At 33.2% G+C, this 144,179-nt stretch overlaps 1 protein-coding gene across 1 annotated transcript; it reads left to right on the forward strand.

Annotated features, from left to right (window-relative positions):
• Positions 1–5,144: 5,144 nt before the first annotated feature.
• LOC115885811 lies at positions 5,145–113,432 on the forward strand. Its single transcript, XM_030904836.1, has 4 exons — positions 5,145–5,262; positions 101,734–101,847; positions 103,537–103,643; positions 112,847–113,432. Exons 2-4 carry the CDS (start codon positions 101,740–101,742, stop codon positions 112,974–112,976), a joined length of 345 nt encoding a protein of 114 aa, XP_030760696.1. The 5' UTR covers positions 5,145–5,262; positions 101,734–101,739; the 3' UTR covers positions 112,977–113,432.
• Positions 113,433–144,179: the final 30,747 nt, after the last annotated feature.

The raw sequence follows: 144,179 nt of genomic DNA on the forward strand, positions 1-144,179 counted from the left end.
GCATATAAAGTGGTACCTTCTATAGTACCATATTTGATGACATAGCAATATTAGGTACATATCGGCAATAGGGATTAAACTTGGTATACTACGTATTTTCGGTGATATTGTAATATGATGGTACTATGATGCATATCATCTGGTACCATAATATAGTACCATATTATGTACATGGCGTTCGATTGGGCTTAAATATGGGATACAACGTATCTTGGGTGATATTGTAATATTATGGTACCATGGAGCATAATAAGAGGTACCATAAGATAGTACCATATTACGATACCATTTCCTGGCGTTCGATTGGACTTAAACTTGTTATACTACGTATCTTCGGTTACATTGTAATATGATGGTACTATGATGCATATAAAGTGGTACCTGAATATAGTACCATATTTCAATACCATTTCCTGGCGTTCGATTGAGCTCGTATTTGATATATACTTGCGTATTTTTGATGACATTGCATTATTATGGTACCATGAAGCATATCAACTGGTACCATAATATAGTACTATATTACGTACATGGCGTTCGATTGGGCTTAAACTTGGGATAATACGTATTTTCGGTGACATTGTAATATGATGGTACTATGATGCATATAAAGTGGTACTTTAATATAGTACCATATTACGATACCATTTCCTGGCGTTCGATTGGGCTCAAACTTGGTATACTACGTATCTTCGGTTACATTGTAATATGATTGAACTATGATGTATATAAAGTGGTACCTTAATATAGTACCATATTACGATACCATTTCATGGCCGTTAGATTGTTCTTAAATTTGGTATACTACGAATCTTCGGTGACATTACAATATTATGGTACCTTAAAGTATATCGAGTGGTACCATAATATAGTACACTATTATGATATCATTTCCTGGAGTTCGATTGGGCCCAAATTTGGTATACTTGCGTTTCTATATAAAGATTTGTTTAATTAATAATTTTAATTTATTTTACGAATTTTAATTTATTGTTCGATGTCGTGACAGCAATTTTTATGCCGAACTAATATATTATTAATTGTACCTGTGTCACTTTTTAAAATCTACCTAGGTCTATATAAATAACGTGGCAAACGAAAGAAATTTGTTATTATAGTATTTTTTAGTCACTTAACATTTTTTGTACTGCATTTTAATAAATTATTTCCATTATTATTAAACTTATATTTCATTACTAACATTCCAGCATTAATAAATATCACTATCAATTGCCCTGTATATTATTAATTTTAAAAGGTAATTAAAGGCATTTTCTTAGTTAACATTATAAGGTATAGTGTATATTAAAAATGTAATATATACTTAAAACTGTTTTAATAGCCAAAGGAATAATTAATATAAGTGTATCTGACAAGAAAAGAAGAATAGAAAGAAACACATACTGCATTATACACAATAAAAAGAATGGGATGCCAATTCAAGTCTTTTTGGATCTGGCAACTGTGCATATTTAGCCGAGCTATAAGGCCGTCGACGAGCCGTCGATCCAAAACCGAAAGTTCAAAATTTCTAATTATATTCTGATTATGATATTGTCGCGCCATCTAGTATTCTATTTGTGCAATTTTAGCTCTTTCATTTCGAGTATTTCTCTGTTGCGTAGCTAGATATTCTGTGATATTTTGCTCGATTCCCCTTCGAGATAACCTCTCATAACTGCTAAGTATTTCTAATTCTTGTCTAGATTATACGGAAGAATAAGGAACCTTTATTCTTCCACAAATATATCCATAGGATTAGATCCATGGGCACTAAGTCAGGCGGCCTCGACGGCCCACGGCTGGGATCTTGGTAAGCTATTTAATTATTCTTGAAATTGGCTGCAAAAATTTGCTGATAACTTAAGCGTTCAGAGGCGGTGCGTCGTCTTGCTGGAAAAATATGTTTTCGAGTTCCATTAAGGGCATATCATCAATAAGGGGTCCAGAGCCTACTAGCACAGAATATCTAGCTGCGCAACAGAAGCCTCGTTACATGTATAAAATTGTAGGTAGCAAAAGGAGACAGGCTTTAAAAGTCTGTCTCCAAATCAGATATTTTGATGTGGTAGTTTCGCTACTACATAATAGAGGGCAATAAATTTAAAAGAATACAGTTTTCTACAAACAAAATTTAAAAGAATTTTGTGCAGTGTTGCCATTGTGTAATTCATATCGTAATACTTCCTGATAAAGCCTCCCTTCAAATTTGCTACATCATTTAAACATATTAAAATAGATCAGAGCTGTTTTTTTCAGTTTGCCATGTTAGTTGGAATTAAATCTTATGAACTAAATTACAATTACTTCCTGACGTTTGATTGTATAATTGAATCCTGAATTTTCATTGTAATTCGGCGACAATATAATAAGTATTGTTCTACTATTATGATACCACTTCCTGACGTTCGATTGTGTTCATACCAACTTCATATTGTATAATAGGGAAAAACCGGCGTTAGCGATAGCTATGAAATGAATATCACTGTCATTTTATATGTAAATTTATATGGGAAATGTCATCGATCGTCCTTTTCCAGCCAACTGGACGCCGTTTTTTTCAGAAGCATATCAAGTGATACCATAATATAGTACTATATTACGATACATGGCGTTCGATTGGGCTTAAACTTGGTATACTATATCTTCAGTGACATTGTAATATCATGGTACCATGGAGCATATAAAGTGGTACCTTCTATAGTACCATATAGCAATATTAGGTACATGGCGGCAATAGGGCTTAAACTTGGTATACTACGTATTTTCGGTGACATTGTAATATGATGGTACTATGATGCATATCATCTGGTACCATAATATAGTACCATATTATGTACATGGCATTCGATTGGGCTTAAATTTGGGATACTACGTATCTTCGGTGATATTGTAATATTATGGTACCATGGAGCATAATAAGAGGTACCATAATATAGTACCATATTACGATACCATTTCCTGGCGTTCGATTGGGCTTAAACTTGTTATACTACGTATCTTCGGTTACATTGTAATATGATGGTACTATAATGCATATAAAGTGGTACCTTAATATAGTACCATATTTCAATACCATTTCCTGGCGTTCGATTGAGCTCATATTTGATATATACTTGCGTATTTTTGATGACATTGCATTATTATGGTACCATGAAGCATATCAACTGGTACCATAATATAGTACTATATTACGTACATGGCATTCGATTGGGCTTAAACTTGGGATACTACGTATTTTCGGTGACATTGTAATATGATGGTACTATGATGCATATAAAGTGGTACCTTAATATAGTACCATATTACGATACCATTTCCTGGCGTTCGATTGGGCTCAAACTTGGTATATACGTATCTTCGGTTACATTGTAATATGATTGAACTATGATGTATATAAAGTGGTACCTTAATATAGTACCATATTACGATACCATTTCATGGCGTTCGATTGTTCTTAAATTTGGTATACTACGGATCTTCGGTGACATTGCAATATTATGGTACCTTAAAGTATATCGAGTGGTACCATAATATAGTACACTATTATGATATCATTTCCTGGAGTTCGATTGGGCCCAAATTTGGTATACTTGCGTTTCTTTATAAAGATCTGTTTATATAATAATTTTAATTTATTTTACGAATTTTAATTTATTGTTCTTTATGTACTTTTATGCCGAACTAATATACTTTTATGCCGAACTAATATATTATTAATTGTACCTGTGTCACTTTTTAAAATCTACCTAGGTCTATATAAATAACGTGGCAAACGGAAGAAATTTGTTATTATAGTATTTTTTAGTCAGTTAACATTTTTTGTACTGCATTTTAATAAATTATTTCCATTATTATTAAACTTATATTTCATTACTAACGTTCCAGCATTAATAAATATCACTATCAATCGCCCTGTATATTATTAATTTTAAAGGTAATTAAAAGTATTTTCTTAGTTAATATTATAAGGTATAGTGTATATTAAAAATGTATATGTTTTGTAATAATATACTTAAAACTATTTTAATAGCCAAAGGAATAATTAATATCTCATCTGTGTATCAAAGTGTATCTGACAAGAAAAGAAGAATAGAAACAAACACATACTGCATTATACACAATAAAAAGAATGGGATGCCAATTCAAGTCTTTTTAAATCTGGCAACTGTGCATATTTAGCCGAGTTTTAAGGCCGTCGACGAGCCGTCGATCCAAAACCGAAAGTTCAAAATTTCTAATTATATTCTGATTATGATATTGTCGCGCCATCTAGTATTCTATTTGTGCAATTTTAGCTCTTTCATTTCGAGTATTTTTCTGTTGCGTAGCTAGATATTCTGTGCTACTAGTTAAAAGTGGCAAACTTTTAAAAATTCTGTATTTCAAAGTGGACTATAACAAAATATCAAGTGTGCTATATTTTTGGAAAGGTAATTTTAAATTCTTTTCAGTTAATTAAAAATATAGAGAGTGTCCCAAATAAAAAATCAATTTTTTTGTTGATAACTCTTAAATTATTAATTTTAAAAAAATTATACTTAAACCATTAAATTCTACGTAAAAAGTTGCTTTGGAAGTGTTTTCATAGAAATACAAAATTTTCCATAGCAAAAAAGTTACAGCGATTTGTTAAAAATGCACATTTTTGAAAAACACCCCGTAACTCCGAAACGGTAACAGATTCTGATGTGCGGTTTTCACCATCATGTTTTTGATGAAAATTGAGCTCCAGGCACCGATATTAGTTTTCGTCTATCTCCTATAGAAAAGGGTGTTTCCATTTAAAAGCGTCGAATTTGACCCACCCTGTACACTACCACGGCCCGTTAAATCTTGTAAAATTTATTGGTGTAACATTCTCAAATAGCAAACTACAACACTGTAGATATAGTGAACTAAAAATTGTGGACCATTATAAAACCTGGAAATACTAAAAGATCCATTACACGTATAAGTGGGAGTCAAACTAAAAAAAATCTGAAATATGATAGAAAAATGGAATTAACGTGTTTAATGCGTCACACTGTTAAAGTTTTTACCTCGTCCTACAAGGGTTTATATCGTTCCATTGGCTAATTACGGCTCGTGAGAGGGCGCTTCCATTGGCCGAAGACAATATAAAACTGAAAACAGCGCGCGATGTGTCTCCACATTCCTGTATCAACCGGCGGTAGCGGCTCCCGGATTCCAGATACAACAGTCAAGAAGTTGCAGTTTGGGGATAAATCCAGTGCGGAAGCCGTGATACATCTCTAAAAGGTAAGTCTTATATTAAGCCATTTTAAGATTCTTGTAATATTGGATGCACATTAAAAAAAACTGTTCTTAAATCAACTTATTTAAAATTGTGTAAAGTTTTTTTTTATACAAGTTCGCCTATCAAAAGTTTTTTAGGATCTTATTGCAAAATAAAAACACTAAATCACCACAATACACCAAAACACTTTTACTTTTACACTGGACAAGTAAAAGTGTTTTGCTAATTATGTTAGCATCATCAGCAGATGATTATAAACTCAGTTTATAATCATCTGCTGATGATGCTAACACGGTTAGCGAAACGCGCGTCCAGTGTAAAAGTAAAAGTGTTTTGGTGTATTGTGGTGATTTAGTGTTTTTATTTTGCTGTGTAACACCAAAGGTTCCAACCCTCAACTGTAATAATTAAGGATCTTATTGAAATACAAATCTGCATATTTTCGACCAAGGATTTTGCAGGGTGTATTTTCTTTTTAAAATATTTCTTACTTTTTTGCACTTCCGGTTTAATCGAAAGTGGTTAATTTGATAATTTTAAATGGAATCTGGTTTCCAGATCGCCGATCGGGGAAAAACTTTTTTTATTAAAATTTTACGAAAAATGGATTGTCTATAAATTTTTTGATTGTGTTTATTTTTATAACTTCATGTATCAAAAGTTATTTAGAATCTAATTTAAATACAAATCTAAACATTTTAGACTAAGGATATTGCGAGGTATACTGTCTTTATACAGGGTACGTCTCAAAAGTGGCTCACCCCTATAACTTTTTTTATTTTTTCAGATAAAAAACGAGATTTTGTATATTAGTATTCTACATAAATTAGGATTGATTAACGTATTCAATAATTGTTTTTGTCACTTCCTGTTTTAGCGGAAATGACTACAACTTTTGATTTTTAAATGGCACGCTCAGTATATTTCTATTTTATTCGATAGAAAATGACACTCTGAATAGAATGACACTTCAGATGTCAACTTTTGGCATTTTCGCATATGGTTTATTTGAAATTGTAACATGCGGTTCATAACGACATTTTGACTCGAAATACCAAATGTGTGGTATTAAAAAAATATTCGTAAAAAAATGCTTTTCCCAAATATGCTAATGAGCCAACCTCGTTCCACTTGAAAAAATTGAGATATGATTAAAAATTCAATATGGGCATCTTTTAACCGGCCAGGACGAGACCTTAGACAAGACACGAAAAACATTAGATGATCAAATCTATTTTACCAAGGCTCCTTGATATTTTATTATATACAGGGTTGTTCACCACATACGACTCGGAGTATTGTAGCTAAACGATTAGATTTTTACAAATTGTAAGTTTTGGGTTCGTTGAAGGACTATTAGAGCTACAATTTAAAAATATTTTTACCAGATACAGAGTGTCCCAAATAAATAAAAAATATCAAAGTTGTATTTTTTTAAATGGAACACCCTGTATATTATTACATTTTTAGTTTCTACGATTAAAATAAAGGTAAATTTGATTAAGGTTTATTACACTTAAACCTTACCGTTTTTGAAATATTTTCAATTTTGTGAAATTGCAACAAAAATTTTAAGGCTTCATTTCTCCAAGGGTATCAAAGTTTTTAATACTAAATATTTACTGAAGTTTATTTATTGATCAGTTATTACGTTGCAATAATAAAAATAATACTACCTCATACAGAGTGTCTAAAAATTTATTTTAAATAATTTCCAGCTTTAAACGGCAATAACTTGTTTAATTTAAATAGAACGCCCTGTATATTTTAGAAGAATCAGATGCACAATTTAATTGTCTATCATTGTATTATACCATTATACCATCCCTTAGTTTTCGTAGAAAATGCATTTTCTTATAATTTAACTCAAATCAATATACCCATGGAATATTGACATTTTAGATTGTTTTTAAAGCAACATATGTACAAAACGTACAGGCTAGTAATATTATCGTTTTTAGCAAAACGATAATATTACCAGCTCATTTGTATGCAAGAAGAAAACTATTTAAATCTTTATAAAAGAGTATACCATTAATTAAATATACCACCATTATTTCCGCCCAAATACTGATTAATTACATACTTAATTGTGTTCGTTAATAAATTATTCTGAATAAATGTGAATTTGAATCAGAAATTATTATCATAATAAGTTATGAAAATGAACGTCTCTGTTGTTATGAATAAGCATTTGTGAAAAAATGAAATATCATTTTTAAGTAATACCTTAAAATACCATAGTGTCTAATACACATACAAAATTCAGTATTTTAGTATTTGGAGCAATTATTATTAGTCAACGCAAACAGTCAATTAATGTAGTTTGAATACTGGAATCATATTAATTGGTCCTCTTTAACAAATATTTAAACAGTTTTTTTTTTTATTTTTTAATGAAATAAACGAATTATATCGACAATATTAGTATCTGTACTCTTTAAAAATTTGATACGTCTTTAAAAATAAGCTAAAATGTCAGTATTCCATGGGTATATTGATAAATGAGTTGTAAATTACAACAAAATGCATTTTCTATGGAAACTTGAAGAGATAAGTAAAAATGGTGTAATACAATTTGATAGACAATTAAATTATGCATCTGATTCTCATGAAATATATAGAGGGTGTTCCACTTAAATTAAACAAGTTATTGCCGTTTAAAGCTAGTAATTATTTAAAATAAATTTTTAGACACTTTGTATAAGGTAGTATAATTTTTATTATTGCAAGACAAAATTCAGTAAATATAAATACTCGAGTACAATATTTGGTTTTAAAAACTTAAATACGCTTAGAGAAATGAAGCATTAAAATTATTACTGTATTTTGACAAAAACCAAAATATTTCAAAAACGGTAAGGTTTAAGTGTGATAAACCTTAATCAAAATTACCTTTATTTTAATCGTAGAAACTAAAAATGTAATCATATACAGGGTGTTCCATTTAAAAAAATACAACTTTGATATTTTTTATTTATTTGGGACACTCTGTATCTTGTAAAAATATTTTTAAATTGTAGCTCTAATAGTCCTTCAACGAATCCAAAACTTACAATTTGTAAAAATCTAATCGTTTAGCTACAATACTCCGTGTCGTATGTGGTGAACAACCCTGTATATTTTATTGCGAGGGTGCCATTTAAACATCAAAGGTTGTAGTCATTTCTGGTGAAACAAGAAGTGATTGTAAACAATTGAATACGTCAATCATTCCTAATTTATGTCATATACTAACATACCAAATCTCGTTTTTTTATCGCACCCGGTATAGTATGATTCATAAAATTTGTATAATATTTGAAGCATAAAAAAAATAAAAACTTTTTATTAACTAACTTTATTAAAATTGTTATACAGGCTTAATTTAAATACAAATCAGTGTATTTTAGACTGAGGATATTGCGAGGTTTATTTTTTTATACAGGGTGTCCCAGAAATAAGTGCAAATATTTTAAGGGGTGGTAGATCTCGATAAAAGAAACATATTTTCTCTTTATCGTTTTTCAAATAAGTCCAAAATAACGGAGTTATTTTACTTTGAAAATTTAAAAAAAAAATTTTTGCTAAAATTTTAAGACCCACTGGATCTTTTCTGGATTTTTTTTCTTGTATATTTAATCTAATACCTATGTTGCCATATTATCAAGAAATTATGTTTTTTAACTAAAAACTAAACAAAAATTTTCAAAAAATTTCGAATTTTTAAAAAAAATTTTTGGCGAAAAAACCTCATAGGCGTGCTTCTGGGGTTGAATGGGGTCTTTCTGGATTAATCGAAAATTGTTAATTTGATAATTTTAAACGAAAACACAGTGTATTCCTGGATCGTCTTCACAAAAAACTTTTCTGTTATGAAAATTTTGAGAAAAATGGATTCTCTATAAAAATTTTTGCTTGTCTAAAATGGTTAGTTAACTTCACATTTCCAAATTTCCATACCGTTATAATGATGACCGGTTGAATTTTTTTAAGTCATAAAAATCAAAATGCGTGTCTTGGTGATATAATTCAGTTTTCATTTTTTGATAGTTGACTACTACCATTTTTGACGTCATTAGCGACATATGTTTTGCTGTTGTTAAAGTATATGCGTTTTTAACATTTTAGAACAGAACAAAATATGACTTTAATTAAAATTAATAATAATGCTTCGACGTTCTGGTGATATACTGTGTATATTTTATGTTTTTTTAATGTTACATTAAAGTCTACGTAACGGTAACTATCTAACATTAATGTTACATTAAAGTCTATCTTGTTACGATGCTCTATACCTAAGTTAAACATTTTTTGAAATATTTCAATTTTTTGTCAAAACTTACATTGCAGAGCAAAAATAAATCACAGGGTGAGTCTTAAATAAGTGCAAATATTTTCAGAGCTGGTAGATCTCGATAAAAGAAATATATTTCCTCTTTGCCGATTTTCAATTAAGCTCAAAATATCGGAGTTATTTTATTTAGAGAATATTGATTTTTTCTTACAGTTTGGAGATCCACTGATTGGTTTTTCCGTTCTTCTGTTCATCTAAATTTAATATACTACATATGTTGCCGTATTATCGAGATATATATTTTTTAGCTGAAAATTTAATGACACAAAAATACACTTATTAATTTATCAAATATTACTTTTTCAAATGATGAAATTTCAATATTGGAAAAAGGATTAAAATATTCCCCAGCTGTTTTTAACAAAAAAGCCATAGAATTGCTAGCAGTTAACACCGAAATCGCAGTTGGGACTTTACCTCATGCCTCAACATGTAATAAATATCGCATACTAGAAAATTTCAATAATTGTAACAAATATTTAAAAACTAACAGTAAAGAGAAAAATATCATACAGTCTATAACCAAGAAAATAAATGATAACAATTTAATAATTACAAAAGCGATAAGGGCAACACTATAACAATTCTTACAAAAACAGAATATGATAAGAAAATAGCTGATATTTTAAATAGTGGAGATTTTACTAAAATTTCTGATCCAACATGTAATTTTCAAAAACAAATTCTTTCTATTTTAAAAAATAACAAATCTATATTACCTAATAACAATGAATACTATGCCAAAATAATGAATCCTTCACCCCCATTACTCTATGGTTTACTAAAATTACATAAAGACAATAATCCAGTTAGACCAGTCGTCTCGTACATAAATGCTCCCTCTTATAAATTATGTCAAATACTAGCTAAAACACTTCCTTCCATGATCAATTTTCAATCAAAATTTGCCATAAAGAATTCTTTTGAGTTGCTAGATAATTTGAAAAATATTGAAGTTCCACATAATGCAACACTCGTTTCTTTCGATGTCAAAAGCCTGTTCACTTCTATCCCAACCCATGAATTGTCCTCTATTATTTATGAACTAATTGATAAATCTAATCTTAATATAATAGTAAAATCAGATTTAATAACAATAATTGAAACTTGTTTAGAACAAAACTATTTTCAGTATAACAATGAAATATTTAAACAGAAAGATGGGTTACCGATGGGTTCCCCAATTTCACCGTTATTCGCAGAAATATTTATGGCAGATTTTGAAAAGAAGCTATTTAAAAACAAGAGTAGTTTAATATCAAAAATAAATTATTGGGCAAGATATGTAGATGACATTTTTTGTATTTGGTCAGGCACCGAGAGAAATTTAAACAGTTTTTTAACATTATTAAATTCAATTAACCCGAGAATACAATTTACTATTGAAAAAGGTATTAATACCATCAATTTTCTTGATGTTACAATTATAAAACAGTCTAATAGATTACAATTTGATATTTACAGAAAACCCACTACCACAGACACTGTAATACATAGTCAATCACACGAATCCTGGCAAATCAAAATGTCACCCTTTCATAGTTTAATTCATAGATTAGTAATGTTTCCACTGAGCCCAGAGAATTTTAAAAAAGAGTTAAATATTATTAAACAAATCGCCATCAACAATGGATATAAGTGTTCCCTTATTGATAATATGCTAAAGAAAAAACAAAAGAAAATGTTAATGAAAAATTTTTATTCCGCTAATTCTAAAGACAATAACAATTATCGACTTTACATTGAACAGTTAGAAATACTAAAATCTGTTAAAAACGAAAATAATGTTAACGACCAACAAGGATTTCTAAACACATTTTTTATTACCCCATTCATTACCATTTATTATTTTTTAATACTAATATTTCAACGATGTTTCACAAGGAACCAACCACAGCTTCAGTACAATTTATTTAAAAAAAAAATACACTTTTTTCAACGAAGAAACTTCACAGACATGTTTCTGTGGTCTGATGAACTTAATGCAGAAATTAACTCACTTGTAGGGGCTAAGGCGTTTTTACTTCTCTATATACTACTTTATTTAAATATTTGACTATTTTTTTATTTTTTAAATATACTACCCGACAAAATTCCGCCATCCTAAAAATTTGACTAAGTTTGATGTTGTACAACTTTTTATTTTGTTTTCCGATTTTTATGATTATGGTATCAGTGTGAAGATAAATTTATTGGCATCATTTTTTTTATTATTTTTATAATTAATGGCTTATATTCTTCGGTTAGGTGGGTTTATACTGGGGTAATTCAAAACGTTGTTTTTTGCAATAAATTCAAAACAACCTGTGGAATAAATGAGACGGGAATTTTGAATAAAAAACACTTTCCTGTAATCTTAGATGTATTCCTAACATTCCAATTTTTGAATTGTCGCATTATCTCTATTCTTTTACGAGCTACACATTTTTAAGTAAAGTATGGATTTCAGAGATTCTTTTATTGAAAAAAAAAAATTATAATAATTTTAATAGCAGGTATGTCCACCTATAGCAGCAATAACAGCTCGAGGTCTTCGTCGTATCGAATGAATAAGGGTAGTTATTCTTTCTTGATGAATATCAAGCTATAGAACAAGAAAACCCTTTACAAGAGCTAAGGCTAGCATTAACGGAGATTCCACCGTTAATGCTAGCCATAGCTCCTGTAAAGTTTGTGGTTCGATCGGATTGGATTGAGGTCGGAACTACAAGGAAGCCATTCCAATCTTCGTAGTCCAACCTCATCCAGGTACTCGTTAACTACTCGTTCTACTAACTCGTTACCCCGCGTAATATGGGGCCTGGCATTATCATGCGTCAGTATAAACTAGAGTTGCCATCTGTCTTTTTTTGAAAAGGACATTGCTTTTTTGGAACACAAATTGTCCTTTTTATTTTTTTTTTCTTAAAAAGTCCTTTTTATTAACATATTTTTCCTGAGAGAATTATCTCCAGTAACCAGCAATATTCCGTTCATCCAAATTTAATTAAACATGTTATAAAACTTAAAAAAAAATAAATAATATGTTTCTATAAAACTGACATAATGTGTCAAATTCAACGAGCATAACCATAATTTCTCGATATATAATTACTCCCTAAGTATTACTTTTAATCTTATTATATTATTTGCAACGTTGGGAATTGTTAAAAAAATTATTTGTTAACGTTTGAAAAAAATAGCATGTTCTATTCGGAGTAAAAATTACTTTTTGTGCTTCGCCTGTAATGTCAGACGTACAGCATCGCCACAAAACGTATCATTTGTAATCCTAATAAAACAGTATACTATTGTTTAGAATCGGCAACATTATTTAGAAATCGCCGTTTAATCTGAAAAGATAGTTTAGACACCAAATATTAACAGATTTAGGCTTTATTTTTAACCAAAAAAGTTTTTTTTAATTTTAAAGTAGCGATTTATATCAGCGGTTCCCAATCAACATGTTAACCCCCCCTCTCTTGCGGTCCTGTTTCATAGTCCAATGTCCTTTTTTTACTTTGCAAAAAAGTGGCAACCCTAGTATAAACTGATTTCCAATGAAAGGAGCAAATGGAACGACAACTTCTTGGGGGACATTCTCAATATAACGGTGAGCATTGAGAGCTCCATTTTCAACAAATTCAAGATTGTAAAAACAGGAGTACTTTATTTAAAAATGTGTAGCTCATAAAAGAATAGAGATAATAGGATAATTCAAAAAATGAAATGTTAGAAATAGATCTAAGAGTACAGGGTGGTTGAAATTGGTCTGTTTTAACAGAGAAAACCAATTTTCTGACTAGATAGAGCAAAACCGACATAGATGTCATGGGCTCGATTTCAGAGACATGTTTAATGGCGTAAACCGCTTGTTGATATTTTCACTGCCAACTGAGATACTGGGGACTTTTTGAATTTTTTACCATTTGGAAAATTGACCATAATTTTTGTATTTCGCGGAATAATAAAATTCTGTAAAAACGTTCTTGAGGCACTTTTTTAAGCACAATTCAGTGGCATAGTCAGTTTTTTTCTATACTTGCTCTTTTTGTCAGAAATGACAAAAAATATAATTTTTTAAATGGAAATCATAGTTGGCTAACTTAAAAAAATGCTGGCGTTTAACCCGTTCCAACGATATAAAGTTATGTGTATTTATTTCTAAGAATGAGAGAAATATTAGGTTTTTTATCTTTGTATCGAAGCGGGCCTTGATTTTGTGTTGACCTAGTTGCCTAATTATTTTTTGTCACAATTTAATATTCTATATTTTTATTTATCTGCATAATTAGCAAGACTTTTAAAAAGGTAAATCAACATTCTATATTATTCTATATTAGTATAACCAATTATAATTAAAACGCCAGGGTTATAACTAAACTATTAAATGGGGAATTTAGAGAGAATTGAATTGGAAAAAGGGGCCCCATATCTTGGCCTGCTAGGTCTTGTGATTTAACCCTTTTCGACTTTTTTATGGCGGAAATTATAAGACCTTATATCAATATGAGGGAAGAACCATTAGGACGAGGGAAGAATTGCAGAAGGTTACTAGACAAGCTTTTGGACTTATTACACCAGTTCGCCTAATAAATCGCTGTAACTCTGTGCGCAAAATATGTTTGTTGTGAACATCTTTGATGTTTTTTTTAGAAAACTATATTCGTTACTCAAAACATACGTTTTTTAGTTTTGTTCATTATTTATTGTATCGATTTCAATTGTAATTACTAATGCTAATATAGAATGTTAATTTACCTCTTCAAAAGTCTTTAATTATTCAGATAAATAATAATATAGAATATAAATTGTGATAAAAATAACTAGGCAAATAGGTCAACACAAAATCAAGGCCCGTTTCCATATTAAGATAAAATACCTAATATTTCTGTCATTCTTAGAAATAGATACTCATAACTTTATATCGTTGGAAAGGGTTAAACGCCACCATTTTTTAAGTTCATAGCCAACTATAACTAAATGATAATAAACTAAGTTTCCATTTAAAAAATTATATTTTTATTATTTCTGACAACAAGAGCAAACATAGAAAAAAACTAACTACGCCACTGGATTGTGCTTAAAAAAGTGCCTTAAGGGCGTTTTTACAGAATTCAATTATTCCGCGAAATAAAAAAGTTATGGACAATTTTCAAAATGGTAAAAAATTCAAAAAGACACCGTATCTGAGTTGGCAGTGAAAATATCAACAAGCGGTTTAAACCATTAAACATGTCTCAGAAATCGAGCCCATGACATCTATGTCGTTTCTCTGTCAAAACAGACCAGTTTCGACCACCCTGTACAGGAAAGTGTTTTTTTATCCAAAATGTTTGTTTTATATTTTCCCCAGGGTGTTTAGAATTTATAAAGAAACGAAACGAAAACGAAGTTTTGATTTACCCCGGTATAAACGCACCTCACCGAAATATATGTCATCAATATAATAAAAAATAATGCCAACAAATTTATCTACAAACTAATACCATAATCGTAAAAAGCGGATTACAAATTCAAAAGTAATGAAATATCAAACTTAGTCAAAATTTTAGGGTGGCAGAATTTTGTGTCCGGGAATTTATAATTTTTATATTAAGTTTATAAGCACCGTAAATAAGATTTATTATATTACGAAAAGAATAAGCGGAGTAAGGCCTTTTCTATTGACAAGCAGTGTAAATTTATAAAAATATACCTCAATGCCGAAAAATACATAAAAATTTAGTTTTGTTCTGAAAAAAGCCATTTATGACAAAATTGAAAATATTTCCACAAACTTCGATATAAATATTATTTAAAAAATATGTCTGTTTTGAATCTAGTGCAGTTGTTTACGATTTAAAACAGGCAAAATAATATTTACTTCCGGTAAAACCGGATGTGACTACAATTAAAAAATATGTATATATTTTAAAACAAAAAATGGAATCTAGAAATATCCTGTAAAAAACGTTTTATACAGGGTGATGCCTCTCATACGACGCGGAGGCTATGGGGAGAACGGTAGTTTATATCAAAATTAAATTTTGGGAGCATATTGGGAGCAGTAGATTAATTGAAAGCATTTTATAAAAATATAGAGTTCTACAAGGTATCCCCAAAAAAAGTTACACATCAAAGTTGTGTTTTTTGTAATGGCTTGGTTTGGATATTAATTGATTTTCGGATTCTAGGAGAAAAATAAAGGTGAGTTTTATTAAAGAAGTATATGACTAAAATGTGAGGTTTTTGACATATTTAAGATTTTCTAAAAATAAAAAATAAATTTCAAATTTCAATAGAAGCTACCTAAATTGGAATTTGCCCTGTATAGCCTGATATTTCGTTAAAATAGCCATTGTATGTTTAACAAAAATAAAATTTAACCCAAATAGTTATACAGGGTGGGACAAAATTTATATTAAATATTGTATACTTTTAAAAGTAAATTACTCCTTTATTTTAAATGGAACATCCAGTATATTATTTCGGTATTCAATGGAGAACTTATATATCTTCAAAATATTTCTAAGGTTGCCTACCCCTTAGAAAAAGATTTTCCTAGATATTTTTATTTTTATGTTTTTGCCTCAGTATATATTTATTATTTGATTACTTTTGATTACCCAATCTAGATGGTTGTGATATACCTTTCGTTAATTTAACAAAAATTAAACGATTTAGATTAAACTATTCAACGGTAATAAAAATATACATATATTAGTTATTACAGAATAAAAACTAAATATAAGAGTATAATTATGTGACAATTTGTAGCTATTTGAAATTTAATGCTCAAAATGCTTCTTTTCCTATTCACTGTATAAAACTATTCTCTCTTCAAAATATATTTTCATGTTAAGAGGCATATTATAATATATATTTATATTTTCGAAAAGCAGCCACATTTATTTCTCTCATGTTGTCGATAATAGTTTTGTAAGCTTGTTTTGTAAGCTTTGATTTGTAACACATCATCATGTCACTTTCTCTCTGATGTAAGATAAGTTTTAATTTTTGGCAAATTTCTGAGAACTTCTTTTCTTTTAACTAACACAAAATGATAACAAGTTGTTAAAGCTGAACTAATTTGACGTTAGTTATGTTGAAGTAACGTCAGGCATATCACAGCCACGTAGATTTTATCTAATATAATAAAGATCTACTGACACTGAATCATAAAAGTGAAAATATCTAGAAAAATCTTTATTTGAAAGGTAGGCAACCTTAATAATATTTGGAAGAGACATGAATTCTCCATAGAATATCGGAATAATATACTGGATGTACCATTTAAAATAAATGAGTAACTTGCTTTTAAAGGTGACAAATGTTTAAAATTCATTTTGTCTCACTTTATATAACTTTTTAGGTCAAGTTTTAATTTTTGTACAATAGTAATTTTAACTACTTGTTAGGCTATATCGGGCAAATTCCAATTTAGGTAGCTTTTATTGAAATTTATAATTCGTTCTTCATTTTTAGAAAGTGTTATAATTAGGGAATGCAATCCCGCACCAAAATCTCAATCCCGCAAACCCGCGGGATTAAAGCAATCAATCCCGCGGATCCGCAAAATTGCGGGATTGTAAACAATAAATGTTCTTCTTTTCTCTCTCCGATTTTGGGATGCAGTTTGATCAGGTTTTAGACGCATCTATTATGATTAAGATGCTATGTGGTTTTCGAAAATATATTTAGCGAATTCTCGTATACAGGGTGTTTTATAATAGTGTACAAATTTGGTCAAGAATCTTTTTTACCGAAAATTTACAATTTTTAAAAAATCGACATTTTAACTATGTACGACTAGTCTGTATTGAAATTAGAAAAAACAATTTGGTGTTTTTTTTTTAATTTTTTGTTTTAAGGAAAATACGATTTTTTTCGAAAAATATGCATTTATAGTCATACATTTGGTCCAAATAATTGGATAAATGGTACAAAAGGCATTGTACATTTTGCATAGGCCCATAATATATTGATATAGCGTGTATCTTAAACTATCTGTACAGAAATTTGGACCGATGTATACAGGATGTTCAAAAGGTATATTTTATATATTAAATAAACTTAAATTTTATTATAATTTATCTACTTATTTTATAAATAAAAATATTATTCTGATGTTCAATTTTTTTTTAACTTGCGTTAGTAATCTGCTTTCAGATACACTCTATATCAATAATTTTTTGGCATATGCAGAATGTACAAAGCTTTTTGTACCATTTAGGACCATCGTATAAAAAACGTCGTATTTTCCTTAAAACAATAAAACATAAAAAACCGATCAAATTGTTTTTTTCTAATTTCAATACAGATTAGTCGTACTTGATAAAAATTTCGATTTTTTAAAAATTGTAAATTTGCGGTAAAAAAGATTCTTGGCCAAATTTTCACACTTATAAAACACCCTGTATATGAGAATTCGCTAAATATATTTTCATATTTTCGAAAACCACATAGTATCTTAATCACAATAGATGCATCTAAAACCTGGTCCAAACCGCATCCCAAAATCTTTTTTAGTTCAAGAGATATTCAACTTTAAATTTACCCTAAAATTTTGCTTGTCCCGATAATTATGTCCGGCAGTTTATTTGACGTAATTGTCCACAAGTATTAGTTAAACACTTTTCTTCACTTAGGCACGCCAGAAAGAAATCTAACAATTAACCTGTTTGTTTCACTTATTTTTAATTGCCAAGCCGTAAGGGGAATCCCCTGGTGTTGATCCCGCAGATCCCGCACGGTAAATCCCGCAATTTTGATCCCGCGGAATCACTGAGGGATCTTGCATTTGCGGGATCCAGCATTTGCGGGATTGCATTCCCTAGTTATAATTATGCATTAAAATTTGTCAAAAACCTTAAATTTTAGTCATACACCTCTCTAATGAAACTCACGTTTATTTTTCTCCTAGAATCCGAAAATCAGTTAATATATAGGGTGTTCCCAAACAAAAAAAAAACAAAACGTTGATGTAACTTTTTTGGAGACACCCTGTAGAACTCTCCTGTATTTTTAAAAGATGTTTTCATTTAACCTACATATATTCCCAAAATTTCATTTTGACATAAACTACCGTTCTCCTTGGAGCCTCCGCGTCGTATGGGAGGCGCCACCCTGTACTTTGATTTTCAAGACTGCATAAAGTTTGTTTCTCAAAAAGCAAGGGAGGCTTAAGAACAACTATTTATTAAGTGTGATGTATGATGTATTTCTTAAAAAAATGGTTCTATTTAAAACATTGTCTATTGAGAAAATAGTAAATTATTAATAAATAATTATTAATAAAGTACATAATAAATAATAAAGCAAATTAGAGATTGTTGTATGAAGAAGTACTATAGCAAGTGAGAGATTTTTCTAAATAATTTATTCTTGTTCAATCTAAGTATTAATAAGTAATAATGTCTTTTTACCTTTTTTTGCTACTTTCTAAGTTCTACTTAATACACTTTAAATATATGTATAGGGTACAATTAAAAAAATATAGTTCATATAGATAACTGTGACATGAACAGCGTAGCGCATTTTTTTAATACGTATTAAAAATTGAATAAAAACGCTATAAATTATATTATAAATAAATGTTCAATGAAAAATCTTTTATTTTTCTCGGTTCTAAGGTTCTCTAAGGTTCTTTTATTTTTCTCGGTTCTCTAACAACTTTCAACAAGTTCTGAAAAGTTTCTACGTGTGTCTTAGACCATTGGAGGATTCCCATTCTAGATTGCGGATGGTATCTTCCAGGTTCTTGAGTTCCGCTTTAAGTTGGTTTCCACTTAGGAAGCAGAAAAGTTCTGCTCCAGTTAGTGGAGTATTTTTCTCATTTTTTAGCTAGATCGTTTTTTTCTTCATTAGTTTCTATCCCTTGGTACACAAAGTAGAAGGATTTATTTTGTTTGTCTAATTTGTTCAGCTTCCTAGACATTCCTTGATCATCGAATCGATGATGGTTACTCGAATTGTTGGTAACTGAGATGATCGCTTTTAATGCCGCTTGATTTGCCGCGGATAAGATGGCTATTTCGTGTTTCCGACACTTACTACCTAGCTAAGACAAGTGGTACGCATCTTTTGATAGGATAGATTTGTGCCTGAAAGATGCTGAAATAAATACTGTTATATACGGTAAGATATAAAACATTTAGAGATCTTTCCTTTAATTTTACTAAAGTACAATTACAAAGAAATTACATTCTTTATTTTATATGAGTAGCACTATTACAGAAAAGCTTTAAATGTATACAGACAATCTGTAATAAACTGGGGGTATACATAAAATGTATTTTATGTATATTGTAGTAAACAACAAGGGGAAAACACTAAGGAACTTAAATATTGTATGGAATTTCTACAGCTGTAGAAATATAAATTTGTGAATTCTAACTTTTGATATGTTAATTTAAAATTATTTGTAATTAAAATCTTGAGTTAGATACTTCTTAGGTACTTCTAATAATAAATAGATTTTAGTAAATACAATCTGGGGATATAAGTATTTTACAGTAGCAGTAGGGCGTTTGTTATTCAGAGTAACTTACAGAGATGCATAAAAAATTGAGTATACTGATAACGTTTAACTTAATTTTATAATGACTAATGAAGTGACAGGTTGTTAATTGCAATAATTTATTTTGTTGTGTCATGCAGCTGATAATGAACTAAAAAAATCGAAATAAAAACTTTTTTATTTACACATTTTTACGAAATTACCTATTGTCACCCTGTTATTCATTATATCGATAACTATCGATAGTTAAAATTATTAGTTCAATCAACAGAATTGCTGAAGATCGTTCCGCTGGTCCGCCGTTATGCTTTTTCTGCGATGGTGTGGACTTACCCTTAGGGTACGCACATAAAGAAAGTTAGTTAATCAGCGCCTATTTCCATAAAGAAACCAGCGAAATAGCCAGCGCTGAAATCTAGCGCCGAAAACAAGCACCAAAAATCACAATATGCACACCCAGCGTAGACAACAAGCGACCAAGAATTAAAAATTCGTTCCTGTAAAATGTCGGCGCTGCCAACAAGCGCAGACAAGTTTTTTTCTGAGTGCGAGTGCATTTAATTATTGGTGCTTACTTTTTACGTTCATTGTGTAATATTGAGACGACTTGTAGGCGCTGATTTTCGGCGCTGGTAATAAGCGCATATAACTGTACCCTTAGTGCTTATAACCAGCTTCATGTCCATACCTTTATATATCATAATATAGGAGTATTGTCTCTAAAATACAGGGTGTTTTAAAAAACATGTGCTATCTCTGGTGAGGAGATTCCTCACTTAAAAATAAGATTTATTTTTCATATCAACATATAGGTCCGATTCTGCTTTGTTTCGTACCTACCGGGTGTTTGGTTTGGTTGTAGTCTTAATATTTTTTCGATTTATTATAATTTTCTTTCAAACACTTTTAGCGTTTCTAATGAAATTTGAAGAGTAAAAATTACTATAAATGCGACATATTTTAAAGCTAAAAAAGTGTCTCTCTCTCTCTCTCGACGTATTTACATGTTCACCAGGGACGTGCATATGGGTTATCACTAGAATATTTGTAAGAAAAAAAGCATGTACGCCACTGATTTTTTTTTCTCTTGTTAGCGAAATAGTGTAAGCAGTTTAATGTCGATTAAAAGTTGCCTCTTGATATTTTGTCGATTTCGGTCTCTTTAATGAGATAAACGCAATTTTATTAATTTGCCTTGATCCAAGTCTAATTGCAACCTTTAAAAAATTTTAATAGCATTTACTTGCGAATGTTTTAAATTCTCTCTTTTAAAAAGTACTCATTGATTCCTCCTCAAAAAATATGAAAAAATAGTTTCTATAAACACGAGTATGGAAATGCATAGTTTTAGAGTTACAGGATGTTAAAATTTTTAAAATTAGGTTTTTTGTAATTATCTTAAATACTATTATTTTTTTTATTTCAAATTGCTGTAGGTTGTACTAATAGTAATAAAATACCTAATAATAATAATATTTTATAATAAATTAGGTATTTTACCTAATAATACAATATGGTAATATACAATTTATTAATTTTATTTTTATTTTATTAATTGTGCTTAATAAAATTGGGTTTATCTCATCACGGGGGCCGAATTCGACAAAATATCAAGAGATAACTTTTAATCAAGTCAAGGAAAAGTCAGTGGCGCAGATATTTTCTTTTGAAAAAATATTCTAGTGATAACCCATATGCACGTTCCTGATGAATTTATCGACACTTTTTTAGCATTAAAATATGTAGCACTTGTAGTAACATTTACTCAAAATTTCATTCGAATCACTATAAGTACTTGGAAGAAAATTATAATAAGTCGAAAGATTCTTAAGACTTTAACACCCAGTAGCTACGAAACAAACCGGAATCGGACCTGTGTTGATATGAAAAATAAATCTTAGCTTTACGTGAGGAGATCGGTGTATATATGCAAAAATAAACGATTTATTGTCTTTAAAATAGCTCACTGCTTTATCAAAAAAGTTCAAAAAATTATAATAAAATTATAAAATATTTAAAATTTAATAAATTTTTAATTAAAAATATTTTATTATTGTAGAAGTTATTAAAAATTAATGCCGCTAAGAGGCTACAAGAAATGAAAGTGGAATTCTATTATTATAAAGAATATTTTTTTATCTCTTTTTTTATCTCTCTTTACTCATAACTATAAATATACCTAAATGACATGTACTATCATTTAGTACGATACATACCTTGTCCATTAGAAAGCCATTTAATATAAAAAAAATATTTCCTTCAAGAAATCAAAAATGTCAGTTAAATTGTACACTGATAGAGATAGATGGATAATAAATTTATCAATTTTTATATTTTATACAGACTTTGGCAATATAAAAAGTCATTAGAATTGATTGTAATATAGGTTATGCTATAAATATCCGGTAAAGCAACTATTAGTATTTTTGTGCAATAAAATAAGATCGATAGAAATAATTACACTTTAATTATCACATATTTATTATGCCAGTTTAAGTGATTTGTAATGCCTGTCATAAACAAATGGATTATGAGCTTAAAGATTTGCCCTGTCAAGTATATTAATTTTATTATCAGAATCATATATTACAAAAATTCTCTAACGGCAAAAATAATTATCAACGTTGATAAATGTTCACTATCCGACAAAAGTAAAGCAACTTTTATGATAAAGTCTAAAACAGCGTACACACTATGCCAGAAACAAATCGAAACATGTCAAGGTCGCATTTCGTCGCCCAACTTTGACGCATTTCGACTTATTTCCAGATGTCTTGACCCACTTCGGTCTGCCTCGACCTACTTTAGATTCTTAAAAGTGCCTGAAAACTACTCGTGAGAAGGGCGAGGGGGATTTTTTTTGCGTTTTTTGTTGCCTCGTTCAATTTTGTTTTGTTTTGAGCTATTTCTAAACCGTGGCGGTATCTGTATCGGAGGCAAAGGATTTTTTTTATAAATTTCAGTGAATGAAGTAAACCTAGACTTTTCTAAAATAGTTGTTGTTACGATGATATTTCGTTAATTACATTTCGTATTATATTATATTGATATATATATATATATATATATATATATATATATATATATATATATATATATATATATATATATATATATATATATATATATATATATTTATTATTATATTAATATATATTACGGCCTTAATTAATTAATATAAGAGTAGTATTGCCTGATGGGTAATACTGTTAACATTATCAATATATCCGCTTGGGAAAATTATTAATTGATCCGATGTCAACAAAAGTATGGTCCACGGACCTTATTTAAAAGCAATGCTCGTTTATTGTTTTTAAGAGAAATCTGTAAACGATACTTTTACTAGCACCCGGCATGGTTTGATATAAATCCATTCAACTAGTATGTATGATGCAGGAATTTAGACTAGATTTAAAGGTAAAAAAACAAAACCAAATTCGTAAACTAAACTTTGCTACAGATTACAGTATAAAAAATGTTACTTTACCATAACCAGAAATAGTAAATAACTAGACGATTTTTTAAATAATTTTGCGTATATTTTGTTCACGAGGCGCAATACCGTGGATTATAAGCCGGCAAATGGTAAACCGCTAGTTAGTCACTATTTTATATATTTTTTTACTATATTGTAATTAATAAAATTAGACAATGATTAAAACTAAATATTCTTGTGTAACCTTCGAGAAATAGCCAATTTAATTTACCATCGGTAACTGCTTTCATAGTAGTTTTTCCATGTTTACTTATTTTAATCACAAGATAGTACGATAAATATAAGCCCCTGTTATAAAAATTAGTTCTCACGTTTGTAAAACGAGATGTAATTAACAAAATATCATCGTAACAACAACTATATTAGAAATGTCTAGGTTTACTTATTTCACTGAGATTTATGAAAAAAAGTCGTTTGCCTTGGGTACCGATACCGCCACGTTTTGGAAATAGCTCAAAATGAAACGAAATTGAACAAAGCAAAAGGAAACGCTAAAAAAAAGCCCCCACGCCCTTCTCCGCAATTTCACGAGCCGTACAGGCCGATCGGCATTTAAAAGCATTTTCCAATCGTTTTAATTACTCGTTTTTGCATTTCACTCTGTACCGATCGTTAAAAGCTGACAAATGGAAACGCGCCTTAAGAGATCATAATAGGCTGGTGCCATAAGCAAAATATCATTGATTTCAGATGTCAGATAAGTTTGTGTCTGATATTTTAACATTTTAACATAATGAAAATGGTTTTACGCTACAGGTAAACTTAAATTTATAACTTCTGCTAGCTTACTAAATCTTATAGCTCTCATTTTTATATAAATAAATATGCTGAAAGGAAAATCAATCTCTAGTTAGAGTTAAAACAAACGGTTATAAAAGACTTTTTAGCAGGGAAATATAAGATTACGATTCCTGAGCAGTTTAACTTGCCAAAATACTGAGTGACGAAAATAATTTCACGGTTTAATCAGAGGGGACCTGTATAAAATATGCCAAAATCCGAGAGACCCAGAAAAACTAAATTTTGTATTTTCATTGACTTCCTTGGGTACTAATTTAATTTTACGTATTTGAATATTTAACTTTATACAATTATTATGTAGTCACTAAGTGTGATAGAGGGTGTTTTAAAAAAACATGTACCATCTCTCGTGGGGAGATTCCTTACGTAAAAATAAGATTTATTTTTCATATCAACGTAGGGTCCGATTCTGCTTTATTTCGTAGCTAAGTATAGGGTGTTAAATTCTTAATATTTTTTTGGTTTTATTATAATTTTCTTCCAAGTACTTTTAGCGTTTCGAATGAAATTTTGAAGGTAAAAGTTACTATAAATGCCACATATTTTAAAGCTAAAAAAGTCTCGACATATTCACCAGGGACGTGCATATGGGTTATCACTTGAATATTTTTCTAAACAGTATGTAGGCCACTGACTTTTTCTCTTGTTAGCGAAATTATGTAAGCAGTTTATTGCCGATTAAAAGTTGTCTCTTGATATTTTGTTTGGATTTCAGCTTTCCTGATGAGATAAAGGCAATTTTATTAATTTGCCTTGATCTAAGTTAATAATAATAGCAACTTAATATAAATAACCTAATACTAATAGCAACCTAAAAAAATTTAATATCTCCATTTTATTTGTGAAAATTTTAAATAAGTACTCATTGATTCCTCATCAAAAAATATAAAAAAAAGTTTCTATAACCATGAGCATAGAAATGCGTAGTTTTAGAGTTACAGGATGTTAAAACTTTTTAAAATTAGGTTTTTTGTAATTATCTTACATACCATTATTTTTTTATTTGATATTGCTGTAGGTTCAGAGTAATAATAAGTAATAGTAATAATATACAGGGTGAGTTTCTTACGATGTTCTCTATGGGTATCTCAGTAACTACTTGAGATAGAGGATCGGTTAAATGGGGAAAGAATTGCAGTTTTGTGGGGTCATAAATATGCGCCTTTCAGATTTTTTAAAAAGTTCATGGCTTTCTATGCATTATATGCAATCCTTCAATTTAATAGGTGTTAGTAGGAAGTATCACTTCAAATATGCGCACATAGTGTAGACACTGTTTTTTTATCATATTGTATAAAGTCTATTTTAATATATTTAATTTATGTTATTAATAATAAATTAGAATTAACAAAAATGAGAAAAAAATGCTTAATTCGAAACAACTCGACGTAAGTGAACAGTTTCATAAAGGAAACGCTGGTGTTGAAATAAGGCTACATAAGAACAGCAGGCATCTTATGCGACACGATTCTGCGTTTTTAACGAATAGTAGTAAGTCTCGTAATGAAGAAAAATAGTCAATTATCACCGTTTCCCTCCTTTACTTAACTTAATGTTTTATTATTTACTCAGTTAATGTTTATATAGGTAAATAAAATTGTACAGGCGAGTTAAATAAATTGGGCTTAGATTTAGTTAACATAAATAATGTTAATATTTTTGTGATGGGTTCATTTCTTGAAAAAAAATCTGTTTTTTTGCCATAAGAAGAAAATCTACAAAATAAAAAGTTATTTTTTGTAAACACATCTGCGTGGATCCAGCGGAGACCATTTATCAGTGGTATTTTACTACTAATAAATGAAATTAGTCTAACGGAAAAAAATGCTTAACGTTTCAGGAGATATTATCTCCTCCCGTCGGCGTCATCAGAAGACTTACTGACTACAAAGAATAACTAACCACAAAGAATAACGAAAATGAACTAACTAACTACAAAGAATAACGAAAAAACTATTTAATACAACTATTCATTAACACTTTTAGTTGTAAACCTTTGAAGTATTTTTAAAATGATATTATATGAAGTTAAACTTCAAGGTAGTAACTGATAATAATTACCTACTCAATGAAATAGAACTAAAAAACTTCAAACTTTCTTTATAAATATGCTTATTTTTAGTTTGTTTGTAATTTTTACTTATATTATGTTTAGGCTTGAAAAATGGCTTCAGAAAAATAAGTAAAAATGGAGTATGTATAAATATCATTAGTTTCTTTTTTTTACACTCATATGAAAAATCAAAAACAGTGCATTCAGAAAACAGTTATCGATGGTAAATTAAATTGGATATTCCTCTAAGGTTACACAAGATAATTTAGTTTTAATTATTGTCGAATATTATTAATTACAATGCCGGGTGCGTCTCAAATATGGCTCACCCCCTATAACTTTTTTATTTTTTCAGATAAAAAAAGGAGATTTTGTATGTTAGTTTATGACATAAATTAGGATTGATTGACGGGTATTCAATTGTTTTCGGTCGCTTCCTGTTTTACCGGAAATTACTACAACTTTTGATCTGGCACCCTCGGTATTTTATTATTTTATTCGATAGAAAATCACTCTGAATCGAATGACATATCATATATCAATTTTTGACATTTTCGCTCAAAAACAAATTGTATTTTAAATTTCAATCTAGAAAGACATGGATGTCAAAGCCTTAGTCTTATCCTGGTCAGTTAAAAGATGCCTAAAACGTATTTTTAATATCAATCTAGAATGCCATGGCTTGTTCGGGCCTGTTAAAAAATGCCCAAATCGTATTTTTAATCATATCTCAATTTTTTCAAATGGAACGAGGGTGGCTTATTAACATATTTGGAAAAGGCATTTTTTACGAATAATTTGATAACACACACTAGGTATTTCAAGTCAAATTGTCGTTATGAACCGTATGTTCAAATAAACCAAATGCGAAAATGTCAAAAGTTGACATATGATATTTCATTCTATTCAGAGTATCATTTTTTATTAAATAATAGTTATTTTTTATACAAGACGATAAAATGGTATTTTACGAGCGATGAAATCGCGACTGAATTAATTTCGGGAGACCATAATGCAATTTTATCGTCGTGTATAAAACAATATTTTTTTTCATAGTGAGTTACGTTTTGAAAAATATTCAGAAATTATTATTTCAAGGAATTTATTACGAGTAGAAAAAATATTGTGCTGGGTTGGCGTTGGTTTCTATGTAATTTGACAAATAAATAAAGCTGTCTCTTTAGTTGTCAGTTTTGAATCAATATTTTTTAATTCTCTTTCGTGTCGGTTGCTGATTGAATTGGAGCCAGAAATGGCTCTAAACGAAATAAGAAAATTACCAACATATATTCAGGCTGAGGCACAAACGCCATATCCAAACTACTTCCATTTAAATCCCGAATAACTTATGAAAAGGAATACAAACATTTTCAAAAATGGAAGCAGTTAATTAACATGCGAGAAGAAATACAGTTTTTAACCTATCTTTGCTGTTAAAGTATCATTTAATCTACCTTTGCGGTTAAAGTACTATTTTTGATAGATATAAGGCAATTTTAACAGTAGTTGCCATGGAAAAAAAGTAAAAAAATACCCATGGTGCAATTTAAAAATCAAAAGTTGTAGTCATTTCCGGTAAAATAGGAAGTGACCGAAGACATTTGAATATGTCAATCAATCTTAATTTATGTCATATACTAACATACCAAATCTCGTTTTTTTATCTAAAAAATAAAAATGTTATAGGGGTGAGCCACTTTTGAGACGTACCTGGTATAGTAAAAAAATGTGTTTCCAAAACTAAAAATCGTAAAACTGCAGGGCAACAGTGACTAACTGTTCTGGTTTTTGTCGGCTTCCTTAAAAATCTTCCTAAAAATCCTCTAATTATTTTTATTTTTGAATAGATTTATATTAAACCATGTTATTATAATATACAAAAGTGTCTTACAGTTTTCTCTTAAAACAATAAGAAAACATTGTTTTTTAAACGTGTCCGTGGACCATATACTTTTATTGACATCGGGTCAATCAATGATTTTCCCAATCAGCTGCGTGCACTCCCCCGGAAAATCATAACAGTGCTATAAAAATCGGAGAACTATTGGAATATGTAGCAGAATTCAATTACCTCGGCAGTTTGATTTCGGAAAAGGTCAATATCGACTCTGAAATTCAGCAAAGAATTAGCAGCGCCTCAAGAGCATTCTGGAAATAAAAAGACAGGGTTTTCTACAGTCATGACTTGAGCACAAAAACGAAACTTGCAGTGTACCGAGCAATAATAAGTGGCAATAGAGACACCTTAGACAACTGTTAAGAATCAAATGGTACCACCATGTCTCAAAGTATCAGTCCTTGAAAAAGCTAGCTACCAGAGCGCTGAAGTCATGATTACTAAATTCCGCTTAAGATGGGCTGGCCACGTATGTAGACTGCAAGAAAACCCCCTACCAATATCTCTTCTTTAGGGTGAGCTTGTAGAGGGTAAGAGGAAACCGGGTGGACAACTCAAAAGATACAAGGATATTTTTCCTGAAAACTTAAAGGGTATAAGCATGAAGAATCAGTGGGAGGAAGCAGCGCACAATACAACGCAATGGAGAAAAATTATAAACTCAGTCAACAACGACAACCAAAAAGTAAAGAGGCAACAAAGTAATGAGATTTGTTAATGCCGGAGTGCAAAAGAGTGATAACATCACGTATCCGGCTCTTCAGTGACAGAAAAGCTCATAAAAGAAAACGCCTAGCGTATCCATCTTCTGCTGCGTGTCATATACTCGTCAGCGAGTAATGGCAGTAAGTAAGTACATTATAAACGCGTGTTCAAATATTAATCTTGTGGAATATATCAATATAAAACGAGATGTAATTAACGAAATACCATCATAACAAAACAGATATTTCAGAAACGTTTAGGTTTGCTTATTTCACTAAGATTTATGAAAAAACCTCGGGTCCACATACCGCTACGTTTTGGACCTCGGGTTCACATACCGCTACGTTTTGGAAACAGTTCGAAACAAAACGAAATTGAATGAGACAATAGGAAACGTCAAAAAAATCTCCCCACGCTCTTTTATCGCAATTTCACGAGTAGTTTTCAGGCGCATTTAAGAAACGAAAGTAGGTCGAGACAAATCGAAATAGGTCAAGACAACTGGAAATAAATCGAAATGCGAAAATGTTACGATCTATACTCGCATAGTGTAGAACGGGTTTAATAAACTAATATTTTACAAAAACCAGTTTCCTAATTTTTATCTACATTTCTATTATAAACTAGCGTGTATTTTACGCGACTTCATTCGCGTCGAATTAATCATTTGTAATGGTGATGATAAAGCAAAGCAAGAATTGCCATTAACATACAAACTGGATAAAATTTTCTCACATTTATGTCAGCATGAGAAAAAACAATATGGCGATGTTATTATACTAGGGGTCGGCATTTCTGGTCTTGGGTGCCAGTTTTCATGTGTACGAAGAGTACGGTCAACACGCTTAATAAAATAAGATGTACTGAATAAAGACAGAAGGCGAGTATTTTCCCAAGCGCATGGAATCTAGCGTCAGATTAAGTAGTTATGTAATAAGTACTTCGTATTTTTGCTCACTCCGACTTACTAGAATTGCCATAACCCATAACGACTCACTCCTATACATGTAAACGCCGACCCAAAGGTTTCCTTTCCAGCGGGGTATAAATTGGTAATATTTGAGGGGTAGTTTCATATCGATGGAATTTGACTTTCGAAAAATCCGTTTGCCAAAAATAAGCTTTTTACGTCAAGCAGTTTCAGCAGAATCGTGGTTAAGAAACTACCCAACTTTTTGGAACACACTGTATGATTTTTTAAAAAACTTCAAAATATGTAAAAAAAAACAAATAAATTATGCTGGTCCAAGCGTTTTCCCGAAAGACTAACCGTTCTTTAAATAACAAATATTGTAATATTTGAGGGGCGTTTTCAACCTCTTGGAATTTGAGATTCGAGAAACCCCTCCTTAACGAACCTCTACACCCCACAGTCAATCCGTTTGCCAAAAATCAGCTTTAAACGTCAAGCAGTTTAAGCAGAATCGTGATTACGCAATGGTCATATTTTATGAAACACCCTGTATAAATTTATAAAAAATCTTAAAATATGTAAAACAACAAAATAAAATATACGTGTTTAAGAGTTTTTCCGAAAAACTCAACGGTTTTTAAATAAAAAATATTCTAATATATTTGAGGAGTGGTTTCACCCCCAAATTCGAGTTTCGAAAAATCCCTTCTTATCGAACCTCTACACCCTAAAGATCAATCTGTTTTCCAAAAATCAGCTTTTTACGTCAAGCGCTTTAAGCAGGATCGCGATTGAATGAATGACCAGATTTTTCGAAACACCCTGTATACATTTTTAAAAAATCTTAAAATATGTAAAAAAACAAAATAAAATATACGTGTTTAAGAGTTTTTTCAGAAACTTGACCGTTTTTTAAATAAAAAATATTGTAATATTTGGGGGGTGGTTTCACCCTCTTGGAACTGGAATTTCGAAAAAATCCCTTCTTATCGAACCTCTACACCCTAGAATCAACCTGTATGCCAAAATTGAGCTTCTTACGTTGAATGGTTTGAGCAGGATCGTGATTAATTAGTATGTCAGTCACTTAAGGATTTTATATATATTAGTATAGATTATTATTAAATAAAATCGAGTAACTCGAATTGCATAATATGCACTATAGTTTTTACAATATACAGGGTCACTTTTATGCATGGAAATGGTCGATTATTAGGTAAAATATAGGTACCGCAAAAAGTTAAATACAAAAGTTATAGGATTTTTAAATATCTAATAGCGAGTAATAAGTTTAAGTATACAGGGTCGTTCATAAAGTCGTTGCACATCAAAGTTTCATTTTTTTAAATAGAACCCCCTGTATATTATTACATATTTCAATTCTTCCTTCAATTCTAAGCAAAAATCTAAATTTACATAATGTACCTCAAAGCAACCGTTTCCGAGCTATTGACTTTTGAAAATATCACTTAAACAATTCGATTTAATTAATTTCGATGTGTTTGGTTTGATTTAATGATGCCATTCTGCTAAAACTGTGGTACTGTTGTAATGGATTTTTAAATTCTTATTAGCTACTAGTAAATTTAAGTATACAGGGTCGGTCATAAAGTTGTGTTACATAAAGTTTATTTTTTTTAAATGAAACCCCCTGTATATTATTGCATATTTCAATTCTTCCTTCAATTTTAAGCAATAATCGTAATACACAATGTACATAAATTGAAGAATTGAAATGTTAAACGAAAATTTTGTAATTTCCAGATTTGCTATACTCTCATTTTATACATCTATAAATACTAACTTGAGAACTAATGTCAAATATTATTAAGTATCACAGTTTCGGCAAAATAGCATCGTTAAATGAAACTGAACATATCGAAATTAATTAAATCAAATTGTTTAAGTGATATTTTCAAAAGTCAATAACTCGGAAACAGTTGGTATGAGGTACATTGTGTATTTCGATTTTTGATTAGAATTGAAGAAAGAACCGAAATATGCAATAATATACAGGGAGTTCCATTTAAAAAAATGAAACTTTGATGTGCCACGACTTTTTGGCCGACCCTGTATACTTAAATTTATTACCCGCTAATAGATATTTATGAACCCTATAACTTTATAACGTTTTTAGTTCGTTACATGTCTTTTTTACATATGATATATGATGTCTGGCCTATCATCACCGGATTCCCTCTCGTTCAGGCCGGATAGTTTATTTGACGCGCAATTTTTACGTTCCCTAGTCGCCAACCCTGTTATCGTTCGACACAACCCTGTTACTATTCTGTGGAGGCGCGCGCTGTCAACGTCGCTTCTGTCAACTCTCTCCGTGCTTAACCTCACTTTGTTTTGACGCTCTGTTGTATCCCAGCTTTTAGAAATGATGATTATTTAAATCTTGCTGTATAATTTGAATCAGCTGCTATTTCGAAGCAACAGGTAAAGATGAAATATTATCCTTTTAGATTCGATATTATTATTGAATATTTTTAGGGTAGAGTTACGGATGTCCCAACTTGTATTGGTATTTTGCTGGCACGTTGGCGTCCCTTTTCTTTTGTCCTCCAGAATGTCACATGGAAGAAAGGATATGTTGTTTATTATTTATTGAACCCTCGGAAGTATTTCGAGGTAGGTTTATTTTGTTTATTAGACCTTGTTTGGTTTTAAACAAGAGTTTCATATTTTTAGGGTCCAAGGTACGGACTATTTCCAAGATACGGACTGTGTCCAAGATACGGACTGTGTCCAAGGTACGGACTATTTCCAAGGTACGGACTATTTCCAAGGTACGGACTGTGTTCAAAGTACGGACTATATCCAAGGTACTGGTAGTGCCTTATGTACAGACATTATCTTATGTACAGATGTCCTGTGGACGAGTGTCCCCAGTAAGAACGATTTTTTCTCACATCTAAGTGCCACAGCGTGGATGTAGCTTGAGTCCCATGCTGCTTCACTCCCATTTCTAAGCCTAGTCAGTAGCTACGGCTGTAAGGATTCATGGTGTCCTCAATCTGGCCCTTTTGTTGTTTTGACCAACAGGATCGCCGACAGACAGTACAGAGATGCTAGACCACCTCACGCTGCTACTGCTTAAAGCAAGGTTACATAAAAGAACAGCTAAGTGTATATTTAAGTTCTAGTTTTACATTTAACATCTAAAATATTTTCAGTCTTAAACAGTAACGTACATTTTAAATAATATCATTACAGACTATATTTAGTGGTTAGATTATTAAGAACATTTATGTCGATTCAGTAGTTACAATGTGATTTAGATTTTAGGTTTCATTATATTACACCTTGTAATAGTATTACTTTCTATAGATATTATTATTGCGCTATATTAACAGATGAATAACGAGACATAGATTCTAGAATCTACAGGTTGCAACATATCAGATTCAACACCGCATAAAATTTAACAATTTAAATAAAGTAATGCTATTTTTCTTATATTTTCTATAACGTTACACGCATTGTATTTTTTCATAGTCTTTTCATAGAACATATTTAATATTATTTACATACATAGTTTTACTCAACAAATAACCACTATAATAATTATTAAAATTGTACAATGCTATTTACCATCAGAATTCATCATGAATAAATATAGTCATTAGTTTTAAGTAATATACAACTGTGTTTTCTTTCTCTGTACATGCCTGGCGCCCAATATCTATTTTTTTGTTTATTGTTCTTAATTAGTTTTCTTTCCAGTGAAATACCTTATCCACGACTGCTCTCCGATGAAAAGCTGCCGTTTGCAGTGGTAGTTGTTTAAAAAACGCTACAACTTTTATATTTAACTTTTTTTGGTACCTCCTATATTTTACCTAATAATCGACCGTTTCCATACATAACAGCCACCCTTATAGTACATTATTTAGAATAAAAGTGGCAAAAAACATTTTAGTTTCTTAAAAATTTAAATTTGTCAATTACCATATTTTAATAGATAAATTTAAAATGCTTAAAGTAATAAAAAGTTCGGTGTCTTTAGGTCATACTAAGCAGTTAAAATTCCCTTTGAAACTTTAACTTTTAGAAACCGTTGACAAGCTATGAATAAATATTTTTTGTACATTATTAAAAAAATAATTATCGATTTAATGATAAAAATAGTACATCATAACTCGATTTTGATAATCTTTGTGGCATATTAATATATGATAGCAATAACAAAGTTACTTGACAGGGTAAATCTTTAAGCTCATAATCGATTTGGATATGAAAGCTATTTCTCTTCCGATACAATATTCAATATTGTTGTAATTAGACTGTGCTACTAAATTTAGCGGCTTATTTTTTTGACATATACGTTAATTATTGCTCCAATGAGTATTTATAGAATAACCTTGTTAACAATTAATGCTCATTCTAAGTATATTTTTCTGAACGTCACATATTTTACAATTTACTGCAATATAAATTAAAATATTTTTATTTATTTTCTATATAAAATTTGTAAAAAAAATAGATTTTGTGTGTTTTTTATTTTTATTTTGAGTAATATTAAAAGGATAAGTTTAATATAACTAAAAATAAAAATAAAGTTTGTGTTTGTGATCACTTAATATTATATCGGTTGATTTTATATTGCAAAAATTTTAAAAATTGTTGAACTAACTAAATGGTTGAAATCTAAATTTTATATGCAATTCAATCGAAAATAAATGGCGGTAAAGATATCATAACATGTCAGTCTTGGTTGCCAATTAATTTTGGTTGAGAACTTTAATATAGAAAAAAAATTAAAAATGTTGAATAAGAATGGTGTAATTCCAACTTGCGTAATTGTTTTAATAAAATATTTGTGTACGGTCATTTTTTATTTTTTCCTAAATTGAATATTAATTATTGACAAGTTTATTTAAATTATTTTTCATAACTGACGTGTAATAAGTTGAAAATCGTTATTAAATAATATCCAGTTATGTTTATATGTTTGTAGCTTTTGAATAACGGTCTAATTAAAGGATCTACCTCATTTGCCAGCTCAGAATTAGAATTTAGGGTTAGTAACTCGCGTTTTCATTGGAAGACACTGTCATATTTATCACAACCAATAATCAACAAGAAAATTCGTATAATTTAATAAAATTACTGTAAATCACTATAAATAATGAATTGTTTGTAACTAAGCTGTAATAAAATTTAAAAAAATAATTAAAATTTAAAAAATAGCATTATTAAATTGTTAAAAATCTAAAATTTAAGGATGTTAGTATTATATACTATTTTTTGACAAGTTTATATATATTTTGGCGTTTTAATATGTTGTTAAAAATTGTTGATAAACGTTGTTTGTGTTTTAACTAAGGGTGGATCTTATATATATATCTACATATACTATTTTAAATTTTCACTTTTTAATTCTATTTGTTGAATTGTTACACTGATGTTTGATATTATAACTTAACACTGAACCAAAAGTCGACATAAATATAATAAAAAAGTTCATAAATATAATGAATTAAATCATTAATTTTGAGCCGATGAACGATTTCATTGGCACAATGAAAAGTAATTCATTAACTTTATGAACTTTAAGTTCATTAATTTGAAGAACACATTCATTGGTACAATGAACAGATTTCATTAATATAAATACCTAAATCCTTATATTAATGAACCGTATCAACAATAATTTCATTGTATTAATTTTTAAATTAATTATAAATATTAATAAATTAATTAAAAAGTATAACAATAATTTCATTGTATTAATGAACCGTTATCATTAATACAATGAAATAATTTCATAACCTATTTAGTTATACATTTAAAAGTGGACATTATTAGTAACTCTTGTTACACCGTATGATCGATGATGAAGATCGCTGTCATTGATATGAAATGCCATTGATATGAAATGCCATTGATAGTCATTTTTCAGCCAACTACCTGAAATAATTCTACTATAAATAGATTTCCATTTGAACAAGCCCTTATTTACGAGCACAGTAAATTTTTCCATTAGCGATTATTAATAAAAAAACAAGTGCAATAAACTAATAATAATTTATTAAACTCGATATAGCATATACAAATAAAAAATTAAAAAAAATCGAATCGACGAAGAGAATAGTAATGTTATTATTAATTTTAGGGTAAATTATAATAAGAAAATTAATTTACCAGTCGATATCCTGAGGGATTTCTATAAAAACACTATTTCTTCATTATATTAGCTGTATCCTTAGACTTGATAACGTCTAGACGAATTTGCAACAGGATTTCCAAGTCGCATCAAGTTGGTCCGATGTTAAATTGTCGAATTTGAGGGCTTGAAGGCAGGTCTCAACATCTTCTTCCGGTTCTAAAAGACGTATATCAAAATAATTAAAATGCCAAATATTAAAAGAACATTCGAATTTACCATAATCAGTTCCATGCCTGGACTTGTTACTATGTTTTTCTTCTTTTTGTTTTTTATCTTCTGAAACATATTTGGAAACCGCTGTTTTAATGAATACCCGCACCAGAGATCTCACACAGCGGAATTTAATTTGAGAACACAGCAAATTAACTACAATACGATAGGACTTTCAATTAAAATATTTAAAATATTGAAGAGAACGCTTACCGCTCTAATGAAACTAAAGCCTCACTAAATAACTCAACCACACAGACATTAATAAATTGCGAAAGTGACCGATCAACATGGCGGACATTTAAGCCCTAATATTTTATTTATTATATTAATAACCGCGTACATTAATATAATGTAGTGTGTTCGTTGTATTAATAACATTGTTCATTGTCACAATGTACAACTCATTAATCAATGATTTAGTACATTAATATAATGAATATGTGTTTATTAAAGTTTATATTATGTGTTTTATTAAAATAAAGAACGCGTTAATTATATTAATGAAAATCTTATATTAATTTAATATCCAGATTTTCATTATATTGATGAAATTAGATTCATAGTATTAATAAATCGGACATCGATCTATGGTTAACAAATCATTATATTAATGAAAAAAATCATTGTCCCAATGAAACAACAGTTAATAATCAATGTTCATTAATATTATGAACAATATTTTTTTCAGTGAATATTTTACAAAATATTAGAATATATTATTTTTAATACCTACATTATCTATATTAATTTTATAATTTATTTAAAGAAATAGTATATCATCCTCTAAGACTTTTTGATCGTATCTAGTATATATAGAAAATATAATATTCCCTCTCATGATTTTACTTTTAGTTTTGTCCTCTCTTTATTGTGACTAAAAATACACAGATTATTTTTAGTAAAGCAGATACCAGTTAATTATATTGAGTAGTAGTGCATTTGTATTGTCTGACAATGCTAGAGTTTCGAGTACCACCTGAAGTAAGAAAATAAATATTTACCTGGAGCATTATTATAAGTCCTAAATATATTTAATCATAACGCAAAAATAATATTAATTTTAAGTATTTCATAAAGTAGTAATATACATGGCAATTCTTAACCTATACGCATAAAGTTGGGAAATTATTGCCGATGACAAATAATGACTAATAATGAAAAAAAAAAGTTAGAAAAATATTTTTATTTACGGAGATAACAAACTTTGAAATTAAAACAAAAAAGGTAAATTCCATTAAATTGAATGTGCACTAAATATTTTTATTTACGGAGACAGCAAACTATTTGAAATAAAAACAAAAAACGTAAATTCCATTAAATTGAATGTGCATTTACTGATAAAGTTGATAAATTTTTGTGAAAAAAAAACTCAAATTATTTCAGAATCTAAAAATGTTTTACTAACATTTTTTTTTCGTCGATACTCTTTTACTGTCCGTTATCGTGTAAAAAATAATCATTAAAGCAATTCCTTAAATACTATTTGGTACCTCACAGATTAATGTGAATTAAAAATTAAAAAAATTAGATATATAATATAGTGTCTAAATAGCATGGATTAAATAAGAGCATGCTAAACATGCCTAAAAAACTGCATTGCTTTGCATCAATTACTATAAAGAAATCAATGACAAAATTAAGATCATTGAATAGAAGTTCAAAATTATATCATGTTCGAGAAAATTAAGTGTTACAAAAAAAATGAAACAAAAAAAAACAAGTTTGTGTAAAACAAAACCCAAATATTATTACATATTAGCGCAACTCCAATTTGGGTTGGTATATGGTAATTAATGAAATTACTACATAATATAACAAAGTTATGTAACATGGTAATCTTTCAGCTCATAATCGATTTGGTTATGATATCCATTTCTTTTAGACCACAATATCGTGGTCATTTTACTGTAACACTATTTTTACCTATTTTAATTTATTATACATATAACACTAACTAACAATCTGTGGGTCCTTAATTCAAAACACACGAAAAAAAAATTACTAAATTTATTTTAAAACTCTAAAAAACCCCTCCCCCCAATAACTAATTAAATACAACACACTAATAATTCTTTGTTCGATGTTTGCTTATTTTAAAACTCTACTTAAAACTGACTGACTTCACCGGAAATGACTACAAATTTTGATTTTTAAATGGCACATGATACCGCCGCATATACCAGAGGCGTAGTCAAAACATTTATAAAAAATATAAATATTTCTTCAAGCAGTATTAAGATAAGAAACATATGTGCCATGGGGCTGTTTGGTGGGATGGTATTAATTTGCTCTCGAGCGTTATTTCTTGTCCTTATATTCTTTAGTTATTGATACAGTACCTGTGTACTAATATTCTCTAATTGTGTGGTAGAAAGTAATTTTTTATGCATTTGTTCATCGATAGGTTTATAGCTTCTGAATAACGGTCTAGGTAAAGTATCTAGCTCATTTGCCACTTCGGAATTCGAAATATTAGAGTTAGTACCTCGCAAAAAAAAATAAAAAAGTTATGTCTCAAAGCAGCTTTGAACCCTGGCTCCTCCGTGTACTAGCGAAATACTTTCGCGCCGCGCTCGATATGTGTATGTTCACGCCTAGCATTTAACAGATCAAACAATATACGGACATCATTACAGGAGAATAGTTAATGGTATATTTATTAGTTTATTTTTTTGTTGTATTATTTGTTTACGTTTTTCATTAATTACTCTATAAGTTAACGGAATCGATGTTTTTGGTGTGATTAGTAATTTTCTACGAATGTCAATAATTGCTTCTAATTGTTCTAGCAAATTAATACCAATTAAACCATCAAAATTTTTGCTGAATTGAAAAATATAGAATTGGTGTGTTTGATTGACTTTCAAATTTCAAAAACATGTATATGATGCTTCATTATGGAAAGTTGACATGTGTGCAGTTTTTATACAAAAATTTTCGTTAAAAATATAATTTGGGTAAAATTTATAAGCTATTTGAGGTGAAATTAAACTTTTAGTACTTCCGGTATCAATCAAAAATAGTGCGTTTAGTTCTGGAATAAAAATAAAAGGTAATTGATCTAAACGAATCTATATTTATTACGTCGGTGTTTCTTTCGTGTCTGTCATACAAAAATTTTCATTGTCGTTAGTGTTAACATATTGGATATCGTTTTCAGTAGTGTAATTTTCATTATGTTCGGACTGTGTATACTGATAAGAGTATGAAGTATCAAATTCGTTTGGTTCGAGATTTTGGCCATAATAAGCGTCTGGATTCGAATAACCCGAATAATTACAGTTTGAAGAATCAGCTGCGTTGTACGTATTATTACTCATTTAAATATTTGTCTGTATGGTTCATTGGATCAATGTCCTGTAGATATAATTGATTTTGTGTATATTTTGTTTTTTTTTTTCTTACTGTTTTTTCTTACTTACGAGTATTTTGTGTTTATTTTGTTTTTTTTTCTTAGCCTAGAAAAAAAACTTGTAGTAAAAAAGCGGTATGTGACTATTGCGCCCTTTTTTAACGGTCAAAATCACCACGCGGACTTTGACGCGGACGTAAATTTGGTAGTAAGAAGGCGGAGATGAATGGACGTAAATTTGGACGCGAATGTAAATTTGGTAGTATTTCGCGAGAGATGAATTAGCCGATTGCGAATCCAGGCACACATCGCAATTTTCGGCTTATATAAAGTGATTAATAATAATTTATTATAATAATTAGTGATTGGCTTTTGTGCAAAGGTAAGCTTTTAAACTATTTTTATAGGTATTTTAGATTATTATATATATTATTTATTATTCAATACATATTTATATGATGGATTTGTAGCTAATTTTGTGTCATGTGTTAACAAAATATAAATTTCACCCCTGAAATAAAAAAAATATATATATAATAGTTAGAATTAGTAAAATTTATCAATAATTAAGTATAATTAATTAAATTAAGTATCATTAATTAAATAAGTACTATTATAGTGCCTCCATATGTTTTTCTTTTAATGGTACATCAGTATATTTACAAATATATTTATGAGTTATCTTAATGTTTAATTGTTACATATTCATATTTCGAATTAATTTGCAATAAATAAATTATTTATTGTATTTCTTGAAGAAAATATTTTTCACTCATCCATTCAATTTTAAGCGTAATTTAGAGCCAGGAAAATATATATATTATAAAAATGAAAACCTTGCTATTATTTTTTTAATTTGGATACTATAGTATATCGATCAGAAGTGTAAATTTGTTTTTGGGTTTTAGAAGAGGGAGCATCGGCGTATCCTCTTGCTTAAAACAGAAAAAACAGACACCAAACTAGCGCCGGATGCAAAGATTTTTGAGGTAGCACTTCTCAATTAACCATTTTTGTTATATCTCTAAGTAAAACAACAAAAACAACTCTCTAGTTTATAAAATGAACGCAGGCAAACAAAAAATGCATGAGAATATATACTGAACAATCCATTATGGACCACCCTGTTATACCTAAAATTATTCCTTTTACTATATAACTGTTATCATAAAACTACTTAAAATTTGCAAGATGACCATTAATTTAAAAAATAAACTGTGTTTAATAAATAGATGTTAATTAAAACTTATCTTTTTTAAGTTAAAACCTTAACATATTTTACTTGATTCTAAATAGCGGCACGCCAAAGTTTTTTTAGTTAAAAGGTGGCATTTGATTAGTTTTTTGTCGCTTACCGCCTTTTAACTTCCACTTCTTACTGTATTCGATACAGAAAACGAAGCAAGAAAGAATTAACCAACATTTTTTTAAACAAAACTTGTTCTATTGTCTAAAAATACCTATAAATAACTAAATATAGTATATCCATTTAGTGTTGAACAATAAAATCGAATGTATATTATATTCTTATTAGTGAAGGACAACATCACAAAGTTTTTGCTATTTTTCTCAAAACTATGGTTTTGTCACTTGCCGTCTTTTAACTGCCGACAGCAGTACTAGAATTGTCTAGAACTATTTTTTCTTGTTACAAAATCACTCGCGAATTTCTGCTGGTAGATCGTTTACCGAACCGGACTTATATGCTCTAAACCGTCCAGCAAAAATCCCCCGCCGACTGCGCCAGTTAAAGTTCTTTTTGTGGTGCTTCTGTTTAAAAAAAAACTCAATTGTATGACGGTAAAGCTTTATTAATATGTTAACAATGTACTCTTGAAACGTACTAACAAAGACTTGAAAGTACGGACAAGCAATGGAGAATGTATAAGCTTTAAATGCTGACACTTCACAGTACATTCTGGAAATGTCGAGATTAAGAGGATACACTATTAAGAGGGCATAACCATACTAATATAGGGTAGATATAACATAGTATACGGTTTAATATTAACTGTAATTTTTTGGAAGTTTATAAAAATCATTCATAAATAAATATATGTCCTTCATATCAGTCCAGTTTCACTTCAAATATGCGCACATAGTGCACACACTGTTTTTTTCTTTGTGTTTTTTTTGCTTCCGACAGCCAGAAAAGATATACTTCTCGAAACGTTAAGCATTTTTTGTCCATTCGACAAATCTGTTTATTGGTAAATCACTGCTGACAAGTTGTCACCGTTTTTAAAAAATAACTATTTTATTTTGTAGATTTTCTTACATAAGACTTTTTTTGAAGAGATGAATCCGCCACAGAGGTGGACATTTTTTTATTTAAACAAACGGTGCATTTAACAGAATTTCCTTTTTATGTAAATTGTTTTCTAACTTTATGTCTAAGCGTTCTCGCTAATTTTGTTTAAAGAAAATTAATGTATAAAAGCGACATTGAATTATAAAGAGCAGAACTAACTTTCAAAGTTCAAGTGTTAATAATTTTACTAACTAAAAGTACGCGCAAGAATTAAATATTTATACGCAGAAATTGTAGACTAATCTCTTATGTTAATAATTTAAGGGAAATTTACTACACGCAGATCTTCAGTAATTTTCCACCCATATCTCAAACACGGTTAAGGAGAAAGTTAAAGCTCAAAATTTATGTACCTTACGATTTTACGGAATCTCGGTTATTTAGTTTGCCGTGATTTTAATTGAATTATATTTTATTGTGTACTATACAGGGTCTTTCACATAACCCCTTGATTATAAATTATCTTACGATCTAATTTAACTACAAATAAAAATGTTTTATGTTTTATGAATATTTTGAGGTATAATTTCTTTTGTAAATATTTTCTATTGATTAATTTGCTGATTTCAAATAGAAAGTCATATATACTTTACACTTTTTGTTTTTCTACTTTCTATAACATATTTTGTGTATAATATTTTATATCTACAGGGTTCGGCAATAGTGCGTCGGGCATCTGTAGTTCTTAAAATACTTACGAATTTTGTTTAAGTGCAAATCTAAAGTATGTATTAGAATGTATCTGAAAGAAAATATACAGAGTGTAAAAAATGTGTGAATTGATAGGGATTTTTTTTAAATGGACCACCCTGTTTATTATTTTATTTTTGGCTTCATTTCTGATCACTTTATAAGATATTAATAAATATGTTTTGATAGTTTCGGTGATATTAATAAATAAATAAAAACATATTCTTTGAGCCTTTTAAAAAATATTAAAAATATAAGAAATATGCTGAAATAAAAACTATACTAGGTCTGTACTTATTTTGCTATAAATATCTAGGTCAGTAAGCGAGGATAAAAAAGGGTATTACCGTATTACCTTTGAATTCTTGACACCTGCATCGATTGACGTGAAATTTTAACAGTGAATAAAGATCTATGTAAGAAACAAAAGTTACATAATAGCGATGTGTGCTTTCACCCTGGGGGTGAGTGCCACTCCTTCCCGGGGGTGAAAAATAAATCATCCATTTTAATTACAAAAATCAAGGAATGAATTCTAAGCAAAAAATGTTGTATAACATTTTTTCAAAAAATTAATATTTTCCGAGTTATTTAGAATTGAAAATTCATCTAAAAACTGCATATTTTTCTGCCATTTTTCATAAATAACTCAAAAACCTTGCGTATTATCGCAAAACTCATCGAAGGAAAAATGAAACTTTTCGATTAACGAATCAACTCATTTTTTGTTGATTACCATAGGTGTAATAATAGCCGAGTTATCACTCTGTAAATGTATTATTTTATTTTTGGAAAACTAAATTACAAATTTTTACCATAAAATAATGGCGAAAGACCACATTTTTCGACGAAAATGAATATGACCGTTTTTAAAGTGCTCGAAAGTGCTGCACCTCAACAAAATCTATGACTAAAATCATAAAAATAAAACTATCAATTTGTAGGAAATGAAACGAGCTACAAATTAACCTGTATAGTTCAACAGTCTTGAACTCTTCATTGTTACGGGATTTTTGGGTTTTAAGGGCTCAAAGAGGGTGGTCCTTACACGCAAGTCAAGTTAAAAAAACGTAATATCTACAAAATAAAGAGATCTACAGAAAAATTTAAAGATAGCAAAAATATTGCAAAAAAAGACCTTCAACTTTCAATATTCCAAAAAAAGACCTTCAATCTTGCTTAGTTTTTGAGATATGTCAAAGAAATTTAAATTTTTCAAAAAATAGAAAAAATGTTTTCATTATTTTCAACTTTTTTTCCAAATTTAGGTATTCTAAACCATGCAGAGCCCATTTGTTAGTACCTACCTAAATATAGCCAACGGTACATAGTACATGCATTACGCTTTGTTTTTATTTTTATGATTTTCAGAGGCGGATCGTGAATTTGTGGGGCCCTGGGCTGAAACTACTTAGGGGCCTACCTAAGTACTCAATTATAGCCATGTCGAAAAACATTGTAGTGACCCGCAATATTGGCAGCGTTGTCATAAGATTGCCCCCTCAGTAGTAATCCATTTGTTTCTATAAAGTCTTGTAGAATATTAAATAAATGTAAGGCAGTATGACTACTAATTTTAATGAATGCTACACATCTTTCATATACTTTTCCCCGAAAACAGTATCGTAATACAATAGCAAGTTGTGAGACAGATCATTGTGAGACAGATCTGGTGTAGAATCCATCACAGTTGAATAATATTTTGTGTCTTTGTGTGTTTTTGATAAGTACGATATTATCGGTTTTGGTGGCAGTTCCCGATATTCAATGTGTTCACGAATGAATGGATCGAACTCTGCCAGTAGCTCCAGACTCCTCATAAAATTACCATATGTGGAGAACCAAATACTTCCTCGGAACCTCTAAATGCTAAGCCTCTTATACTCAAAAATTTTACCACTACAATTACCCGTTTTTGGACATTCTGATAATAATATATTTCTTTTCTTAATTACTCCTGAAGCTGCTTGCCTAAAACAGATTTATTTTCTATTCGTGTCAACCACACTAACATTGATTTCTTATGTTCATTAGAATTTTCTTGGGTTTCTAAACAAGTTCCTATGTGTTTCCAATGAGAAATTCCAGTCGTGTGTTGAGAAGAGGTTTAAAAAGAAGTTTGCAAGGCAAACAAAAAACAGCACAAATACTGGTTGAATATGTTAGCCAAGATCTTTCCAGTGATTGACCATTTTTCATTTTTTAGTGAAATGGCTATTTGAAAATGCTCTGTTTTGTTCCTTGTATTTCTTTATAGAAGCTGAATATATATTTTTTGGATTTTTATTTTGAAAGTCAGTCATTTTATATGAGAGGATGTCATTAAATCATTATTTAGCAATTCTGGCCACAAGCCCACGTCAACATATTTCTCAAACTCAAAATTAATAGGTATTCTCTAAATCCGTGTCTCTGTCTCCGTGTTTGTGTTACCATCCTGTCGCTGAACACCAATATCGTTTCCGTTTGATCAGAGGGTTGCTGGTAGTCAAAACTTTGCACATTTTCATCATTTGTCTTTTTTTTCTTGGTGTTGCGATTTGCTACTCCCTTCAAATAGATTCTCTTCAGATAAGATCCTTGGCGCTTGTTGATGAATTTTCAGCGAGTTCGTCCTCGTTTTTACGTTTTGATTTAAAAAAAGTCCCAATTTTTGCACATTTTTTTCTTTCTTTTTCTCAATCTAGCTGTAATTTGCGTTTCTCAGCTCCACTTTTATACTTTCGACCAGACATTATTGTAAACTAAGACTTTGATTTTTTTCTGAAAATAAACAATGAACTTGATAGTTTTCTGATAAATAAACAGTGAACGAGATAATCGTTGCATTTGAATACGTGAATACTTTGTAATGAGTGCAGTAATTAAAAATTATGGTAGTTTTTTTTAATTTAGATTTTTTTTTTAAATTCAAATGATCGCCTATTGTTTTTAGCGGGGTCTGGGGGCCCCTTGTAACCTCGGGGCCCTGGGCTGCAGCCCAAACAGCCCTTAGGCAGATCCGGCCCTGATGATTTTAATCATAGATTTTGTTGTTAATTTTTTTCCGAAAAAATGAGGTGACCATTTTATTTTTATCATAACTCCGCGAGATTTTGAGCTACCGTCTTTTAAAAAAAAATTAAAAGGTTTTTTCACGCACTTGACAAAAATGGTTATATTCATTTTCTTCGAAAAATGTGTTCTTTCGCCATTATTTTATGGTAAAAAGTGGCAACACATTTACAGAGGGATAACTAGGCTATTATTACACCCACTGTAATCAACAAAGAATGAATCTTTTTCCAAAAGTTTCATTTTTGCTTTATTTGAGTGTTGCAATAAAACGCAAAGTTTTCGAGTTATTTAAAAAAAAAAAGGCAGAAAAATAAAATATTTAGTTTTTAGATAAAAATCAACATTTTCAATCCTAAATAACTAGGAAAATATTAATTTTCTGAAAAAATGTTATAGAATATTTTTTGCTTAGAATTGATCCCTTTATTGATTTTTGCAATTAAATGGGTGATTTATTTTTCACCCTCGAGAAGGGGTGGCACTCACCCCCAGGGTGAAAGCACACATCGCTACTATGTAACTTTTGTTTCTTACATATATCTCTCTCTATTCACTGTTAAAATTTCACGTCAATCGGTGCAGGTGTTCAGAATTCGGACCCTAAAACCCTCGCTTACTGGTCTAATCGTAATTTTAAACCCTACAGGGTCTTCGAAATTCTATCCCAAATCTTGTCAAATATAAAATAGTTTTTCTTTGTTTTTTTTTAATGGAACACACTGTGTATTATCTCTTTGTTGGATGGGGTTTTAAAAAATGAATATTTTTTGCATTAAAAGTATTTAAAATTTGACTCGAAGTACTAAGTGTTTGGTATCAAATTAATTCGTAAAAAATGCTTTTTCCAAATATGCTAATGAGCCACTTTCTTGAAAAAATTGAGATATGATTAAAAATACGATTTGGGCATCTTTTAACTGGCCAGGACAAGGCACGAATAACATCAACGATCAGATCTATTTTTCCAAGGCTCCTTGATTAAAAATTTGTGTTTTTAATAAAAAAAAAATAAAAAAAAACAACGCTTTATTGTACAAAAAGCCAAAACAGCTTCATCGACAAAGCAAAACAAAAAAAGCACAAAAACAAATATACAAATAATACAAAAAATGTCATACAATACAAATCAATTCAAAAAAAAATTTACGTCATAAAATTACAATAAAACATATATGGACATTGCAGAACACAGGCGTATCTAGAAAATTTTACAAAAGGAAAACTGTAAATGGATAAAATCATGTTATAATAACATAAAATCAAGAGTTATAAAATATTAAATACTAGACCTTTAACCAGTGTGTGAGATGATCAAAATATTAAAATTAAAATTCTAAATTGTTCATGATTAAACATCAACAAAAAAGTCGTTTACCGCATATAGGGCTCTCTCCAGTAAGTATGATTTCAGAGCTTTGCGAAATGCGGGAAAGAATGAAAGTGACTTGATATTCGAAGGCAAATGATTGTACATTTTCTTGGCATTGTACAGTATTGAGCCCTTAACTAGTTCTGAGCTCGGGGTTGGCAGATAAATATCGTGCTCCGCATTCCTAAGTGGATAGTTGTGAGAAGGCCTTTCCGGAATAGAGAATATGTGCTTGCGGATTAAGCAAACGGATTCAAAAATGAATAAGGAAGGAAGAGTCAGTATTTTGAAATTTTTAAAGAAATTCTGGCAGTGAGTTCTACTGTTTAGTCCCAATAAGTATCGAACTGCTCTCTTTTGAAGTTTGAAAATACGATCAAATTTTGTCGCGCAGCAAGTACCCCAGAATGGAAGGGCATAACGAAGATGCGACTCAAAAAGGGCATAATAGACCATTCTAGAGGTTGATGAGTTAAGTTCCTTAGACACTGATCTTAGCGCAAAACAGGCAGAGCTTAGTTTCTTTGATAAGGCTTCGATGTGCAAGTCCCATTTTAAAGAGTTGTCCACAACAAGTCCTAAGAATCTCACAGAGTCCACGACGTCAATAGTGGTGTTATTAAGTACAAAAGGTTGTATAGTACTTTTATATGACAAAACTTTAGTTTTTGAAAGGTTGAGGCATAGGAGATTAGAATCGCCCCAAGATTTAATGGTGCGTAAGTCACTGGATATAGTATCATATAGTGCCGTAACATCTGGGCCGCTCCAAGTGAAACTAGTATCGTCCGCAAAGAGGCAGATTTTACCGCTAATGTCTAGATTTGCAATGTCGTTGATAAACACCAGAAATAAAATAGGGCCAAGTACAAAATACAGCCATGGCACTCTAGATGGAAATTTTTAAATACAATTTTTTTAAGCGCAAATGTCAAAAGTTGACATACGATATGTCATTCTATTCAGAGTGTTACTTTTTATTGAATAAGTAAAAATATACGGAGGGTGCCGTTTAAAAATCGAAAGTAGTAGTAATTTCCGGTGAAACAGGAAGTGACCAAAAAACAATTGAATACGTCAATCAATCCTAATTTATGTCATATATTAACTCCAAATCTTGCTTTTTTTATCAGAAAAAATTAAAGCTTATGGGGGTAAGCTACTTTTGAAACGCACCCGATATTTTTGTAACACTTAAAAAAAGGTAAACAAGTTTTTATTACTTGACTTGGCGATTATTTGCAAACTGGGGATACATACGCCTTTTCGACTGACATGTGAACATTCAAAAATGTTGGTCCACTTATATTTCGCTCTCGAAAGTGAGAATACTGAAAGTAATCTTGACTCTGATATTTCTGATTCTGATTCAGCATTTAAGTAAGTCACTCGATTCAGCATTTAAGTAAGTCACTCGATTCAGCATTTAAGTAACTCACTCGCGAATTCAGGATCATTTTACTAAGAATCATTAAACTCAGGATCATTTTATTGTATCTTATGCTTCGCTGAGAATGTCTATTATATGTTTTATATAATCAAATTAATAGTCTTGATTAATAGACATTATCGACGTCTCTTAGAAAGTCAACAAATCGCCTGCTAATTTTTTTGCACATAAATTTATTTACACCCTTTATAGCTAATTGTAACCATTTGAGTTTTGACGCTATAACTATTAACTTTCATAATAACACCAATTAGTAAAAATATTACTGTAGATAAACAACCAAATAAAAATGAAACAGAAAATATACACCTATCCAAATTTAAATGCTGACTAAACGTTTTTCATTCCATTAACTAGAACGGTTTAACGATGTTGCCTCCAAACCTTTTTTTTTTAATTATTTAAAAATGCTGCACCCCAAACAGTAATTTTTAAAATTAATTTTAAATACGCTGCCAAAAACAGATTCTTCAATATATTTCGAATTTATATCTGGTGGTTAAAATATAAATCTTTTTGTTAGAAAAAATATATCAGATCTTTATATTGATATAATTTTGCAGTTAATGGTGACTATAAATTGATCTTTTTGTAGCTAAAATGTAGAATGTAGAATGAGTGGGAGAGGGTTTATTACCGCGACCTATTGTTTCCCCCTTTCTTTAGTTATAACTCATCATACATGGGAATTTTCGTGTTGTAGGGGGACAGAGTATTTCCCATCCTCCTCTGACAACAGATGTTCTTCCTCCCAGAACATCTACCTTCTACGAGGGTATACACTCTTTCACAGTTTGAGTTTGGCTCTCCGTGCCCTCCACAGTCGAGGAGCTTGTCTCCGGCTGAAGTACCCGTGAAGTGGAGGCTGGAGGATCTCTCTCCATTTTCTCCACCTCTTTAACTCGGTCTCTCCTTAGACTTGATACCGGTGTTGAGCTAAATCTACAATAGAGGATATATCTTCTGGTGGAAATGCGCCAGGTTGTTCTTTGTTCTTTTACTCTCCACTTTTTTGAGGAACATTTTCGCTTTTACTTCCTTAAGAGCAAATCCTTCGTGGAGAAATCGGAGTTACCCGCCTGGTTGACCTAGGCCGGGTAGAGGAAACGGTAGCTTGTCTAGCCTCTTCGGTCTAGAGGTAGGCTCCAGACCCTTACTAGAGGATGTGGTAGCTTGTGTTGCATTTGTGGAGGTTGCCAAGTGTCAGCTACCTCTCCAGTAGTTCCCTTTGGGGTTGGTCCCTTGGAACTTGCACTGCTTATTTTCAGTGTTGTTAGGGGGTTTCCCTCCAGCTTTACGGCATGGGTTAGTCAGTCCACTTCAACAGAGTCTTGCATGTAGAATTGAGGGAGACGCAAATACAGTCGGGTTGAGACCAGTAGAGTCTTTTATCTAGCCACGCATCTCTTTGACCTGGTCACGCTATCGTAGGATTTAGGTGTTTGGTGAAGTTGTATTCACTTGGATCTGGTGGTTAAGAAAAGACTCCCCCCCCCCTCCGCCTCTAGTACATGACTACAGACAGTAAAGCCTGGTATGACGGACAAGGTAGTCCCGTCTGGCATCATTATACGTCTTGGTGCAATTCCCTGGCCACGACACTATAGCCAGGGATAAGACAGTGGTATGCTCTATAGAACCAGCCAAAATGCTAGAAGGGATTTCCACGTTTTTGGATTATGAATGTACAGCTAGCCATATTTGGACCATCAGTATTCTAGAAAGTTTACTGGCAGCTCAGTAGTTTTCATTGGCGTAACTACAGGGGGGCATGGGGGTGCCGGACTCACCCTAGGTACTGGTGGGCACACCCCAGAGAAATCTTGAAATTTGACTGATATATATAATCTTAGCTAAATATTAATTTTTATTTGCTTGTGATGCAGTTACAATGACTTTCTAGTTTTGTTTTGTTAAAAAAATGTTCGTTAATTTTTATTTTTTTTTATAAAAATTGTAGGTATTTATAGGTAATCCACTGGCAAACACGGTTTGATAACCAAGTCTATTTGATAACTAAGTCGGTAAATGTATTGATAAAGAAATTCATGTAAACGTTTTATTCAAAAATCTGTGTTTATTTTTTAATAATATTATTTTTAATTTAAAAAAAAGAAGCTCTAGGCCCCCCCATGAGCTGAACCTTAGGCCTTCCGTAGGCTGAATTGCCAGTTACACTAATGGGAGTTTTAGAGTTAGTTAATTACTGTTACTCAGCTATTACAGAACCATAGTGAATTTGATAAAATTATTTAAGGCTAGGGCCTCAATTTTCTGAATAAAGTTTTAACCTCGATAATTCGAAATAATTATTTCTTTCTTTCTATTTTCTTGTCACTATTTAATTTTTAGTACATCAGGGAATCAACTTAACCCATTTATGCCAGTAAAATAACAGTACTAATAATAATAATAAGTAATTATTAATATATATTATAATAATTTAATGCATATTTTATAAACAAATCTAGTTTAATTCATAGTTAAGTATAGTTATTTTTTAAGGAAATGCGACCGGAAAGATTTTAATTAAATTTAAATTTAAAATTCTACATAAGACGAGTCAGATGCAATTTCGCTAATTAATTCAAATTATATTCGTGTGTACGAAAAAATAATGAAGTTATATAGCAAAATAATTAGCATTCATTTATACTTCAAGGTGTATCTACCTAGAGCGTAATATGATATTAAATTATGAAAATTGTTTTTAACAAAAAAAGTGGTTTGGTTTTAATCCTTTAGTTTTATATTTCGTTTTAAGCAGGGGATTTTTTTTTCAGTAATTTGTAGATAAAAGAATGATATAAATATATGAGATACTAAGGGCTGGCAAAGATTAGTCTTGGGTCGAGATTTCCGTATTTAAGAAAAGGATAATGCGTTTATATTGTACTGAATAAAGAGAGAACAGTAAAAGCGTTGCCAGGCGTATGAAATAAACCGAGAAACTGTGCACATTGCCAAGAGACGTGGAAGGGGATATAGCAGATTCGTCGCTGTCGACCGGTCGACCCAATCAGTGCCATATCAATACTTAAAATCATACATCTCGTGACACTTTATTTGTTTATTTATTAGCGAGTCGTTGTAATTTTCCCTATAGCTTGTAAATTTTTTAAGTGCAAGTTAGTAACACTTGCAGTTTTGGTAAAAATAAGCGGAATTGAGATGGTGTTCAACAGTGGTCGCGCTATTAAAACTCTGAATTCAAAAATCGATATCTCGAAATTTGATTGTAGTTTTTTCAAAAACTTCCTTAATATTTTTGCTATGTTTTCTTCGCAGACAGTATGTGAAAATATTTATCAATAAAAAAGTTACACGATTGCTGAAAATTGCAATGCACTAAATGTAAATGGATGTTTTTTTTTTATTAAAAAAAAAACAAACCTATCGAATTCTTCTTATTTAAACATCTTCTAAAAGATCCGAACATCAAAATAAAAAAAACATTTCAATATCTAAAGTAGTTGTTGAGTTATCGCGTGTTATGTGTTAAAAAGTTGAGTTTTTAAATTATTGCGATTACTGACGTTTTCTCGATATAAAAAAATGGACACCTTAACTATATCTTTATAATTCCAGTTCAGATACTCAGAAACATATCTAATGATATTATCTAGTTATCTTTTCGAAAATAAAAGTCTTTTAAAAATAAGCTGTTTGCGATCGTTATTTTACTTTACTTGATAGAGAAAGGCGTACCGGGGAAATGTGACAACGCCGCAACAGCACACCGTCGCATTTCTCTCACTCCGACTTAATAAGATCCCTATGCAATTTACTTCCACACATGTAAATACCGACCCAAAAGTAGGAGTTGCCAGCATGGTATAAAGAATATCGCTAAACGGCGGTATTTTTTATGAAGTTAAAGTAATTGTTAAAACCGTCTAACTGCGATCTTACTTTCGTCAATCGTTTACACAGTCGGCATGAAAAAATAAAACGATTCTTTATTATTTCGTTTTTTTTGTCAACAGTTTGCGTGTTTTTGTCGGATTTTATAATATTTTCGGAAGAATTTGGATATTTTTAATTTGCAAAACGGCATTCTATTAGTCAAAATTAAATTCAAAATATTTCGCAACTTTGACATATTTTGACCCTTTTCGTTTGTATTATGATTTGTCACCCTCGAATTTAGGACACCCTGTAAGACAATAGTGGAGTTCTCTATTTCAAAAAAATTTAGATTTAGTATTTTTTATTAAATTTTTAATAAATATACGAAAAATAAGCGGAAACTAAGATTTATTATTTTCTCTAAACTCATCAATCAATTCTAAAACTTCATTCAAAACATGGAAATTAGTGGAATACAGTTTCAATTATACTTTATACCGTATGATCGAAAAAAAAATGGCGCCAGTTGGCTTGGAAATGACGATCGATGACATTTCCAATATAATTTTACATATAAAATGATAGCGATCTTCATTTCATAGCCATCGCTGACGCCGTTTTTATTCGATCATACGGTACTTACTAAAGCTTCATTCAGAACCTCGCAATTAGTGGAATAAATTAGTGGTTTTAACTATAATTTAACTTTATACTTTTTAGTTTACAAATGTTTGAAAATTAATGGAATTCACAATGTTTGAAAATTAATGGAATATACTAGCAACAGCTTGCGTTAGTCAGTTGTATCCATAGAGAAAGCCTTAAAGTTGTTCAACCGACAAGACAAAATGTGCTGTCAACTGGAGGACAAATCGTGAACCTTTCGGGGTGGAGTCAAAAATATCGATTATTTTCGTTATTTTCCTCAGAGTAATGTAATAATATAGCCCCGGGTTTCTGCGAACTTTAATAGTGATCAGCTGATTAAGAAATTTAAACAAAACTTTTATTTTATTGTTAATTGTGGATTATTTTTGCCCGTTGTTTTAAGAATTCTAAACCGTATTAACAAAGAAATTATTATTTCTATATGTTGGTACATTATTTATAATAATTTATGATAATGCTAATTGCTATTAATTAATATTTAAAAAAAGTTACATACCTATTTTAATTTGATTTAATGCAGGTTTATAAAAGAATAATTTCATTCTTAGATTATTTTATTCTAAATTGAGTGCTTTACGAATTTTACGATATTTTTTTTGAAAACATAAAACTTTTTACATTCTTGATGCCAACTAATTGGCATGGTATTATTGGTATGGAAATTAGCCAAGAAAGTAAAGAATTGGCTATAACTTTGTAATTTTTCGAAAAAAACATATTATACCTACCTATATCGCTGAAAAGCTTAAAAAATGACCCTTTTTATGAAGTCATGGCCAACTATAGTTTCCATTTTAAATAAAACATAACGTTTGTGTCATATATGTCAAAAATGACAGGCTTTAGAAAAAAAACAGAAAACACAAACCCATTAGGTATGTGATTATCTACAACTTTTATGTGAAAACTTTTTGTCTAAAATACCGTATGATCGAATAAAAACGGCGTCAGCGATGGCTATGTAATGACGATCGATGATATTTCCCATATAATTTTACATATAAAATGACAGCGATCTTCATTTCATAGACACTCATAGACATCGTTGACGCCGTTTTTATTCGATCATACGGTAGATTATAATGGAATTAGAGACAAAAGTTTTAAAATAGCCAAAATTTCTTTTTTTCGAAATATCTAGTAAGCCTTGAACTTCTCCGAAAAATCCGAAAGGCGCATATTTATGACCCCACAAAACTGCAATTCTTTCCCCATTTAACCGACTCTCTATCTCCAGTCTCCAGTAGTTTCCGAGATACCCATAGAGAACATCGTAGGAAACTCACCCTGTGTAGTATTTAGAAACTAACTATTATTATTATTTGACTAGATTAATTTGATTAATAAGACTCGATTAATTTAATTTAAAATAAATTTGATCAGATTTTTTTTTCGTATATTCTACTACCAGAAAACCAAAATTATATGATAATGCACTTTTCAACGAAGTTGAAAGAAGATATAGTGTATCTATCACAATACTTAATAGAATTACTACAATTAGAAGAAAAACAAATAGAAAAAATACCCAAATACCTTCACCTACTACTCATCTACAAAATAAACTAATATAATCTCTTATAAAAACACTACACAACTACTTCTTGTATTCTACACTGAAAAAATTATCAAACTTACTAATTAATCAAACAAAAAGAAAAAATAACCAAATTATCCCTTCACCTACTACTTAACTACAAAATAATAAACTATAAAAATACTACTAAACTATTTGTGGTATTCTACAGTAAACATTATAATTAAACTTAATAAAATTAATCTAATTTTACACTACAACCACTACAAAGAAATAAGAACATTTTTTAAAACTAGAAGAAACAGAACTTCGATACGTGCGACCAGTATAATAGATGAAGCGAACAAAGAATATAAAATACTTTAAAAAGAAAAAAATATCTCGAAAATTATCTAAACAAACATTTTTTTTTCTTATCAGTGAAAAGCATCGGCCTCGTCGGCCTTGCGGAATTTGTCGGGTATTTACAATGGTCGAATTGTATAATTACCAGTTTTTATAGCATACCTAATAGACAAAAAGTATCTGGTCGATTAGTAACCAATTGGCACAGTCCGAAAATTATCGATTTTTATTTTCTCTGTTTTTATAGGTCGCTTCAAAATTCAGAGTAACAAAAAATATTTTTCTGTAGTAAAAGACCGTGAAATACGCCCCGCCATCTGGTGCTTTACATCCATAAACGTCTTAGGTTGAGCTACTTTAAAAATCCATATACAAGACTAATATTTAGCTTATAAAACAATCAACTTTTGATTTTTAACCACAATTTCTCTTGACGGAAGATAATCAATGGCTAAAATGACATTTCTCGCAAATTTTGAAGTATAATTAGTGGAAAAGTTAAAAGATTGATAACTTTTTCTAATTGAAAATGTATACCACTAATTTTGAAGTTCTGCATGCTTAAATTGAAATTTAAGGAACAAACTTCTACGCTAATTGAAACCACTAATTTATTCCACTAATTGCGAGGTTCTGAATGAAGCTTAAGAGTGTACAATCATTTATAAAGTTAAAAACTAAAGTTTAAAAAAAGCATTGTATTGTTTAATACAATTAAAATTAATAGAATTTACCAGCAACAACTTGCGGAAGTCCATTGTATCCATAGAGAAAGTCTAATAATTAGTTTATAAAACAATATTTTTTTTTGTTTTTAACCACAATTTCTATTGAGGGATGATAATCAAAGACCAAAATACTATTGACGCAAATTTTAAAGTATAATTAATTGAAAAAGTTAAGAGTTTGTTAAATTTTTCTACTAATTGAAAATTACTACCTCTAATTTTGACGTACTTAAGATTCATTCAGAATATCGCAATTAGTTGGAATAAATTAGTGGTTTCAATTAGCGTTCATCTAATTTAACAAAAAAAGTTTGTTCCCCTAGCTTCAGTGTAAGCATTCAAAACGCCAAAATTAGTGGTAGTAATTTTCAATGAGGAGAAAAAGTTAACACTTAGTTCACTCCATTAACACAAAAAGTTCATTCCACTAAGTATACTTTAAAATTTGTGAGGAATGTCATTTTGGACTTTCCGTCAAGAGAAATTGTGGTTAGAAATCAAATGTTTATTGTTTTTTAAGCTAAATATTATGCTTTCTCTATGGATACCACTAACTACCGCAAGCCGTTGCTAGGTTATTCTATTAATTTTAATCATAGATAAAGGAAATAAATTTAGATTGGAAAGCCCGTCAAAATTTTAGGTCCGAAATTGTTTTGGGTCGCGACCGTTGTACGCGATCTGCCGCTGCTAAAGCCGTTGCTAAGAACAACCGTCAAACAATAACAGAAATAATTTTCTCTTGTCAAAGTCAGAATCTACAGAAATTATAAAATCTTTCAAAATTTAAACCATCCTCATTGAAAAAATACCCAAAAGTATTTAAAGCGGCCATTCTCAAAGTAATTATTGCTATCTTGTGAGTTTAATTTAAATTTTATTTACTCAAACCCGTGATAATTGTGAAAAAGTGGCATTAAAAACTTAAAAAGCTGTGTTGTGAACTGCAAAAACCATCGTGGCATAACGTCGGTTTCCAATGTTATTTCATACATGTTCTTATATAAAATAAAGTTTCTTGTATGCAATACACTGTATTTTATTTATAAAATTAAAAAAATAATAATAATAAATTTGAATAAATAATATTTGGCGACATAATTCCGGAAAAAGCCGAACCGATCCGAAATTATTAAAAGCTTTCGGTCGCGACCGTTGCAAGAATAGCTCCAAATAGTATTTACATTGTCCTTATGGGCACTTTCCAATCTAAACTTTTGTTTCATTTATCTACGATTTTAATTTTGTTTTTTAGACATTGTGAATGATCGTGAACTAAAAAGCATAAAGTGTAATTGAAACTCCTACTTTATTTCACTAATTGTGAAGCTTTGAATTTTGAATAAAGCTTTAATGCTTACATTGAAATTACTGGTTCGAATTGTACTTTATACTTAAGAGTTTACGATCATTCACAATGTCTAAAAGAATACAATTCAAATTAATAGAATACTCTAGCAACAGCTTACGGTAGTTAGTTGTATTCATCAAGGAAACCTAATCATTAGTTGATACAATAATTTTTTTATATTTCTAACCACAATTTTTCTTTAGGCATGATAATCAAAGACCAAAATGACATTGACGTAAATTTTGAACTTTAATTAGTGGGAAAAGTTAAAAGTTCGTTAACTAGTCTACTAAATGAAAATTACTACCATTAATTTTGACGTACTAAAGCTTCATTCAGAACGTGCAAATTACTGGAATAATTTAGTGCTTTCAGTGAGCGTAGAAGTTTGTTCCTTTAATTTCAATGTAAGCATTCAGAATGTTAAAATTAGTGGTAGATATTTTCAATTCGTAGAAAAAGTTATCAAACTTTTCCACTAATTATACTTCAAAATTTGTGTGAAATGTCATTTTTGCCTTTGATTATCTTCCACCAAGACAAATTGTAGTTAGAAATCAAAAGTTATTGGGCGCGTTCAGGGAACACAGCCGCTGACATTCAGCGTAGAATTTCGCTGACCAGCAGCTTACGATATTCCCTAAACGGCACAAAGCAGCAAAAAGAAGTCTCATGCGCTCTCTGTCTACTATAAAAATTTGAGAGAAATATTAATAAATCGTCTTCGTCAAATCGGTCTATAATCGATCTTTAGTCCTTAGAATAAAAATTATTTTGAAAAAAGATTTATTACTACTGACTGATCATTTAATAATTGAAAATATATTATTTGACAATACAGTATTAAACATTAAATTTCTAAAAAATAACAGTTTATAAAAATAATTTTACCTATACACCTAAACAAAACAAAACTTAAAATAAGGAAATGGCAGTTCGACCAAGTCACCTTTTACGCATTTTTTCCTACATAATCCTACACTAAAAAAACGACATCAGGGGTGATGTGGAGGTGAAGATTGCTGTTACTTATTATAGGGAATATTATCGATCGTTATTTATAAGCCAACTAGGCGCAATTTTTTTCGATTAGACGGTATTATAATTACAATCAAAAGTTATTTATGCTGATTTAGATTTTTTCAGAAAGTAGTATTTTTTCTTAATTTTAATGTATTTAGAAAATTCTAGCAAAATAAAAACACTAAATCACCACAATACACCAAAACACTTTTACTTTTACACTGGACGCGCGTTTCGCTAACCATGTTAGCATCATCAGCAGATGATTATAAACTAAAGTACAATCTACAAGTTGAGCGTTTATATACTCGCTCAGTGGGCACCGAGTGGGCCTGGCAAAATCTAGCCAAGCGAGTCAGTGCCCACTGAGCGTAACAGTTAGATTTCCGCTAGAGTAGTAGGAACAAAGAACTTGAAGGAATTGGACCGTTGTCTCTGTTCATACTATCTTTACATTTATTAATTCTGATGCTTTCATATGCATCTAATTGCCTGTAATTTGAGACTTGATTAATTAATTTTAAATTATTAAGATCTATACAATGTTCTTTATCAACAATATGTTCGGCAACGCAAGATTTATCCGGTCTACCATATCTTATCTGAGCTAAATGTTTTTTAAATCTAGTTAATATTGATCTTCTAGTTTACCCAATATATTTCTGATTACAATCTTTACAAGAAATCTCATAAATACCCGACCTTTCCAGTGGAGGTGTTTTATCCTTTGGATTACCTAATAATTGTTGTAATTTATTATTAGCACTATACACAAGTTTATAATTGACATTCTTAAAAATTCCTTTTAGACTACGGGATAACTCTCTATCAAACGGTATCGAAAAATATTTAGACGTATCTTTCTCCACTTGAAAAGTTGAATTTTATGTTTTCTAATTAATTTATCAACTAGTGAAGTAGAATATCCATTACAGTAGGTCTGCTGGATCTGTGTCTATGAAAGGAATGCGGACAAAAACATTTAAATAAACAGCAATATATTTTATACGTCGACTTGACGAGTACGTCACCGCAAATCGCTCCGCCCACTCGTTTTATTGGCTACTTGCAAATTTGTCGAATTTTTATTGATGGGACGCGTCGTCTAATTTTTTACGAAAAACATCGAGAGAGTATTGTTTCCCCTCTCACGGATACCCCGTAGCTACAGAACGGATAGAAGTACTGTACACTCAGCTACATTCCTAATGTAATCTCTTTATATTTCATATCTTTTGTCGGAAAGTGGGAAACTAAGTAATCCATGAACTAAGAAATTTAAACTAGCCATTTTATGTTCAACACTATGATGTGATTCATTAGGAATATATCTGCGTGTGGTCGTATTTTTCCTATAGATATCAAATTCCAGGCAATTATTAGTATTTCTAATAACTAATACATCTAGAAATGGTAATCTGTAGTTGTTCTCAATTTCATGCGTAAATTTAATGGAAGGAAAACGATTATTTAACTTAGAAATAAAATTATCTATGGTGTCTGAATGTGTGTCAAAAACAGCAAAAATATCATCCACATACCTAAACCATACTCTTGGAAAATACTCAAACTGATTCTTAGCCTCCACTTCAAACCTGCTCATGAATAAATTAGCCAAAAATGGAGACAATGATACAATAATAACAACCTTCCCGCTGTTCAAAAAAGTTGTTATTTAATTGAAAACAATTTTGTTTCATACATAACGATGTAAGCTCAATATATTCATTCACAGTTTTATTGTCGAGACCATTTGCGTTCAGTAATTCCTTCAAGTAGCCTAAAGTATGTGGAAAGTATGTCGACTTTTCAAGTGGAGAAAGATACGTCTAAATATTTTTCGATACCGTTTGATAGAGAGTTATCCCGTAGTCTAAAAGGAATTTTTAAGAATGTCAATTATAAACTTGTGTATAGTGCTAATAATAAATTACAACAATTATTAGGTAATCCAAAGGATAAAACACCTCCACTGGAAAGGTCGGGTATTTATGAGATTTCTTGTAAAGATTGTAATCAGAAATATGTTGGGCAAACTAGAAGATCAATATTAAATAGATTTAAAGAACATTTAGCTCAGATAAGATATGGTAGACCGGATAAATCTTGCGTTGCCGAACATATTGTTGATAAAGAACATTGTATAGATCTTAATAATTTAAAATTAATTAAACAAGTCTCAAAAGTCTCAAGAATCAGTATTAATAAATGTAAAGATAGTATGAACAGAGACAACGGTCCAATTCCTTCAAGTTCTTTGTTCCTACTACTCTAGTGGCATAAATCTAACTGTTACGTTCAGTGGGCTCTGACTCGGTTGGCTAGATTTTGCCACGCCCACTCGGTGCCCACTGAGCGAGTATATAAACGCTCAACTTGTAGATTGTACTTTAGTTTATAATCATCTGCTGATGATGCTAACATGGTTAGCGAAACGCGCGTCCAGTGTAAAAGTAAAAGTGTTTTGGTGTATTGTGGTGATTTAGTGTTTTTATTTTTCTGTGTAACACCAAAGATTCCAACCCTCAACTGTAATAGAAAATTATACATGAGATGGAAATCAAGTTGAATTTTCGTTATTTCTTTAACTTCTTCGATCTCTATTTACAAATCTTTTTCGAACGTTTTAGATTAACCTACTGCTTTGTAACTTTTTTGGCAACAAATATCTCCTATTTTTTAAAGATTCGATTAACTACGATTGCCTACAAACTTCAACAAACCATAAAAAGTAAACAATAAACTGAGAAAATTAAAGTTGTTTTTAGTTATTTTACATTAGTTGACCACAGATAAGGAAATAGATCAAGACTGACGTGTCTCAGCCTAAATATTTACCGCTGAGAATTTTGCACAGCGGCTGACTGTTGCTGTTCCTCAGAGGAGACTAAATATAAGACGAGAGAATAGACTAAGCTAAAGATTAGGCTCTCTCTATGGATACAACTGACTAACGCAAGCTGTTGCTAGACTATTCTCTTAATTTTAATTGTGTTTTTTAAACATTGTGAATAATCGTAAACTAAAAAGTATAAAGTGTAAAGCTTATTTTAGAACCTCGCAATTAGTGGAATAAATTGGTTGTTTCAATTACACTTTAAATACTTACTTTTATTACTTTAATACTTTTTAGTTTATGATCATTCACAATATTTAAAAAACACAATTAAAATTAATAAAATATCCTAGCAACACCTTGCGTTAGTTAGTTGTTGTATCCATAGAGAAAGCCTTTATAAAATGTTTCTAAAACAATAACTTTTGATTTTTAACCACAATTTCTCTTCACGGAAGATAATCACAGGCCAAAATGTCATTTCACAAATTTTTAAGTATAATTAGTGGAAAAGTTTGATAATTTTTTCTACGAATTGAAAATGTCTACCACTAATTTTGACGTTCTGAATGCTTACTTACATTGAGATTAAAGGAACAAACTTCTATATACGCTAATTGAAACCACTAATTTATTCCAGGAATTGCGAGGTTCTGAATGAAGCTTAAGTACATCTAATTTTTTTGTCGAATTGATCATACTTTATGAAAGAAATCGTCTCTAAAATATATCACACCCACGACCTATCCTCGTATCTGAACTATGTTCTATCAAATAGAATTAGAGTATATTTGTAGAACATACGTAATACATTTATAAGTTTAGTGTATATTAATTAAGTTATGTTTACACGAATTTACTATTTTAAGACTATCCCAGGTCCTGTTTGCCAACATTAGCATACATAGTAACGTTTTACATAACGTGGACCGTTAAAATTCAATTTGTTGCCTCGGTTTGTCTTACCTCAAATAATTCACGTAGTCAACATATTAAGTAAATTTATTCATAAAAGAAAACAAAATGCAATTTAATCCTCATGTGTAAATCTGATGAACAAACAAGTTTAATATACAGGGTGAGTTTTCTACGATGTTCTATATGGGTATCTTGGAAACTACTGGAGATAGAAAGTCTGTTAAATGGTGAAATAATTGCAGTTTTGTGGGGTCATAAATATGCCCTTTACAGATTTTTGAAAAAGTTTATGGCTTACTAGATATTTCGAAAAAAAAAAGAAATTCCGGCTATTTTAAAAATTGACCCTAATTCCATTATAATTTATTTTAGACAAAAAGTTTACAGATATAAAAGTTGTAGAAAATCACATCCCTAATGAGTTTGTGTTCTCCGATTTTTTCCTAAAGCTTGTCATTTTTGACATATGACACAAAAATATGTTTTTTTTTTAAATGGAAACCACGTTAGCCATGACTTCATAAAAAGCGCCATTTTTTAAGCTTTTCGGCGATGTAAGCGATAATATGTTTTTTTCGAAAAATTACTGAGTTATAGCCAATTCCTATCTTTCTTGACTAATTTCACTTAGTTGATATGGTATTGTTATTCTGTTATGATTTATCTACATATATAAAATGCCAATGTTTATCTGTGTCGTCACTACTGAAGTAACAACTTGCTCTAGAAAGTTGTTTTTTTTACTAAAAGATAGCTAATTGGCTCTTCTAAAAACTGTCGTCGCCGGATTTTTTGTTTTTCATTTAATTAAAAAAAATAAAAAGTATTTTTTTCTTGATGCCGATGCCGTTGCGGATGCGCCAGGCTTCAACTATCTACAATATATAAAATGCTAATGTTTATCTGTAACAACTTGCTCTAGAAAGTTGATTTTTTTACTAAAAGATAGCTAATTGGCTCTTCTAAAAACTGTCGACGCCGGATTTTTTGTTTTCCATTTAATTAAAAAAAAAATAAAAGTATTTTTTTCTTGATGCCGATGCCGTTGCGGATGCGCCAGGCTTCAACTATCTACAATATATAAAATGCTAATGTTTATCTGTAACAACTTGCTCTAGAAAGTTGATTTTTTTACTAAAAGATAGCTAATTGGCTCTTCTAAAAACTTGCGTCGCCGGATTTTTTGTTTTTCATTTAATTAAAAAAAAAAAAGTATTTTGTTCCTGATGTCGCATGTCGTGGCGAATGCGCCAGGCTTCAACTAGTAAGTTATAAAAAGACAGAATATATTATTAAACAATTTAAATTACATAAACTAAAACTTAAAAAAATAATATCATTACACTACACTTTAAGTTATTTTAGAAAATGTTCAAAAAATCCGCCATTGTTTTGAGTACATAAATGCATCTTTTTGAAACTGAATTACTAGCTATTCTCACAGAACGACCGGTCGACTTTATTAAACTTCTCCTGTACCACCCCTTCTTAATTCATAAGTTCTTTTATAACCCTTGTTGTTAACCATACCGCATAAAAAAATCTAAAATGGATAGGTCAGGTGATCGAAGAGGCCCATGCAATTGGTTCACCGCTTCCTATCCCTGAGTTTGCATAATTATGATATAAATAATTTTTAACACTTCTTTCATTATGGGGAGGGAGTCATAATGAAAGTAATGTTGGAACCACTCTATTGATGCGCGAGTATCTAAATTTAACTTTTCTAACATGTTCTGAAAACCGTTCTCTAAAAAACGCAAGTATAGTAATGTTTACCGGTCAACGTATCCTCGAAAATATATGGCTAAGAAAAGTAGAATAATTCTACACGTTTTTTTTCATTTGAAAAATTCATATTTACTTACAAAGTTTGGATATGACAGTTTGGTTTTTGACACATTTCTGAGAGCAACGACGATTTGTTACAAAACTCGGGTTGTGAAACATACCATCAGCTGTAAATAAAGATAAGCTCACCGTTGTTATTTTATATTGCATTATATCTAGCAGTGTTATTATGGGATTTTGTCTACTAGCCAAAAGGTCGAAGATTTGCTTTGTTGCAGCATGATCAACTAATGTTCTTAGTTCTTAATTTGGAGTTCAGGAAAAATTTAAAAGGAGTTATTTCTTCAACTAGAACTATTAACCATTAGTATTATTTATAACGATCCGGTAAGCAAAACGGTGGGTGAGGTTGTAAATGGAGCACGTAAATAGCGGCAGTTACAACAATATGATTCTGCCCGGCTGCTACCAGACAAGAACTCATCGAGGCAGCACTACCTCGGAGTCACTTACAAGCTTATGAATATAAGAATATATGCCTCACAAAGCGGTTATCTTCTACTGCCTTCAGATACCAGTTAGACGAAAACGAATTGCGACCTATCATGCATACCCAACCCGCATTACCAAGTGGAGTCCGAGTGTTAATTAAACGCCAAAGTATACCTGACGTGGAAACGGACAAAGAAAATCAAGTCGAAGAAATAATCGGTTTCTATTCAGTTATGGAAGACAGTAACTCAGATGTAGAATTAGATAAATAATACAAAAATAATAACACTGGGGAACAATTTGAAAAATAATTTCTGTTGAGTTCGATATTTAAGCTGTTGGTTAGCGTGGTTATTTGGAGGGTGTTAATTCATTTGTGTTTGTCAAAAACTCTAACGTGCAGGGGCGGCTCGTAGCACTGGAAGATGGTGAGGCACATTAGAAAAGAATTTTTATTAGTATGTATATAGGGTGACCATTAGTACGAGGAAGTTCAATATCTTCGTAGTTGACAAATATATGAAAAAAACTTCTATATAAAAAAAGTGCATATCCTAAAAAAAATATTTTCTGTAAAATTGCAATCGCATTACCATTTTTCTGTACAGAATTGGGTTCAGCATAAAATTCAGCATACTTCACACTTATTTGAAAAATTTCATTTTTTAAAAAGTGGTAAAATCCTGGAGTGAATTTAACTTATTGATATATTATTGCTTAAGTATGTACATAGCGAGGTATGTAGGACAAAAGAAGAAATCCGAGAAAAATTCACATTATTTTATACAGGGATTTTTTTATTGGGCACGGCCAACATTGCAATATTATAATGCTATATCACAATTTTTTTAAATGCAATACACACTGTATATTATTTTTAGTATTTTAGATACCTACAGACTTAAAAAGCGCAGATTTTTGTATCTAAAATATTTCTAAATTTTTAGTAGTTGCCTTAAGCCTTATGTAATATAATTCGCAGTATTATACCGTATGATCGAATAAAAACGGCGTCAGCGATGGCTATGAAATAAAGATCGCTGTCATTTTATATGTAAAATTATATGGAAATTATCAGCGATCGTCATTTTCAAGCCAACTGGACGCCGTTTTTTTTCGATCATACGGTACCTATTACATAGGGCTATTGCAAGAGTAAATTTTTATCAAAACAACCTCAGGATATTTTGTCTTATATATTTTACTCTGCATGGTAATTTTTTTTTTCTACCAATCCTTTTTCAAAGTTTTGACTATACGAGTACACAATTTATCTAGAAATGATTCGTATTCGAAAAACTTTACCTGGGGAAGTCCTCTGATGATGCATGGTCCCTCTAAATCATCATATCAATCAACAAGTCACTGCCCATTTTTTAGGTATTTACTTAATACGTTGTAATCAGTAAGACGAGTAATTAAACATGCAATTCACATTAAAAAACGTATATATTAATCAATTAGAGACAAAACAGTGCAATAACCGGCAGAGTTAATTCAAACTAATACAAATTCCCAAATAATGCAATTCTGCATTTTCAGCCTGTCGCCAGCTATCGCCTAAAATCTCTCGGGCTGATCGCCGGGAACTGATCGGGAAGTGACACATATATTTAAGGAACGGCTTTTAAGGTTTAAATTTACATTTGAGGCTCGCCTCAATACGGTCTTTTTACGCGCTACTACTCCATACATTTTATCTCTCTTCAACTAAGGGTTTTGCCTATGCTTTTTCTTTTCATTCTATAGATTTAAGATTCTAGTGAACGCTGTCGCTCCGTCAATGCGATATACCACAATACGTTAGACAAGGAAAGGCGAGAGGCAAACGTCTGCACATATACTTCTTAAAGAACAAATGAGATGGATATATATATATATCGTCGAGTTTGTCGCATATGGGAAAGGAAACGCGTTTAAACGAATACCATCGACGTAATTTATTGTAGAATGACGGATAAAAAATACAATTATTATTGATGCAAATAGGGAAAAAAATATAAAATTGTGATTAAAGATGTATCGATTAATACGTGTAATTCTTCAAATGTATTGGTGAGGCACTGCCTCATTTGCCTCATAGGAGAAGCCGCCCCTGCTAACGGGATTGGTCGAGCTTAATAATTGCCTACTGGGGCTAGACACAAGTAACTAGTTCGGTCAGTTACGCACTGGTTACGCAGGATGACAGTACGCGGGTGTGTGTCGCTGTCATATAGTGAAGTAAAAGTCCGAAGTGGAGTCTATGTTTTTCTCTTTACATAAGGTAAACCGTGTTTAGATTTTATTTATACACAAACTACAGATTTTCGTTATGTCTGCCTATGGTAGTTCTCGTCGTAAGTGTCTAAGCAGCCCTGTCAAATTGTTGAACAACTCTTGGAGAGCTTTAAGAAGCTTGCTTGCAACATGAGCATCAAAGTCCTTTTTTTACATAGCCATTTTGCTAACTTCCCAGAAAATCTTGGTGCTGTTAGTGATGAACAAGGCGAGCGATTTCACCCAGATCTGAAGGTTATGGAGGCGCGATATCAAGACAAATGGGATGTCAGTATGATGGCTGGTTTATTTATCTGATTTCTGTTTACTTTTGTAATGTAATTTATTTCTATTTTGTTTTTGGGGTCGCACCACTCTGGCACTTTGTGTCTTTGTATCGGTTTTTTAATCGCGGTGCGATCCCTTTAGACACACATTTATTAAGAATGTAAAATTATTAATCGGTAAAACGTAATGGGGTCTAATAAAAAATTTGAATTTGAATTTGAATTTGACTACTGTTAGGGCATCAAGCGGGAATGCCCACAAATTGAACACTCCAGGAAAAGCTATAAGAGGAAATTTTTATCATAATATCTTTTTTATTATTTTTTGTACACTAATAACACAATTTAACTTTTAATATATTAACCTCTGTATGAATAAAATATTCTAATCTATTTGGTCAGATCTTACCTTATTTCCCTTTGTATGTGCACTTTTAAGGTAAAAGGAGGGGTATGCTGATGTAGCTTAAAAACTTGACGTAATAGAGAAAAACTGTGAATATTTTTGAATTCAGAGACCAAAAATTAGTCAAAAACAGGTCACAGATCCAAGTCAACAAAATTGCTGTTCCCCAGTGTAATTTGTGTGTTTATGAAATACCGTTCTATATTAGGTTATTTCTTTATTAGTTTTTTACTTGCTGTTTATTTTTTTACGTTTAAATAAATAAATAAATAAATGTAAGCTTAAATTTTATATATTTAGATGTAGATTTTATTGCCGTAAATAAAATATTTTGAAAATTTTATTTTGAAAATCAATGTCGACCGGACTATAACGATTTCGGTGTACACTTTACACAAGAATAAATAATGACCAGAAGGATAACTCCCTGACGTCATCGCCGCGACCGTATAGCCTTGGAGGGTTTCTAACGTGAAATTCTAACTTAAAACGGCCAGTGCAGTAGTGACTATTGTATCGATTGCGAGAAAAGTTATCTATTGTGTTTTTATTTTCTTTTTTGGTTGATTATTTTAATTTGTATGTGTTAAGACCTCACCTTATTAAAGCATTAAGAAATATGTTACAAAAATATGATTTTGCTCTATTTGATGGGAAAATAGTTTCTTGGAAATATATTGACCAACGATTACTGACAAGATCAGCTTCTAAGCTGACTCACATATTTCCCCTAATAATTTCGAAAAAATGAAGGTAAAATAGGCGAGTCAAGTGTTTAGTGCTACAGTTGCATCCGCCATTGAAGGTGTATATAGATTTGGGCCATCTGCCCAAAGAAGCTGAAACAACTGTCGATTTTATTGATAAAATCGATAAATTCTCTGATATTTTAAACTCTTCTAAAATATCAGATGGGAAAAAAATACAATTTAGATATAGAATATAGAGGGCTTGACTTTCAAATGGAATTTTTAAATCAAATGTTATTAATCTTCGAAAACCTAAAAGTGCTAAACCATCTTGGACAAGACGTGAATGGAAAAATGAAATTTTTATCTGGATCTAATATCACAATAAATTCCATAGTTCAAATATGGCAATTTTTAAAAGCAAAAAATATAAATTTTATTTTTACAAGACGTTTAAACCAAGATCCGTTGGAAAATTTCTTTGGTCTTATACGACAACAAAATGCTAATTGTCCAAATCCTACAGCGATTTAATTTGAAAGAAGTTTTAAAAAATTATTTTGTGTAAGACTACTTAGTTCAGGGACTCAAAATTGCGAAAGCGACATGGACAACATACTCCTTCGAGTTGTTGATGTAGTTAAAGAGGACAAAAACGTGCCTAAATCTTCGACACTTCCGACGTTATCAAATATACCAGAAATTAATAGTAGGTAGCTCATATCAAAAAGACTCCTATTAGAAAAGAATTTTAGAAGATATTTTGCTGGATATTTGATAAAAAAATGTTTATCTGTACATTCATGTACTATTTGTGAAAAATATGCAAAATCTTATCAAAATTTGGACGATACATCTTTGTTTTGCTACTACAAAGCATATCACAATTCAAATTTAGATTTATTTGGCAACTTAAATATGCCCCACGATGATTTTGTAAAATTGATAAAGCTTTTCGGTAGGGTAAGACTACTTTATACATTAAAATATATCAATAGAAATTTTAAAACAATAAAAGACCGAAAGATTGTTATTTGGAGAAATATGTAATAGGTAATTGTATAATTATTAGATTAAATGAATTTTTTTAATAATTTATTTAATAAAAATGTACTGTATTTGCAGATATTGTTTTATTTTAATCCAAAAAAGCTTTAAAGTTTTTTGACAGAACATGGAAATATCCAGTTCTAGTAATTAATGGGGACTGACAAATAGCTTTATATTTGTTTACTTTTAATATTTAAGTATTTAATATTACTTTAATATTTTTATCAAATATTTTTTTAAAACTATTTTCTAAATATTTTATTTTTCTTACAAATATTTAAAAAATATATGAATATTTATAAAATACTTATTTATATAATATTTAGTGCTATCAGGGCGGTGTGGTGTTTTTTTTTCATCGTTAATTTATTACAAATACAAAAATAACTACGACTATAATAATTTAAAATAAAATGTCCATCCACTGTTTATTTTAAATCATTTAAATAAATAAAGAATCCGCACGCCTATGCAAATTCTGTGTATCGGTAAGGCGCGCGATGCAGCAAGGTCACCGGCTGTCGGCGTCGACTTCAAAGGGATTGAATTTAAGTTATCCTTCTGGTTATTATTTATTCTTGTGCTTTATATACAATATTTTATTGGTGCAGTTATGTTTGAGCAAACCAGTTTGCGCAAATTAACTGAGTGTAAAACATAACCATACGTAGATAATAACTGTTCAACAGTCCTCAAATTTAGCTGTACTAAGACGGAAGCTGTACTAAGACGGATTTTCAGATGCAATAGAAAACCTAAGGGAGCGTAATTTTACGCATTGTTGAAAGAGTGTTGAACCGTTACAAATCTAATTGGGGGAGATGTTGCGTTTTGATATTTGGTGAGATTGTTTTTAATTGAAAACGGTATTAGCCTTTTGATTGACTGATGTTAAGACTTGGAGAGAAAATTCAGGGATCATTGAGCCGGCATATCTCAAACACTACTAATTCTACGTAAAAATGATAAGGACCATTTTTATAGGCAATTACGTAAACTCAATTTTTCATTCCAAGAAAAATTTTGTAAATTGTGTATTTTGGCAGATATTTGCGAAACACTGGTTTTTAGACCATCTGGGGTCATTTTTTCGGAACCAATGGTTACATTTTACAAAAGGTACACAATCCGCCTAAAAAGTAAAGGTGGACGAATTAGTGTGCTATTAGTATATTTATGACATAAATTAGGATTGATTGACGTATTCAATTGTTTTCGGTCACTTCATGTTTCACCGGAAATGACTTCAACTTTTGATTTTTAACTAGCACCCTCGGTATTTTTTTACTTTATTTGATAGAAAAAAAAACACTCAGAATAGAATGACATATCATATGTTAACTTTTGACATTTTCGCATACGGTTTATTTGAAATTATAACTTGCAGCTTGAAACGAAAATTTGACTCGAAATACCAAGTGTGTGGTATTTATGTTCAAATTATTCGTAAAAAAATGCTTTTTCCAAATGTGCTAATGAGCTACCCTCGTTCCATTTGAAACAATTGAGTTATAATTAAACATACGATTTGAGTATTTTTTAACCGGCCAGGACAAGACAATAAAAACATTAGACGATCAAATCTATTTTTCCAAGGCTTCTTGATTAAGAATTAATGTTTTTAACAGCCTAGATTGAAAATTAAAATAAGATTTTTTATAAAGCGGGAATGTCAAAAGTTGACATGTGATGTCATTCTATTCAAAATATCATTTTATATCAAATAAAGTATAAAAATACCAAGGGTACCATTTGAAAATCAAAAGTTGTAGTAATTTCCGGTTAAACAGGAAGTGACCAAAAACAACTGAATACGTCAATCAATCTTAATTTATGTCATATACTAACATACCAAATCTCGTTTTTTTTATCCGAAGAAATAAAAAAGTTATAGGGGTGAGCCACTTTTGAGACGTACCCGGTATCTTCATATCAAAAATTCACGTTTAAATAAAGTACCATATGATCGAAAAAAAACGGCGTCAAACGAGTGACAATCGATGCTCATCTTGGCAAAGTCAATCTCTAGACGTCATTTACTAAAAATTCAAGTTTAAATAAAGTACCGTATAATAAAAAAAAAACGGCGTCGAACGAGTGACAATCGATGCTTATTTTGGCAAGACAAATCTGTAGACGTCATTTACTAAACATGACATACAACTTGTCAAAATTAGCACTAATTTTAGAAAGATTAAACAGGATAAAGCGTTTCTAGACATTATCAAAAAACTATTTTTTCTCGAATTTTAAACTAAATTATTTAAAAAAAAATATATTTTTTACCCAATATAAAAATAAATTACAACCTTAGGTATTATTATAACCAAAGTGGTAAGCACCATTAAAAAATAAAGAAGAGTACGGACCAAACAAATGTAATCAATCAATCAAATACAATGTAAAATATCTCGGTTATTTTGGATTAATTTGATAAACGGTAAAGAGAAAATATGTTTCTTTTATCGAGATCTACAAGCCCTGAAAATATTTGCATTTATTTAATACTCACCCTGTATATTCAAATGATATTTTATCGTGCTTATTAAACCTTATCAGTGAAGTACCACTACTTGATATTGAAAAACAAACTATTTCTTCGAATAAATATTGTTTTTCTATCTTCAAAGATTCATTAGCTATAAATTATTTAAAAAACTGTTTATTTTAAAGATCTCCTGGTAAAATATGTTAAAAAAGTGTAAAGTGTTTGCGCAAACCACACTGTGGTTTGCGCAAACCGGAAACATGCTTGCAACGTGTAGCTACCTAACGGCATTCCGTCTTAACTGCGCAAACTATACCGTGCAGGCAAGTCGCTCTCGTGTAGCCGCCGCTTAAGTGTAGCGAAGGTTTTTGCAGCAAGACCAAGACCCTGGACTGCAAGACTGACTAATCATTTGTCTGCAAAACCTAACGCCAAGACTAAGTGGGTCTTTGTTCTGTGTTGCCCATGACTAGTTATTATACTTGGTTTAGTTTTATCTAATATTAAGCTCTGATTTTTTGTTTTTTATTTTAGAATTGCATAATACTAGTATGTATAAGCTTTTTACTTTTCCATATTTTTTAAATAGCCATTTTATACCCAAAATTATTATAATTTAAAACTACTCTTTAACTAGTTTAACAAAGGACGACAAAGGTGTTCTACATAATGAAACTTTGAAATCGGACACTGCCATTTTCTAAAAGTTGAATTTGTCTCTAGCAAATACTTCAATGTTATGAAAGAAATTTAAATCTTTTTAGATTAAAAAGATATGCATGAAAAATGCTCGTTCCCGATGTGCGTCTGAACTCTAGGAAATATAATATTATTTTGTCCTTCTATTCTATTAAGGCAAGTTTTTCGATGATCGTCTTACATGAAGGACTTTACTTGCCTTTACTTCTTGCTATAACAAAACTTTTTATTAACCTTCTAACTTTATCGTATTTTATGTAGGAATGTAAGGGTTTGAACTGAATGCTGCCAGTAAAGGAATAAACCACATTTTTTTACTTGATATATTTTTACAGTTATTATACTCGTATTATAAAAAATATAATTTACTATATCTAATATTTTAGAAAAAATCTATATTAATAATTACGACTACAATTTAAAAAAGAACATAAGAGCGAATTTTTAATTAACAATTTGTTTAATAAACAAAGAAAAGTATGAAATCTATAAAATTCAAATTAAAAAATAATAATTTTTAAGAGATAATAAGTTTCCAAAAAACTATATAAAAAATTATGTGAAGTAAAACTTTTTTTAAAAGTTAGGTACAACAACAACAACAAACAACGCTTTATTGTACAAAAAGCCAAAACAGCTTCATCGACAAAGCACTCACAAAACAAACAAAAGCACAAAAAAATATAAACAACAAAAAATACATAATACAAATAATACAATTCAAAAAAAATTAACTCATTAAAATTACAAAAAGAATATACATGGATAATTGCAGAACAGTACGCAGTAAATAGATATATTTTTAGAGTTATAAAATAATAAATACTTGACCTTTGACCAGTGTGTGAGATGATCAAAATTTTAAAATTCAAAATTGTTAATAATTAAACATCAACAAAAAAGTCGTTTACCGCATATAGGGCTTTCTCCAGTAAGTATGATTTTAGAGCTTTGCGAAATGCGGGAAAGAATGAAAGCGACTTGATATTCAAAGGCAGATGATTGTACATTTTTTTGGCATTGTACAGTATTGAACCTTTAATTATTTATATTATTATTGAACCGTTAATTAAAGTAGTAAGATGGTTTAATGTGATTCATGAAGGATTCATTTTAATGTGCATACAATAATTTTGTAGAAATATGTATCAGAACAAAAAAATTCCAATTACAAATATCATTTTTGAAATAATATTGAGAATTAATAAAAAAACTGGTTTAACTTAGCTACACGATAATTGCACAGCACCATAATAATTATAAAAGAAGAATCTACCATCTCAATTATTAAATAAATCTAAACGTGCAGTAAAAATAAAGTCATTATAATTATTAAAAAAATATGCGCACATAGTGTACACACAATTATTTGTAAATTTACTTATTACATTTTTTTTAGTGATACGCCGTCAATTCTTTATGTTCTTGCGTCTTATGCAGTTCTATGCGTCTATCTATGCAGTATATATACAGGTATAACGTAAGGGAAAACGTTATGTGTAGACGAGGCTTTACTATTCAATGTTCTTTATAACTACAAAATATACTGGCGATATAACAGTCATAGTATACGTGAATTTTTTCAGTAAATCAGCGACCACTACAGTTTATGGCTCCAAGAATAGATCAAAGGGAACATTTTTTTTTGCACCAAGTTCATTAAAATTGCAATGGATTCCAGCAAAACCGATATATCAACAGTTCAATGTAAAAACATTTAACCTTCCCCCACAACTTTATTCTCGACAATAGACAAAAAATTGCTGGAAGCAAACAAGTGCATAATTGGTTGAAAAACACATTATATTTTCATAGCTCAATTAGAAAAATTTAAAAAAAAATGGTGTTTTCGATTTTGCATTGATGTTGCCCTCGTAGCCAATTTTCGAACCTGAATAGTATATTGTGTTATTAGGAATAAAAATGATACTTTTTGTGGTGAGGCTGTTCGTTTGACGTTACAATTGAGGCATTTTTACTCCGAATAGAACATACTACTTTTTTTCAAACGCCACAAATAATGTTTTAAACAATTTCAAACGTCGCGGATTAGGATTTTTTCTGTTTTTCTTTTTTCGGTTTTTTTGTAAATTGAATCTACTACCTATGTTGCCATAATCAATATCATCTTTTTTAACTAAAACTTAAGAAAATTTCCAAAAACTTTTTCGAAAAAATGCCAAATTTAAAACGTGTTTCTGGGGTCGCAATATACCAACCCTAAACATATTTGTACTTATTTAAGACTCGCCCAGTATATCAAACAACAATAGGTATACTCTTTGAATTTGACACTTAATGTCAGTTTAATAACACATTTTTGTACTTTTGCGTCTTTAGCGACTAAAACAAAATAACAGGGTTATATAGGAGTGGCCATACCAAAAGCGTGTAGCGTTCGGCGTGTCTCGCAAAATACGCAAATGAAAACAAATCAGTTTGTTTTCTGTAGCGTCTTTAGCGTTTTCTAAGATGAGACCCCGTCATAGGCGGACGTTATATTTAATAATACAATAAAAATAAATTAAATAGTATGCATTTTTTTTCATTTTAGGGTATTATCTAAAAATATTTTTATAAAGAACATCTACTGTTTAGGAAGATTCTATTAAATTCAAAAATTTGAAGGAAATGTTTGAAAAAGTGTAGTTTGAAATGTTGAAAAAGTAATAAATTAAAGGAATATTTTCTTACGCGTAAAAAATAGTTTTTTACGTGTAACAAATAGTTTTTTACACATAAAAAATATTTATTTTTGCATAACAAAAGTTTTTTTACCAGAAGCAATAAGTTTTTGATGCGTAAAAAATTAAGTTTTTACGTGTAACAAATAGTTTTTTACACGCAAAAAATATTTTTTTTGGTAAAAAAGTTTTTTTTACCAGAAACAATAAGTTTTTGACGCGTAAAAATTAGTTTTATACGTGTAACAAATAGTTTTTTACACGTAATTTTTTTTTTGCGTAAGAAAGGTTTTCTGCCAGAAACAATAAGTTTCTGACGAGTAAAAAAAGAGTTTTTTATGTGTAACAAATAGATTTTTACACGTAACAAATAGTCTTATACGCGTAAAAAATAGTTTTCTACCAGTAACAAATAGTTTTATACGCGTAAAAAATAGTTTTTACGTGTAACAAATGTTTTTTTACGCGTAATAATTTGATTCACTTTTACAAAATTTGTATTGAAATATCAATATTTTTGATGAACACGTGGACTGCTCACAAGTACACGTCGCGTCACTACGTATTTCTAAGCCGTTAACACGTTTCGTTACAACGAGCTCGTGTGTCAGGGCCGTCTCACTAGCTCGTATGTCACGGCCTTGAATTTTTACCCCCAGCGCGCGTAAAGAAGTTTCACTCCAAAATGTTTCATAAATCATGTCCTAAAATTGCATTAGCAACTAGAGATATTTACTATTCTATTATATAATTATAATTATTTATTATATTATAATTATAACAAGTACTAACCACATCACTACAACATAAAAAAACTATACACATATAAACTAAAATTCCTAAAATAAATGGCAAATAATAATTATTATTTTTTCACACACCACTGGCACTAGCAGTAGATTGTGTTTGTCTCCGAATATAAGCCCCGGCCCGTCCACAATTCAATCCCAGCATCTTTTATCTTCGTCTCTTCAACGCTAACGGCGCCGATTGTGCCTATCTCTTTCTCACAGGAATGATTGTTGGACGGGCCGGGAATCCACGAACTTGCGACGTTACTAATTGACATTATTGATAGAAACTGCAGACCTGCCGCGTCTTTTGCGTGTTTTTAATGGACACAAATCGAAAAAAGTGCTTAAAACGGTAAAATCGCAAAAAGCGCTTGAGACGCAAAAAACGCAAAACGCTAAAAACGCTTTCTGTGTAGCCGTGGGCTAAAAGTGCTTCATTTTATGCCTAGGGGTTAAATGACCTTTTTATGACGCAAAAATTAATACTTTTGTGACGTTTTTTCCTTGACCGATTTATTATATACCGAAAAATTATTTTTTTAACATTTTCTAGTACCAGAAGAAACGGCGTCAGCAATGACTATCAAATGAAGATCGCTGTCATTTCATATGTAAATTTATATGGGGGGAAATGTAATCGATCGTCAGTTCCCAGCCAACTGGACACCATTTTTTTTCGATCATATGGTGTAATAGTCCAAAGTAATATGCCATAAATTACATTTTCTCGATTTTTTTTAATTTAAACTTCAATGGCTCTTTTACGTTTTAATAACGTAGTCTTAAACTTAATATTCTATAATCTTAAAATTTTATTAAATTTAGCTACGTCACAGTATTGAAACGAAGTTGTGGATAAATGAAAAACTTAGTAGAGAATAATATACTTTACATTTAGACTTAAATTATAAGCCATCATCAGTTTCAAAAGGAAAAACTTAAAGACCTTAAGTCCGTTTTATCCTTTGAACAAAGCTATACAAATAATAATTATAAAACAACATTCTACTTTGAAATAAAACAATTATTGTTGTAGGTTCTCCAACTTAATAGAAAAAGTTAATATATTTTGAACGTCTCTTAACTATGGGCAATGTTTAAAACATGGCAACACATAATACAAAAATCATTTATCAAAACTTGACTGCAACAAATTCAAATTAATGTTCTTATGAAATTTAAACGGTTTTTTTGACACGATTGATTCTTGTTCAAAGACAATACTGCAATTATTTTTATTTATACATTTTGTAATATTATTACTGTATGTATGTACAGGGTGTCCCATTTTGGTTGAAATCATGAGATATTTACGTTATTAGTAAATATAGGAGGATACAGTTTGCACAAACCTCCCACTTTTGTCAAACCCAAAATGCTGTCAACAAAATTTTCATAGTCCTCTTCGTTTTTGAGGTATACAGGGTCTTTTTGAAAATTTTGCAATTTGGGACAGCCCCCGTATCTTCATTATCGTGAAAAGTATCGAGAAGATGAAAACTCATTTTTGTAGAACTTTTTACGTAGAATACAGTGGCGTAGTCTATTTTTTTACAAAAAATATATTTTTAAAAGTACTGCCATCACAGGCAGTGAAATATCTGGGAATAACCCTGGACATTAAACTTCTCTGGAACAGGCATATTAAGAACATTACCAGCAAAACCACAAAGGCTGTCATGATATGCAGAAGACTGGCGGGAAAAAGGTGGGGCTGCGCCCCTAACATTTTGCGCTGGATGTATACCATGATGGTAAGACCCATGATTATCTATGGAACTATAGCAACGTACATCAAGGCAAAACCTGTGCAAAGTACAGAGACTGGCATGTATCTGCATCAGAGGTGCCATGAGAACAAGCAGCAATGGAGCCCATTCTAGACCTAACACGAGTCGTCGGTAGTTATGCCAATGCGACAATGATTGGAATAGTCATTGATGGAAACAGTACTGGGAGAATTTTCAGGTCAGGGGCTTGGAACACCCTCAAAAAGGAAATTCCACTTCTCCAACGCAACGCCCAGTGGATGACATACCAAGAATTTACAACTTTGAGAAACACCTCATTGTAGTATTGAGTAATAAAAAGGATTGGAAGGAAGAAACGCTTACTCGGCATGTAAAAGACCATACCATAACGTGGTATACTGATGCTTCCAAAACCAAAGCAGGGAATAAGAGTATTTGGGCCGAAAACTAAATACTCCGAACCAATGGGCACCTACCCCAGTATCCTTCAGGCAGAAATTTACGCTATCGAAAGATGCGTACAATTTGTCTTAGATAGGAACTATCGAAAACAGGAAAACGCGATCAACTCAGTAATCATCAATTCGAAGTTGGTCAAAGAATGCCTAGAGAAGCTCAATAAATTAGGCAAAGAAAATTAAAAGTCCTCCTACTCTGTGTGCCTGCTCACCAAGGGATAGAAGGCAATGAAAAAGCAAATGATCTAGCTAGAAAATGAGCGAACACTCCACTAACTGGACCAGAACCGTTCTGTTTTCCAAACGGAAACCAACTGAAAGCGGAATTGAAGAATCTGAAAGACTCCATCTGTAACTTGGAATGGGTGTCCTCCAACGGCCTAAGACACTTGAAAACGCTCCTCAGAACTTACAACCGAGAAAAATCAAAGGTTGGCCTTGATTTAAGTAAAAACAGTCTTCAGATTGTCACGGGGTTTCTAACAGGACACTGTCTCCTCAATGAACACCTCCGTAGGCTGAAGCTGAGAAACAACGGCGAATGCAGATTCTGTGGGGAAAATGGGGAAACACCAGAACACCTTATCACTGAGTGCGCCGAGACGACGACCATTCGTGCCGTGAACTTTGGTACGGCTGATGTCGAGGATGGAGAGCTAGCCTCTGTGGAGCCGTCTCAGATACTGGCTTTTGTTAAAGCCCTGAGACTGTATGATGAGTTATAACTCGTTATAACTCACAAAAGGGGAACACACAATAGATCTGTAAGGTCGCGGTGATTAACTCCCCTCCTAAACATTCTACATTCTATACAACTTTGTGTAATATTTATATACACATAACTAGTGGTAAAATTATACAGGGTGAGTCTGAAATAAGTGCAAATATTTTCAGAGCTATTAGATAGACTCCATAAGAAAATATTTTCTCGCTTTGAAAATGTTTTTCAAGTAAGTCCAAAATAACCGAATTATTTTACTTTGAAATTTTCAAAAAAAATGATTTTTTGCCTAAATTTTGAGAACCACTGGATCTTTTCTGGGTTTTCTTTCTTGCAAATTTAATCTACTACCTATATTATCAAGAAATTATGTTTTTTAACTAAAAACCAAAAATTTTTTTTTTTGAAAATTAAAATAAACTCGTAATCGTGTTTCTGGGGTCGAAATATACCCCTTAAAAATATTTGCACTTATTTAGGACTCACACTGTATATCATCCTTTTAAATTCCTATATTATTTCGATATAATATAAAAAGTTCCATGAAGAACCTTTTGAAGAAACATGTTATTTTAACAAATAAATGTTTGCTTTCTTTGTCGTCCCTAAACTTCTTTAGCCATTCTTAGGTAAACGCATAAATTTCAAACATTTTGGATTGCTTATTTTCTTTGGAGGAAGAGTATAAATGTGTTAAGTATAGAAAAATACGGATTCGAAAAAAACTACATTCTGAGATGATAAATAAATACTATCTTTTGATTCTTATACAGATTTCTAAAATTATGTTTTACCGTATTGGTATTCAATATGCATTAAAGTAAATTGTTTTATTTTTATTTCCTTAAAGCTATTAATTATATTAATAACTTAATTCAAAATAGGTTTCAAAGAATACGTTATAATTAAATTATTAAGGTTCTAATGTTAATTATAGAAAATTAATGAACACGAATTTATGGGAAATGTCACTAAAGCAAAATACCATACGATGACATGCACAGATATTTAGACTCATTACAACCGAGTTTAAATATCTTTGATGACATGTATCAGAAGATGGTCACGCAAGGCGTTTTCTTTCATGAGCTTTTCTGTGATTGAAAAACCCGATACGTGATGTTATCTGTCTACCGCACTCCGGATATTCAAAAATCCCATTGCTTTGTTGCCTCTTTACTTTTTGGTTGTCATTGTGAACTGTGTTTACAACTTTTCTCCATTCCGTTCTATTGTGACCTGCTTCTTTCCATTCATTCTGCATGTTAACCCCCTTTAAGTTTTCGTGGAAAATGTCCTTATACCTTTTGAGTTGTCCACCCGGCCTCTTTTTACCGTCTACAAGCTCATCGTAAAGCAGAGATTTTGGTACGCGATTTTCTTGCATTCTGCATAAGTGACCTGCCCATCTTAAGCGGTACTTTGTAATCATGACTTCAATACTCTCGAAGTTAGCATTTTAAAAGACCGATACGTTTGAGACATGATGGAACCATTTGATTCTTAAGAGTTGTCCAAGATGTCTCTGTTGCAACTTGTTAAATGGATTCATGTGTCGGCGGTACGTCACCCAGGTTTCGCTTCCATATAACATGGTGGGAATTATTATTGCTCGGTACACTGCAAGTTTCGTTTTTGTGCTCAAGTCATGATTGTAGAAAACCCTGTGCTTTAATTTCCAGAATGCTCTTGACGCGCTGCTAATCCTATGCTGAATTTCAGAGTCGATATTGGCCTTTTCCGAAATCGAACTGCCGAGGTAATTGAATTCCGCTACATATTCAAATAGTTCTTCTTGGATTTTTATAGCATTGTTGTGATCTTCCGGGGGAGTGCACATGATTTTAGTTTTATCGATGTTCAGCTTAAGTCCCAAAGCCTCGTATGCCCAGGTATATGTGTTCAACATTTCTTACAATTGCTGTAACGTATTTGCAACTAGAGCAGAGTCATCAGCGTATTTAAGTTCTATGATGAATTTTGTACGTGTTTTTGCCCTGTGTTTTTTATGTTAAACAGACCGCCGCGCCGGCACCGTCGTCGCCGTTGTATCTGTATTAATGCCCAAACCTCTCTGCTGCTGTTTGTTGTCCACTATAATGGAGAGCGCTGCCATGAATATGTTGAATAGGAGAGGCGCTAAGACACATCCCTGCCTGACTCCTGTGTTTGTTAGGAAGGGATCGTTCAGTGATCCATGATGTGACACTCTTGACTTGTTGTTATGGAGGCTTTTGCACACTGTAAGAAATTTATTGGGTACTCCGAACTTCTTCATAATTTCTCAAAGTGCATCTCTGTTCACAGAGTCGTATGCTTTTGTTAGGTCGATGAATGCAACATAAAGTTTAGACTGCTGCTCTTTTACTTTTTCTTGTAGTTGGCGGATGGAGAATATGGAATCGAGCTCTGGTAATGTAGCGAAGGATATTGTTTTCACAGCTCTACACCATAATGGAGCTGCATAAAGGACCTGGGGGCTGATAACTGTTTTGAAAAGAAGGACTTTGTTTGGGAGAGAGAGAGTCCTCTTTTTACTAAGGAGGTCATGGAGGTACGGGCACCAGAAATAAGTGGCACGGGCACCAGAAATTTTCTTGTCGATATGAGGGATAGCCGTCGGTCAAGCGTGACTCCGAGATACTTGGTGGTTTCCCCCAAGGAATCTCTTCGTCTCTTATGACAAGCGGAAGAACTTTTTCGCACCATTGCTACCCGTTCGCACCGGGTGGCGTATTTCCATAATATACCCTATCGACAGTGGCAGATCCAAGGGGGGCTTCGGAGGCTCAAGCTATCCCCCCTCTTAATTTCAGTCAAGTAATACGATATTTTGTCACAAACGACTCTGGAGTATGTACTTTGAGTAAAGTTTTGAGACTAAGGTTCGCAATGGTCGGAAACTGGCTAATTCAGCGCAAAATGCAAAAAGTGACTAAGAATGCTTACGTGGCTTATATTACGTTATATAACGCTGAGAAGCCGACTTCATACTATGCCGCATTTGGCGCCCATTTTCCTATTCCCAATTCTATACCACGTTAGAGACATCTTCAATGCTAAACTTGTGGGCTTAGGAACCCAATGCTCTCTACATAGTATATTATGCAAACAGATACATACACACATTAACTTAAAACTAAAAAAAAACACATACTAGACTTTAATAATAAATTAAGAGTATTGGAGTACAAAAAGTAGGTATTAATCGGAGAACAACCAAAAAACGCTAATTTTCAACTGGCTGTTGAGCCCTGAGCCCGAACAGTTCTTCAGAGAAAAAAGTTAATTAACAAAAAATATAGAAAGAACTACCCCAAAAGCCTCCAAAGCGTTTTTTGAGTACAAGGTGACTAGATATGTCTTATAGATATTTTGTCATTTAACGAAACTTTTTAAAATTTAAACATGAATTTTGTAATTAACTTTCATGAGAGCTGCCACAAGACGTAGTCAAAATTGGCATTTTTTTTCTATCAGGAATGTTAATGAAACGTTTTGTTTCCCCTGTTTTAATTGGAAGAAATCTGTGTAATTGTAGGATAATTCTAAACCAATTAATACATTAACGTTAACAATGTCACTGTGAAATAATGATATTTAAAGTGCTCATATACAGAGGCCCAAATAACTGAACAAACAAAAAATAATTAATTGTGTCTCTTGATTAAAGGAACAGCCAGCTACGCTATTTTAGCGTTAAAATCAAATTACATAGACTGTTACTAGGTACTTTGTAATTAAAAGATGCAGAAATCATTATCCCAAGCTCTATAATAACGACGAGTAATTTGTTGGCACTGAATAGTCTCGCTTATTTTTGCTATTGAGTTTCCATTTTAACTAAAACCTTGTACTAAAGAACATTAGAATGTTAGTGTAATAGGTATTCTTTGTTTCTAGTCTTTATTCATAAATATGGTGGCCCATTAGTATGAGGAAATCCAATATCATCGTTGTTGACAAAGATATGAAAAACGTAGTATATATATGGTTTATAAAGATGCATGCCCTAAATATATTTTGTTATATACAGGGCGTCCCAAAAAAGTAATGATAAAGTTGCAAGTTTTTTCAAATTGCAACCCCCATTTATAACTACAGAATTGGCTTCAGCATAAAATTTTGCATATAGTAGATACACTATACAGGGTGAGTTTTCTATGATGGTCTCTATGGGTACTCGGAAACTACTGGAACTAGAAAGTCGGTTAAAAGGGATAGAATTGCAGTTTTGTGGGGTCATAAATATGCGCCTTTCGGATTTTTGAAAAAGTTTATGGCTTACTAGATGTTTGGAAAATAACAAATTTCGCTTATTTTAAAAATGTCCCCTTATTCCATTATGGTCTATTTTAGAAAAAAGATTTTCAGATAAAAGTTGTATATAATCACATCCTTATTGAGACTGTGTTCTCCGCTTTTTTAAAGCCTGTCGTTTTTGACATATGATACAAACATACATCTATGTCTTCTTGCAAGCCTATAGAATGTGGTTTGGTTTGGTTTGGGTCAAAGTGTTAGGTCCTATTTTGTTTTTGGTGTTTATCAACGACATTGCAAATTAGCGGTAAATTCTGCCTCTTTGCGGACGATACTAGTTTCACTTGGAGCGGCCCAGATGTTATGGCACTATATAATACTATATCCAGTGACTTACGCATCATTAAATCTTGGTAGGATTCTAATCTCCTATGCCTCAACCTATCAAAAACTAAAGTTTTGTCATATTAAAGTACTATACAACCTTTTGTACTTAATAACACCACTATTGACGTCTTGTAGACAACTCGTTAAAATGAGACTTGCACATCGAAGCTTTATCTAGGATGTTCACCAAGATGCCATCAAAAGAGTTTTAAAAATTTCAAGGATTGCTGAGTTTTTCGGAAGAAAACGGATATTTTTGAAAATAGATTTTATTTTTTCCTGTTGTTACTTTTTAGAAAATCAAAAAACTAATTGCACATTCTCATAGCCACCTTATTAGCATTTTTATTTCAGATTTTGAAAGAACTCGCTCTCCCGAGTACAATAATATACCACACTTAATATTTTTTTTGTTTTAGAAATTTGGACACAATTTATTTAAACTAATTTCAAGTTCGGCTCTGTTTTTTTTAATATTTAATATATTTATCGTTACAATATTGATAAGCTTTCAAACTTAACAGTGACGTGGATTGAATACGGAAAATCAAATGCAATAAAAAATAATATAAATAAAATGTAATATAAACAATCAAATCATTTTCCCCGAAGATGGATTGGAAATGGTAGAGCAGTATAATGGCCAGCGAGGTTCCTGGACCGTCTGATGACGTCAAGTAATTCGACAGGTCCAAATTTTACAAAAAAGTGAAATCAACACATCTCGGCAGTTACAATAAAGAGTACAAAATGCATTCGAAAGTATAGGAAGGTCTATTCAAAAGCTATAAATAAAATTGAACGAAAAATAAATTTGTGCAATAGGGAAAGTGGGAACCCTTCCGAACATGTAGACTATGCAGAGCATTAGAAACTAGTTTGTAGAAGTTAATTTATTCATAATAACTACGATTGATATTATGCAAATTATTAGATCTTGCACTGAGAATTTCAAATTCACAATAAGAAAAGTAAAAAATAATATCTTTAAATTGCTGATCTGGATATTATTTATTTGAATCTTTCAATTGGCTCAATTTTTGTTATTCAATGTTAATTAGCACTGATTAAATAATTTAAAAAACAGAGTCGGACTTGATTTTTTTTTAAATATAATAATTAAATAGTTTTGTTGCTGTTAAGGTACCCAAAACAAAAAAAAGTATAAAATGTGGCATATCATTGTACTCAGGAGACTGAGTTCTTTCAAAATCTGAAATAAAAAATGCAGGTCCGTATTTAAAAAAAATTAAGTTGGCCTCTGTATCTCACAAATTATCAGCTAATTTGAAAATCTAAAAATACCATCAGATAGCCCTAATAAAGTGGCTATGAGAATGTGCAATTAGTTTTTTGATTTTCTAAAAAGTAACGACAGGAAAAAATAAAATTAGTTTTCAAAAAAATCCGTTTTTTCCAAAAAACTCAGCTACCCTTGATATTTTTAAAACTTTTTTGATGGCATCTTGGTGAACAGCCCAAGGCGCAACTTTGCCCCAATTTAACCATCTTCGTATGTATTACGGTTTCCGAGATACCAACGCTCGTACCTCGAATTTTTAGCACCCTGTATAACTTTAGAGGCAACGGCCCAGCTACCTCGAAACACCGCTTCCCATTAGAACACCGAAGTTAAGCGACGTAAGACGATACCTAGTGGATGGACGGGTGACCGGTTCGAAACTCTGTATCGTGCTGTTGTCCAAAAAAAGGCAAAAGTGTAAAATCTATCGGCTCATTCACGCCGGTTCGAGGCCGGATGAGATCGGATATCTCGTGAGTAAGAGTAGATTTAGACATATAACTTTAGAGGCAACGGCCCAGCTACGTCGAAACACCGGTTCCCATTAGAACCCCGAAGTTAAGCAACGTAAGGCGATACTAGTGGATGGACGGGTGACCGGTTCGAAACTCTGTATCGCGCTGTTGTCCAAAAAAAGGCAAATGTGTAAAATCTATCGGCTCATTTACGCCGGTTCGAGGCCGGATGAGATCGGATATCTCGTGAATAAGAGTCGATTTAGAGTCAACATTTGCTAAGTCGGTAGGCCATTGACCATGATATGGCCGAGGACCGCGGTTCGGATTCCGCGTAAACAATGTAGGCCCCGTCCAGTTTAGCCCTGGCAGCAAAAAGGAGACGTTAACTTCAAATCTTTACTTTACTTTATATAACTTTATTCACTCCCATAATTATATCCAGAAAATTGTATACAGAGTGTTCCAATATTATATAGAAATAAAACTATTACGCATGTTTGGAATCAAAAAAAAGTGCTGCGTTAGAGGGCCGTCAATCAAAAATAAACCCAAACAGTAGTTTTTAATTTATGAAGCTTATTATCCGAAATCATTCGACACTGACATAGCATATTCGCCTACTAGATTTTAACACTTGATAGAAGCTTCAAAGCCATTTTCTTGAGATGGCGTTTTTAATAATAGAAGAATTTTTTTATGAAAAAAACAATGGGCTTGTAAAGTTGCATACAGGTGAAGAACATATCAGCTTGAATTTACCGAAGGGGTTAGGGTAGATTTTCTCGTACCCTCTCTGTTTTTTTTGTGAAAGTCAAATTTTAAAGGTCCTAGTAAAACATGGTTATCCCAAATCTCATCCAATCTGGAATATCGGGTCTTTTTAAATTTATTAAAATATGTATTTGGTTTTTAAAAATTGACGCCATCTAACGGACAAGCATAACACTTCTGTATAGAGGTAAGGAGTCATAAATTAACTTATTCTGATTTGAAAAATAAGTAGTATTGCTGTGTTCACGGATTATCGAGACATCCTCTATATCAAAACCAGGAAAAAATATTAAAATAGCAAAGCCTTAGGGTATTTTCATGACTTTAATCCTTCCAAAAAATATTTTTTTTGTTATTAAATTAGGTTATATACCTCCACTCCTGTATTTGTAAATTCGTTTTGGGGTGAAATCACTTTCACAATATATCTATTTCCTTTCGTTAATTATTTATGGTTATGTTTTTAAATCTGTCTAAAAAAATACAAATTAAATAAAAATTACACCAAATTTCACTTAGTTGGCATGGTATTCTTATTCTATCGTCTCGCTAGCTCGTGTGTCACGGCCTTGAATTTTTACTCCCAGTGCGCATAAAGAAATTTCACTTCAATAATTTGATTCACTTTCAAAAAATTTAATATTGTATTGGATCGCTATCGCGTCTGAAGATCACTTTATATTCTTAATTCATTATTTGTTATATTGGAAAAGATGTAAAATGTAAATAATCATAAACATACTACAGTATGTAATTAATTTGTTATATTGGGAGAGATTAACTCACATCACATAGGAACAAATAAAAACTTAAAAGTTGTGTCAGGTGGATTTTCAATACATAGGATGCTTGCGTAAGGTGTGAGATCTGTGATTTATTTTTGCATCGTCTTTACAAAATGACCACGAACTGCCACTAGATTATAACCAGTTTTTCAAAATAAGCCAGTTTTACTCAAGGGTGCGAAATCAGATAATAAATATAGAATGTTGGCAGCAGAAAGGAGACGATAACTTAAAATACTTTACTTGAATTATGTCCAGGGTAATTCAAACTTGGCACCATATATTTGGCAGAATATTTCTTTTGTATTTAGTCATCTTCCGATTTTTTTGGACTATGGCAAAGGTGACGCCCCCAAAACTATTTCTCACCATTCTTTTATTATCGGAAACTTCATTTTTTTATATGATAAAACTTTAATGTAAAACAGTAGATATGAAAAACTTTTATTGAGGGTGGTCCAAACTGTATTCCGGAATCTTCGGCAGCATATTCTGCAGATAAGTTCGTATAAATGTAGGTATGTCCTAAAACGCTTACTTTCGGAGATACGGGGTATAGAAGTTTCATTTTTATTTCGATTTTTTTCAAATAATTTCTAAAGTTACGTCAATATTTGGATGAAAATTGGTGACTTGGAGGTTCTTGACATGGGAATTTTGATTTGAATATGACTCCTACTTGTAGAATGGGCCACCTAAATATTTTTTAACTGGTTTGAACAGTAATAACTTTTCATCCGTCCCTGTATAAAAATACTGAGTAAACAATATACATTTACGACGTTTTCTACGTAAGAAAGGTCTCTTGGTAAAAATCACTGCGAGTAATCGTTCTCGAGATATTTGGAATCGAAATCATCAATACCTATCATCATTGACACATACCATACCATCAATAAAAAAGGCATCATATCATTGGGCCTTTTTTATTGATGGTATGTTAACAGCTGCCAAATATTTGGATATGCTACAAAACCAAATTGTACCAGCAGTTCGAAATTTGCCAATCAATTTTGAGGAAGTGTGGTTTCAGCAGGATGGCTGTTCTGCGCATAACGCGCGGAACGTAAATCTGTTCCTTCAAACCACATTTCCCAATCGGCTAATTTCCACACAAGGCACAATTAATTGGCCACCACATTCTCCTGATTTGTCGCCCAATGACTTCTTTCTGTGGGGATATGTAAAAAACTCCATTTATGGCCATAACCATGAACGACCCATGAATATTGACGAGCTGCGATTAAAAATCGTTCAGTCGTTAGAAAATATCCCCGCTGTTATGTTACCTAGCTAAAGTTAGGTCAGAGTTTTATAACCGTCTTGGCTATTGCGAAGCACAACAGGGAGGTGTTTTTGAACCTTTGATTTAATTTTTTATAATTATTTTGCTAATTGTCCTTTTTTAAAGTTGATTTTTAGTCATTTTTTTAATGCTTGTTTTAACTTATGCTGAAACAGCAAGCAAAAAAAACATGAGCAGTATAGATACAACCGGACGTTTAATTATTTTTATTGTTAAAAGATTAAACGTCTCGAGATGTATGGATAACCTTCAAAATCGTAAATATATTGTAGAATGATGTACACCCAACCCCTTTCAAAATCCGACTGATTTGATTTCTGTCTACCGTTCTAGGACTTCGATACTGTCAGTGTTGCCAGATGAAGTTTTGAAAATTTCCTGAAGCCTGGTTGGCACGGTCAATCAACCAACAAAAATATTCTTTTTAAAATATTTATCTGATGATACTTTTAGAAATGCCAAGTTTGAGAAAACAAATTAAATACACACACTAAATTGTGTCCAAAATATGCTTTCTAAAAAGGTATTTCCTGGATAGAAACCTTAATGTTAGGGAATATTTCCTAGACCTGGCATCTACGGCCATATTCTCTCCCACCACTTGATTTGTCTCACCCCCGCCTCTCGAAATGTGGAAGCCATGCATATCTCTTCGCACGTGTCGCCACCAAACCAAACCAAACTCTTGAGTCATAGGCGTACTAATATTTTATTTTCATTTAGATTTAGTATTACAGCCAATTTTAGTTTAAAAGTTTTGCTTATGAATTCTGTAAAATTTAATTTATTAGAATTTTAATAATAATCTTTTTATGACAGCTGACAATGTTTAAGATGCAAACAGTGTAACAACGCCTTCACTAACTCATCGACATGATCAAAAAGTTTTATGATCAAGCGGGTTTTGTATCATAAATAAAAACAGATAAACAATTTTTATGTAAAACGACCTTTAAAATTAACATTATAAACATTATGTAACTGTTAAGTGGCATCGTTTTTATGATTCTAATTGTGCTACACTTTAAGGGGTGTGAAATAAATTACTTATTTATAATAATACTGAATTTATGCGGGGTGGTATAACTAGTGTTATAACGGTTGTAGCTATAGTATTACGGGCAACCAACGGTCCAGCTACGTCGAAACACCGGTTCCCATTAGAACACCGAAGTTAAGCGACGTAAGGCGATACTAGTGGATAGACGGGTGACCAGTTCGAAACTCTGTATCGTGCTGTTGTCCAATAAAGGCAAAAGTGTAAAATATTTTGACACACACTGCTCATTCACGCCGGTTCAAGGCCGGATGAGATCGGATATCTCGTGAGTAAGAGTCGATTTAGACACTTGCTCGGTCATTGACCGAGGACCGCTGTTCGGATTCCGCGTAAACAAAGTAGGCCCCGTCCAAATTAGCCCTGGCAGCAAAAAGGAGATGTTAACTTCAAATCTTTTACTTTACTTTATAGTATTACATTATAACATTATCATGTCATAATATTATGAAATAATATTTCCTACTACCAATTTTTTTAATATTGGTACAGCAAACTTATCAGTATAAAGTTTTACTTATCTTTATCCTTTTTATTGCTATTTATAATTCTGAATACGAGGATAAGAAATTTTAGTTTTCAGTACGCCTATGACCGAAAGCGAACGTCTACCTCCCGCTTCATCAGCGGCCATAATTGGATGGAATCAGGGATGAGTAAATATAAAGGACCATAAAATTAATAAATTTTGCTGGTCTGCTGCAACACGTAAGAAATATTTATTGATGGATCAGTATGACAGAGAAGTAATAAAAAGGCCGTTTTTATGAATAACAAAATGGTATTTGAACATCATAATATAATCATATTGAATTGACAATAGATTAATTTATCAGCTATCCGCAGAAAATTGACAATAATAATAAAAACATGACACATGGCAATTAATATAATTCCAAATTAAAAATGGATAAGAGTTTTCATTCATAATAGTAATACAGATATATTTCAAAGAACTTTACTTAAAATTAAGTTTTTTAATTTTGTACTAGTTTATAGCACTTGGTGGTATAACTTGACAAAATAATATCAATCATTAAATAAAGCATAAACGAACCAATAAATAAACAAAAAGGTTAATTTATTTAATAAAACGTACAACGTACGGCTTTGTATGCCGATTGTCGTGTGTATGAAGAATAAAGTCAACGTTTGTTCAGTACAATACGATATACTGAAAGAGAAAAGACTATAAAATACGGGAGAAAAATGAGAAGTTTATTACCTATCCACTTAATCCGGATCGGTCGACAATAGAATTTTGATATTTACAACATTATGTAATTAATTGATTATCGGTTCTATTATGTAACTGAGGATGTACGTAACTAAGTAATAGAGCATATTTTTGGTTAGTTTATTTAATGAAGCGTACACACGGCTTTGGCTGCTGATTCTCGTGTGTCAACGTGTTCAGTACAATACGATATATTGAGAGAGATGCTGATGCTCTATTACGTAGACACGTACATCCCTAGTTGCATAATAAGACAGATAATCTATTAATTACAAAACGTACTAAAAGCGCAAATTCTGTTGTCGAACGCTGTAATCAGTATGATTACAGATTAAATAATTATGGAGGTGCATATGAAACATTAAACGATTCATCATTGTGTTAAGTTATACCACGTAATTTAACAAAAAGATCAATCATTTAATGTCTCACTTCACACTGGCTCACTCCATTATTATTTAATACTGTTTAGAATGGTCGACAATAGAATTTGCACTATTTACTACGTAATACAGCATATTTTTTAGATAATGTACACACGGCTTTGGGTGCCGATTGTAGTGCACAGAGTCTATAGACTCTGTGATTGTATAAATGAACAAAGAGAAAAGAGCAAGAATTTTCCCAAGCGTATGAAGTTGAGCTCCGGATTAAGTGGATAGATAATAATTTTCTCTCCCCGACTTACAAGATTGCCATAGCGATTCACTTCTAGACATGTAGGTAAATGATGACTAAAATAAACGACCCAAGATTTTCTCTTGCCGACCAGTATATTATCGTAGTCTTAAAGAAATTAGAATAAAATAAACTATGTTAAAAATCTTCATGTATACTACAGAAATGAAGATAATATATCTAAGCTAAATGTAATCTATTACAATTGTAGTAAAATGAGTAACTAATTGTCGAAAATCCAGATCCAACCCTAGATGCGACATTTTTTTGAAACGTCTACTTATGCGGTTTGAAATTTTGATGCAAAATCTGGCAATACCGCTCAGAAGAAATGTTCCCACCCATACCCACCCAACTTTTTTCTCTTTTTAATACATTTGATTTGCCATTAAGCTGCCTACATCACTGTCTTACACGTTAAAATCCTATACACAGAGTTGACCTGTCCCGATGTGTATAAATTAAACATGTTGACTAAATAGTTATAAAACTATAATCATAATTTTGAAACGTTTTTGTGGCAAAAGTTCAACAGAAACTGTTTTATCATCATTTTTTTGAAGAAAAATTTATGATTAATTTAAAAAAATAAAAAGTTCCCAAATTTATTATTTCAGTCAAATAACTATCTAATCAACATGTTTATTTTTTGTCAATAATGACACGTATTGACTATTTCCATTCTAAATACCTTGAGAACGGTTGCTCGTAGCGATTTTTAGGAAGAGATATTTTTCACATAAAAAATCAGTAAAATGTACAGGGTGGGTCAAATTCGACGCTTTTAAAGGGAAACACCCTTTTCTATAGGAGATAGACGAAAACTAATATCGGTGTCTGGAGCTCAATTTTCATCAAAAGCATGATGGTGAAAACCGCACATCAATATCTGTTACCATTTCGGAGTTACAAGGTGTTTTTCAAAAATTTGCATTTTTAACAAATCACTGTAACTTTTTTGCTATTGAAAATTTTGTATTTCTATGAAAACATTTCCAAAGCACCTTTTTACGTAGAATTTAATGGTTTAAGTATAATTTTTTTAAAATTAATAATTTAAGAATTATCAACAGAAAAATTGATTCTTTATATGGGACACCCTGTATATTTTTAATTTATTGAAAATAATTTAAAATTACCTTTCCAAAAATATAACACACTTGATATTTTGCTCGATTCCTCTTCGAGATATATAGAGTATATAAAAATTCGCCCGCCGAAAAGTAGGCTTTGAACGGCACTGATGTGAACTTAGCAGCCAAAAGATATCGGCCGATTTGCCGAACATAGCCGAAGGGCCAGTGGCGTCGGGCGACTTAACTTAATATGAAATAATCATACAATTTCTTGCAGGAGAATTTTATTAATATTTAAATAGTACTAAAACGAAGTATGCTTCATTATGTTAATATATTATTACCGATATTTTTATATCGGATTAATTATTATAATTTCAAATTGACACGTCTAGTGTAATTTTATAAAATATGTATACATTATACTAATGTAACCAAAATTAAAAAAAAAAAAAACTAATTCATTTATGATAGTACTAGTACTACCTTTATCAACACAATTGGTTACTATCATATCGACAGAAACAACAAAAAAAAAGGTCATGTACTATCATATCGACAAGAACGACAACAAAAGGTCATGATTTATATCACTACTAACTACAAGCATACAGTTTCGTGTTATAAGTAGATCGATTTAGTTTTCGGTATTTTCGTTAGCAGCTAATTTGTTTATACCGTTTTCCGATTTTCTCGAAACTGGCGTATACTAACAAGATCAAAATTTCAGGGATTATAGAGGCCCATCAGACTAATAATAATCTCCCAGTGGCGTGTTCTTGATCGATTTAGTTTTCGGTATTTTCGTCAGCAGCCAATTTGTTTATAACGTTTTTCCGATTTTCTCGAAAACTACGTATACTAACAAGATCAAAATTTCAAGGATTATAGAGGCTCATCAGACTAATAATAATCTCCCAGTGGCGTGTTCTTGATCGATTTAGTTTTCGGTATTTTCGTCAGCAGCCAATTTGTTTATAACGTATTGCCTGATTTTCCGAAATCTGGCGCATACTAACAAGATCAAAATTTCAGGGATTATAGGGTTCATCTGGACTAATAATAATCACCCAGTGGCGTGTTCTTGATTGATTTAGTTTTCTGTCAGTGGCGTAGCCTTGATCCGATTTAGTTTCACATTTACGTTAGCAACAAAATTTGTTTATATACCGTTTTCCGATTTTCGAAAACGGCGTATACTAACAAGATCAAAATTTCAGGGATTATAGGGGCCCACTCAGACTAATAATAATTTCCCCAGTGGCGTGTTCTTGATCGATTTAGGTTTTCGGTATTTTCGTTAGCAGCCAATTTGTTTATACCGTTTTTCCGATTTTCTCGAAAACGGCGTATACTAACAGATCAAAATTTCAAGATTATAGGGGCCCATCTAGACTAATAATAATCTCACCAGTGGCGTGTTCTTGATCGATTTAGTTTTCGGTATTTTCGTTAGCAATGAATTTGTTTATAACGTTTTTCCGATTTTCTCGAAAACGGCGTATACTAACAAGATCAAAATTTCAGGGATTATAGAGGTCCATCAGACTAATAATAATCACCCAGTGGCGTGTTCTTGATCGATTTAGTTTTCGGTATTTTCGTCAGCAGCTAATTTGTTTATACCGTTTTTTCCGATTTTCTCGAAAACTACGTATACTAACAAGATCAAAAATTATAGGGGTCCACCAGACTAATAATAATCACCCAGTGGCGTAGTTCTTGATCGATTTATTTTCGGTATTTTCGTTAGCAGCTAATTTTTTATACCGTTTTCCGATTTTTCTCGAAAACGGCGTATACTAACAAGATCAAAATTTCAGGGATTATAGAGGCCCATCAGACTAATAATAATCTCCCAGTGGCGTGTTCTTGATCGATTTAGTTTTCGGTATTTTCGTCAGCAGCCAATTTGTTTATAACGTTTTTCCGATTTTCTCGAAACGGCTACGTATACTAACAAGATCAAAATTTCAGGGATTATAGGGGTCCACTAGACTAATAATAATCACTCCAGTGGCGTGTTCTTGATCGATTTAGTTTTCGGTATTTTCGTTAGCAGCTAATTTGTTTATAGCCGTTTTCCGATTTTCTCGAAAACGGCGTATACTAACAAGATCAAAATTTCAGGGATTATAGAGGCCCATCAGACTAATAATAATCTTCAGTGGCGTGTTTTTGATCGATTTAGTTTTCGGTATTTTTTCGTCAGCAGCCAATTTGTTTATAACGTTTTTCCGATTTTTTCGAAAACGGCGTATACTAACAAGATCAAAATTTCAGAGAGATTATAGAGGCCCATCAGACTAATACTAATCACTCAGTTGGCGTGTTCCTGATCGATTTACTTTTGGTATTTTCGTCAGCAGCTAATTTGTTTATACCCGTTTTTCCGATTTTCTCGAAAACGGCGTATACTAACAAGATCAAAATTTCAGGGATTATAGAGGCCCATCAGACTAATAATAATCCCCCAGTGGCGTGTTCTTGATCGATTTAGTTTTCGGTATTTACGTCAGCAGCCAATTTGTTTATATCGTTTTTCCGATTTTCTCGAAAACGGCGTATACTAACATGTTATTCCAGCCTAGTGGGCCATCAGACTAATACTAATCACCCAGTGGCGTGTTCTTGATCGATTTAGTATTCGGTAGTTTTCGAGAAAAGCGGAATTTGTTTATACCGTTTTTCCGATTTTGACGAAAACGGCGTATACTAACAAGATCAAAACACCACTGGGGATTATAGAGGCCCATCAGACTAATGGCATAATCCCCAAGTGGTGTTTTGATCGATTTAGTATACGCCGTATTTTCGAGAAAATCCAATTTGTTTATAACGTTTTCCGATTTTCGACGAAAATACGGAAAATAAATCGATCAAGATCACGCCACTTGGGGATTATATCACCCAGTGGCGTGTTCCTGATCGATTTAGTCTAGTGGGCCTCTATAATCCCTGAAAATTTGATCTTGTTAGTATACGCAGTTTTCCGATTTTCGGAAAAAACGGTATAAACAAATTAGTTGCTAACGAAAATACCGAAAACTAAATCGATTATAGAACACGCCACTGGGTGATTATTATTAGTCTACTGACCCCTATAATCCCTGAAATTTTGATCTTGATAGTATACGTAGTTTTCGAGAAAATCGGAAAAACGTTATAAACAAATTGGCTGCTGACGAAAATACCATAAACTGAATCGATCAAAAACACACCACTGGGTGATTATTATTAGTCTAGTGGACCCCCATAATCCCTGAAATTTTGATCTTGTTAGTATACGCCGTTTTCGAGAAAATCGGAAAAACTGTATAAACAAATTAGCTGCTGACGAAAATACCGAAAACTAAATCGATCAAGAACACGCCACTGGGTGATTATTATTAGTCTACTGAAATTTGATCTATAATCCCTGAAATTTTGATCTTGTTAGTATACGCAGTTTTCGAGAAAATCGGAAAAACGGTATAAACAAATTAGCTGCTGACGAAAATACCGAAAACGAAATCGATCAAGAACACGCCACTGGATTATATTATTAGTCTAGTGGGCCTCTATAATACCTGAAATTTTGATCTTGTTAGTATACGCAGTTTTCGAGAAAATCGGAAAAACGGTATAAACAAATTAGCTAGCGAAACTTGACGAAAATTCCGTAAACTAAATCGATCAAGAACACGCCACTGGGTGATTATTATTAGTCTAGTGGTTATAATCCCTGAAATTTTGATCTTGTTAGTATACGTAGTTTTCGAGAAAATCGGAAAAACGTTATAAACAAATTGGCTGCTGACGAAAATACCGAAAACTAAATCGATCAAGAACACGCCACTGGGTGATTATTATTAGTCTAGTGGACCCCTATAATCCCTGAAATTTTGATCTTGTTAGTATACGCCGTTTTCGAGAAAATCGGAAAAACGGTATAAACAAATTAGCTGCTGACGAAAATACCGAAAACTAAATCGATCAAGAACACGCCACTGGGTGATTATTATTAGTCTACTGAACCCTATAATCCCTGAAATTTTGATCTTGTTAGTATACGCAGTTTCGAGAAAATCGGAAAACGGTATAAACAAATTAGCTGCTGACGAAAATACCGAAAACGAAATCGATCAAGAACACGCCACTGGGTGATTATTATTAGTCTAGTGGGCCTCTATAATACCTGAAATTTTGATCTTGTTAGTATGGGCAGTTTTCGAGAAAATCGGAAAACGGTATAAACAAATTGGCTGCTGACGAAAATACCGTAAACTAAATCGATCAAGAACACGCCACTGCGTGATTATTATTAGTCTAGTGGACCCCTATAATCCCTGAAATTTTGATCTTGTTAGTATACGTAGATTTTTTGAGAAAATCGGAAAAACGTTATAAACAAATTGGCTGCTGACGAAAATACCGAAAACTAAATCGATCAAGAACACGCCACTGGGTGATTATTATTAGTCTAGTGGACCCCTATAATCCCTGAAATTTTGATCTTGTTGGTATACGTAGTTTTTAAGAAAATCGGAAAAACGTTATAAAACAAATTGGCTGCTGACGAAAATACCGAAAACTAAATCGATCAAGAACACGCCACTGGGGATTATTATTAGTCTAGTGGGCCTCTATAATCCCTGACATTTTGATCTTGTTAGTATACGCAGTTTTCGAGAAAATCGGAAAAACGGTATAAACAAATTAGCTGCTAACGAAAATACCGAAAACTAAATTGATCAAGAACACGCCACTGGGTGATTATTATTAGTCTACTGGACCCCTATAATCCCTGAAATTTTGATCTTGTTAGTATACGCAGTTTTCGAGAAAATCGGAAAAACGGTATAAACAAATTAGCTGCTAACGAAAATACCGAAAACTAAATCGATCAAGAACACGCCACTGGGGGATTATTATTAGTCTAGTGGGCCTCTATAATCCCTGAAATTTTGATCTTGTTAGTATACGCAGTTTTCGAGAAAATCGGAAAAACGGTATAAACAAATTAGCTGCTGACGAAAATACCGAAAACGAAATCGATCAAGAACACGCCACTGGGTGATTATTATTAGTCTAGTGGGCCTCTATAATACCTGAAATTTTGATCTTGTTAGTATGGGCAGTTTTCGAGAAAATCGGAAAAACGGTATAAACAAATTAGCTGCTGACGAAAATACCGAAAACTAAATCGATCAAGAACACGCCACTGGGTAATTATTATTAGTCTAGCGGACCCCTATAATCCCTGAAATTTTGATCTTGTTAGTATACGTAGTTTTCGAGAAAATCGGAAAAACGTTATAAACAAATTGGCTGCTGATGAAAATACCGAAAACTAAATCGATCAAGAACACGCCACTGGGGGATTATTATTAGTCTAGTGGACCCCTATAATCCCTGAAATTTTGATCTTGTTAGTATACGTAGTTTTCGAGAAAATCGGAAAAACGTTATAAACAAATTAGCTGCTGACGAAAATACCGAAAACTAAATCGATCAAGAACACGCCACTGTAGTAGTAGTGATATAAATCATGACCTTTTTTTGTTGTTTCTGTCGATATGATAGTAACCAATTGTTGATAAAGGTAGTAGTACTAGTACTATCATAAATGAATTAGTTTTTTTTTTTTAATTTTGGTTACATTAGTATAATGTATACATATTTTATAAAATTACACTAGGCGTGTCAATTCAAAATTATAATAATTAATCCGATATAAAAATATCGGTAATAATTTATTAACATAATGAAGCATACTTCGTTTTAGTACTATTTAAATATTTATAAAATTCTCCTGCAAGAAATTGTATGATTATTTCATATTAAGTTAAGTCGCCCGACGCCACTGGCCCTTCGGCTATGTTCGGCAAATCGGCCGCTATCTTTTGGCTGCTAAGTTCACATCAGTTTGAACGGCACCGGCTGTAATGCAAAAAAATTCTAGCTGTGAGCATCAATTAAAACGAAAATAATATTTGCTATGAGAGATGCAGAATTTTATAACAATTTAAAATATATTTAACCAACATCAACACATTTAAACTATATCTAATAACAATAAAAATAAATAGCAAACTAAGACATGAGATTTTGCTACAAGTGTTCGACATATCGACCGTCTTCTGTTATGGACAAACGGGACAGTTTTTGAACATTTCTCGCGGAATTCATTAACTCCGAGGGAGCGAAAGATACCCTTTCATAACTGCTAAGTATTTCTAATCCTTGTGTAGATTATACGGAAGAATAAGGAACCTTTATTCTTCCGCAAATATATCCATAGGATTAGATTCATGGGCACTAAGTCAGGCAGCCTCGACGGCCAACGGCTGGGATCTTGGTTAGCTATTCAAATATTCTTGAAATTGGCTGCAAAAATTTGCTGATAACTTCAGCGTTCTGAGGCGGTGCGTTGTCTTGCTGGAAAAATATGTTTTCGAGTTCCATTAAGGGAATATCATCAATAGGGGGTCCAAAGCCTACTAGTTAAAAGTGGCGAACTTTTAAAAATTCTGTATTTCGAAGGGGATTATAACAAAATATCAAGTGTGCTATATTTTTGGAAAGGTAATTTTAAATTCTTTTCAGTTAATTAAAAATATAGAGGGTGTCCCAAATAAAAAATCAATTTTTCTGTTGATAACTCTTAAATTATTAATTTTAAAAATATTATACTTAAACCATTAAATTCTACGTAAAAAGGTGCTTTGGAAATGTTTTCATGGAAATACAAAATTTTCCATAGCAAAAAAGTTACAGCGATTTGTTAAAAATGCACATTTTTGAAAAACACCCCGTAACTCCGAGAGAGAGAGAGAGAGAAACGGTCTTAGTCTTCAAAACAGTTAAAACAAATGTAGAAATTGGCGCCTCCTACCAATAGTCATATTGACATCAAAATCTAATTTCTAATGTCAAAAAACTCCCATAGACACCAATTTTTATCCAAATATAATACACCCTGTATCTCCGAAACTAAGAATATTAGGTCATCATTTATACGAAGTTTTTTACTTATTTTTATCTGCAGAATATGCTGCCGAAGTTTCCGGAATACAGTTAACCACCCTTGTAACGTTTTTAGTTCGTTACATGTCTTTTTTATATATGATATATATGATGTCTGGCGTATCGTCATCGGATTCCGTATCGTTCAGGCCTGATAATTTATTTGGCACGCTTGGCGTAATTTTTACGTTCCCTAGTCGCCAACCCTATTATCGTTTGGCACAACCCTGTTATCGCTCTGTGGAGGCGCTGTCAACATCGCTTCTGTCAACTCTCTCCGTGCTTAACCTCAGTTTGGTTGCCGCTCTGTTGTATCCCGGCTTTTAGGAATGGTAATAATTTAAATCTTGCTGCAAAATCTGAATCAGCTGCCATTTCGAAGCAACAGGGTAGAGTTTTGGATTGACCCACCTTAACTCGTATTTGTATTTTGCTGACACATTGGTGTTCTTTTGCTTTTGTCCTCCAGAATGTTACATGGAAGAAAGGACTTTCTTTGTTTATTATTGACCCCTCGGAAGTAATTCGAGGGTCTTATGGACGTACATTATCTTATGGACGTACATTATCTTATGGACGTACATTGTCTTATGGACGGACTGTGTCCAAGGTACGGGCATTATCCAAGGTCCTAGTAGTATCCAAGATACGGGTAGTGTTCCCTTGTACCATTATCCTATGTACGGATGTCCTGTGGACGAGTGTCCCCAGTAGGATTTATTTTTCTTACATATAAAGTGCCCCAGCGTGGATGTAGCTTGAGCCCCATGCTGCTTCGTTCCCATCTATAAGCTAGTTAGTTACGGCTGTATCAATTCATGGTGTCCTCATTCTGGCCCCTTTTGTTGTTTTGGCCAACAGGATCGCCGACAGACAGTACAGAGATGCGAACCCACCTCACGCTGTTACTGTTTGAAGCAAGATTACATAAAGAACAGCTAAGTGTAGATTTAAGTTCTAGTTTTACATTTAACATTTAAAACATTTTCAGTCTTAAACAATAACGTACATCTTAAGTAATATCGTACAGACTCTGTTTAGTGGTTAGATTGTTAAGAACATATTTAATATTATTTACATACATAGCTTTACTCGACATATAACCACTATAATAATTATTAAAATTGTACAATGCTATTTACCATCAGGATACATCATAAATGAATATAGTCACTAGTTTTAAGTAATAAACAACTGTGTTTTCTTTCTCTGTATATGCCTGGCGCCCAATATCTATATTTTTTGTTTATTGTTATTGATTAGTTTTCTCTCTAGTGAAATACCTTATCCACGACTGCTCTCCGATGAAAAGCTGCCGTTCGCAGTGGTAGTTGTTATAAAAAACGCTACACCCTGTTTAAAAAAGTTTTTCTCTCTATTTTTACAGATTTTGCAAACTACAAAGTCGAAAGGTTGGCTTTTTCTCAATTGGCATCTCAATTGAATTTTAAAAATCACGAAGCTTATATGTCAGTAATGTGTTTAAATTATTACTTAGTTGTCTCAGTATTAGATGATAAAAAATAATAATTACTTATTAGATTCCCACATATTCCAAAAGTAACTAAACATTTAAAAACTTTCAGATTTTTTTCATTTAACAGTGAAGGACAAAAATTAATTTTTAAAATAATTGATAGTAGTAGCATCTAAAGGGGTATCTATCAAACCAAACCAAATCGTTTTAAAGTTTTAACATAGCTGTTAAACTTTAAGCTGGAGGAAAACTTAACTGGAGAAATAATTTAAAAGTTGTAACCAAGTTGTAACCATATTAGGAGAAGAGATGCTTCGACGTACGTCTTTTTTGCAAAATCAAGACCAAAACTAGCGGTCTTGCATTTTTTCACGTTTATATGATATAAAATGTTACTTATTTCTTCCAAATTATTATTTCAGTTTATTACAAATAGTGTTTTCCCGACAAATACTTTTGATTTTAAAGGAAGAAATACTGCTTCAATATAATATATTGAAAAATTATCAGACAAATAGAATGTTCTAATATTCTTTTGTTTTTGAAGTGAAACTTCTTTACGAGGAGCGACGGCGATGGGAGTAAAAATTCAAGGCCGTAACACGACACGGTCTTGACACATGAGCTAGCTGTGAAAAGTGGTAAATCAATGAGAATGTTGAGGACCCATCTTTGGAGCGTCGTAACACGGGCCCTGTGTGAGCGAGGCGGCTGAAACTCGGAATGTAGATTTGTAGATGGAACTCAAAAGCCCCATATTTCCACGATATTTTGACGACGGTTCGTGCACTAGGAAACCCCATCGTCAATAAATCAAATCAAAAAATCGCCCGATTTAAATAAAATTTGGAATGACAGTAGATTGGACCAAGGCCAACTTGACCGTGTCACTGTGACAATTAGTTTTGACATAAGAAACGTCAAAAGTTGATGTCGACGACCAATTTTGATGGGCAGGCTATGTGAGCGAGTGGGCATACGGTCCCACCCTGCAAAGTTGAATACGACGTTTCGTTTACATCTTTATCAGACTAAGGATTTGATATTGAAGAAAAATGTGGGTCGATTTTGGCATAATTGGGGACGGGATACAGGATGGCGCCCTTGACGTCTCGAACTGATACCTCAATTGAGTCCTCAGACGGACAGACGGGCAGACAGATAGAAGGAATTAATAAGAAGTTTCACTTCAAATATGCACACATAGTGCACACACAATTGTTTTTTAATTTTATTTGCATTAAATTACTTAAAATACTAGTTATTTAATCTATATGTAGAAAGTTCTTCTAGAAAAATAAATGATTAAGAAATGCAAGACTTGCAAGTGTCTTGCAGCAAGACTAATACCAAGACTGGACCAAATGTAAGACCAAGAAGACAAAGACTAAGATTAGTTCTTAGACCATTACTAAGGGAGTCTTGTTCTTACATTTGGTAATTACTATAATATATTCTTGTCAATCCATACTTTAAGTATGAAACCATTAATAATTTTAATAAATCAGCATTTAGAATTATAATTACTCTTTTTGTTTCAGTTCAAAATGCAATATTTTCTTCTCCAGTCCATTGTTCGATTTTTGTTTGCCTTTTTGGTCTTAACTGTAATGGTTGTGAACGCCAAACCACCTCACTTCGCAGAGAATAGTCAAGTAAGTAAATATTATAATTTACAATAAATAATAATATAATACAGGGCGCTACAAATTCGAGGTACGATCATTGGTATCTCGGAAACCGTAATAGATACGAAGATAGTTGAATTGGGGCAAAGTTGCGTCTTGGGCTGTTCACCAAGATGCCATCAAAAAAGTTTTAAAAATTTCAAGGATTGCTGAGTTTTTTGGAAAAAAAACGATTTTTTTTGAAAACTAACTTTATTTTTTCCTGTCGTTACTTTTTAGAAAATCAAAAAACTAATTGCACATTCTCATAACCCCTTTATTAGGGCTATCTGATAGTATTTTTAGATTTTCAAATTAGCTGATAATTTGTGATATACAGAGGTCAAGTTAATTTTTTTAAATACGGACCTGCATTTTTTATTTCAGATTTTGAAAGAACTTAGTCTCCTGAGTACAACGATGTGCCATACTTTATACTTTTTTTTGTTTTGGGTATCTTAACAGCAACAAAACTATTTAATTATAATTTAAAAAAAATTTCAAGTCCGACTGTTTTTTAAATTATTTAATCTGATTATATTCATCGCAACAATATTGATCAGTGCTAATTAACATTGAATAGGGAAAATTGAGCCAATTGTAAGATTCAAATAAATAATATCCAGATCAGCAATTTAAAGATATTATTTTTAACTTTTCTTATTGTGAATTTGAAATTCTCAGTGTACGATCTAATAATTTGCATAATATTAATCGTAGTTATTATGAATAAATTAACTTCTACAAACTAGTTTCTAATGCTTTACATAGTCTACATGTTCGAAAGGGTTACCAGCCTCCCTATTGCACAAATTTATTTTTCGTTCAATTTTATTTATAGCTTTTGAATAGATCTTCTTATACTTTCGAATGCATTTTGTACTCTTTATTGTAACTGCCGATATATGTTGATTTTACTTTTTTTGTTAAAATTTGGACCTGTCGAATTATTTGATGTCATCAGACGGTCCAGGTTCCTCGCTGGCCATTATACTGCTCTACCATTTCAAATCCATCTTCCGGGGAAATGAGTTGATTGTTTATATTACATTTTATTTATATTATTTTTTATTATTTTATTGCATTTGATTTTCCGTATACAACCTACGTCACTGTTAAGTTTGAAAGCTTATCAATATTGAAACGATGAATATATTAAATATTAAAAAAACAGAGCCGGACTTGAAATTAGTTTAAATAAATTGTGTCCTAATTTCCAAAACAAAAAAAATATTAAGTGTGGCATATCATTGTACTCGGGAGAGCGAGTTCTTTCAAAATCTGAAATAAAAAATGCAGGCCCGTTTTTAAAAAAATTAAGTTGGTTTCTGTATCTCACAAATTATCAGCTGATTTGAAAATCTAAAAATACTGTCAGATAGCCCTAATAATGTGGCTATGAGAATGTGCAATTAGTTTTTTTGATTTTCTAAAAAGTATTGACAGGAAAAAATAAAATTGATTTTCAAAAATATCCGTTTTTTTCCAAAAAACTCAGCAATCCTTGAAATTTTTAAAACTTTTTCGATGGCATCTTGGTGAACATCCCAAAGCGCAACTTTGCCCCGATTTAACCATGTTCGTATCTATTACGGTTACCGAGTTACCAATGCTCGTACCTCGAATTTGTAGCACCCTGTATATACTTATTATATACGTTTCGGGTCTTCATTTTAGAACTATAATGAACAGGACCAAGCAACAAACAATATGATCGATTCCGGCTTGAAACCCTGGCAATTGGAAATTCTTGCTCAGAGAATGGCCGAATTAAATCAACTTAGGTAACATAATTTTTGGATAATGTATGTCTGTTTGGCAATTTCTTTTTTATACAGGGTGGTCCGAACTGTATTCCGTAAACTTCGGCAGCATATTCTGCAGATAAAAATAAGTAAAAAAGTTCGTATAAATTATGTCCTAAAATGCTTAGTTTCGGAGTGCAGAAGTTTCATTTTTATTTCAATTTTTTCCAAATAATTTTTGAAGTAACGTCAATATTTGGACTAAAATCCGTGTCTGGGAGTTTTTTGACATGAGAAATTTGATTTTGATATCAACATGACTCCTACTTGTAGAGGGCGCCACCTACGTATTTTTTAACTAGTTTGTATAAGTAACCCAAGTAGCAAAATGAAATTCTAAAAGGATTGAATTATTTTATAACAGTCGAATAGCATTGTTTTAAGGACTGCTTGATTTTATTAAGCATTTGGTTTCGACCATTCTGTTTTTGTCATATAAAAGTTGTCATATTAAACTATTTTCTAGTGGTTTTTACAACGTATCCTATAACGCATTAAACGATAATTTCTTTTAGTATGATATAACACTTAATAAGACAATGCTATATGATAAAAAACATAATATTTTATTAGACTCTTATACCCACCATGTAAGAGTTCTATAATATTCATATAACTAGTAGTCACAAGATCATATAATAGTTACTTAAACTTGTCTTATTAAAGTTGTATTACGTTGTATAATAGAATGTTTTATTGCATTAAACTACGGTGCTGTATACAACACTAGTTATATAGCCTTATAAGATAAAATTGTGATTAACAAAATAAATTCGCTGTAATATCTGCATTATAAAATTGATAATGTATAATATAACCTCATTTTAAATTAAATGGTATACATAGTTATTTATTTTGTTATTGTTGTTGTTGCAAAAGTAATATCTACGTAGAAGTATACAGCTATTATGAATCCTGGACAAAGTTGGAAAAAAGTTAACAAACGCAGTGGTAGTTATAAAGAGCATGTAAGAAAAAACTCCTCGAAATTACGGCAAATAAACCCGAGAATTCCCTAGGTTCCCAAAAGCCAAAATCTCTCGGGTTGTCTGGCTTCTTCAAAGCATTGTTGCCACGTTGATGTAAAAGTTTTACTGTAGTAATGTTTGTATTGTTTTATTGTTGTTTGGTTATAAAGTCCTTAAGTTGTCGCTCAGTCGTCGGGCATAAAATGCATTGCGTGCATGAATCCATGAAAATCTGATCATGTTTGTTAGTTTAAATACTAACCAAATGAGATTTGGCATCATCTATTTCTCACAAATCTCAATATGTCAAAAATAGTTCTATAGTGCCTGGAAATTCTGTGTAATGATAGATATTTATCCTATACCGTTTTATTTTACAACAAAGACTTATTTAAGGGATTCATTTATAATAAAATGGTTGCATTATAATTTGCCATGTTTAAGGCAGAATTTTTGTATGGCCTATGGCCGCCATTTTAAGAAGCAAAATTAAAAACATCAAAATAAATTGTAAAATGTTATTTTTGAGAACTATTTTGTGATAAGATTTCCACATACAGTAATAATCTGTTTAATTAAATTAAAAACAAGTATTTTTGAAAATTTTATTTTATTTTATTGTTTAAATTTATACGTAAACCTTAATCGAAATTAAAGCGCTTTAATTTTTTGCCAAATATATACCTATAATCTACCAGTAAAATTTTCGGCGCAACAAAAATTATCCCTACTTTTCAAACCCAAAGATTTTTTATATTACATATTTGTTGTACCTTCTGGCTCTACCCGCCATTTTCACCGTCGAGTAAAGTCTCCTTTTTAACAATCCACATCCTCCAGATTCATTTTAAGACACGCTTAAAATATAATTTGCTCCTGATATTCTTCGGTAAAAAATAAAATACTCTTTTACCTCGCTAAATGATCAAATGTTTTTATTGTTCTGTTTCTTAGATGTGACCACGTAATACACAATAAAACTAGTTTTTTAATAGTTATATAACGCTGTGTAAAATAGTTGCATAAGAGTTGTATACCCTTTTTATAGAACTTCTATACTACTAAACGGTTGTATAAAAATGGGCCTTTTTTGGTTGTAAAGCTATCATATTACGGTCTTCTAGCACGTTATATGAATTGAGGTATCCTATAAAAATGATCACATAGCTGTTTATACAGCCTTTATAAAATAAAATTTGCTACTTCGGAAGTAATACCGAAAAAAAAATACCAAAAAATTCCAAATTTTCAACAATTTTTTTCACGAAAAAAACCTCATAATTGTGTTTCTGGGGTCCGAAATATACTGTCTCTAAAAATATTTGCACTTATTTAAGATTTACCCTGTATAATTTTCTTTAGTTTTTTTGCCCTAATTTTCTTATTAAAAAAGTGACGGAATCTTTAAGAGTATTTTGGATTTTTTGTGAGGATTAGATCAGACCATAGGATCAGACAGTATTATTGCTTTAATTTTTTAAATCGGTTATATTTGCTTGAATTGTAGAACATTCTGCCAACTGTATAAGACATTGTGTCAGATTGTAGAAAATATATTGTGTTAATTTAACACTAGACCTTTTACACCTATACAGAAATAGCAGTAAAGCACGTACGAATAGTTACCTAGCAATGAAAGCAGCAATATCATTTTCTTTAATATGCTCTTAAAAGTTATTTGCAACAAATAATGCTGTAATATTACATATTACATTATACAAGGTGAGTCTTAAATAAGTGCAAATATTTTTAAGGTTAGTATATTTCGACCCAAGGAAACACGATTATGAGGTTATTTTCGCGAAAAAAAAATTAGAAAATTTGTAATTTTTTGAAAAAAAATTTGGAAATTTTTTTAGTTTTTAGTTAAAACGAATAATTTTCGTGATAATATGGTAACATAGGAAGTAGATTAAATTTACAAGAAAAAAAATCCAGTGGTTCTCAAAATTTAAGCAAAAAAACATTTTTTTTTGGAAATTTTCAAAGGAAAATAACTCGGTTATTTTCGACTTATTTGAAAAACGGCAATGAGAAAATTGGTTACTTTTATCGAAACCTACCAGCCCTCAAAATATTTGCGCTTATTTAGGACTAACCCTGTATATGTGTGAATAGTTTATGAATATAATCTATTTCGACTGAAAATCGTTTCGCACATTTATAAATCATTTTCATAGATGTACAGTATGCTACAAATACATGGTTACAATAAAGTTGTATTTTTTTAAATTAAAATCGGGAAATATATTTCTCTGATTAGTATGTAAAAACTTACCTTGAAATTCGAGTTTATAAAATAATACCTATAATATCATAATCTCTAATCTAATAATTTGCTAAACACGATTCAGCCTATACTTTACTACTTTTTAAAACTAAATTGTTTGTACAGGGTGGGTCAAATTCGACGCTTTTAAATGGAAACATCCTTTTCTATAGGAGATAGACGAAAACTAATATCAGTGTCTGGAGCTCAATTTTCATTAAAAACATGATGTTGAAAACTGCACATCAATATATGTTACCGTTTCGGAGTTACGGGGTGTTTTTCAAAAATGTGCATTTTTAACAAATCGCTGTAACTTTTTTGCTATGGAAAATTCTGTATTTCTATGAAAACATTTCCAAAGCACCTTTTTACGTAGAATTTAATGGTTTAAGTATAATTTTTTTAAAATTAATAATTTAAGAGTTATCAACAGAAAAATTGATTTTTTATTTGGGACACCCTCTATATTTTAATTAACTGAAAACAATTTAAAATTACCTTTCCAAAAATATAGCACACTTGATATTTTGTTATAATCCCCTTCGAAATACAGAATTTTTAAAAGTTCGCCACTTTTAACTAGTAGGCTTTGGACCCCTTATTGATGATATGCCCTTAATGGAACTCGAAAACATATTTTTCCAGCAAGACGACGCACCGCCTCTGAACGCTGAGGTTATATATTTTTTTTAAATTACTAATTTAAGAGTTATCAACAGAAAAAATATTTTTTTATTTGGGACACCCTCTAAATTTTTAATTAACAGAAAAGAACTTAAAATTTCGAAATACAGAATTTTTAAAAGTGTGCCACTTTTAACTAGTACGCTTTGGACCCTTTATTGATCAGCCCCTAATGGTTGGTCGAAAACATATTTTTTCAGTAAAACGAGGCACCGCCTCAGAACGTATGGATCTAATCCTATGGATATCTTTGAGGAAGAATGAAGGTTCATATTTTTAAATTGCCCGTATAATCTCGACAAGAATTAGAAGTACTTAGCAGTTATGAGAGGGTGAAAAACACCCCGTAACTCCGAAACGGTAGCTAACAGATGTCGATCGCTAAAATTGAGCTCCAGACACCGATAATAGTTTTCGTCTATCTCCTACAGAAAAGGGTGTTTCCCTTTAAAGGCGTCCAATTTGGCCCACTCTCTACATGGTACAGTACCACCAGCTTTAATAATAAAATAATCAATTTAGAAGAAAGTATAAACATTAAGATAACAGAAATTATAGCGAATTCTACGGAACTACAAGACAAAATAACACATTGAGGATGATGTAAACCGAAAAATCGAAATTTTGAAAGAAGAAATAGTGAAGGCGACTTCACCAAAACGTCAAGAAACATCGGAGGACCCCGACACTCGTCGAAAATAAGTATATCTCAAAGTCAGTTATTAAGCCTCCACAGTTTGACGGAAAAACCGCTTGGGCCAATTATTTTTGCCAGTTTGAGGCCGCTGCGAGAGCGAATGGATGGACGATCACTGAAAAGGCTACCGCTTTGACTGTCGCACTGCGAGGAGATGCGACTGACATCCTGCAGACACTGTCACCATCGGAACAGGGAGATTACCAGCAATTGGTACGACATTTAGAAATGAGGTACGGCCAAGCTCATTTGGAACATGTCTATCATTCCCAGCTAAAAAATCGCATTCAAAAGTCAAATGAGTCTCTGCGGGAGTTTGAAGCCGATGTAGCCCGCCTCGTTCGCCTTGCTTACCCTGCTACGCCCGAGAATGTTATGGAGCGGTTGGCAGTACAGGCATTCTCCGACGGCTTACGTGACAACGAGACAAGACAAGCACTTCTCCTAGCCCACCCAACGCATTTGGTGGATGCTTTAGCACGTGCCCTAGAATTCGAGGCCGCGAAACAAAGTTCTCGGTCTTTAGGAAGAGTACGGGCCATCGACGAATGTTCCAACGAATCCGTGGAAGGGATTGTTCGGAAAGTAATGGACCAGTACATAGGCAAGAAGGGACCAATTCGTTGTTGGAACTGCGGAAAGGTAGGAAACCTACCTACCTTTCCGCGAGAAGAATGAAGAACCGGCTTCGTCGAGGTCGGAAAACTACTAAGACTAACAAAATACGAGAAGACTTCCGCTCGCCAAACGTGAAGAAGCTGAGAAAATCCTTCGAGAAATGAAAGAAGAGGGTGTCATCGAATTATTTAACAGCCCGTGGACATCGCCGGTAGTACTAGTAAAGAAGAAAGACGGTACCACCAGGATCTGAGTTGATTATCGGCAGCTCAATAATGTTACCAAGAAGGATAGCTATCCCCTGCCGAGGATAGATGATACTCTAAATACGCTGGCGGGGTCAATGATATTCTCTACTTTAGATCTGAAGGGTGTATATTGGCAAGTCGACATGGCGCCGAAAGAAAGAGAGAAGACAACGTTCTAGGTGGGTTCCGGACTGTGCCAATTTACCGTCATGCCTTTTGGATTGTGCAACGCGCCAGCTACCTTTGAAAGACTAATGGAGACTATATTAAAGGGACTATCCTGGACCACCTCTTTAGTATACCTGGATGACATTATAGTGGTGGGGAAATCCTTCGACGATCATCTAAAGAATTTGGAAGAAGTTTTCAAGCGACTTGCGGGCTCTGGTTTGAAACTTAGCCCGAAGAAATGTCATCTGTGTCAAGAAAAGGTAAACTGCTTGGGCCATGTGGTCTCCTCCCAGGGAGTTGCGGTAGATCCACAGAAGACCAAGACAGTGGAAGAGTGGCCGATACCCAAAGACAAACATGAACTCAGAAGCTTTTTGGGGCTATGCACATACTATCGCCGTTATGTACAGGGTTTCGCCACCATCGCTAAACCATTAACCAGACTTACCGAAGGCGAGAGGCGTTTCTCTTGGGACTCAGATTCTGACGAGGCATTCCGAACATTGAACCTGACTAGTGCGCCCATACTTAGCTACCCCTTGGCAACGGAAACTTTATATTGGATACCGACGCTAGCAATGTTGGATTAGAGGCTGTGCTGTCTCAAATCCAGGATGGTCAAGAAAAAGTAATTGGTTATTTTAGTAAGACCTTGTCAAAACCGGAAAGGAACTACTGCGTGACCAGACGAGAATTGCTAGCCGTAGTTAAAGCAGTGGAACACTTCTTCAAGTATCTCTATGGAAGAAAGTTCTTGTTAAGAACAGACCATGCTGCTTTAAAATGGCTGTTGCAGTTTAAGAATCCAGAGGGGCAGCTAGCTAGATGGATCGAACGATTACAAGAATCCGACTTCGGCACAGAACATCGAGCTGGAACAATCCATCGAAATGCCGACGCACTTTCCAGAAGACCTTGCGCTAAAGACTGTAAGCATTGTTCCCGAGCAGAAGAGAAAGAAGCGAAACTTCTAAGAACAACTGTGGTTAACGATACTTGGCAACCCGAAGATCTTGCAAACGACCAAATCAGTGACCCAGAATTAAGCTTAGTGATTAACTGGAAAAACGCGGACCAAAGACCAACGTGGGAGGAAATTTGCAGATATTCGTCGAACGTGAAGTCGTACTGGACCCAGTGAAATTCCTTGGTAATAGATGACGGGTTACTCCGCCGTGTGATTGAGAGACCAGAGAGACAAGAAGAGAGAAGGCAGATCGTCATTCCAAAGAAGAGGGTCCCGGAAGTCTTGGAGGAAGTTCACAATGGAACCAGCGGTGGACATCTTGGTATTACCAAGACACTAGGCAAGCTGTGTGAACACTTGCTTATTGGGTAAACTGCAAAGAAGATGTGAGGGCCTGGTGCAAGAAATGTGACGTTTGTGCCGCCATCAATGGGTCACAACAGCGTGGTAAAGCCCCTATGCGCCAGTACAATGTAGGCAGTCCCTTCGAACGAATAGCGATCGACGTGGCTGGTCCTTTCCCGGAGACGAATGATGTCAACAAATACATTGTGGTAGTGATGGATTATTTTGCGTTGCCAAATCAAGAAGCGTCCACCATTGCTGATGTCCTTGTTAAATAATGGATCTGCAGGTTTGGTGTTCCCATGGAGCTTTATTCAGATCATGGAAGAAACTTTGAGTCCAATTTGTTCCAAGGCGTCTGTGAACTCCTTAACATCCGCAAGTCCAGGACGACGGCTCTACATCCACAATCCGATGGGATGGTTGAACGCATGAACAGAACTATCAACAGTTATCTGGCCAAAGTAGTCTCTGACCACCAAAGAGACTGGAACAAATTCCTTCACCTGTTCCTGTTGGCCTACCGTTCATCCGTCCGAGAATCTACAGGGCAAACTCCAGCCAGCATCGTTATGGAACCGGAAGTGCGCCTACCCTGTGATCTGAAGTTTGGTTGCCGACCGGGAGAAGAAGTCGCCGGAGAAGAGTATGTCCACACACTACGTCAAAGGATGGACGACATCCATCAGCGAGTCCGCCTAAATATTCAAAGCGCTAGTGACCGAATGAAGGAACACTACGACATTCAAGCTGAGCATGGAGGGTACCAACCAGGGAAGTTGGTGTGGCTATACAACCCGCAGAGACGTCATGGGTTATCTCCGAAGCTACAGTCCTCGTGGGAAGGTCCATACGAAATCATGGATAGGATTAATGACGTCGTATACCTTATCAGAAAATTGCCAAAAGGAAAACCCAGGATAGTCCATTTCAACCGTTTGAGCCCCTACCAAGGTGAAATAGAAGATCGTGCTGGGACCGTGAGAACCTGCAGCTTTGGTCCCCCTGATTCGGAGATGTCTTTTGACGACTTCATGGCCCGATACAACAGCAGTGAGAAGGCTCGCTTTGATGTAACCAAAGAAGAACAACAAGACCTCTTTCCCGTGCCTCCTGATTATTCGCTCGCTCATTGTGTGGCTCGAGATTTGCGGATGTCCAGAGGAATCGCTGCGACGTTCAATGAGAAGTTCGGGCGTGTCGGAGAACTACGCCGACAGGATCTAGAGGTTTGGAGCGTCTTGAGGCTAACCGACAATGCACATGGTCAAGCAAGACACATCTTCTACCTGGTCACCAAGGAATGGTCGCCGAGTAAGCCGAATTATCTCAATCTTTGGAAGACCCTGATTGAACTGAGAGAAGCCCTGCTAAACAACAACATTACACGATTAGCCATACCGAAGCTGGCGTGTGGACTCGATGGTTTGAGTTGGCGTATAATCCGGAACATGATTGAAGTCTTGTTTAGATTTACGGGAATCGAGATCCTCGTTTGCTGCTACAACTCAAAGCTGAGATCGGGCGAGAAAACTGTAGACTGCTTTTTCTACCAGACTTCTCAATGTACCAGGGGCCAGCTTTGCAATTCGACTCATTCGACGACGTCTGAAAACGAATAGAAGGCTAATAATTCTCGAGACCTTGATTGTCTGTTTCTCTCATATATAAGCGACGCAGGAAGCCCGAAGAAGACAGAGAAAACAACCGGTCGACGCGTACAGTTACAATCGCCGCGCTAATTCAAAATAAATTCCTGTTAGATAAATAGTTAGATAGATTGTAAATAAGTTAAAAATAGTTCTTTAAGTTTTTTTTAATCGTTATTGTTTGTTTTTTTTAATCGTTATTGTTTGTTAATTAGTGTTAAATAAATTGTGTTTAAATAAATTGTGACTTTCTATCCACACGGAACCGACGAAAAACGTAACACTATCATGAAAAGATGAGCCTCTTCAAGCCCCATCTACATTCCAAGTTTCAGTCCCTTAGCTGACGTAGGGCCGGAGTTAGGATGCCCCGTTGTAACCTCCGATCGTTACCACTTTTTCTCTCGCGTCTCGCGTCTTGTGTGTCACGGCCTTCAATTTTTACTTCCATCGCGCGTAAAGAAGTTTCACTTCAAAAATTAGGTTTTAATTAAGAATATGATGAGCGATGAGCTGTATTCTGTACTATCAGATAAATCATTAATATACACATTTTGTTTTAGCCAACTGAATAATATTAATGGACCTGAATATGGAACATTCGATCGAGCCCTGAGAAGCGGCAACGAGATGAAACGTCAAAGTCGTCTACGCCTCTGCTACTTTAACCCCGTTTCATGCTTCAGAAAGTAACCAGTTTCATTTAATCGAAGAAAACTTATCAAGAGAATATTATGATTTTTTTTTCACCAAACATAATATAAAACCAAACAATTTATTTTTTAATGAAATACAAAAATGTACATCGACCATTTTCATTGACTATATTTTTGTTGCCTGATTAAAACCCTTTGTGGGGTATATTTTCAATATGATCACTCTTACAAACTCTGTGTAAGTTAAATAAAAAATATTGGGGTAATTATTGTGCAAACAAATAATATTTAGAAATATATATGTAGCTATTATATAAACGTAAAAGAAATAATATATATGATAAAAATAAATTTTGGTTTGTAAAAGTTATATATTTCAATGTATTTAATTATAAACATAACCACAAAGTTCCTTTTAAAAGTATTTTAATAAAAATCTAATTATGCATCTCTTTATATTTAATTGTAGCCCAAAAAACTAATAAAGCCGTCAGAATGATGTTGTCGCTTTTTCTTTATTTTTTATGTTTCAAAATTGTGTTTGTTCCTAGAAAATAAAAAAGTTTTCTTCCTTAGTAAAGGCTATTGTGTGCGAAGTAGTTGAGAAGAGAAGCCTAAAAAATTATTTTCAAATAGTTTCTTAACTCTAACCAAGGCTATAACTTAAATATCTAAACTTAAATCCGATACTGTCTGAATTAAAATGTCTTTTCATAGACATTTTATTATAATTAAGTAGGTTATTGGATATCAAGTAGTCCCTCATACTCATAAATTAAGATTAATAATAATCTGAATGTATTAAGGGCCTCAGGTTTAGTGGAATTAAAATAAAACTTTCTAAGGTAAACTTTCAAAAATAATCTATTTTCCCTCCAAACTGTTATGCGTAACCAACGTTACGCATATGCGAATTGTGTACGCAATAACGCATTGCCATATGCATCAAAATTAATAAAAGAACAAGATAAATAAATTTACGTTAACAGCTCGAATTATTTAGAAAATTATATATAAAAACATGTTTATTAATTTACTAAAAAAATAAATTTTATCTTTCCTAATAACACCCTTGTATATTAACAAGAATGATATGTTGATATGTGTATCAAATAATAAAAGAACAAGATAAATAAATTTACGTTAACAGCTCGAATTATATAGAAAATTATAGGCTGTACTTAAACTGCCGTTAAACGGTAGCTTACTAAAATGCCGTTAATACGTATGACGTCGTTATGTGACGCACTTGACGGCTTTATAAAATATAGGAATTTCATAAGGACTAACCAACGCTATCCACCCCACCAAATAACTAACTTAACCAACGCAACTAACCTCGACACTGATAAAAAAATATAAAAAACAAATATAAATTAGTAAATACCAACCAACCTCACCAAATAACCAACTAACCAATGAACTAACACCCTCCAAATAACCACGCTAACCAACCCTCCAAATAACTAAACCAATCCAACCAAAACCCATACAGCACATCAAATCACATTTACGATGTGTTTACATTATTAGATGTAGACACAGGGTGACACAATTCCCCCGATGTAAATATGCTACGTTTACACATTGTAGTTCAACACGTATGCACAAAGGTTAAACGTCCGCCTCACAATGTAGCCACAGTATAGCATTTACGTATACACAAAGTAAGGGATACACAGTGTGCCGTAGGATGCACAGTGCTTGTGTATTACGTTTAAACTATGTTTACACATTGCAGTTGTGACTACCGCGTGTATACGTATGTATTTTGCTTCGTATATACATCTTGTGCTAGATAAAACAACTTCTTATGAACGAATTTAGGAAATAATACAAGTTTTGATGCTTAACTTTTCGTTCTTTTTAAGAAATATTTATTCAATGATACCAATTATATCTTTTTAGAACGAAAATTAGGAAGGCAAAACTTTGAATTTTCCAAAAGTATCTCGATCGTAAGTTCAAGAGAAGTAGCCTTAAAATTGTTCCATTTTTGTTTTGTATTAAATGTACCATTTTTCTTCCATAAAAGTCGTAGTCATTTTTTTCTCCTCTTTTCCCTCCAAGCAGTTGGTTTATTAGCATACTGATTCATCGAGCACTCTGTTGGACTTTGTTGTATTTTATTTCCAGGTTAACAATCTCATCCTTAAATTTTATATGAAACTGATTATTGAATATTAAACATATCGGTGTGTATATTGATCCATCAATAACTTATCGAACATCAGTGTAAGAAGTTCTTTGAAGTGTTTAAATCTTTCTTTCTCTGGTCCATTTAGATTTTTATTATTTCCAATTAAAAAAAATATATTGCAGAGCTAACTTAGCTAATCTCTTTATCATTATACGACAATATTTGGAGTTTTCATTCATTGGAGTCAAAATTTGGTAAATTGGGTATCGAGTAAGGGAAGAGTCGCTGCTATAATATTAATAATATTCTTAGGAAGGTGTAACAAAGTAATTAAAAACGTGTACTTACCTTAAAATCTCTTTTAAACTACACACAAACAGAACATTTATATAGAACTTCCGAATGATAAAACAATAATGGCTGCTAACACATTCCACTCCTAGAAAGGAGAAAGGAGAGAGGACACATAAGATACACTTGGTCAGTGTATTTACGCTGAGGCTATCCGCGCATGCGCACACCTTCATTTCATGCTAGAATGTAGACACAACAGTACACTATTACAAAGCGTCTATATAGATATTTATATTATGTGTATACGTCACATTTTTACAAGGTGTGTACTATAGGCACAACTATGATACGAAGTATCACACATACATATGATTTATACATTGTATGTCTCATATACCGACGTCAGATTTCATCATTTTAATAATTATTTGTTACGTTACAAAAAACTCTTTAGAATCTTGAGTGCATACGGTATACAACTAGTAAACACTGTATCACACAATTCTATCAATATAAACCTGCGTGTATCTCATATGTATATGTTAGAACTAGATGAACACTTAGGTTCACTTTAACATATGTTGTTTCTCATGTGTCTCGCTTGTAGAAATGTAATTTCATTTGGACGTGCTATATGGGAAAGAGTGAAACCAATGCAATAAGATCACGCTATAAGCAAAAAATATATAAAAAAGTCTTGGTCGGCGTGAGATTTGAACCACGGACCATTCGCTCACGAAGCGATAGCCTCAGCCACGGAGCCACAGGTGCTCTTGCAAAATTCTTATAGCTAGGCATTACTTTCTGCCGACATGAACGACGTCACAATATCTGTTAACGGAATTTTGGTAGGCTACCGTTTAACGGCTGTTTAAGTACATCGAAAATTATATATAAAAACATGTTTATTAATTTACTAAAGAAATAAATTTTATCTTTCCTAATGACACCCTTGTATATATGTGTATCAAATTAATACACAATCATTTATCAAACCTATATAACATAATATACCTAGTCATAGCTACCCCGTAAAATAATCTATAATACAAATATATAAAATCCGACTCACTGATTAATCACGATCCTGCTCAACGTAACTCAACGTAAGAAGCTCAATTTTGGCATACAGGTTGATTCTAGGGTGTAGAGGTTCGATTAGAAAGGATTTTTCGAAATTTCAGTTCCAAGGAGGTGAAACCAACCCTCAAATATTACAATATTTTTTTTATTTAAAAAATGGTCAAGTTTCCAAAAAAACGCTTAAACACGTATATTTTATTTTGTTTTTTTTTACATATTTTAAGATTTTTTAAAAATGTATACAGGGTATTTCAAAAATCTGGTCATTGATTAATCACGATCCTGCTTAAAGCTGATTTTTGGAAAATGGATTGACTTTAGGGTGTAGAGGTTCGATAAGAAGGGATTTATCGAGACTCGAATTCTAAGGGGGCGAAACCACCCTTCAAATATTAGAATATTTTTTATTTAATAATCGGTGAGTTTTTCTGAAAAACTCTTAAACACGTATATATTATTTTGTTGTTTTACATATTTTAAGATTTTTTGAAACTTTATACAGGATATTTCATAAAATATGACCATTGAGTAATCACGATTCTGCTTAAACTGTTTGCATTTAAAGCTGATTTTTGGCTTGGTTTGGCGTCAACGGATTGACTCTGTGATGTGCAGAGGTTCGATAAGGAGGGGTTTCTCGATTGTTTTTGCTCATGCTGACATAAATGTGAGAAAATTTTATCCAGTTTGTTTGTTAATGGAAATTTTTGCTTTGCTTTATCATCACCATTACAAAACGAAGTCGCGGGTACACGCTAGTTGAGATATATATTACTACAGACTATGTTATCTGTGCTGCAGGGTAATAACTACTAGGTATATGAGATATGACTATTTTGTTTAGTGAGTATAGTAAATCTAACAAAATAATACAATATGATAAAAAACGGCGTTAGCGATGGCTATGAAATGAAGATCGCTATGATTTTATATGTAAAATTGCATGGGAAATATCATCGATGTTCATTTCCAAGCCAACCAAAAATAAACCCGAACGTTAATGAATTTAAAATTTTTTATTTCTTTTAAGCTTTTTATGAAGCTTATTATCAAATAGAATTTGTGGTATTAACATAAAATTCCATATTTGCGCCTACTAGATTATTAGAGCATAATAGATTTTATGCGATCCTACAGCTTCATGTGATAAAAAACCTTTTTTCAAAGTCAGCTTCGGGAAATTTTTTTTTCCTCAAAAAGCAACCGCAGTGGCCTTTGCTTACAAGAGACAAAACATGTAGTAAATTCTAGAAAGGCCATTTTACGAAAAAAAAATCGGTCGTCGGTTGAGATGGAAAATATTTATACTAAAATTTATGTAGGGGTGGGGGTAGTTTTCACCCTTCCCGTACTTTTTCTTAATTTTTGTGAAAGTCAAATGTTAAAGCACTTAGCAAAACATAGCCACCCAAAATCTCATTCAAATCGGAATAACGGTTCTTAAAATATCTGAAAAAATGTGTTTATTTTTTTAAAGTTTGATGCCCTCTAGCAGACAAATGAAGCATTTTTGCATAGAGGTAAATTGTGTCCAATAAACTTATTTTGATTCCAAAAATACGTAGTAGCTCTATGTCCACGGAATATTGCGACATTCTGTATGTAATTCAAGTAAAGTAAAGTGAAGATTTCAGTTAACGTCTCCTTTTTGCTGCCAGGGCTAATCTGGACGGGGCCTACTTTTGTTTACGCGAATCCGAACCGCGGTCTTCGGCCATATCATGGTCAATGGCCTACCGACTTAGGAAGTGTCTAAATCAACTCTTACTCACTAGATATCCGATCTCATCCGGCCTCGAACCGACGTGAATGAGCAGTGTGTATCAATAGATTTTACACTTTTCCCTTGGACAACAACACGATACAGAGTTTCGAACCGGTCAGCCGTCCATCCACCAGTATCGCCTTACGTCGCTTAACTTCGGGTGTTCTAATGGGAACCGGTGTTTCAACGTAGCTAGGCCGTTGCTCCTGTATGTAAGGGTAATTTTTTTTCCAGAAAATAGGATTTTTTAAAGGTAGAATTAGTTTATAATTCTTGATAATAATCAATAAGAAAAATCACTTATTCCTTTTTAGTCTTTTTAGGGGAACATTTTATATGACAAAATGATTGCTTTAGTCGTTTCAAAAAATGGACCAAATCTTTATCTAAAATAAATGAAAATAAATGATAGACACTGTTTACGTTTACTAGATGATAAATCATTTAGTATACATATAATTCTGGAAAATAGTATAATAATAATGTTAAGTTTTTCGTCGGTTCCGTGTGGATAGAAAGTCACAATTTATTTAAACACTATTTATTTAACACTAATTAAGAAAAACAATAACGATAAAAGACTTAAAGAACTATTTACAAACGATTTATAACTAAGAATTTATTTTTGAATATTAGCGCGTCAACTGTACTCGTCTATTTATAACTGCCCTCTCTAGGCCACAGCCGCCGGCTTTTATACCGCCAGTTAAAGATCTCTAGAATAGTCCATAGATCGTTAGGTGCATAGAGAAGGTTTCGATTGTTCTCGTATGTACTACTCCATTCTAGTGAAACTCGATTCTTCTCGAATCTTCGAATGTCATTACGGTGTCTATTCTTTAATGCGATGTTAAGGTCTTCCGAGGGCGGGCCATATAGTTAAGTTAGGTCGAGTCCACACCGGTCCGCAACACTGCCCCCTTCTTAGGTACATGCTCGTCCCGAGATGTACACGGTGAATGAAGGTATTTACAAAGCTGGCCCCTGGTACATTGGGAAGTCTGGTTGAAATAGCAGTCTACAGTTTTCTCTCCTGATCTCAGCTTTGGGTTGTAGCAGCAAACAAGGATCTCAATTCCCGTAAATCTGAACAAGACTTCAATCATGTTCCGGATTGTACGCCAACTTAAACCATCAAGTCCACACGCCAGCTTCGGAATGGCTAATCGTGTAATGTTGTTGTTTAGCAGGGCTTCTCTCAGTTCAATCAGGGTCTTCCATAGATTGAGATAAGTCGGCTTACTTGGGGACCATTCCTTGGTGACTAGGTAAAAAATGTGCCTTGCTTGACCATGTTCATTGTCGGTTAGCCTCAAGATGCTTCCAACCTCTGGATCCTGTCGACGTAGTTCTCCGACATGCCCAAACTTCTCATTGAACGTCGCAGCGATTCCTCTGGACATCCGCAAATCTCGGGCCACACAATGAGCGAGCGAATAATCAGGAGGCACGGAAAAGAGGTCTCGTTGATGTTCTTTGGTTACACCATAGCAAGCCTTCTCACTGCTGTTGTATCGGGCCATGAAATCGTCAAAGGACATCTCCGAATCAGGGGAATCAAAGCTGCAGGTTCTCACGGTCCCAGCACGATCTTCTATTTCGCCTTGGTAGGGGCTCAAACGGTTGAAATGGACTACCCTCGGTTTTCCTTTTGGCAATTTTCTGATACGGTATACGACGTCATTAATTCTATCCATGACTTCGTATGGCCCTTCCCACGAGGATTGTAGCTTCGGAGATAACCCACGACGTCTCTGCGGGTTGTATAGCCACACCAACTTCCCTGGTTGGTATCCTCCATGCTCAGCTTGAATGTCGTAGTGTTCCTTCATTCGGTCACTAGCACTTTGAATATTTAGGCAGACCCGCTGATGGATGTCGTCCATCCTTTGACGTAGTGTGTGGACATAATCTTCCCCGGCGACTTCTTCTCCCGGTCGGCAACCAAATTTCAGATCACAGGGTAGGTGCACTTCCCTTCCCATAACGATGCTGGCGGGAGTTTGCCCTGTAGATTCTTGGACGGATGAACGGTAGGCCAACAGGAACAGGGGAAGGAATTTGCCCCAGTCTCTTTGGTAGTCAGAGACTACTTTGGCCAGATAACGGTTGATAGTTCTGTTCATGCGTTCAACCATCCCATCGCATTGTGGATGTAGAGCAGTCGTCCTGGTCTTGCGGATGTTAAGGACTTCACAGACGCCTTGGAACAAATTGGACTCGAAGTTTCTTCCCTGATCGGAATGAAGCTCCATGGGAACACCAAATCTGCAGATCCATTCTTTAACAAGGGCATCAGCAATGGTGGACGCTTCTTGATTTGGCAACGCGTAGGCCTCGACCCATTTGCTGAAGTAATCCATTACAACCACAATATATTTGTTGCCATCGTTCGTTTCTGGGAAAGGACCAGCCACGTCGATCGCTATTCGTTCGAAGGGACTGCCTACATTGTACTGGCGCATTGGGGCTTTACCGCGCTTTTGTGGTCCATTGATGGCGGCGCAAACGTCACATTTCTTGCACCAGGCCCTCACATCTTCTTTGCAGTTTACCCAATAAGCAGGTGTTCACGCAGCTTGCCAAGTGTCTTCGTAACACCAAGATGTCCACCGCTGGTTCCATTGTGAACTTCCTCCAAGACTTCCGGGATCCTCTTTTTTGGAATGACGATCTGTCTTCTTTCTTCTTGTCCCTCCGGTCTCTCGATCACACGGCGAAGTAATCCGTTATCTATTACCAAGGTATTCCACTGGCCCAGTACGACTTCACGTTCGGCGAATATCTGCAAACTTCCTCCCACGTTGGTCGTTGGCCTGTGTTCTTCCAGTTAATTACTAAACCTAATTCTGGGTCACTGGTTTGGTCATTTGCAAGATCTTCGGGTTGCTAAGTATCATTAACCACAGTTGTTCTTAGGAGTTTCGCTTCTTTCTCTTTTGCTCGGGAACAATGCTTACAATCCTTAGCGCAAGGTCTTCTGGAAAGTGCGTCGGCATTCCGATGGATTGCCCCAGCTCGATGTTCTGTGTCGAAGTCAAATTCTTGTAATCGTTCGATCCATCTAGCTACCTACCCTTCAGGACTTCAACAGCCATTTTAAAGCAGCATGGTCTGTTCTTAACAAGAACTTTCTTCCATAGAGATACTTGTAGAAGTGTTCCACTGCTTTAACTACGGCTAGTAATTCTCGTCTAGTCACGAAGTAGTTCCTTTCCGGTTTTGACAAGGTCTTACCAAAATAACCAATTATTTTTTCTTGACCATCCTGGATTTGAGACAGAACAGCGCCTAATCCAACATTGCTAGCGTCGGTATCCAATATAAAGTTTCCGTTGCCAAGGAGGTAGCTAAGTATGGGCGCACTACTCAGGGCCTTCTTCAATCTTCGGAATGCCTTGTCAGAATCTGAGTCCCAAGAGAAACGCCTCTCGCCTTCGGTAAGTCTAGTCAATGGTTTAGCGATGGTGGCGAAACCCTGTACATAGCGGCGATAGTGTGTGCATAATCCCAAAAAGCTTCTGAGTTCATGTTTATCTTTGGGTATCGGCCACTCTTCCACTGTCTTGGTCTTCTGTGGATCTACCGCAACTCTTTGGGAGGAGACTACATGGTCCAAGTAATGTACCTTTAATCCCAGTTTGAAGTTTAGTTCAAAACCTCTAGTGGTCATAATGTCCGTTCCGAGAATAAGTTCATCTTCGATATCTGCTACTAACACTGGATGTTCAAAACTGGTGCTCCCAATAACAAAATTAAGGTTTACTTCTCCATGGACAGCAGGGGAGCCTCCCGTGGCCGTTTAAGAATGTCCGGTCTGATGATAGTTTTCGTTGCACCTGTATCCAACAGCATGGTCCGGAACTCTCCATCAACAAAATCATCCATAAAAATACTGTTGAATTTGTGTTGTAGCGAGGCGACTTGAGCAGTTTTCGTTGGGGCATGTTGGGTACAGGTCGACGTGTGCCCCTTCATTTCGACCCTTAGTAGTTTTCCGACCTCGACAAAGCCGGTTCTTCGTTCTTCTCCTTACAACGGCTTCGCACGTGTCCTACCTGTCCGCAGTTCCAGCAACGAATCGGTCCCTTATTGCCCATGTACTGGTCCATTACCTTCCGAACAATCCCTTCCCCGGATTCGTCGGAACATTGGTCGATGGCCCGTACTCTTCCTAAAGACCGAGAACTTTGTTTCGCGGCATCAAATTCTAGGGCACGTACTAAAGCATCCACCAAGTGCGTTGGGTGGGCTAGGAGCCGTCGGGTTGTCACGTAAACTGTCGGAGAATGCCTGTACTGCCAACCGGTCCATTCAAAAGCCAACCGGCCAGTCAAAGCGGTAGCTTTTTCAGCGATTGTCCATCCGTTCGCTCTCGCAGCGGCCTCAACCTGGCAAAAATAATTGGCCCAAGCGGTTTTTCTGTCAAACTGTGGAGGTTTAATAACTGACTTTGGGACATGCTTATTTTCAACTAGTTTCGGTTCTTCCGATGTTTCTTGACATTTTGGTGAATTTGCCTTTGCTATTTCTTCCTTTAAAATTTCTATCTTTCTGTTTACATCGTCCTCAATTTGTGTTATTTTGCCTTGTAGTTCCGTAGAATTCTCTATAATCTTATTGTTTAAACTTTCTTCTAAATTAATTATTTTATTATTAAAGCTGGCCTGTATATCTTTAGAATTTTCTATGATCATATCTTCTAATTTTTGGGAATTTTCTGTGATTCTATCTTCTAATTTTTGGGAATTCTCACTGATTTTATTATTTAAACAATTCAAATTGTCGTTTAAGTTTTCTTGCAATTCCCGGGAATTTTCTGTAATTTTACCACTTAAATTATCTTCCAATTTTTGTAGGCACGAGTCAAGGTCACCTTTCAACTCAAAGCAAAATATGTCAGGACCCTCACATTCCTCCACCAAAACGTCTCTCAGTCTAGCTTGTAAAATGCTTTTCTTTCCATCTGTTTCGCATTTCCTCGTCCAGTACGCATTTTAATTCCGACACTTTCAAGTCTTTCAACAATTTTTTCGGAGCCATTGTCTGTCTTTTTATTTTCCTAGTCTATCACACACGCCACACTTGACACCAATTGTTACGTTTTTCGTCGGTTCCGTGTGGATAGAAAATCACAATTTATTTAAACACTATTTATTTAACACTAATTAACAAAAACAATAACGATAAAAGACTTAAAGGACTATTTACAAACGATTTATAACTAAGAATTTATTTTTTAATTTTAGCGCGTCAACTGTATTCGTCTATTTATATAACTGCCCTCTGTAGGCCACAGCCGCCGGCTTTTATACCGACAGTTAAAGATCTCTAGAATAGTCCATAGATCGTTAGGTGCATAGAGAAGGTTTCGATTGTTCTCGTATGTACTACTCCATTCCAGTAGAACTCGATACTTCTCGAATCTTCGAATGAATCATTACGGTATCTATTCTTTAATGCGATGTTAAGGTCATCCGAGGGCGGGCCATATAGTTAGGTTAGGTCGAGTCCACACCGGTCCGCAACAATAATATATAATAACCAGCTTTTGCTTACTATTTCTTCCGCGTTAAACCTCTACAGGGTCCGACAATGTCCGACATCTGTAGCTCCTAGAATAAAAAAACTTGGGAATTTTATTTAAGTGTAAACCTAAAGTATGTCAAGGATGTATTTCAGGAAATGATTTTAAATTCTATAAGTTTGCTCAAAAAAGTGTAAGTGGATTGGGATGATTTCATTAAACAGAACACCCTGTATATTATTGCATTTTTGGTTTCCTTTCAGATCACTTTACATAATTCTAAGATATTATAATTTCGATAGTTTCAGAGATATTTATTTAGCGTATGGCTCTAGTGCACATAAAATCACATGTTATTATCACAGCTGTAAATATACTAATTAATAAGAATACGAACAAAAATTGGACATGTCAAACACAAAATGCAAAAAGGAAAATTTAAAATATAGTCCAAGACAAACTTGTCACAAACAGACACGTAGTCTTTTTATATAATCAATCGCATTGGTGTTGCCTTCAGGAAATCTCCAAGATCTCCCTCATATGCCGTTAAAGCGCATTCTCCTCTAATATGTCGAACAGTCTGTCGTAGAGCTCCACAATTACATACCCGAGTGGTGGCCTTTCCCCATTTATAGAGAGAATCCATGCACCTGCAATGTTCTCAGCCTATTTAGAGTTACCCATATTTTGCGAGGCTGCTCAAAACCAGGAGGAACTGCTGAGATACATGTGAAATCCCGACTTTGTGGTGGAGCGTTTTCCATCCATTCGTTCATACATGCTTCATATAAGTTGAACTCGTTGATGATTCTCGTCAGTATTCCCAAGTGTTTTTGATGATAGTGGTGGCTTTCTTGAGCGGAGTCTATTAATATTTAAATCTGCTATGTGACAATGTACTGGTAGTTACCCGGTTTAGCAATATTTTCTTGTGCTCTCTATGTAAAGCCTGTTTTCTCCTCAAGTCCTCAAGGAGGAGGTATGTTACTTAAAACAGGCAACCATCAGTATTTGGGCGTAGTTCGTATAGCCCCTGAGATGATTCGTATTGTGATATTCAGCTGGACATCCACTTTGTTGACATTTGCACTATTCAACCAGACAGGTGAACAGTATTCGGCCGTTGAGTACACGAGGCTCAAGGCTGATGTTCTTAGAGTGGCCGCAGATGATCCCCAGGTAGTGCCGCATAGCTTTTGTAATATGTTGGTTCCGTGTGCGTATTTTTGCAGCAAGCTTGGTGAGATGGACCTTAAATGACAGAGTTCTATCCAACGTAACTCCAAGATATGTGGGTTGTCTGTTGTGAGTGAGCCGTCTTCTTTCAAAATATACCTATTTGCCACTCTATTATTGAGGTGAAAACAAGAATCCTCTGTTTTTTTTTAAGCCGCCACTTGCGAAAATACTCTGCTAGTACTGACAAATCAGATGTTAAGACTTGCTCAGTAACTTCCATTGACCTATGTCCGGTGGCTATAACCCAGTCATCGGCGTATCCGAACTTTCTACATTTCTACGTTTATGGTATATCGGCTATATACAGGTTGAAAAGTAAAGGTGCTAACACCGATCCCTGCGGTAATCCATTGTTTAGTATTTTCTGCTTACTTATTTTCTCCCCCATAACAACCCGGAAACCTCTGCCACCAATCATACTATTAATTAGTTTAATGATCCTCAAACATGGTACTATTCTAATTAGTTTGTCAAGTAGTTCGTGGCGCCAAACAGTGTCGTAAGCTGTAGAAAGGTCTATGAACACTGTGGAGATTTTGTCCTTTCTCTGAAAACCTGCTTCGATGTATGAGGTCAAAGACATAACTTGGTCCGAGCAACTTCGATTGAGCCGGAATCCTGCTTGTTCTATAGGAATGTTGGCAAATACAATGGGACTCAGTCGGTTATACAGTACTCGTTCGAAAAGTTTATACAAAGAACTTAACAGAGCGATTGGTCGATAGCTTTGTGGGAGATCTGTCGGTTTGCCTGGTTTTAGAATTGCTATAATTTTTCCATGTTTGAGCTTGGCCGGAAAGTTACCAGACTTCATTATAGCAGTGAAAAATCTTGCCAGCCATAGTTTTGTAAACCCACCAGCGTGAATGAGAAATTCAGGATGAATCCCATCAAAACCGCAGATTTTTCGGGTTTCACAGCGGATATCGCCTCGGTAATCTCATCAACCGTGAAGTCCCTCGAGTAGACTGGATTTGCAGTGCAGGCAGCTTTGAGGGATCTAAGATCTTTTTTAATACGAGTGGTGGTTTCTCGGTGAGTTTTTCCTTTAGATGTCATGACAATGTGGGATGCTACTTTATTGGGATCGATTGCTATATTTTCACGAAGTGGTCCTTTTCCGCTTCCCAACTTACGTAGGAGGGCCCACGCTTTTCTGCTAGATCTTTTAAAATCTGTATCCTCGGCTGTTTTCATCCACTTCTCCCGTCTAGCACTGTCCAGACTGTGTATAAGTTCCTCTGCTATCTCCCTGTCGCCACTAATTTGAACTTGCTCGTACAATTCTTCGGCGGTCTGGTCTCTAGTATATGGTTCTATGCTGTACTCAGTACTCTGTACTCAGTACTCACTGTACTCTCAGGTACGTATTCTCTGCGAAAACCTCTAGGCATATGGTTCTATGCTGTACTAATAATTGCACCGACAAATCTCTCGTAGCTCTCCGGGGTTGGAGGAATCCAACCTAAAGTTTTATCCAGGTCTGTGGAATAGGTCATCCAATTTGCCTTCTGAAAATTCCAACGTGGTCGTGGGATTGAACATATTAAAGGGATACTTGAACCAATCTTTATCAACGCTGGGCGATGTTGGCTATGGGGAAAATCAGACAAAATAGTTCGAATTGTTTCGATCGGATTATATTTATCATCTGCGGTAACAAAACATAAGTCAGGATCGTAGTCCAGTCTCCAAGCCGCTGATCTAAAGGAGCCACGTTCTTTTGCGTTGAAAATCAGATGTACATTGCTTTCCTCAGCCCAGTCAACAAGGGTTTCGCCACTGATGTCGTTATCCCTATATCGCCATTGCGTATGGTGACTATTAAAGTCACCTATATAAATAGCAGGGTGTTTGTATGTTTCCAGGACTTGGGGTGGCCAGTGTTCATTTGGAGGTTTGTAAATATTGCATATAGTTAGTTCTCCTACTTTTATGCCTACTTTGCTTGGTGTATATTGTTTACCACAGAAGTGGAAAGTAAGTGTGCGTTTTCAATGCTACTGCGCACATATGTGGCCACTTCATAGGCGTGATGGTATATTACTGCTACAATATCATAGCCTGGTATTCTTCCTCTTGAGTGGAGCTGGCTTCGTTTTCTGTTCGAGTTTCCTGCAGTGCGACTACGTCAATTTTGTTATCAACTAAGATTTAGTGTAGAATTTGGCATTTTGCTCTGCTAATACCTTCTATGTTAAGCTGGCAGAAACGGATTTGTGGTCCGATTTCTCTAGTCGTCTGGTCCCGATAAGGTCCATTTGTATGCTTTTTAGCCATTTTTACGTATATATTCTCTTTCTAATAAAGAAAAGAAAAATAAACAATGTGTACTTAGCCAAGAGATCTTACGATTATCTGGCTGCCAGCTGTTGCTAGTTCATTTAGACCCAGGGTGCACCACGTGGAGGCGAACTAGCACTGCACCCCGTTTCAGAGATATTAATAAATAAATAAAAAAAAATATATTTTAGATTTTCTATACTTAACTTTGCTATAAATATCGTAATCCTAAATCATACAGGCAGGGTATATTCAAAATTCTATGCCAAACTTTTAAAATATAAAATACTTTTTTTTTTTTAAATGGGGTACCCCCTGTATATTATTTTTTTATTAGATGGAAAATTAAAATAAATAACATTTTTTGTATTTAGAGTATTTAAATTTTTTTAACGGTTTCGCAGATACTCGCAGTATTATTTCATATGGCTCTTTCAACAGTAAAATACGAGAGAAAAATCATTGGGTGGCTTTGATAAAAATTTACTATGGAAAATGCCATATGAAATATTATTATAAGACCGCTAATATCTGCGAAACCGTTAAAAATTTTCAAATACTCTAAATAATCTAAAAAAATGTTTATTTTTTAATTCTCCATCTATTGAAAAGATAATATAGAGGGTGTTCCAATAAAAAAAAAGAAGAAAAATTATTTTATATTTTTGAAAGTTTGGCGTAAACGCTTGAACATCTTGTATGATTTAAGATTACCATATTTATAACAAAGTAAGTACAGACCATCTAAAGTAAATATATACCTAATATAGTTTTGATTTCAGGACAGTTCTTGTATTTTTAATATTTTTTTTAAGAAAGGCTAAAAAATATATATTTTTTATTTATTTATTAATATTTCTGAAATTATCGAAATATATTTACTCATATCTTAGGATTATGTAAATTGATCTGAAAAGAATACAAAAATGCAATAATATACGTGATCTTCCATTTAAAAAAAAATCATCCCGACCCACTTGCACTTTTTTGAGCCATCCTATAGAAGTTAAAATATTTTCATGAAATTCATCCTAGAATCTTTACTTTAGAGCTGCACTTAAACAAAATTCTTAAGTTTTTTATTCTAGAAACTACAGATCCCCGCTGCACTATTGCCGGACCCTGTACATTATAGTAGGGGAGGCACAGCGGGATTTTGGGATTTACTCAAGCGCGGCGGAGTAACGGAGTAACCACGGAGTAACATAAGGGGGAAACCTTAAGTTTTTTTTAACCTTCGGGAATGTAGTTAAGTACCCCCACCATACATGAACCTTTTATACAGAGTCGTGCTGGTAGGGCAGTTGAACAAAATGGTAGAAGCACAAACTTGCAAAAAACATTCAAAAGTTTCACAATCGCCTGGACAATCTGGTTCGTGAATATTTTTTTTTTTAAGGAAATTGGTTAAGAATTCCGGAAATAACACAATCTATCGATTTCCCCAAACCGAAGTAGTTCAAACAGTGGCGCATCTAGAGATCGAATCTGGGAGGGATAGTGGCAATATTTAAGTAAAGCGCTAGATTTAAATTAAATTTACGCTGAAAGGTATTGTAAGTGGAAAAAACTTGTATTGGACTGAATTTTCGATTTTTATTGGTATTATTAATTTCTTTTATGACAATTGTATTTTTACCATATTTTATCTTGTTTATAAATTTGTTCCAGGGAGGGGTAATTACCCCCATTACCCGTCCCGTATATGCACTCCTGAGTTCAAATGATCATAGTGTGGTGCTGGGAATTATATATTTTTAAAAAATCGGCCATGAGTTTTGGTTGAATCCAAATCGTCAGTCTTCGGAACCGCTAATTATAAATCGCGACTATAAAATTTTGAAAAGCTCTTTTTAAGATCAAAATGGTTAGAAATAAAGCCTAAACCTGTTAATATTCGGTGTCTAAACATTCATTTCAGATTAAACGGCGAGTTCTAAATAATGTTGCCGATTCTAAACAATAGATATACCTACTGTTTTATTAGGATTAAAAATGATACCTTTTCTGGCGAGACTGTACGATTGACATTACAGGCGAGGCACAAAAAGTAATTTTTACCCGAATAGAACATGCTATTTTTTTCAAACGTTAAGAAATAGTTTTTAAACAATTTCCAACTTTGCAAATAATATAAAAACATTTAAAAGTAATAATACATTTATTTATGTTTTATAACATATCTAATTAAATTTGGATAAAAGAAATATTGTAGATTGCTGTAGATCAGGGTTTCTTAAAGTATGGTCCACGGACCCCTTAGGGGTCCATAGCATGTGTATCAGGGGTCCGCGGTCCGCATTACGCCAGTTAACTGTAAACATATTTATTAAGAAAAGAAATAGTGTAGGGCGGCGAATTCAGTAGGTATTTAATCACTAAACACTACGCGATGCGCGTAAGGATAAAAAAACAAAGTTGAAGCTGTTCCCTTATCAAACGATGTTATTCATTCTAGAATTGTTGAAATGACTTCAAATGTTTTACAAGTTGTTGAAGAATTAATTGCTTCACGGTTTCCATTCAGCATTCAATTGGATGAAAGCCCCGATGTGTCACAATGTAGCCAACTCTTGGTATTTGTCCGTTACGTACAACAAGACACACGTAGTATTAAAGAAGAGTTCTTTTTTTGCAATTCGCTTTTGGAGACTACAAAAGCTTCAGATGTTTTTGAAATAACAAAAAGGTTTTTCAACGAACAAAATATAGACTGAAAGACCAAACTTGGTAGTATCTGCACCGATGGAGCTCCCGCAATGCTTGGTAATACGCCTGGTTTCGCGGCTTTGGTCAAGAAAGAGATCCCTCATGTCATAATAACTCATTGTGTCTTACATGCCTTGGCTTCACGGACTTTACCTACATTTCTAAAGGAAGTTATGTCTACTTGTATCAAAATAATTAATTTACGATGCGATTGTTTGAGTTGAGAACAGAAATGTTACTTTTTCTAAAAGATAAAGTAAATTCACTCTCTGAATATCTTGAGAGCGAAGATTTTGTACGGGGTCTGGCGTATTTGGCAGATATATTTACTCAATTGAATGAGATTAACTTGTTTCTTCAGGGCTCTGCGGTTACCATCTGAAGGGTTGAAAGGTTTCATATGTAAATTGCCACTTTGGAAAAAGAGGGCGGAATCTGGTAGCTTTGAAAATTTTCCGATGTTTGAAGAGTTAATAGCACAAGGTGACGGAAACACGATATCAAAAATGCTACAGAAAAAGGGGTCTAAGCATTGGGATACATTGCAAACCCCTTTTGAAGGCTACTTTAACTTAGAATCTCTTGAAAATAAAAATGGGTGCAAGGTCCATTTATAATCGACACGGATAATATCAGCGATGAAGATCGCATTAAATATGACTTAATTGACATGAGATCAAAAGAAGTTTTGAAAGCTGAATTTCATGCAAAAGATCTTGGCAGTTTTGGTGTTCTTTAAGTCAAGCTTACCCTCTTCTTGTCAAGTTCTGATACCATTTGCTACTACTTACCTTTGCCCGAGGTAGGGTTCTCGGTTCTAGTTTCAATAAAAACAAAGTCACAACCGATTGAACGTCGCAGATGATATGCACCTTGCCTTATCGAAGATAGCCCCACAATTTAACGTTCTCATTGAGGCTAAACAGCAGCATCCTTCTCACTAATTTACTAGTGTACGTGTAATAAATCTACTAATACACGTTTTCTTTTTATGTAAATAAAGCTTTTTTTATTTTCCTCTATTATTTTTGATAGGGGTCCGTGGAATTGTACAAATTGCCAAAGTGGTCCGTGACTGCAAAAAGAGTAAAGAAAGTTTTCTTTGGATGTGGTAGATAATGATTCATTATTGAAAATAAAAGGATTTCGCACTTCCATTGTCTTTATTTTGATTAACACAACGTTTCGGTCAACAAACCAAACTAAACTCATTCCTTAAACTACTAAGCTGTTATTAATCTGTGCTTTTATAGTGCGTTCAGGCATTCACCCGTGAAAAAGTTGGGTGCAGTCAATCGTGATGTTGTCCACACAGAATACATTGGAGCGTTTAATCAATGGTTGACATATCGTAGGTATTTCAGTACTAGGATTGCTAAAAATGCTATTATTGCTTGCTATAAAAATGGCTTCTTTAAACTTACGCTTTTTCCAATGAGCTTCCCTGTGGACAACCCGAGCTTTCGATCACTATACAAGGTGTCCTAGAAATAAGTGCAAGTATTTTAACTGGTAGTATAGTTCAAGTTTTTTTTGAAAATTCTGATTTTTTTGTTTTTAGTTAAAAAACAAAATTTTTTAATAATATCGCAACATAGGTACTAGATTAAATTTACAAGAAAGAAAATCCAAAAAAGATCCATTGGTTCTCAAAATTTAGGCAAAAAATATTTTTTTGGAAGTTTTTAAAGTAAAATAACTTCGTTATTTTGGACTTATTTGAAAAACGATAAAGAGAAAATATGTTTCTTTTATCGAGATCTACCATCCCTTAAAATTATATTATTTATTCGTGTCAGAAGCATCATCAAGATTACATTTCATATACATATAATATCACATACAACAACAATAACAACAATAATTACATATAATAATAATAATAAGTAAAATTGCAAACATAAAAGTTATACATGAAACCACAGTACATTAAAACATAGATATAAAACAAACATAGCATGTATAAATTTTTGAAAGTTTAGCGTAAACGCTTGAACATCTTGTATGATTTAAGATTACCATATTTATAGTAAAGTAAGTGCAGACCATCTAAAGTAAATACCTAATATAGTTTTGATTTTAGGATAGTTCTAGTATTTTTAATATTTTTTTAAGAAAGGCTAAAACTATATATTTTTATTTATTTATTAATATTTCTGAAATTATCGAAATATATTTACTCATATCTTAGGATTATGTAAATTGATCTGAAAAGAATACAAAAATGCAATAATATACGTGATCTTCCATTTAAAAAAATCATCCCGACCCACTTGCACTTTTTGAGCCATCCTATAGAAGTTAAAATATTTTCATGAAATTCATCCTAGAATCTTTACTTTAGAGCTGCACTTAAACAAAATTCTTAAGTTTTTATTCTAGAAACTACAGATCCCCGCTGCACTATTGCCGGACCCTGTACATTATAGTAGGGGAGGCACAGCGGGATTTTGGGATTTACTCAAGCGCGGCGGAGTAACGGAGTAACCACGGAGTAACATAAGGGGAAACCTTAAGTTTTTTAACCTTCGGGAATGTAGTTAAGTACCCCCACCATACATGAACCTTTTTATACAGAGTCGTGCTGGTAGGGCAGTTGAACAAAATGGTAGAAGCACAAACTTGCAAAAAAACATTCAAAAGTTTCACAATCGCCTGGACAATCTGGTTCGTGAATATTTTTTTTTTTAAGGAAATTGGTTAAGAATTCCGGAAATAACACAATCTATCGATTTCCCCAAACCGAAGTAGTTCAAACAGTGGCGCATCTAGAGATCGAATCTGGGAGGGATAGTGGCAATATTTAAGTAAAGCGCTAGATTTAAATTAAATTTACGCTGAAAGGTATTGTAAGTGGAAAAAACTTGTATTGGACTGAATTTTCGATTTTTATTGGTATTATTAATTTCTTTTATGACAATTGTATTTTTACCATATTTTATCTTGTTTATAAATTTGTTCCAGGGAGGGGTAATTACCCCATTACCCGTCCCGTATATGCACTCCTGAGTTCAAATGATCATAGTGTGGTGCTGGGAATTATATATTTTTAAAAAATCGGCCATGAGTTTTGGTTGAATCCAAATCGTCAGTCTTCGGAACCGCTAATTATAAATCGCGACTATAAAATTTTGAAAAGCTCTTTTTAAGATCAAAATGGTTAGAAATAAAGCCTAAACCTGTTAATATTCGGTGTCTAAACATTCATTTCAGATTAAACGGCGAGTTCTAAATAATGTTGCCGATTCTAAACAATAGATATACCTACTGTTTTATTAGGATTAAAATGATACCTTTTCTGGCGAGACTGTACGATTGACATTACAGGCGAGGCACAAAAAGTAATTTTTACCCGAATAGAACATGCTATTTTTTTCAAACGTTAAGAAATAGTTTTAAACAATTTCCAACTTTGCAAATAATATAAAAACATTTAAAAGTAATAATACATTTATTTATGTTTTATAACATATCTAATTAAATTTGGATAAAAGAAATATTGTAGATTGCTGTAGATCAGGGTTTCTTAAAGTATGGTCCACGGACCCCTTAGGGGTCCATAGCATGTGTATCAGGGGTCCGCGGTCCGCATTACGCCAGTTAACTGTAAACATATTTATTAAGAAAGAAATAGTGTAGGGCGGCGAATTCAGTAGGTATTTAATCACTAAACACTACGCGATGCGCGTAAGGATAAAAAAACAAAGTTGAAGCTGTTCCCTTATCAAACGATGTTATTCATTCTAGAATTGTTGAAATGACTTCAAATGTTTTACAAGTTGTTGAAGAATTAATTGCTTCACGGTTTCCATTCAGCATTCAATTGGATGAAAGCCCCGATGTGTCACAATGTAATGCCAACTCTTGGTATTTGTCCGTTACGTACAACAAGACACACGTAGTATTAAAGAAGAGTTCTTTTTTGCAATTCGCTTTTGGAGACTACAAAAGCTTCAGATGTTTTGAAATAACAAAAGGTTTTTCAACGAACAAAATATAGACTGAAAGACCAAACTTGGTAGTATCTGCACCGATGGAGCTCCCGCAATGCTTGGTAATACGCCTGGTTTCGCGGCTTTGGTCAAGAAAGAGATCCCTCATGTCATAATAACTCATTGTGTCTTACATGCCTTGGCTTCACGGACTTTACCTACATTTCTAAAGGAAGTTATGTCTACTTGTATCAAAATAATTAATTTACGATGCGATTGTTTGAGTTGAGAACAGAAATGTTACTTTTTCTAAAGATAAAGTAAATTCACTGTCTGAATATCTTGAGAGCGAAGATTTTGTACGGGGTCTGGCGTATTTGGCAGATATATTTACTCAATTGAATGAGATTAACTTGTTTCTTCAGGGCTCTTCGGTGACCATCTGAAGGGTTGAAAGGTTTCATATGTAAATTGCCACTTTGGAAAAAGAGGGCGGAATCTGGTAGCTTTGAAAATTTTCCGATGTTTGAAGAGTTAATAGCACAAGGTGACGGAAACACGATATCAAAAATGCTACAGAAAAAGGGGTCTAAGCATTTGGATACATTGCAAACCCCTTTTGAAGGCTACTTTAACTTAGAATCTCTTGAAAATAAAAATGGGTGCGGGGTCCATTTATAATCGACACGGATAATATCAGCGATGAAGATCGCATTAAATATGACTTAATTGACATGAGATCAAATATCAGCTGAATTTCATGCAAAAGATCTTGGCAGTTTTGGTGTTCTTCAAGTCAAGCTTACCCTCTTCTTGTCAAGTTCTGATACCATTTGCTACTACTTACCTTTGCCCGAGGTAGGGTTCTCGGTTCTAGTTTCAATAAAACAAAGTCACAACCGATTGAACGTCGCAGATGATATGCACCTTGCCTTATCGAAGATAGCCCCACAATTTAACGTTCTCATTGAGGCTAAACAGCAGCATCCTTCTCACTAATTTACTAGTGTACGTGTAATAAATCTACTAATACACGTTTTCTTTTTATGTAAATAAAGCTTTTTTTATTTTCCTCTATTATTTCTGATAGGGATCCGTGGAATTGTACAAATTGACAAAGTGGTCCGTGACTGCAAAAAGTTTAAGAAACCCTGCTGTAGATAGTTGCTCAGAGAAAATACGTAAATAAAAAGAACTTTTTACGTCAAAAAAAGTTAAAAGAACAATTTGTTTCAAAAAAGGACAGGTGGCAACCCTAGCGGGCACCCATAGTAGGGGGACGTTATTTTCTTTGCCTAATTTGCCTAGGATTCATTGATTCATTTAACATTAGTTTTCAATATTTAACGCGCTCGATTTTTTTTCATATTCTACACCTTCGTATGAGACCCACCATGCAAACCGGTAGTAGAGATAGGAATTCTAGTTCCTTAGTTCTAGTTCCTCAAAACGGGTAGTACCTAGAACTATAATAATAATAATAACGTTGATTTAAGTATCATTACATTTTCTCTTGAATTAACGAAATATAAAATAGTATAATATAACATAATATGCTAATATTAGATATATATCTAAATAAAGGTGGATGTCTAAAATTGCTATAATTTAGGTAAATTATATATGTTTTGAAAATAAGTAGCTTTTGAGCTGAAAATTTTCAATTGTCGATTTTTTGAGTAATTCCTTTGAAAAATTTTAATTTTCAACTTTTTGGCTTTTTTCACCTGAACTTTAAAAGGGTCTAAGAATTTTAATAGCCTTTTTAAGAGTTTAAAAATATAATTATATCATCCACACTCTTTGAACAAGTCGGATCCAAGTATATAAAAAATCCAAAGACACGTCAATTTTGTTTGTGAGGGGGACAACTTTTGCCCCAAAAATTTTTACAAAATCTTCAAGTCTCTAAGCGGGGGTGTCATCCCCCAACTTTTTTCAAATGGAAAGGGTGATCAAGTAGTGCCGCAATGAAAAGAGCTTTCTATTCTCTATATTTCCCCGCTTCGTTTTTGAAAATCGGTCAAGTCATTGAGAAAATATGAAGGATTGAAATTTGAAAAGTTTATTTAAACATTTATCAGAGTTATAAGATAGGTAGAGCATAGATAAGGATAAATTCCTTCGACCAATTTGCTGTTTTCTCTTATTATTTCTAGATGTTTACGCATTTTTTCACTTGCCACAAGGTTGAACGATCAGGTGCGGTAGTTGCTAGAAAGCTGTTCTGTGACTTGTGCGTTGAAGTTCTTCTAAATATCGTTAAACTGATCGACCCACAATAGAATATCCAAAAATACCAGCCCACACGTTCAATTTCTGAGGGTTTTGTGTATGCACCTCGTGAAAAACCCTGGGGTTGTCCTCAGCCCAGTACCGACAGTTGTGCCGATTAACTACACCGTTCAAAAAGAAAGTACATTCATCCGAAAAACACACATTAAATAGGAAATTATTATCATTCGCCACTCGTTCACTCGTAATTTCACAAAATTGCAAGCGACAATCAAAATCGTCTTCGTTGTGTTCTTGTACCAACTGAATTTTGTACGGGTGGAACTTGTGGTTTTTTAATATCCTTTGGACACTTGTACTGTTGCGTTTTTCCTCGGTTCCGTGACCGTAACGATAAAAGACTTAAAGAACTATTTACAAACGATTTATAACTAAGAATTTATTTTTGAATTTTAGCACGTCAACTGTACTAGTCTATTTATAACTGCCCTCTCTAGGCCACAGCCGCCGGCTTTTATACCGACAGCTAAAGAACTCTAGAATAGTCCATAGATCGTTAGGTGCATAGAGAAGGTTTCGATTGTTCTCGTATGTACTACTCCATTCCAGTAGAACTCGATTCTTCTCGAATCTTCGAATGAATCATTACGGTGTCTATTCTTTAATGCGATGTTAAGGTCATCCGAGGGCGGGCCATATAGTTAGGTTAGGTCGAGTCCACACCGGTCCGCAACACTGCCCCCTTCTTAGGTACATACTCGTCCCGAGATGTACACGGTGAATGAAGGTATTTGCAAAACTGGCCCCTGGTACATTGCGAAGTCTGGTAGAAATAGCAGTCTACAGTTTTCTCTCCCGATCTCAGCTTTGGGTTTTAGCAGCAAACAAGGATCTCGATTCCCGTAAATCTGAACAAGACTTCAATCATGTTCCGGATTGTACGCCAACTCAAACCATCGAGTCCACACGCCAGCTTCTGAATGGCTAATTGTGCAATGTTGTTATTTAGCAGGGCTTCTCTCAGTTCAATCAGGGTCTTCCATAAATTGAGATAAGTCGGCTTACTCGGGGACCATTCCTTGGTGACCAGGTAGAAGATGTGTCTTGCTTGACCATGTGCATTGTCGGTTAGCCTCAAGACGCTTCCAACCTCTGGATCCTGTCGGCGTAGTTCTCCGACACGCCCAAACTTCTCATTGAACGACGCAGCGATTCCTCTGGACATCCGCAAAACTCGGGCCACACAATGAGCGAGCAAATAATCAAGAGGCACGGTTACACCATAGCGAGCCTTCTCACTGCTGTTGTATCGGGCCATGAAATCGTCAAAGGACATCTCCAAATCAGGGGGATCAAAGCTGCAGGTTCTCACGGTCCCAGCACGATCTTCTATTTCGCCTTGGTAGGGGCTCAAACGGTTGAAATGGACTACCCTCGGTTTTCCTTTTGCCATTTTTCTGATACGGTATACAACGTCATTAATCCTATCCATAACTTCGTATGGCCCTTCCCACGAGGATTGTAGCTTCAGAGATAACCCACGACGTCTCTGCGGGTTGTATAGCCACACCAACTTCCCTGGTTGGTATCCTCCATGCTCAGCTTGAATGTCGTAGTGTTCCTTCATTCGGTCACTAGCACTTTGAATATTTAGGCGGACTCGCTGATGGATGTCGTCCATTCTTTGACGTAGTGTGTGGACATAATCTTGTCCGGCAACTTCTCCCGGTCGGCAACCAAATTTCAGATCACAAGGTAGGCGCACTTTCTGTCCCATAACGATGCTGGCTGGAGTTTGCCCTGTAGATTCTTGGACGGATAAACGGTAGGCCAACAGGAACAGGTGAAGAAATTTGTCCCAGTCTCTTTGGTTTGGCTAAGACCAGTCTCTTTGCTTGGTCAGAGACTACTTTGGCCAGATAACGGTTGATAGTTCTGTTCATGCGTTCAACCATCCCATCGGATTGTGGATGTAGAGCAGTCGTCCTGGTCTTGCGGATGTTCAGGACTTTACAGACGCCTTGGAACAGATTGGACTCAAAGTTTCTTCCCTGATCTGAATAAAGCTCCATGGGAACACCAAACCTGCAGATCCATTATTTAACAAGGGCATCAGCAACGGTGGACGCTTCTTGATTTGGCAACGCGTAGGCCTCGACCCATTTGCTGAAGTAATCCATTACTACCACAATGTATTTGTTGCCATCGTTCGTCTCCGGGAAAGGACCAGCCACGTCGATCGCTATTCGTTCGAAGGGACTGCCAACATTGTACTGGCGCATAGGGGCTTTACCACGCTTTTGTGGCCCATTGATGGCTGCGCAAATGTCACATTTCTTACACCAGGCCCTCATATCTTCTTTGCAGTTCACCCAGTAGAACCATTCACGCAACTTGCCAAGTGTCCTGGTAACACCAAGATGTCCACCGCTGGTTCCATTGTGAACTTCCTCCAATACTTCTGGGACCCTCTTCTTTGGAATGGCGATCTGCCTTCTCTCTTCTTGTCCCTCCGGTCTCTCGATCACACGGCGAAGTAGTCCGTTATCATATTACCAAGGAATTCCACTGGGCCCAGTACGACTTTACGTTCGGCGAATATCTGCAAACTTCTTCCCACGTTGGTCTTTGGCCTGCGTTTTTCCAGTTAATTACCAAACCTAATTCTGGGTCACTGGTTTGGTCATTTGCAAGATCTTCGGGTTGCTAACTATCATTAACCACAGTTGTTCTTAGGAGTTTCACTTCTTTCTCTTCTGCTCAGGCACAATGCTTACAGTCCTTAGCGCAAGGTCTTCTGGAAAGTGCGTCGGCATTCCGATGGATTGCCCCAGCTCGATGTTCTGTGTCGAAATCATATTCTTGTAATCGTTCAATCCATCTAGCTACCTGCCCTTCAGGATTCTTAAACTGCAACAGCCATTTCAAAGCAGCATGGTCTGTTCTTAACAAGAACTTTCTTCCATAGAGATACTTGTAAAAGTGTTCCACTGCTTTAACTACTGCTAGTAATTCTCGTCTGGTTACATAGTAGTTCCTTTCCGGTTTTGACAAGGTCTTACTAAAATAACCAATGACTTTTTCTTGGCCATCCTGGATCTGAGACAGAACAGCGCCTAACGCAACATTGCTAGCGTCGGTATCCAATATAAAGTTTCCGTTGCCAAGAGGGTATCTAAGTATGGGCGCACTAGTCAGGGCCTTCTTCAATTTTCGGAATGCCTCGTCAGAATCTGAGTCCCAAGAGCAACGCCTTTGGTAAGTCTGGTCAATGGTTTTGTGATGGTGGCGAAACCCTGTACATAGCGGCAATAGTATGTGCATAGTCCCAAAAAGCTTCGTAGTTCTTGTTTATCTTTAGGTATCGGCCACTCTTCCACTGTCTTGGTCTTTTGTGGATCTACCGCAACTCCTTGGGAGGAGACTACATGGCCCAAGTAGTGTACCTTTTCTTGACACAGATGACATTTCTTGGGGCTAAGTTTCAAACGAGAGCTCCCTAGTCGCTTGAAAACTTCTTCCAAATTCTTCAGATGATCGTCAAAGGATTTCCCAACAACTATGATGTCATCCAGGTACACTAAACAGGTAGTCCAGGATAGTCCCTTGTAACACTCTACAACAATAAAATGAAATTCAATAAACTAATGTCTTGCCAACTCTAATATTTCCCAGTATTGGAACTGTAGCGGTCGCTAGCTTTTCTACAGTGGAGACGGGTCGGGGTGAGGTGTAAGTTTTGAGCGCCACGTGATTACGCTACAGTCCAATCAGAATAAAAAAAAAATACTTCTACACTTATTCTAATCACGAATAGTAAGTGACTAAATAATATTAGAAGCCAGCAACAACAGGTTCAATAAAAGTTCTAATTTAAACAATTATGATTTAATTTAAATTATTAAAAATGATTTATTTTAAACTAAAATATTGATAATTTAGAAAAATACTTAGCAAACGTAAGAGCTTGGAGAAGCCATCAATAAAAAAAAATACACATTAATGCAATTGCGCACCCCCCAGACGTGATCACGTTGGTTCACACAAGACGCAAATTAAACTAATCTCAATAAATCTCGCTAATTAGAGATGTCTATCTCTATTTTAAGTATCTAATATCTACCAATTTTTCTCAAAGCAAAATAGTTAATTTCAGGAAAATTAAATTAATCTTAATTTGAAAGTTGTACAGAATAAAAAAAATAACAGATAAAACGTTAAAAACTTGCAGTTTGTTGGCTATGATTTCCAGGGTGGTTAGGGCACGTGGTGGTCCAGAGGTCGTCCCGATCCAAGGTCTCTGCTGCCAGGGTTGCGTCAACAGCAAGGGTAACTGGATAATTGTCGAAACCCACGAGGTCCAAAAGAAAACCAATCAAAACGGAATCTTCGGGAAAACAGAAGACTTCCGAAAAACTTCCAAAAAAAATGGAAAATCGGGGAGAGAAAAAAAAGCCCTATAAAAGATTTCCAGAATTAAATCCTGAGAAAATAAGGAGAAAATATAAGCTACTTTACCTCGATGTTGGTGAGGGTTAATGTAATAGTAGTCTTATTCTGCGTTGAAAAAGTCTTGTACGGCTGAGGGCTAAATTACTCCCACAAAATGGCGTGGAGAGCCGGTTCCAAATTCGCTAATAATACGACTTTACTCCACAAGTTATCTTCTGATTTTTTTAATCCTCACAAAGAGAAGGGGTCATCCACCAATCCAAAAGGAAACAACCAGAACAAATCAGAAGGTCAGGCACCTGCACTACCGACAAAATTAAGCAGAAAAATGGATGCTTTCTGAACTTTAGCAAGACGTGTTCGTCCCGGAAGAAGATATTTTTTTTCTATCCTTACTCTGAAGAATTTCAACCAATAGGAATATACTACAATTCATTTGGAATTAACTGTCAACTGCTCTTTCCGGTACTGAGTAGTACGCAAGTACCATAGTAAAGAATCATATATTTTATATATGACAAGACCTAAGTTTCCTTAAATACTTAATGAAGATTGACAATCAGTGAAACAGAAAAATACTTGATGAAAGCTGGAATTTATTTTAACAGAAGAATGTAACCAAAATAATTAATAAATAATTAGTTAATAATTATAAAAATTTAACAATTAACGCTAGCTTCTTTGCCAACAATATTTACTGGTAACAGCGCCGTCTCCAACACCGAGTCAAGACGTTAAAGCGCACTGTCAAGCAATTTACGTTAAAATGTCAAGATTTGCAAATATGTTTAAAAACAAATACACATAAAACATAAATACCCATATTTATATTAAACCAAACCAATTATTACTTAAATCATAATTATCTAAAAATATATTATATTTTATACTATAAGAAGATTCACGACAGATATAGTTATTTACAACCAGAAGGTAAGTGTAAATACACCGGTTTATTTATAGCTTTAAATTTATAACAATAACAAACATTTTAGGAATTATTTACTGATCGAATAAAAATGTACTTATACGATATAATATTTCTAACTGTATTTAAAAAAAGGAACATATCCAGGAAAAATCAGCTTGAATATATATGTTGATTTTACAAAGGTAAAAATAGAAAGGAAGGAAAACATTTTCCACTATACTTCGAAAATCAAGAATTTTTCTTCAACATGATATCTAAATGAAGCTACTAATTATCTGGTATAGTAATTATTTTTTTTTAAGAAAATAGAGTGAATGTTATTTTCTTTCTTTTCCAATAAAAATTTTTTCATAACAATTAAATTTATAGAAAGGAACTGATATTTTATTCCTTTTTAACAGCTAGAAGTACAAAATATATCAAAGAAATCCTATTGAAAATATAAATACATATAATGAATAGAACCAAAGAATAAACAAGCGAGTATGATCATAAACAGGCTGAGTAACTCATGCTCTTAAGGAACTGTAGAAAATGACTGCCTACTGATTTTTTTATAAAATTTTTGACTCGTAACACCCTTTAACACAGACTCCATTAGTCTCTCGAAGGCAGCTGGCGCGTTGCACAATCCAAAAGGCATGACGGTAAATTGCCACAGTCCGGAGCCCACCGAGAACGCTGTCTTCTCTCTATCTTTGGGCGCCATGTCGACTTGCCAATATCCACTCTTCAGGTCTAACGTAGAGAATATCGTTGACCCCACCAGCGTGTCTAGAGTATCGTCTATCCTCGGCAGGGGATAGCTATCCTTCTTGGTAACATTATTGAGCTGCCGATAATCAACACAGAACCTGGTGGTACCGTCTTTCTTCTTTACTAGTACTACCAGCGATGTCCACGGGCTGTTAGATGGTTCGATGACACCCTCTTCTTTGATTTCTCGTCAGCTTCTTCACGTTTGGCGAGCAGAAGTCTTCTCGGATTTTGTTTGATTGGTCGTGCATCTCCGGTGTCAATTTTATGTTGTACTAATTTGGTACGACCTCTATGTCCTGCTTCTCCTTTATCAAACACATCTTGATACTTGATTATCAGGTTTCTCAATTTTCTACTATCTTCGGGAGATAATCCCTTAACGTTTACTAACTCCTTCACCATTTTGTCCGGAATTTTTGAAGTCGAAACTTTGGAGGAGATCGTACAACAGTACCCTAACAGGGTTCCCTTCTTCAAGGATCCAGAATAATAATTCGTGTTCATTACTCTTACCGGTACAGACTTCTTCCCTCGTAGTAGGGCTTTTCCAACAGCGACCCCTCGTCCTATTTCGCTGTCATGGTTCCTTGGCTCCAACAGAATAATACTCCCATTATTCATTTTACCTTCCAGGCAACCATCCAAAAATATCTCACAGTGCTCAGGGATCGAAACATATTCTGCTACCACCACGCGAATCGTCTCCTCACATTGATGGTGAACCACCTCTTCATTTTCAAAATTCTTGTTTGAAAGTTTTAGTTCAAAACCTCTAGTGGTCATAATGTCCATTCCGTGAATAAGTTCATCTTCGACATCTGCTACTAACACTGGATGTTCAAAACTGGTGCTCCCAATAACATAATTAAGGTTTACTTCTCCATGGACAGAAGCGGAGCCTCCCGTAGCCGTTTAAGAATGTCCGGTCTGATAATAGTTTTCGTTGTAACCTGGCCCAACAGCATGGTCCGAATCCTCCATCAAACAAAAACCATCTACAAAAAATACTGTTGAATTTGTGTTGTAGCGAGGCGACTTGAACAGCTTTCGTTGGGGCATGTTGAGTACAGGTCGACGTGTGCCCCTTCATTACGACCCTTAGTAGTTTTCCGACCTCGACGAAGCCGGTTCTTCGTTCTTCTCCTCACAACGGCTTCGCACGTGTCCTACCCGTCCGCAGTTCCAGCAACGAATCGGTCCCTTCTTCCCCATGTACTGGTCCATTACTTTCCGAATAATCCCTTCCACGGATTCGTCGAAACACTGTCATTTGGTTCGTACTCTTTCTAAAGACCGAGAACTTTGTTTCGCGGCCTCAAATTCTAAGGCACGTGCTAAAGCATCCACCAAGTGCGTTGGGTGGGCTAGGAGAAGTGCTTGTTTTGTCTCCTTGTCGCGTAAGCCGTCGGAGAATGCCTGTACTGCCAACAAGGCGGGCTATTTCGGCTTCAAACTCCTGCAGAGACTCATTTGACTTTTGAATGCGATTTTTTAGCTAGGAATGATAGACATGTTCCAAATGAGCTTGGCCGTACCTAATTTCTAAATGTCGTACCAATTGCTGATAATCTCCCTGTTCCGATGGTGACAGTGTCTGCAGGATATCAGTCGCAACTCCTCGCAGTGCGACAGTCAAAGCAGTAGCCTTTTCAGCGATTGAAATCCATCCGTTCGCTCTCGCAGTGGCCTCAAACTGGCAAAAATAATTGGCCCAAGCGGTTTTTCCGTCAAACTGTAGAGGCTTAATAACTGACTTTGATGTATACTTATTTTCGACGAGTGTCGGTCTTCCGACGATTCTTGACGTTTTGCAGTCGCCTTCGCCATTTTTTCCTTTATTTTATCTTCTGTTTAATCGTCCCCAATTTGTGCTATTTTTGTCTTGTAG

The sequence above is a fragment of the Sitophilus oryzae genome, unplaced genomic scaffold (assembly GCF_002938485.1).
Source record: "Sitophilus oryzae breed Bouriz unplaced genomic scaffold, Soryzae_2.0 scaffold_41_pilon_pilon, whole genome shotgun sequence".
Classification (NCBI taxonomy): Eukaryota; Metazoa; Arthropoda; class Insecta; order Coleoptera; family Curculionidae; genus Sitophilus; species Sitophilus oryzae.

Bases quoted from the DNA above. Each gene is read 5' to 3' on its own strand.
- LOC115885811 (XM_030904836.1), top strand. From the start codon at position 101,740: ATGCAATATTTTCTTCTCCAGTCCATTGTTCGATTTTTGTTTGCCTTT. The intron at 101,848-103,536 runs GTAAGTAAATAT...TCTTCATTTTAG, and splicing joins ACTTCGCAGAGAATAGTCAA to AACTATAATGAACAGGACCA. The intron at 103,644-112,846 runs GTAACATAATTT...ATTTTGTTTTAG, and splicing joins GCCGAATTAAATCAACTTAG to CCAACTGAATAATATTAATG.